The 144179-nt window shown below is 39.0% G+C and overlaps 7 protein-coding genes across 11 annotated transcripts in view; 2 read left to right on the top strand and 5 right to left on the bottom strand.

The window, feature by feature from the left end:
• Positions 1-50895: 50895 nt before the first annotated feature.
• hmx2 (H6 family homeobox 2) lies at positions 50896-53333 on the bottom strand. The gene is made up of 2 exons (XM_082142661.1): positions 52751-53333; positions 50896-52006 (listed from the first exon to the last, which is right to left on the bottom strand). Exons 1-2 carry the CDS (start codon positions 53010-53012, stop codon positions 51459-51461), a joined length of 810 nt encoding a protein of 269 aa, XP_081998787.1. The 5' UTR covers positions 53013-53333; the 3' UTR covers positions 50896-51458.
• Positions 53334-59087: 5754 nt separating this feature from the next.
• hmx3a (H6 family homeobox 3a) lies at positions 59088-61632 on the bottom strand. Of its 2 annotated transcripts, none has more exons than XM_082142801.1 (2): positions 60939-61632; positions 59088-60494 (listed from the first exon to the last, which is right to left on the bottom strand). In XM_082142801.1, exons 1-2 carry the CDS (start codon positions 61222-61224, stop codon positions 59890-59892), a joined length of 891 nt encoding a protein of 296 aa, XP_081998927.1. In that variant the 5' UTR covers positions 61225-61632; the 3' UTR covers positions 59088-59889. The 2 variants fall into 2 exon arrangements, with proteins under 2 accessions (XP_081998927.1, XP_081998926.1); XM_082142800.1 differs by having other exon boundaries at positions 59088-60497; positions 60939-61628.
• Positions 61633-77325: 15693 nt separating this feature from the next.
• On the top strand, positions 77326-81957 carry ikzf5 (IKAROS family zinc finger 5). 2 transcript variants are annotated; one of them, XM_082142576.1, is made up of 4 exons: positions 77326-77632; positions 78037-78205; positions 79745-79918; positions 80017-81957. In XM_082142576.1, the coding sequence occupies exons 2-4, from the start codon at positions 78073-78075 to the stop codon at positions 80964-80966; spliced, it is 1257 nt and encodes a 418-aa protein (XP_081998702.1). In that variant the 5' UTR covers positions 77326-77632; positions 78037-78072; the 3' UTR covers positions 80967-81957. The 2 variants fall into 2 exon arrangements, with proteins under 2 accessions (XP_081998702.1, XP_081998701.1); XM_082142575.1 differs by having other exon boundaries at positions 78023-78205.
• Positions 81958-86439: 4482 nt separating this feature from the next.
• On the bottom strand, positions 86440-101646 carry LOC309478813 (CUB and zona pellucida-like domain-containing protein 1). Its single transcript, XM_082142569.1, has 20 exons — positions 101423-101646; positions 101184-101210; positions 100778-100922; positions 100345-100529; positions 99818-99916; positions 99640-99678; positions 99377-99475; positions 97783-97842; positions 97616-97711; positions 96345-96404; positions 96178-96273; positions 95938-95994; positions 95641-95739; positions 95171-95212; positions 94896-95046; positions 93493-93704; positions 88081-88256; positions 87565-87956; positions 87014-87258; positions 86440-86625 (listed from the first exon to the last, which is right to left on the bottom strand). Exons 1-20 carry the CDS (start codon positions 101469-101471, stop codon positions 86576-86578), a joined length of 2379 nt encoding a protein of 792 aa, XP_081998695.1. The 5' UTR covers positions 101472-101646; the 3' UTR covers positions 86440-86575.
• A 4053-nt stretch (positions 101647-105699) lies between these two features.
• On the bottom strand, positions 105700-117120 carry LOC309478812 (scavenger receptor cysteine-rich domain-containing protein DMBT1-like). Its single transcript, XM_082142568.1, has 23 exons — positions 117062-117120; positions 116592-116627; positions 116173-116205; positions 115936-116080; positions 115588-115775; positions 115317-115467; positions 114979-115163; positions 114687-114831; positions 114347-114531; positions 113727-113877; positions 113386-113570; positions 113094-113238; positions 112754-112938; positions 112133-112283; positions 111792-111976; positions 111500-111644; positions 111160-111344; positions 107762-107912; positions 107195-107406; positions 106866-107041; positions 106354-106745; positions 105938-106195; positions 105700-105849 (listed from the first exon to the last, which is right to left on the bottom strand). The coding sequence occupies exons 1-23, from the start codon at positions 117108-117110 to the stop codon at positions 105813-105815; spliced, it is 3675 nt and encodes a 1224-aa protein (XP_081998694.1). The 5' UTR covers positions 117111-117120; the 3' UTR covers positions 105700-105812.
• Positions 117121-128314: 11194 nt separating this feature from the next.
• Positions 128315-133352, bottom strand: cuzd1.1 (CUB and zona pellucida-like domains 1, tandem duplicate 1). The gene is made up of 17 exons (XM_082142573.1): positions 133257-133352; positions 133051-133077; positions 132905-132937; positions 132540-132638; positions 132390-132428; positions 132192-132290; positions 131963-132001; positions 131709-131804; positions 131123-131176; positions 130850-130948; positions 130614-130655; positions 130348-130504; positions 129922-130133; positions 129553-129728; positions 129037-129428; positions 128581-128825; positions 128315-128476 (listed from the first exon to the last, which is right to left on the bottom strand). Exons 1-17 carry the CDS (start codon positions 133303-133305, stop codon positions 128436-128438), a joined length of 1899 nt encoding a protein of 632 aa, XP_081998699.1. The 5' UTR covers positions 133306-133352; the 3' UTR covers positions 128315-128435.
• A 1982-nt stretch (positions 133353-135334) lies between these two features.
• The window catches only part of plekha1a (pleckstrin homology domain containing, family A (phosphoinositide binding specific) member 1a), a 20301-nt gene continuing 11456 nt past the window's right edge, over positions 135335-144179 (top strand). For all 3 annotated transcript variants that reach the window (XM_082142566.1, XM_082142565.1, XM_082142567.1), the window contains exons 1-5: positions 135335-135470; positions 140721-140913; positions 141001-141057; positions 141144-141189; positions 143309-143406. In XM_082142566.1, coding sequence (XP_081998692.1) covers positions 140773-140913; positions 141001-141057; positions 141144-141189; positions 143309-143406 — 342 coding nt within the window. In that variant the 5' untranslated portion in view covers positions 135335-135470; positions 140721-140772. The remainder of the gene's footprint in view (positions 135471-140720; positions 140914-141000; positions 141058-141143; positions 141190-143308; positions 143407-144179) is intronic.

The following is a 144179-nucleotide window of genomic DNA, read 5'->3' as shown; positions in this document are numbered from 1 at the left end:
AATATTTCAGAAAACTTATTTTTTATTTAAATAAAATCTGTACGTTAAGCTCAATAGACTGCACTTGTTTAATTTTGATTACCACAGAAATGTATTTTGACTTATTCCTCCAGCAAAAATCTGGGTTGCAGTGAGGCCCTTACAAGGAAAGTGAGTGGGTCTAACACTAAAATAATAAAGTACTCCCTGTTTCAAAAGTTTAGTCACAAGAAGTTAGCAATATGTGTGTTGACACTATTGTAGTGTGCAAAAAAATGGCTACTTTTCAGGGTAAAGTTGCAAAATAAGCAATTTTGCAATGCCATAAACCCTAAAATTACTATTAAAAACAATTATTTAAACCGCTTTATACCTAAAAATAAATAAATAAATATTTTTAACATATTTAATTTAAGTGCTTTTCTAACATTTTACACTTCACGTTTCTGTTATTAAATCTTCCAGAAATGGTCCCCTTTCACTTCCATTGTTGCATTATATTATATAATTATATATATATATAAAATTATTATTACTATTTTTTGTAATAAAGATTATGCTACTAAATTCTATCAATTGATCTGAACCTGGAATATTCCTTAAAGAGTTTAAATCCTTAAGCCTGACCTCATCCATTAACCTCGGGTGAAGAAGAGGTTCGGCTTGCTAACCAGCGTAGCCTCGGGCTCTACTTTACCATAGCTGCAGCTGACTGTGAGTACACTGTTGTGTTATGCTGGCGTCCGCGACCACCAGATGGGTTCCATGTTGTAATTCACTCGTTGATACCCCCTATTGGCTTATTCAGATGATATTAACTGACAGTCATTTGCTTACGGGACACAAATTAAATCATCCGGTGGCATTAAGGAGCTCTCTGCGGGCTCTAGAGAATAAATACAGCACTATGAGAGATTTTGTTGCGTGATTTAAGGAATGAAAGCAATTGATTGAGCTGGCGCACTGCAGCTGTGTCCAATAACACAAAGTAGGTCTGTAATATATACATATATTTATATTTTTACATCTCGTGTCAGTTTTACTGCGCTGTTGTGTAGTTTCGAAGCCGGTACAGATACCTAGATTTTACAGTCAGTTGTGATTATGACGGATGTCTTCAAGCAGGCCGTGCTGGCATGTTCGATCTGGACACCATGGCACAAAGGGCCTGCCCTCAGCACTGCTGATATGAATTACCCACAGGTAAAGCAGAACAATCACGAAAAGAACTGTGGCCCGTCCATTGCTGCAGCATTTACAAGAAATCAATATCAATACTTAATGTAAGCTGGGTGAAAAATGAGCCAGCATAGAGAGGGCATAATAACAGAACAAATGAAAGACCTTGGAGTGTCTCCCCTCCCGGTGGGGAATGAGGGGAAAGGGGGATGGAGAAAATAGGAGAAAAAGAGGAGAGGACAGAAATTCTACTTAAGGGGTGTGTTGTTTGTATTCACAAAACAAGTGTAATGCTACTGATCGTTTTATGTAAAGTCACATCTAAATGTGGACTGTGAGGCCTGCAGTAACTGTCAAGCTGTATTGTAGTAGAATTTTCGATGATGCTGAGAACTTTGTGTTGAAACGTTCTGCCATGTTTAAAACATTTATTACATTTGAAGAGTATTCAGTATATGTTGTGAATATACATTTCAGTATATGAATATGTAATACCTGATATTGTTTGATGTTCCCACTGAAGCGCATTGAAACGCGCAGCATTATTCAATGTGTTGACGTAATTTCCACCGAAACAGGAAGACAGGGTGGGACATATCAAGCAGCTGCACTTCTTTTTTTAAATAGCCAATAGTGTTTCATTTATATTACAGCTCGGCCAGAGCCGTTGAGCTTGGTAAGCTCAGTTTTCTCCTAATCTCTATCCGTTTCTCGTCCTAATCTCCTCCATATCTCTTTAAAATATAGCATTCTGTGCAGAATTTAAATGGGTCTGATACGTTTTCTGGTCTGCTCCGACTCGTGCAAATGTTCCGCTCTGTGCTATCATGTCCTGAACCGTAGCAGACTGTATAGTGCACTATATATGTGCCATTCACCATATAGAAAATAGTAAATGTGTGACCGATTTTAGCCGCTGCTAAAAAGGAGCGGGACGTTTTAGATTCTAGAGAGCATTTGATTGGACAGAAAATCTGATGAGAAGCTGAAGTGCTGAGTGATGAAATCATTTATCCATATTGGCGGAAGTGAGAGACTGTAAGTTTTGAATGTTTATATCTTCTAAATGCTAATTTTGCTTTTGGAGCACACTAGCTTATAAATAACAGTAAGGCAAACATATTCTTACTAAAAAGCCAAAAAAATTCATTTTGATTTCATGGGGACTTTAAGCTATACATGCACTTTTTCATTCCAAGGGTTGATTTTGATTAAATCCAATTACCAAATTTCTACTTTTTTCATGACTTAATTTATTTTTGCTACTTTTCATGCATTACGATTTTTTATTCTAAAATATGTTTAAAAAAGAAATCATGAATAATCAAGATTGATATGTATACACACATTGACCATCCTACAGCTGTGGAGTTGTTTCTGTCACAACCCACAATTATGCCTTGAAGTCTTTTTTGTGAGGTTAGTATACTTGGTTACCATGTAGACAACAGTCTCATTGAAGAGCATGCTTGAAATGAAGTCTGATACGTGATGTGTGAAGAAAAAAATACCGCAATTAGGCAAAACATGAAAAAAATATGAAAAGTTGTCCTATTTCTACCACATCTCATATAATGTATTGTATTGACAAGCATTGTGTGATGTAAATGACATTTGTTATTTAAAAAAAAAAATCTCCTATGATCTGTTTACAGTTGGACATTGTTAGTTGACAAATTAGATGGCCTAAAATGCATTTGAAGAAAGTTTATTTTAGTTCACAAAGCCAAAAGTGCTCATAGCTGAGGAAACACCCCATATTTATTCACCAAATTGTATACAAGTTCTAACTGGTGTACCATTTCAGTGGTGTTTGGTGTTTCAAGTGTTTGTCTTCAGGATACTGATGTAGAATGCTGTATGCTGCATGATAGTGTGTTATTTTTAACAGGCAATTGTCAAAGTCAGTTACTCGGTTTACCAGATGAGGGCACTGCAACCAAGTTCTGAAAGTCTTCATGGCTCTCTCAACACTCACAAGAGGCATTCATTCCATTTCCTGCAGTGGAACATTCTGGGAATGTCCCTTTACCTCTCAGCACTATGAGACGGCAACACAAAAAGAGTTACAGAGAAACTGCACAGAACATATGAAGTCAAGTTGTCAAAGCTCGACACGCACTTTCTCAGAAAAACTACACTTAAAGATTTTCATACTCACCATTTCCTCTTTGCAGGCATTTTTCTCCTCTTTCCCACTCTTAAATGCAACAGCTGACTCTCCAATGCCTGACTCCTTCTGATCCTAAGGTGAACATCGCCAATTAGTCCTGGGAGGACGCGGTAGGTTTGCATTGTGGAGGGTGGGTGTCATGTTCGTGTTGTGGGGGGATAGAAAGCTTGGGTGCTCCCTGAGGTAATCCGCACTCAGGGCTGATAAAGTGTTCGACAGGCTCAGTGGAACAAAGGCGGACAGATATTCTTACTGACGCGCATAGTTTGTATCGTCTTTTCAGCGTGAGCTACAGCAATCATGGCGATAGGACTCTGGCAGGCATTCAAAAGCAGGCGAGGCTTTGAACCCTGCCTGGCCCGGTTGGATTATATTTTACACCTGGGGTCTGCTGAAGGACCCATATTAGCAGCACAATGCCGTTGCCTTTGAGGGGTTTAAGGTATTATGTGGCTGTAAGAAAAGGTCAGTTTGACTGCAGAGGGGAGAGGGAGGTGACCTGCATAGTGACAGTATGGCACTGGGACATGACAAGGGGGCGCTTTGTGGTAGAGCAGGTCTTAGCTGGAGGCAAGCCACAGGTATGGCAAGCGGTAGCAAAAAGTGCTGGTTCCTTTCTGACAGGAGAGCGAGAGCCGCGCTTTCCCTTTTGCAGTAAATGAGATGTGTGATTGTTCGAGTTTACTTGTTTTTGTGCTAATGATTCGATATTAGTTCTGCTCAACATGTATGTAATGAGCCACCTTGGTTTGTTTGGATAGCAAACTCGGCCTCTCGATCAGCATCTTCCTCCTCGTCTCTCCCTTCATCTATTCAATCCTGTATGTTCTTTAATTTCCTCCATTAACACAGACATATCAACATCTAATTACTCTCTCTCTCGCTCTCTCTTTCTCCCTCTTTCAGGCTCTCATTTGCGCCATCCGTTTGCAAGGTGCTCGTTAAGCGAATGTGCTTAATTATATAAGAAGATAATTGCATGTAAATGCAGGCCCTAAAAGCTGCAGCGTTGGCAGAATGACTGAGAGCTGGCTTTCGCTACTCTGTTTGTTTATTTTAGAGTGTGGTGATTACATTGAATCTGCTAATGAAGCTAACATGTCGCAGTCTGAGTCCAAGGTGGCGACTACCCAAATTGGACACAATTAGAATGGGGGCACACACACACATTCTCACAATGGTTTGTGGTGTCCAGAGTCTTATTGTGTATAATTTCCATACTATTAAGGCCTGACTCGTATTGCATTAGACACATTTGGCAAAGACTTTCTAGCTCAATGTGATCCAAAGAGACAGGCAATATTGCTCCCCTTTTAAGCCGTTTGAGACTTTGTTGTCGCTATAAAGTACTAAACCGACACCAACGTGGTTATTTACCAACCATTATTCTGTTTTCACTCACAAATGATCATGCACAACTAACTGAAATTCAACATTTTGTTTTGTTGTCCACTTTATTTACGTTTCAAATGCAGTCTGTTGCTTGTTCATTCAGACCTGACTTGTCTGTAATGGTGAGTTTGAAACTCCAGTCAATTTCAGTGGATGTCAAATGAAGGATTATTTATTATGTTTTAAGCAGCAGAAGTCAAGGGGAGCGGGCAGGGAGAGGGCAGCCCCAGAGGGGTCCTTAGGGATGTTCCTTTGGTCCTGATGACATGCGTCGTCCATTATGGGGTAACAAGGGACTGGGGACAGAGGGGGGGTTTATGGGATGGGTTGTCGCCCTCGGCAACAGAAGGCGGTCCCCCCCCCCCTTTGGGACTGTCAACGCTGGGGCCTTCTTGAGGAATCCAGTTGTCCTAAAAACACGCACACATACTCTCCCAAGTCCCAAGTCAAGACACCAAACATATGGTTACGTCTAATATCTGGTCTTATGTCTGCTTCACTAAACCTAATCCCGCTTCACGTCACAATAACACAAAATGCCAAACTGGTTCCAGATCTGACAGACTGGCAAACTTCTACGTATTCCCAGACAGATGCTCTGAGTTCAATACTGACCTCCAGCTCTGCACCCAAGAGGGTCTTCCGTCTTCCCACTGGGATGTTACATAAAAACACGATATGTTATTTACAAAGAAATATTTGTAAATGGAGGATGAACCGGCTGGTGATAAGGTCCATGTCAGATCCCAGTGCCGCATTGCCCTTCAGAGACCGAAACATGAACCAAGAGTTGGATTAGCGAACGTGAAATGGAGGGAAGAGAAGTAATACGAATGGAGAAAATGAGTGCAGGGCGGTTGAAATGGAAGGATGGATGTCAACGGAGGTTGGCCACAGACGCCTGTGCCCCACCGCGACTGTCTGCACAGCTAAGACATCCTTACATTTTCTCCCACCTCCATTTCTGCCGGCTCAGAGTATAAAACACAATCATGAATCAATAATTACACATTATTACGATAATTACGAGCACATATGATGACAGTAATGGGCTTCATTTACCCCATCCATTATTACTTACAGTTACAGATGAAGTATTTGATCGTTCATCTAAGATTGTAGCTATTGGCACAGCTTTTTACAAGGTATTTTTATTGACTTTAACCCTTAATGCACATGTCCAGAAATGATTGTTATATATAGTAAATAAAGTATTTATATAAAATGAATATAATATTTAAAAAATTATATATTTACAATACATATATTTATTTATATAGATAATATATACATAAATAAGGATGTTTCCTATATAAATATATATAAATATTTTTCTAATTACATAAAAATGTAGGCCTATAAATATATCATACATAATATAAAAACTATGCTATACAAAGTATCTGTAATGTCACATGAGTCTCTAGAGTGTGATATTCAGGTGATGTTTACATGGCCTTTTATTATTGAAAGCAATTTAAATTCCAATTTATAGCTGGGCTACTTCAGCAAGTTTCTCATCATGGTTTGGAGAAAAGAAATTAGGAAATTTTGCTCACTTTTTTCTCTTTGTGTGTGCTGGCATAAACTCTTTCTGTCTCACACACGCACACACAAAACCTCCTCTCTAATCTGAAACTGAAATAGATCAGAAAGGGCGTCGATCAATCAGGATGCATTAATTTCTTATTTTCATATGCACTCTGGTTACAGCGATGCAGGTCCTGAGGTGAGGCTGTTCCTGGAAGAGCTTGGTGCTTTCGGAGCTGCCTCTTTGAGATAATGAATTGACGTTTCGATTCAATGGCCTTTATGCTCAGCCTCCGTGGAAACAAATATGCCCCAAGAAACCAAATATTGTAGGGAACGAGTGGACAGAAGAACCAGCCATTGATTTTACCTCTTTTCTCTCCCTCTCTCTCAGTAATTTTTTTTATTGCATATATAGTGCATAAATGTAGAGTTACAGAGCATTTACACCACTTTAACCCAGAGAAAATTATATTTATTCACACAATGTAAAATTAGGATTGTGTTCAGTTTTTCTCATCATAGTCTTTTGATTATCTTCCCTAACCTCTGTTACACTAGGCTATTGATTTCCCCCAACTTGTATTACAGTAAAAACCCCTTTAAATTGATCTGATTATTCAAGATTTCATTCTTAATGCTACAAAACAACTTCAAACTCTGAGTTTTGAAAGCAGCTGTCCAACGTTGCCACCAGATGGATTGTAGTTATTCTCCAGAGTGAGAAACATCATCTGAATGCATCAAACACCACCATGCGCTCTCCATCAAAAGCATTTTATTAAGGGTTCTGTCATGGCTGTGGGCTGATGCATGGCGGGGTTTGGTGGACAGTATCTTTTGGATTGTGAGGAGTTTGTGTGCTGAGGGCAGACACCTGATAGCCCCCCAGGCGCTTTCCGGCAATACATAACCAGCCGCACGCTTGATTCTCTTTGTTGTAAACAGACTGAGGATTGTGGCCTTGTCTTGATCCTGGGTCTTATTCCATGATTTGCCATTCTGACAAATAGAGGCTCTGTTAAAGATTAAGTAATTGCCAATCTGGTATGAAACTGATCTTGGCGACACTTTACAATATGGTTGCACAAATTGACATTAGTTAATGCAATAGGTAACATCAACAAACATTGAATGATACTTTACAGTATTTATTAGTCTTGGTGAATGTATATTGATTAATACATAATACATTTGAATTTTTTTTATTTAATGCATTATTAATTAATGTGAACTGTTTTGATATTATATTACATTCATATGTAGGGTCGTATTATATTATATGATATTAATAAACAATCAATTATGTAAAACTAATTAATGAATGGTAATGTATACAGTCTTATTGTAAAGTGTTAATTTGATTATATTCATGTTTTATTTGAAGCTTAAGTTGCATGTAAAATACTTATTTATATTTGATAATTATTTATATTATTTTTATTATGACACTTGATACAATTTTTATTAGAGCTTGAAAAAAATTATTGATAACTGTGTCTGTGTTTATAGAGAGAGCACGAGGGTCTGTCATGTTTGTGTGTATTAGTGTTTGTTTCGTGTGTGTGTGTGTGATGTTGATGAACTGCTCTGTTTATCTTATCTGATGAATCATACAGTAATTGATAGTAATGAACCCAATTGTTTTGGATACTCTGCTCTTGGCAGCTGGCTGGATGGTTGGTATTAACAAACAAACAAAAGAAGCATAAAATGTAATTCTAGAATAATGAGTCTCTTAATATTTAAAGCAGCTATATTCAGCTTTTTATTCTGCATTTTACACTGTTTCTCATGAAAAAAAAGAACAAAACATTAACATTAACAGTTTGTGACATGGGAAGGATGCAAGCACTGTAAAGTGCTGAAAATGACAAGCGTATGAGTGAGAAGGACAGAGAAGGATGAGTCAGGGTCACGTCCAGTGTGTGTATGAATGGGGGTGTGATGGTTTGGACGTGTGGACAAGGAGACAGCGTGTGGTAGACTGTCTGCCTCCAGCTAGAGAATTTGAGGCGATGCGGTGAGCTAATGTGAGTAGAGAGAGAGAGAACGAGTGCGCGAGAGTGGAAGAGAGAGAGTAAGAGGGGAGGTAAAATGTCATGTCCCTCTGTTGCCTAACAATTAAATGTGGCACCTCAAGCAGATCAATTTAATTTCTCTCAGCCGAGGGCTTTCGTTTCTCTTTTGCTCGTTTTCTCCATCTCTCTTCCTCCTCTCCCTTCTCCGCTATCATGCGTTGTCTCATTCTCTTTTCGGATGACTTTCTATTGACCCGTAACTCTCTCTTTTCGCGTCTCCCGGCGCTGTTTTTGGAGATGCTGTTCGGAAACAAAACACCATAATAAAACAGCACTTGAAATATCAACATAACCCTCGGCTAATTAGACTCTGGCTAATGGGGCCTAATTGCATCTGCTCAGAGTGCCGAGTCAGTTCCCTGTACTGTAACCCGACGCCCCCTGCTCTCCCGCCTCATTGATGGAGTCTGTTCCGTAAAGTAAAATGCAGTTAATTTATCGTAAAATCTATTAAAGGGTATAAATAAGTAGGGGAAAGGAGATGCGAGAGTGATTAACTCTTTGTTTTCTGTCTAAACTCTTAGTTCCGGGGGATTTTTGTACGCATGCCGGCGGCCTATTGAACCGAGGTTACGAGTGGCATCTTGGTGAGAAATGGAAGAAATGGAAAATGAGGGTATGTTGTATTGAGGCTCTATTTCAGAATAACAAGTGCATTAAGAGCCACATGCTTTTAATTTAATGTAATTACACCAAGGGGACAAGAGAAAGGCAAGGTGTGTGCGCGCTAGTTCACTGAGAACAGAGCAAGCCCGGCCTAGGCTTTTATATATTTCTGTTCTTTTATAGCAGCCCCCCTCTCCCTCCCTTTGTCACTGTATTTTTTTCTCATTCTGAAAAGAAAAAAAAGGATTTGGCCCATTTTCAGTCTCAAACGAGACAAAACAAGTTCAATAAGCACAAAATGTACTTGTTTAAATTACCCTTTTCCCCTATGTGAAAAACCATTAAGCTTGCTACCGTGAGCAAGTTTTTTTTATTCTTCCTTTCTTTCTTTTTTCCCCCCTCGGTCCTCTGTGTTGCGGTTCTACCACTGATAACAGCTTTTATCAGATTTTGTTATTAGTCCATTAGATGGTGATAGTCGTCGAGTCGAATTCTGTTTTTCATTGGACAGTTCGCGAATTGAAAGCACTGTGAGAGGGCTTTAGTATTTAGACTAATGTGCTTTCGATCTCAATGCAGTGTCCATTTAAGTGCTGTGACCAGGATGTTTATTGAGAAATGTGTTTTTAATCTTGTGCTTGTTAACCAGACGCTTGACTGGGTAAAAGGAAAAGCGTAGAAACGCGTCTCAAATGAAGCCTCAGCCTTAAATCATAAATGATGGTCTCTGCGACTCATGGTGGGAGGGGAAGACAAAAAATAAGAGCAGAATAAAACAGAAAATCTAAATCATTTTTGTTAAGGTGCCTGGCACTTTTCATTTCTTCTTTTTTCATCTTTTCACTTGTCATTTCTTAGCCAGTCTTGATCTAGCAGAGCAGATCTACACGAAGCACTTTCTTGGCTGGCATCTGAAGCATGTCCCACATGCCTTGTATTCTAACTGTGGTTCCCTGTGTTGTGTACTAAATTATATCAGTCCCAAAATTCTGTTGTATCTGCTTGCTACTCATATCTAAGTGTTGGGGAAGCTACTTTGAGTCCGCTACAAGCTACTCATAATTTCAAGTGGTTAAAGTAGTCAATCTATACCATTTTAAATAGTTACTGCAAGCTACTAAAGTATTGAAGATATTTAAGGGGGCAGCAAGTTTTTTTAAATAAAGAATTATTAAATTAATTAATATTTTGATTTATGTTTCACACATACATAATATTTAATGTTTTTTAATTTAGTATACAGATTATAATAGCAATTTATTATTTGACTAGTTATTTAGGTTACAATGTTGTTATGACACCAACATTCTTCAAAATATGTTACACAGAAGAAATTCACACTCAATGTGAGTATTGTCAGAATTATTATATTTGGGTAAACTAGAAAACATGCTAAATTCTAATACAATATATAAATTAGATGGACAACATATTGTACTTAAACTTTGGTACAAATTAAAATGTCTTGCAGGGATTTCTATGCCGGGACTGAAATAAATCAGTGAATCGTTTTAGTGAATTGGATCATTCAGGAAGTTTATATAAATCAAGTCATTTATTAAATTATACCGTATGAACTGTTCAAACAAACCTATTAACTAAAATGGATGAGTGCATTAGATTCATTATTCAGGCTGCTCTGCTGCAGATTCAAACAAATAGATATAAAAACAGCAAAACAATCTGTAAAATGTCATTTCAAGGAATTGTTTTTACCCGATTCTTTAAACCCTTTAAAATCTAATGAAATTGATTCGGTCATTAAACATACATTTTTTACTTTATTTACACTAACGTTCAAAAGTCAGGCACTTTTGTTGGTTTAGTTGGTAAGATTTTAGTCATGTATTTGAAAGGATTCTCTTGTGCTCACCAAGGCTGCATTTATTGGATCACAAATAAAGTAAAAACAGTTATAATATATAATAACAAATATAATTACAATTTAAATGAACTGTTTTTAATTTTTATATTTGAAAATATATTATTATTTACATCTGTGATGACAATGCTGAATTTTCATCAGGCATTGCTCCAGTCTTTAGCGTCACATTGTCACATCCACCAGCTGGAATGCCCATGATACCCACTAGAGGGCCGCCTTAACATGAACTGCATTTCCCATAATCCATTGCCTGGACTCATTATGTGTGATTAGGTTCAGCTGTGTCTCATTATCATATTAAACTCTGCCCATATAAGCCCTGTATTTAGCGAAATCTTGTAAGTGTCACACTGCATTTCTGAGTGTGCTCTCTGGGGTTTTTTTTTCTTCTGCCTGATTTGCCTGTTTTTCTGCCCTGTTGTCTTTTTGGATTATCTGCCCTGTGTTTTGACCTATTGCCTGTTTTATGGATTATGATTAGGGCTGTGCGATATGTAAAAAAAAAACGATCATGATTTTTTTTTTATCAATATTGCGATTGCGATTTTAATCACGATTTTGAAACAATATTTCCTTTTACACATACTTGTCGGCTTTATTGCGGGCGGGCACCATATCTTTGCATTAATGATACGTGACGGCGTCGGTTATTTCTTCATACCCTTTTGAACTCTTTTCTTATGTTGTGCAGTTCACAAATGCCTGTGTTACCGATTTGTGTTAACCCAGTCTGGAACGTGCCATTGTTTTTCTATGATAACGCACTAAACACGTCAATATGCATTCATATTCCACACTGAGGGGGCTGGAGAGAAAATCGTTCTTTCTTCGATTTTGAAATCGCACATGCTCACATCGCGATTTTTTTTTCACTATTTCAATTAATCGCACAACCCTAATTATGATTCTGGCTTGCCGTAATAAAGCTGCATTTGGATCTTTATCCATGTCAGAGCAGTTTATGACACACATGATCCTTCAAACATCATTCTAATATTCTGATTTGGTTCTCAAGGAACATTTTTTATTGTTATACATGTTGAAAATTAGTTGTGTTCCTTAATATTTTTGTGGTAACAAAAAAAAAAATCAAAACGAATCCTTTATCAGAAATCTTTGATGAATAGAAAGTTCAAAAGAACACCATTTATTAGAAATAGAAATCTTTTGATACACTCTAAATGTTTTCTCTGTCACTTGCGATGGGCCACTTAACACTGCCTATATCATATGCATAACAGTCTTGAGTATTTGAATCTCAGTCCCAAACACTGTGGTTCTAAAACATGGACATTAAAAAAAAGATTCCTTGACATCTGTGAGAAGACTGTGGTCTCTGTAATCCTATTTCCCTCATTTCTAGAGAGGTTTGTCTCGATGACCTGGACAATCAGACTTGTTTTGTGCATGAGTGAATCATTACAGGCTTCGGTCTGTGTAAATGCACACATCAGGGCTTTAAAGGCACCCCATCATTTCCCCAACACAATCTCAATAGGTCTAATTGGCTGCAGAATATTTTAATTGGAGCCATATTGATTTGTGAGGGCCTGTGTCTGTGGAATTGTCTGACAATTACATAGTGCTTTTGTTCGAGCTTAATTTTGTTTCATTTGTCCAGACATAAACCGTCCTCCCCTTCATCTGCCAGTAGGAGCACTGGAGATCACTGTCAGATAATTATAGTGCATGTCTCTGTGTGTTGGCTGCTCAGTTCAAATACAGACTCAGTTTCATTAGGCTTCAGATCTGGCCTAAAAATCTGGCACACACACACACACACACACACACAGTCACTGTATTATTGCTAATTCTTGTCGTGTGGTGCATCTATTCTGTCCCGTTGTTGTCGTTCTAATTGGTCTGGCCTCACAATGGTCATCCTAGCAAGCAGGAGGCCTCTTTCCACAGGTTCATTTGTTTCTCTGTGTGTGTGTGTGTGTGTGTGTGTGTGTGCGTGTGTGTGTGTGTGTGTGCGCGTGCGTGTGTGTGTGTGTGTGTGTGTGCGCGACACTGGGTAAAAAGGAAATCAATAATGTTTCATTAGAGCAGCGTTGTAGCAGTCTTTTGCCCGTGCATGGCTTAATTATTCTTTTCTAGGCGTTTGCTTTAATTGGGAGAATAAAAGAGTGAAGTGGAGAGAATGACTGCATTAGCATATCTATTAGAGACATGGCCACAAGTACACACACAGCCTCACGGCCACGAGTTCACCCCAGTAACCTTACACACACACGTTTGTTTTTCTATCATGGTATGGACTTTCCATTGACATCCACTGTTTTTATAGTGAGTCAATGACATTTTTCTACCTGCTAACCCCCAAAACCACCTTTTTGAATTGTATTTATTTATATTTTTTAGTTAAGGGATAGTTCACCCAATGAATGAATGTTCTGTCATCCTTTACACACATTCATGTCATTCAGTTGTTGTATGAATTTATTTATTCTGTGGAACACAAAAGAAGATATTTTAAAGAATGTTTTAACTGTTTTTGTCAACAATGAAATCCACTGGTGTCCCAAAACAAAGTGCGGACCCCATTGACAGTCATTTGTATGGACAAAAAACACTTTTCTTTTGTGTCCCACAAAAGAAGAAAGGACATTAGGGTGACTAAATGATGATGGAATTACTATACTTTTTAGTATGGCTGTTGAGCTGTTTCCCTTGTTGGGACCATTGGCTGCTTCCCACTTTGCTGGTGATTTAAAATTTTACTGTCTTTTAAGGGATATTTGTTCCTCAAAATTGCTAATTTGAATCAATTACACTGATTTCAAGTCTGTTAAAGAAGTGCTCTCTATTTTTCTCCTGTCTTTCTCTCTGTCTCTTTCTCTCCATGCTATCATGCCAAAGCGACAGTGACTAACGGCCCACAGTAGATGAAATATAATGATTCTCTTGGAAGCAGACAGACACTTTGAGCTGTCTGGTCTCCCCTTGTGGATACACGCACACATGCACACTTTAACTCTGAGATCCGGGGTTAATCACTCTATCAGTGTAATGAAGTACTCACTGACAGCTGTAAGCAAGCTATGTAGATGAACTTCCCTCATCAATTTCTGCCACTCTTCACACACACACAATAAATCTCCATGAAAACCCTGTCTAGAGAGGTAGACACAGACACTTTCACTGAGCATGTGTGTGTATGGGAAGGCTGCAGTGTGTATATATCAGATTTAATGTTAGATTAAACACACATGGTTTGACTAGGTTCCTAATAATTGTGCATTTGCACATTTAATAAACTCTCTGTTAATAGTACAGGACCTACATGTTAGAATTTAATTTTAAATGATGCATGCATTGGTACGTTGTCTAGTAAATGAAATATGTTACTATTGAAATAGTAGTACGATATGTCTGTTGTCCAAACCAGTATATTTAAGTAGAATATTCCTACATCTAAATTCTACCTAGATTAGACTTTTCGTAGTACTTTAATAATATTCAGTCATCAATTTTTTGATAGCATTGTGGCTTCCCTTAGGAAATGTGCTTTTATTTATTAGAAATTATAAGAAAGGGATTTATTATAATATAATAATTTAGATAAAAGCTTATTAATATAATATAATGTAATATATTTATTGTCAGAACCTTAAAAAACGAAAAAGACATGCAACAGGCATTAACTGACAAAAAAAAGAAAAAAAAGATCCATTGTAAATGTAAAAACCGAATGTGAGTCTGAAGTGCAAAAAAAGAACGAAAACAATTTTCCACGAATGGTGGTAATTTTTTATAAAATCGCTTCAGTACAGCGGTCTGTTTTCCTTTCAGCTCTGGAACCACAGGTTACGACGTGCCGGATATTCAGTTTTGAAAAGCTTGATTTATAATTTGCAGCATTCCCATCTGCCCGTAGTTCACTGGTCGCTGAACGGACAGATAAACCAGTTAGCAAACACTTTTCCCCACTGTCTGTTGTTTTGATAATCACCCATAATAGCATCTAGCTTCAGTATGGTCTTTAAACCTGATTTACTGTCTAATGGAATAAGAGAGACTCAGAAAAGACAGAAAGAGAGAGAGAGAGACGCAGCCAGTCAGTCACTACATGCACCTTTTGGGTAATGTCATTACACATGTTTTGAAGAATAAATTAAATCAGCCCTAAATTGTGCTCTCAAGTCAGACCTGGAAAAAAAAAACAGATAGAAAAAAGGGAGGGGGGAAAATGAGTGGACCTCATTGAAAAGAGAGAGAGAGTCATATTTGAACCTCTCGCAGGGAAATGCACTTAACCAGATTAGAACGGGCCAGTGTGGATGGATGGGCACAGTAATTGCGCTGGCTGTAATGGGTTCCTGTTGCCCGTAGCAGACAGTGGGCAGTTCAGTGGATAATGCGGGTCTCTGTAAGGTTCGAGGACCTTACAGGCTCAACCTGTGATTGGGGTCAGATCTGTGGATGTCAGCTGATAAAAGGTAACCCCACTCGCAATCCCACAGGTCACACATAACCCTGCTGCCACACCGCAGGAGTGTAAAACACACACGACTACGTTATTTAAGTGTGTTTATTATGCGACAATTCTGTGAGGTAAAAGTACATTTCTTCATGGTGAACTATAGCAAAAATCATCAAAAATTGCAAAAATGATTTAACATTTACAGACAAGTGCCCTTGTTCCATTCCAGATTTTTTCCTTAGATGTACCGTACAATAAGAGTCATTGAACCCAATAAACAAAAGACAGACTATCTGCTCTTTTCTTTTCTGTTGTCTAAATCTTATTCTCCCCTCCTCGTTTCCACCACCCCCCACTCGGTGATGTCTGTTTCATGTCTGTTTTTGTTGTCCTATAGACAGAAACATTATCTACACTTAAACGAATTCTAACTTAACCTGTGGGATTGCTTTAAAATAATCACTTCCTGTCTGCAGAGGGCTTGGGAAGTACGCTGTTTGTGGCTTTTGTCTCACTGAAAGAGAATCAATGGTGAAACTGAAATTGATCTGCGGTGTGTAAATGTATTTTCTCTTTCAGCGCCGTTGTTCCCTCGCTCACACACACACACACTCAAACTCCTGCCCCTCCCCAGATGGTGTGTGTTACCTGTGGTCCCGGGCTCACCTGTAACAGAGTCGGCTTGGCTCCAGGTGAGGGCTGTGGTAACGCTGTCCATTGTGTGTGTGAACAAGCAAAAGGCTGCAGGGATTGAATAGCAAACATGCAGGTGATGACATAGTCTCCTTGAACACAAAGTGTGTGACACTAGCAAGGAGGTGAAAACACACACATACACGTGTACAGACACACACACAGCTTGACAAGGGCATTTACCCTTAATTCACTCAGCCAATTAAGAGCAATATCACTTTCTTTCAACTAGGAATTTGTAAACAAACACATTGTTATCATCACCTTATTTCTAACATGAGGCACAGCCATTTTTAATTTGAATGTGCTTCCTGTGTCAGCCGCTTCCAGTTATTTTAGCTATTTGTGTGCGGTTACCATCACGGAGGCGGGAATTTCAAAATCTGACGTCAAAATGGAGGCCGCAGTAAAATGAAACTGCAGTACGCACAAATTAACTACACTAGGAAGTGCATTTTCGGACTCTACAAAAGTTTAAAGGAATATTAAACTTGAGAAGTTCAGTACAAATTAAGCTCAATTGACAGCATTTTTGGCATGATGTCGATTACCATCGTTTTTAAAACACCACCTTAAATCAAGGTAATGTTGAGGCACTTGTAATGGAAGTAAATGGGGCCTTTTTTGGAGGACTTCAAAACTGATATGTGAAGCTTATAATTTTATAAAAGCTTTCACATTCATTCTTTTGTGTATTAATTGAGCTGTAATGTTTTCTCTTTTTTAAAGTTGTTTTGTGGTTTTAGGTGATGTGAGATTTAATTTGTTAACACTAAAATCATGTTAACACTTACTGTTATTGTCTTGTGACTGTATGTTTGAAATAGAATTTTCACATTTACAAATTTACTACGTTCACTTGCTTAAACCAGATTTTAAAAAGAACATGACGACAAGTGGAAATACATTTTTGTGGTCACTAAAATTATGCCAAAAATGCTGTCGATTGACCTGAACTTGTATTGAACCCAGAATACTTATTTAAAGAGGATCATGATTTGAATGTATTGGTCATAAACAATGAATAGAGTCAATGCTCTTCATGAAATATGGGTGGGGCTAAAAGAACAGGCAAGAATCTCATGACCTCATCTGTGAAACATCATACAACCGTTGTAAGGTTTTGTTGCTTGCATCACCTGTTGAAGGGTATACCTTTAAGAAAGAAAAAAAAGCATGTTTTTCTGACAGAATGACAAGAGAGAGTTTGATATGAATGGCTGGCGATCTTTCAGACACAAATGATACTTGCATCCAACGTCTAGATCTGAAGACTTGGAGCTGTCACTCCATTAATCTGTTATGCAATCATGGCTTTTTTCCTTCAGATTCATTCTAAGCACTGGAAAAAAAAATCACTTGTGTGTGTGTCGGTGCGTTTCACAGGTGTTCCGTGGGGCCTGCAGAAAGACACTGCAGGCTGGTAACCAGAGACCTCTCAGACCTTGTGGGAACTCTGATAAGATACTCTTGCTCTTTTCCTCCCCTCCCCGCTCTCTCTTTTCTGTCTTTCTCGGTACGATGGGGCAAAAGGTGAGGGCGGGAAGCCAAACAAAGGCATGTGTGCCTCTGCCATTGCTAAGCGGGACCCCTCGCTCGTCTGTCAGAACGCTGGGGCGCACCGTTTACAATGACATTCCACATTCCGACACTGGAGAAAGTGACTGGTGAGAGGGCAGCATGTCGTCCCCACGGTAACAAGACCCTTGGGCGGGTTGAGAAAAGGGGGTGTAGAAGCACTCCGGGGCCTTGTCCTCACTCTCAGGTGATGTGAGGAACTTTTTGTGTTACGTTGAGTATAACACACTGTTGCTTTTGACCCCACACACATCCATTACTGTAGAATGCGGCCCTGCGGGGTCACCGGGGACACCTGATCTAGTCGTAGTCGTTGCGCAGCCTTTGAATGAGTTTTGTTAGCGTTGGGGGAAAATTTTTTATTTTTAATAACATGTTGAACTTGTCAACACATCACACCTGAAAAGAAAAAATTCCCAGACTGTGCGAGTTCCAAGTAATCAGAACTTAAATTATGCTGGCTACAGACACACACACACACTTGCACGTCCCTCTAAATTTACTCTGCTTTGTCTCAATTTGTTTCTGAGCCGTTTGCGATCCTTAAAAACGGCTGAAACACAATAGAAGTGAAATGTGAAGCTTGTGTTGTCTGGCAGCAGATATGAGTCTGTCTGGATGTTGCCTTCATTCAGAAATTCCCTGGCAGCCGGAGAAACATCGTCAGACCCCGGCAGCTTCCAGAGAGCTCATTCAACCCCGCCCGCTGCTGGATCACATTACTTGCGCTGGCCTGGCGGCCAAGAATTCAGGATGGAAAGGATAAAAATCGGATGAAATGAAAAATAATCCCTGTTGATGCCAGGTGAGTTTACCTGCCTTTGCCTACCTGTCATGGTATTTAATCCTTTGTTGTTTGCAGTCTGAGTTTTGCGGAGAGAGGAATTTAATGAATGTGGTAATTTGGAGTTCCCCGGACACCATGAGGAGGTTTGCTGGGGTATGTGCATGGGACAGTCGAGACTGATGACAAAATGTGCAACTTGCTAAAATGTTGTTTTTATGTCTTCATATTTCCTCAGTTGCCGTTGCAACAGACCATTACTCTCGCAGCACAGCCTTGGCTGTGTCAGCTGGTAGAGGGTGTCCAGAGGGTGAATGATGTTGTTTGTTGGTCTTGTTTGGTGTATTAATGTATTTGTGTGCTTTTATAATGGATGACGTGCTGATGTTCGGACCCCTCTGGACACTTGGAGCTGATTTTGTTTGTGGAACACACCTCACTCTTCACTGGAGTCTCCAAAGCACCAGGAACCAGGTACAAGGTGCCCGAGGCTTTTGTGTGTGAGAGTGTTTGCGGCTTGATTAATGTGACTGACAGGTATAGGTCTCCGTGTTCTTTGTGATTTCGCCTTGATTCATTTGTAATGAACACGCTTAAAATTCACACTGTGAAATCCAGTGTGTGTGATCCTTTGACAGGCCATTTAATTTTCCGGTTTCTCGCATTGACTTAGGGACTAGGCCGAGTCCTGGCACGGATAAGGCCAACATCCTGCTTCTGTACTGCAGGTGAGACCTAAAATAAAGTCCTTTGAAATAGTTTAAGAGTGTCAATGCCATCAAACTTATACTTCTGTTCAAAAGGTTTGGATTAGTTTATTTATTTATTTTATTTTAAGAAATTTATATTTTTTATTCAGAAAGGATGCATTAAATGGATCAAAAGTGACAGTAAAGACATTTATAATGTAACAAAAGATTTCTATTTCAAATAAATGCTTTCTGGTCATCAAAAAATCTTGAAAAATGTATCATGTTTTCCACCAAAAGTAAAAGGTAAGGTAAGCGATTTCGGAGAGGCTAGCAATAGCAAACTAGCTTTGAAAGTATAAGATCTCACCAAAGCCACCTGAAGGCTAACCTGCAACCTTAGCCGGAAAAAAGTTTTACGCCTGCTAACGCTGTGGTACGTTGTTTTTTTTGTGTTGTTTTTGTTTTTTGAATGAATATCAATGGATGAGAGGCTTAACTACACTGAATAAACCGCTTTGTGAGGAAATAGCATCAGCTAATCTTCATCATGTTTGCTCTTAAGCATTCATTTTGGATTGATATATTTTTTTGAGTTTACACCGAAAAAAAAAATGCTGTTTTATAAGAGAAGTCACAGACAGTTGCGCGACAGGTATTCAGTTTACTGCACTTCTCATTCATTTCTTTGTTAGCCGCAAACAGTGATTGACTGTCGCACAACTCTGAACAAAATTCAATGACGTCAAGGCTGTAATGTGATTGGTTATCAAGTCACGCGTTATCCGATAGTTAGCCGTTATGCTTTCTCCAATGGTAGAGCCACGGACCCTCGTATCTCCCAATAATAAGACCATCTCTGATCCCAGCCTCCCTTCAGAGCGTATCCAAAGCCACGCCTCTCCAAAACACATGAATACGGACAGCCAGAGCGGAGTCTGCAAAGCGTCACAAAAGACGGCCTTAAATTACCTCATGTCTCAAAGCACGTAACATTACAATAATAATAAACGTAAACAACTTAAAGACAGCTGACTTGTACCACATAACTGCTGCAGATTCATTTTGGCGTTGATAGTGTTGCCATAGAAACTCAGAGACAGAGGATGTGAACAGCTCTGAGAAGAACGTCACTTGTTGACATCTTTAAATAACGGGCGTAAAAAATTCCTGCGGCGCGAATGAGGCGTAGAGCGCGGTGCGGTAGACGCGAATACGCCTCATTCGCGCGTCAAGTTCGCGCGAATGGCGCGAATTGAGCGTCTGGCGCGTTAAGCGCGTTACGCGCGAATGTTTTATGTAGTGCTATTTGTGCATTCTCGTGTTTGACGCGAATTCGCGTCTGCCGCCCGAGTTGAAAAATCTGAACTTCTGCGTCAATTCGCGCCTCGTTAACCAATCAGGAGCCTGCTTGCTGCTGTCACGTGGTGAAGTGACAGTTTATAATGTTACTTTATGTTTGGCCTCAATAAATTATTTTGTAATATGACTAAAATGCACAACAAAGCAAATCTTTCACAGAAAAACTCGATTTCAATATATGAGAGATACTCATTTTGTATTGAATGCTATTTATTCCATATCTATTCTAGATTATATGAAACATTATTATTCTAATGTAAAGACAACAAACACAATTTAGTGTATAAAAACAAAAATCACAGGACAGGTTTCACTTTTGGAGGCTGACTCCATTTATTATCAAAACAAAAATAAATGACAGATTAGGTGGGTGCGGGCGAGGGTGAACCTCGCGCCGGGCTGTAGAGCGCGAGCTCGTCAGGCAGCGACCACTCGAGGCCGAGGCCTCACGGCCTACGCTGTCCTCGTCAGCGTCCTCACCGTTAGGTCCACCAAACCTAGCTCCTGGAGCAAATTGTGAAACTCCTGAAAACCTCTGGAGGGTCTGGTGGACCCGAGTACAGCGACGATGTCCCCTACGCAGCTGTTTCTGCTCTCCAGAGCATATACGAGCGATGACTCTCTCGATTAATGCTAACGCTAATGCTCGATAAACATCTAAAAAATATGGCCGCCAAAACTTTCACCTCTGACGCGCGTAAATTTCGCTTCAAACTTTTGTTTTTACGCGCGTTAGACACGCGAATTAACACAAAGTGGTCAAGCGTCAAACTAGACGCGGCAGGCGCGAATTTGACGCGCTATTCGCGTCCGGTGTGAACGCAGCATAAGTGAACATAAGATTTTAAAAGACATCTAAATTTCAACAATTCAATAAAAAATATCTTTGACCTCTTGAATAGTAGTGTAAATAGTTCAATATTTTCTCAGTCCTAATGTCATGCAGAAAATATAACTTAAAAGTTTTTGAAATAATGAATTACATTTTAGCATTGTTATTTAATTTTTTCTCTATATGTCATACAACAAATCCCACAGTGAAAAAAAAAAACATCTTAATTTTTACTTCATCTTCATACTTCAAAAATCGATTTTTGTAAAATTATTGGATCTTATTTATGAAAAAGGTGCAGAACAAATTTCTGTATATAAATCCTTCTTAAAGTCCCCCTGTAGTCAATTATTGTGTCCCTTAAAACTCATCTTTGATCAGACATATTTAAAAGTTTTTCCCTTAAAAAAAATAAATAAATCATGTCTTAAAATAGCTTGAATGTAACTCTACACTGTTGCCTCATGTAGTATATGTGGTTCTATGAATATGCAAATTAGCCCTGCCTCCACTCACTCAGACCAGCTCAGAGATCCACTCATTTACGGTCACACGTTGTCGTGATTGGTTTGTGACGTTAGAAACACCAGCGATTTCAAACTGCGTTTTTGAGACTGATTTTGTTTCACTGCAGTTTTAAGGAGAAAATACTCAGCAATGTAATTTGCACATGGTTTGTCTTAAAGCATATTAAAATATTACATAGACATATAAACAACATTAAAAGCTTGATTTTCACCACAAGGGGACTTTAAATGAATTCAGACATCAAATTTCCTGTATTGAATCAATGGCAATTCATGTAAGAATTTTTTTTTGGTCTACGATTATAAAAAATGTTCTCTACTTGTGTTTCATGAATAAGGCCCATTCTATTTATTAAAAAAGCTGCATATTCACATACACAAGTTCAGCAGAGAAAAATCCCTTCACATGCATAATTTGCAAATAAACTGTGTTAAAGCCCATGTTGTCCTAGTAAATATGAAGTATATGGCGCCAGTGTTTTATCCTGCATATCTTCAATACCATAAAACCATTTTTGGCAGTGCTCAGTGAAATAATCCCTGTTGTGTCAGACTGTGGTTACCAGATGATGGCACATCATTTCTTTTGCTGTTATTCACCGTGATATAATTGTGTGTGTTGGTATCATCAGAGGTCCTCCCTTTTTTGAGGTGTGTCATGTCTTGTCCTGTGATTGTAATCTTACACTGAGCCTAATCAAAGACAGGCCTGCTGAATGCCCTTCCATAACCACAAGCGTTCATGCCCATTAGAGCTAACAGGCCCCTGAATGCATCAGATAACGTCTGTTCTTTTGAAGGAGAGTGAGAGAGATTGCGCCGGGGAGAGAAAGAGAGAAGGTGGTTGGGACATGTGGCTTTTGCGGGGGCTTATCTAGGCTTTGAGAGTGTCACAGCCTTGCCCTCCCTCTCATTCCCTGCATTATCTGGCCATATCTTGAGGGCCTTCCCTGTCCATTCCACATAATCACTCAGTAATACCAGCCACCCTTTTCTCTATTAAAATAATCACCGGCAATTAGGAGGAGAATGGGCAGGGAGAGAGGGAGAAATCACACACAAAGTAATATTTTCCCCACCTTACACGCTTTTCATCTGTTTTTTTTCCCCACTAACCTCCCGCAATGCATCAGGACCCTGGGCGGCCTAGGCTCGATCCAGCACTATTAAGGAAAAAGGCTCTGACAATTTTTCAAGAGCGGATAGATGAAAGAAAAAAAGAGAGAGAGACAGATAGGAGCAAATAATTTAAAAATTGACCATCTGTAAAATGAAGAAAATGGAAGTGTAAGAGGAGCATTGTGATTTACTTTATCCCTCTCAGAGACGCCCGAAATCTAAGAGGCGCTATTAAATCTTCCTTTGAAATAAATGTGTCGCATTTATCTGTGTGGCCAAAAAACGACTAATGAAGCTATTGTCAAAGCAAATAAAGCAGGGCGGATTTGCTGCGCGCAGACCGCGCGGTATCATCCGGACAAAGGTAGGGGGTGCGTGGGGTGGGGGCTTTGAAAGATACATTCACATAAATATTGAGACAGACAGACACGGCCTCTCTGTGGAGGTGACAGAAAAGTGAAAGCCTGAAAATAATTATTAAACTAGAAAAATTCAGAGTTGCTGGTCATACTCACCATAAAAATAAAAAACAAACATCAAATTAATAAATGACAGAATCAGGTGAAGAAAAGGGCAGAGAATGCAACTGCCATTCTCATATCTCGATGAAATGGAGGAGAGGATGTAATTACGGTGAAAGAGTTGCTCAATTACAGTAGCCGCTCGCTGCATTTGGCATAAGTCACTTTAAATGGTTTTACGAGAGCTTGTTTTCAAAATGGCGTTTTGCTGCCTTTTATTTTAATTACCAGGTCATAGCAGTGCCTCTCACTCTCTCTTGATCTGCTCTGGCTGTCCAACCGTCAGTCTCTCTCTCTCTCTTTTTTCCTCTCTAAACTCTTTATGAACTAAGAGCAACTAACCCTCTACAGCTGAACACTTTGTGCCTACTGTTGCCTGGATGATATTAAAAAAAGCAAATCAAGCTCGACTGGCGCAGTGGAGGTAAAACGTTTGTGTTCAAGGTACAGAGTGTAACGTTCTTCGCACACCATTTCAAGCGTCGTCTTTTTATTATTGCTGTTCACGCTGTAGAATTATACAGAAAAAAAAAAAACATAAACTGTAACTTTTCATTTTATTACAATGCAAAAGCTTTGAATGTCTCAAGCTATAGAAATGACAAGTTGTGTCATGTTGTTGTAAACAGCATATCCCAGTGTGTGCAACTTATCTCTCCATTTAAAGCTAATCAATTTCATGTTCAGGAAGAAGCTGTGAACCTGGGTGGGGGGGTCAAAGGTTATTGTACTCAATGTATGTTCATGTCCAGACGAGGGGCCACAAGGTCTCTGTCAGGGTCATGACCTTGGTGACCCCCTGATGTCCATAACACTCATATTTCTCCATAACAGGATCACTCTCTCAACATCGTATTTCGCCTGTCATATGATTGACCAGGCCAGTGCTGTATAATGTTGCCAACAGAGCCAAATTTGTTCATAATTGACATTAAAATGTATAGCTGCAATGCAATGTTAATGTCACATTAATGAATTTCATTAATTTACTCATTCAGTGTATTTATTTAAATATTTAATCATTTATTTATGTATTTAAATAAATACATATTCATTTACTCGTGCATTTACATTGAATAAATGATTAGAAGAAAGGCAAGTATCTGCAAATACATTATTTATCTAAATGAATAAAAAGTATCTATTTCAATTATAAACTAATTTCTTTAATTAATCTAAATAAACCAATTAGAAGAAATGCAAGCAACATTTAATAGTTTCTTCAAACAACAAATACGCCTTTATGGGTAATAACGGACAAATTTATAGTGATAAAAGTTCATTTGTTTGCTTTATTTCACGATTAAATATTTTCTGCAGTCACATTCAAGTATTAGTTGGTTAAAAAACTGATTGTATTTTCGTTGAAGGTGAGGAACTCTCATTTCTGCTTCCCTTTCTTTATTTCTGCACTGAGACTCCTGCCTTATTGCATCACTTGATGGCTTGTTCAAAAACAAACTATTCAGTTCCAGAGAACAGCTGGTGTATTAAATATAACAGCTTATGGACTGCCACCCAACTCTATGCCCCATTCCTTCATCATTATTTCATATGTGTATGATTAACTCTCTCCATGCTGACTCTGACCCCATTTAGCACACTAGTGGTTGCGGTCCTGACTGGAGAGTGTGACTTTTTCCAAGTCATTTAAATTTTACAGATCCATTTACACCACCTTTTAATTTAGTGCATAATGACGCCATTAAAAAAAGAAACCATCTGGGCGTTCTTTGGGGAGGGGGTAATTTGCCTGAGCTTTCCACGCTAATGTTTTTCCCCTCACACAGGCAACAGATGCTGAGAAAGAAACAGATACATTCTCTGCAATTACAATAGCCTGATGTGGGCATCCAGGATAAACGTTTCTCAGCGTTCTTTTAACAAGGTATATTCCTGACATGTTGGAAGGGTCTGGATAACCTCATTTAAATCAAAAGTGAAAAAAGTTTTAGTGCTGCTAGAAGAAATCCATCACGTCTGGAACATTCTTAGAACTTATACAGTAAGGTGCTGTCACTTTTAGGCACACTTCCCATCAGTCATTTTCAACAATAAAACTTTCCACAAGCCTTGATACAGTGTGAACCATAAATAAAGATCTGGGTTATTAAATAATAATACAATTAAGTAATTGCTCGAGCATGATAAACTGTGTTGCGAGAGAATGAGCTGCGGCCCCTGCGCTGGAGCGAACTTTAATCCTACCAGCCTCAATTATGATAATGAATGCATTTCTGCTGAATAATTAGGGTGATTAATTTTCCCTTGTTTTGAATTACAATTCTGCTGCCTGCTAGCACTTTAGACCACTCGTTAATTACCAATTAAATCAGCTGGCTCGTTTGCTCCAGGTTCATTGCCCGTGTGGTTCTGTAGCACTTAGGGGTGGTGTTTAATGTGCTAATTGGAAGAGATTAAAATGTGTGACCTCTTTTGACAAGGACCGGATGTAGAATGTCGTCGTCACCGTAGATGACAGTGTTTCTCGTTCGCTGTTAGAAAGTATATATCTTGTGTGTTTTTTTGAGTCTTGGTGTTAATTCAGCATTTTAGCTGCAGTGCCGTTGCGTGTTTGATCCAGGAGTGTGACTGCTTTTATGTCTAAAGCATCAGAGGCTTCATATTCTAACGTTGGAGCCTTTTTTCCCCTTTTACCACCATTATTAGCAATCACTGAACTACATTTGTCATTCTTAGCCCTTTTCAGAGGTGTCTGTTCTGCCCTCTGCTCTGTGTCTCATCTTAATATCCTTTCATTTCTACTCTGTCCTTCATGACGTCCACTTGAAACGCATTAACAGGTCTTCCATCCATTTTTCTGAGGCAAGATTGACTCAAATTTAGTTTGCTACATCAATACCACAACGCTCTAGGCAGACTTGAGAGTACTCCTAGTAAAAAGAGAGCTTTTTTATGTCCTGATGCCATCTTCTTGAATGGCAACTGGATTATTTTTTTTATTATGGGCCGAAGCTCTTTGGGCCTCAGCGAAGATCAGAGATTTGGGTGGGGAGGTATCTGTTGGCGGGTGCATTGATGGAAGGACCAGAGGCTCTAAGATCCATCAATGGAGTCCATCAACCAGAAGGCTCTGCAGTTCATTGAAAAACTTCAGAGTGCTGACCTGCTCAGCTCTCACAACACACCGAAAGGTTCTGAACTAATGTCCAAGGCCTACTAAAATAAAGTCTGCAGAAGCCCAGCTTCAATCACCTGGTGCCATATTCAAACTTTAATGTTACTTGAGCACCTGGCACCTTGTCAATGGACTCATCACCAAACATCAAAACGGATTCATGGAAGTGCATGCAACTGAGGTTTGTAATGTTATGTATCTTTCTTTAATTATTCTCATGCAATTAAAAAGTAGTAAAGTGTGCATGATTGATAACTTTCTGTAGTATCCGTTCCATATTCAGAGTCAACTTGCTTTTAAAAATGCTGCCATAAACCGAGAATATAAAACTCAACGTGTTCCAAATATTTTTTCTCCAGGCGTTCTCTCAGTCCCATCTGCACATCAGAAAGAGTTATTAACCTCAGGGCAGTTGTGTAGCATCCTCGTTCTTCATCAGACCTCCTCATCGAAGAGAGGAAAAGGAGAACAGAGCATATACAAAACACCACAAAACAAACAAACTCATTTTCAGGCACCAAAGGACTTCGCTGCAGCTCCAACCTTCATGTTGCCCTGACCTCCTCCAAGCCTCAAGTGTTCGGATACTGGCGAAATCTATTAGCTTGGTATCAGAGGCACAATGGCGCGAATATCAGGTCTATTAAGTGTGTTTTGTTCGTATAATTTATGGAACTTGAGGTAAAGTGCTTTGTACAATACTAGAGCATCAAGATGAAAACAAATCGCTTTGTGTGAAGCCAGACACTTGCGTGCATCACACGCATACTTGTCATTTACATGGAAATGTAATAATGTTCTGTCCTCTCATCTGTTTGCTTGTCATGGGTCATTGTTCACACAATAACAGGAAATAAGAATCTGAAGTATAGGTCTACACATGAGACTGATGTGTAGCAAAAGCTACATCTAATAGAGATACATATGCCTGCAACTATCTGTAGTCAGATTAGCAGTCTTTGAACTTTGCAGTTTCCTGGGAAACTACCAGTTTACATACTGTGTATTAGTCGTTAAAGGGATAGTTCTTCCACATTTAATCACCCTTATGTCGTTTTAAACCTGTTTCATTTGATGAATATCCAGTTCGGTGAATACAATAGCAGTACATTGCAACTCAGTCTAACACTTAATAAAGCACTCATGAGTGTTAGCAAAAACGTATGTTCACTCGGATGTACATCAGTGCTCACGTTGCATGAGTGTCCACTACTGGCGGATCCCTTGCGATGGGTTTAAATGGAACGCCCTAAGTCTTGATCCCTTGAAATTTGCTATGCGAGTTGCTGTTGTGACGACACAATCGTGCTGCATTGTGGTCTCTGGATCTGCCTTTTGTGTACATACGAGTAGACTTGCTTCCTCTGTCAAAATCAAGGGGCTGAGACTCAGAAGATCTGTTTAAATAAACTTCTTTCGTACACTTGATGAAGTTGGCGAGTGTATATCTAAAAGTAGAGTTAAACACAGCTCAATAGACTTTCAGGTAGTAGTCTGCTGTGTACCCGAAACTGTGAGGGTTTAGCAAAAAAGCATATTTAAATGCTTGCGAGCATTTAGGGACGTGCTTTTTTGGGACAATTTAGTGTTTAATTTTATGGAACCCTAATGAATGAATGTCTCTAAATATTCACACACATACACACACACACACACACACACACATATATATATATATATATATATATACATACATACATACATACACATACTAGGGCTGTGCATAGTCATGATTAATCGCATCCAAAATAAAAGTTTGTGTTTACATAATATAAGTGTGTGTACTGTGTATAATTATTTTGTATATATGAATACACACACATGCATTTATAAATTTAAGAAAAACGTGTTTAAATATAAAAAATATATATATAATATAAATTATTTATATATATATATATATACAGTATATACATGCAAATATTTTTCAAGTATATATATATACATGCATGTGTGTGTATTCATACAAAATAATTATAGACAGTATACACACACATACATTATGTAAACACAAACTTTTATTTTGGATGTTTAATTTGGATGATTAATCGTTGCACAGCCCTAATATATATATATATATATATATATATATATATATATATATATATATGATATAACATTTATAGCAGTTGTCTTCCTTTACACCAGGGGTGCCCAATCTTGTTCCTGGAGATCTGCTTTCCTGCAAAGTTCAGATCCAACCCTGATCAAACATGACTGACTCAGCTAATTAAGATCTTCAGGAGCACTTAATAAATACAGACAGGAGTGGTGGATCAGGGTTGGATCTGAACTCTGCAAGTAAGTAGGTCTCCAGGAACAGGATTGGGCACCCCTGCTCTACACTGTTTAAAAAAAATTAAAGATTTGTGGGTTTTGAGTTACAAATACTGAGAAATGTGACCCCAAGTTAGACCAACAGAATTCCTAGAATTCTAAATGTTGTCCGAACTATTGAAACATGTTATGTCTAATCAAAGAATTTCATATTGGGCAATATTGCGGAAATGTTAAGGGTTCTTGAGTTCCCAGCATGCACTGCAGCAGGATTAAATTGCAAGGTTACTCTTATTGGAGTTGCTGTGTGTCAAATGTTGAGGTCTATGTACAACTTTTTAAAACTATATCCCAGATATCTGTGTTTCTAAAGGAGCAACCATCTTACAAATCAAATATACCATAGTTTTGTCATGACAACTCAGTTTGGCATGGTAATGGATATGACAATGTTGATATGTTTGATCTTGGCGAAATAGATCTGTTATTGCTGTTGCAGATACATTTAGATACATTTATTGTATTAGTAACTGAAAATCCACTGAACAAGACATCTGTAGTTACATTCACAAATGTATTAGCGGAATAAGGCAGTTTACATTTAGTGAACGAACCAATTAAAATTGACAAAACAAAGTAGTGTTAGGACAATTATTTAGACAATCACTGAGAGAGCTTTAAAAAAATACATTGTTGCCTTGAATTTTTAACTGTTCACAATTCCTTTTTTACAGAGTAGTCTGTATTCTGTGCAGGGTTTGTGTGTGTGTTCAAAGGTCGCGGTCTGTTTAACCACTCCCTGTCATCACATCATATCAGGAACCCCAGAAACTCTCATCAAAGGGTCATTATACGGGGACCAGATACCCATCACCCATCCTTCTGTCGTTTTCCCTCTCTGTCCCTCTTTCTCCATCCTCCTTTGAAAATATGAGTGATGGCTGGTGCGTGGCCTATACAGAGACATATAAGACAGGGCCGCTCAGCTCGTGTCCCAGCTCCAGACGAGTGGCGACAAAGGGGTCCTTGTCACTCTGGGGGTGGGCGGAGAGGTTTCATAAAGTGACTTGCCACTACAACATAGGACGGTAAAAAGATCCTTCCTGGAGTGAGCCTGGGGGGTGCTTGCTGAGGGGAAGGGGAGGAGACGCAGGAGCCGGCAGGATATTGCTGGCCAAATCATCCAATCAGTCAGAGATCATCTTACCTGTACAGGTGTGTGCTGTTAGTAAGTCTGTGTGTGTGTGTGTACCTACAAAATTGACCCCAGAAGTGAGCTAAATCTGACATAAACTTCCTTTGGGGACATCCAGGGACACCATCAATTGGACAAACGATTCTTAAGTCATATTTTGCAGGTGCTAATAAGTAGCTTAACATTTTTTATGTTATGTCCTCATTTGGAAGCTAGGTAAAAGAGAGTGTGTGGTTGGGGCCTGGTAAACTCTACATTGTGGGGACAAAATGTCCTCACAAAAATGGGAATATCCAAAATCCTTGTCCTTGCGGGGACATTTATTTTGTCCCCATGAGAAAAAACAGCTTATAAATCATACTAAGTGATGTTTTTTAAAAAAATGTAAAAATGCAGAAAGTTTTATGTGATGGGTAGGCTTATGGAATTAAGGGGAAAGACGATACAGTTTGTACAGTATAAAAATCTTGTCTATGGAAAGTCCCCATAAAACATGAAAACACAACATCTGAAAATGTGCTATTAATATAGATATATATTGTTTCTAACAAAAATGTATTTTGTAATAATTATTGTCAGTAACATTTTTTGAAAGAAATTCATACTTTTATTCAGCAAGTATATATTAAATTAATTAAAAATTACAGTAAAGACATTTATGATGTTACAAAAGATTTCTGTTTCCGTTCATTTGTAATCAACAGGTTTTGTGTGCCAGGTTAGGAGTAGGTTTAGATCTAGCAAATATCACTTCCATATAAAAACATTGTGTGTGAGATCTCATCACTAATAGTGCGACAGCAAAAAAAATTTCACAGGCTTGGATAAATAACATTACCTAGATAGCAGACATTACAAATTGTCTTAAATTGAATTAAAAATGCATTAAATAAAATACATGCCCCGAGTCCAGCATATATTTTAAAAAAAAATGTTCAGTAAAAAATATGAGGTAGAAAGCAGAATATATTCTCAATAAATAATGATTCCCCTTCTTCCTCTCACTTTCTCTCTTACACACTCTTTCACACACGCTGACCTATCTATGACAGGCGCATTATCTCCCTGTTCAACTAACTAATAGCACAGACTGAAAGAACAAAGCATTTGCTTCTACACCCTCTCATGTAATGATGTCTTGTTGTCAGAAGGTGACGTCGGCATGAACCACACGAACGAAAGTTACTCCTATGTTACATATCGATCCCTCTCCTTTTTTGATGGCCCAGGATACCGCTGTAATTAGCGCTAACCATTAGTGTAGCACTCTATGGGCTAAAATCACCATTAACGTCGCTGCGGGGTCTTTCATTCCCGTTAACATTCATTGTGACTTGCTCTTTTCTAAAGACAGCCGAGAGAAGGAAATGGTGCGGAGTTATCTGAATAGGATAAAGAGAGAGCCTGCTGAAGTGTAGGTGTAAAAGCGTTAGACAGGCGCTGGATTTAATTAACAGTCTTTAATAGAGCCAGCTTTTGTTCCTCTACTGAAAAATAATCGGCTGGAGGGAGTCTAGAGTGCCTGGATTTGGAAGGTGTCACTATATGGTGCTCATAACAAAGCTGGCATCCTTTTTTCTTTCTTTCTTTTTTTTTTTTTACCTGCCTCACGTATTTGTCAGTAGTAGCCAGCACAATGAGTTTCTTATCCTAACAAGATTTGATCGGGCAAAAAGCAGAGACCCCATCTACCTCTTGGTGTCTTACTTGACCTCTCTGGGCTTTACACAGCCACACAATGGGAAACTAAGCAGGCCACTGTTAGCATCACTAATCTTTATGATCGTAACCCATTATATACCTATTATATATATAATTAAAGGTACTATACTAATATATTAAACTACTATATATCACTCTTAAAAAAAAAAATGTTTTTGAAGCGACACCATATGAGAACCATTTCAATGTAAAACCATTTTTTTCTTAGTGTGAAGAGCAACCCTTTTCCGCTATATGAAGAACATTTTGTCAAATGGAAAGGTTACATGGACATTAAAGGTTCTTGATGGAACTAAAATAACCTTTTTTTTTTTTTAAGAGTTATGTAGCATATATGCATTGATGCATTGGAATATTCCAAAACATGCCACACTTATTGACAATTCTGTCCATCACGAATGGGGATGATCGCAAAAAAATAATAAATATTATCTGTGAAAGTCTATTGTTTGCTTCTTCGCTGGTTATCATCTGCCTGTTCCCTCTCTCAAATGATGTTTATGTTCCCTGGCAGCAAAGATGCTCCGCTTGAGTATAAAAGCCCTAGACCCTCATTACCGTTCCTCGACACGAGTATGTAGCACCATGCTAGCATAATGAGCATCCGTGCAGAAGGCCAAAGGAGCATTTCTGAGGCCTGCAGAGCAACAAAACAACAGACGCTACACACAAACACACATACCCACATACAGTACAAGAGTTGCTGCTTCACCTTTCACCCTGAAGGAGAGAGAGAAAACAAGTGAGAAAGAGTGATTGCTGTTGGCCCTCAGCCTTGACAGTGATTTAACATAATCTGAGTCTAATAATCATAAACATTGTGTAGTAAACACTATAGTAAGACTGCAAGCAGACTGACTATGAGCTGCAAACATGGCGCATTGCCCCTGGTTTTCACTTGAATCATTTCAGAAGTGATTTGTATCTATAGTGGCTGAGAAAAAAGTGAAAAGAGGAGTTGCTATAATGAGACAAAATAATCGTCAGACAAAAATAAGTATATTCCTTTTTCTTATCTTATATAATAGATTATAATATTATATTATAATATATATATATATATATATATATATATATATATATTGTGTTTGTTTAATATACATTTTAATCTATATGAAGTGTATGGTACTACTCATTAAACTACTATACACTCTTAAAAATAAATGTTCTTTATCAGTGGTTCTATGAATAACCTTTAATCCATGGAACCTTTCCTTTCCACAAAAGGTTCTTTATAGAAAGAAATTGGTTCTTAAGATTAATAAAATGTTCATCACACTAGGAAAAAATGGTTCCTTTAAGAACTGTTCATTGAAAGGTTATATATGAAGTTTATGGTTTATGTTCCGATGGCATGATTCTTATGTTCTTTTAGGGAGTGAGTACTCAGCCTGATCTCATGAAATGGGTCTCTATAGCACGCATTGTATGTATCGTGCAATTTATATGCGAAAATGAGTTTTTACGTGCATATGACGCACAGTTTTTGCATGCATATGATACGCGCTTTATGCCGTGTAATTACGTACGTACCCCACACCACTAATCCTACCCAAGGGGTTTACAGTGCTTATCATATGCACGTAAAAACGAATTTTTCGCATCTATTGCACAGTGCGTGCTATAGAGACGCACTTCATGAGATTGGGTTGAAGTAGGCTACTAATGTCACAATTCTCATAAAATAAGAGAAAATCTAATGAAATTGTACATTTGTGTAAAGAACTTAGATGTAATCTGTGATCTTTATTGTCCTTTAAATTCTCACCACCTCTCTTTGCTGTTCTCCATGCACCTGTTTTAAGGGCAGAACTCAGGACGTGTATATCAGCGGGCCGGGATGCAGTCGTCTCCCTGCCGAAGGCTGCAGGCTGTCTACTCCTCCAGACAGACAGCGGTAAATAAGGCCTAAGTCTCATTATCCCGGCACCAGGCCTCGACAGCTGCATTCATCCAAAATGCATTTCTACCTAAAGGTTAAGAGTAGTTATGAGGACAGTAATGTATTATTAAAATACCTTTCGGACTGAAGTACCTTTTGATATATTTTCCCAGGTAATGAAAGCAGCGTTCGGAGGGGGGAAATGTAGTAATTTGCTGTCCCATTTTGTCGGCTGCTTTATTCTCTCTTCCTCTCTCTTTCTCTCTCTTTACCTGCCTGTCATCTCAGGGGTGAAGGGGGGTGTAGTAAACTGGTCTGTGAAAGGCAGAAACGTATCTTACATTACCCAGCTTTCATTTATGAAGAAAAAAAAACTGCAAAGCATTCAGTGCATGAGGATGTCTTTCAATTTCTTTCTCTCTCTTTCTTTCTCTCTCTCCCTCTCTCTCTCTCTGATGTTGCCAGGGCAGTGATTGGGCGAGGAAAATGGCTGTTTGGTGTCTGATCCTGCATGATAAGGGGTGGCAGAAGGTTTTCAGGTATTCAATGGAGAATGGTGCAAAGATGGTTTATGTCTTCGTTCTTTTATCCGCTGGAAAAAAAGAGAGTAGAATAGAGGGAGGGATGGGTAGATTTTTGGTGTGAGGGAAGAGAGAAGCTTCAGAGTAGTCAGTACTCAGAGCTCTATTAAAAGCATCAGCCTTGTTAAAACCAGTCAAAAGACAGGAAATCAGGCAGTGAAATGAAGCCTCTCGACCAATTATGGGATCTGAGTGGAACATCTTAGTGCTTTTTGTGTCTAGCATCATCAGTCTCTCTCTCTCTCTCTCTCTCTCTCTCTCTCTCTCTCTCTCTCTACATCCTAGGTGCAGAAGCAGTACCTCGTGTCATCCCTCTTCCGGTGATCTCTAAAGGTGTACAATATTTCTTTATAAAACCAGCAAAATATGATCTGCCTACTTATCATTAAAATATGCAAGATAGCATAAATTAGCATAAATAGCAGGTTAACTTGTGGGATGACTGTTGTATGGTTCAGGAAGAAATATTATTATCACTCTTCTTCAGTCTCTCTTTATCTCTCTCTCTCTCTCAGTAGTAAACACATCACTCCATCTAAACAAAACCGTGTCTAAACACATGGCTTATGATGAATCTACATTTCCTGCCATTCAAAAAATAATAAAATAATAAATGTGAAAACCAGATTTAGAGGAAAGCCCTCAAAATATAGTCATCTTTTTAACCCTCAACATAGCTGATTCTAGGCCCTAGGTCCTATTTTGGGCGGATTCTTTCTTCTTAACCCCCTCTTAAAAATCTTGGATGAAGTCAGCATGACAATCTGTAATCGTTTACTGAAAGCAACAGCTCCAGTGAGGACAGGTTATAAAATGTCACTCAGTGACAGTTTTTTTGGAAAGTTTTAAGCGGTCTCAGATTCAACAATGATGCATTGACAGTAACGTAATGTAGGATACAAGTACGTTTTATATTATTATTCTTTTATTCATATTCTCAATTTTCCTATTGCTGTTATGTACTTCCAGCCAATCAGAATCGGTATTCTGACGATAAGATTATCTGTGTTTCTGTAGTCAAGTCAAGTCACCTTTATTTATTTAGCCTGTCTGTAAGGACTATTAATCTTAGAACTTCAAGGCGTTTTATTTTTCTTTAAAAGTAGGGGAGACCGGGTATGCTTATTTTTAACCTGCTAATTTCAAACCATTATGCTATTATGGCTAGCTAAACAATGGCAGGGGTGGACTGGGGTGTAACTTTGAAAAGTGTTACAATCATCCCCTTGCATACAACTAAGAACATTTTATTTTATTTTATATAATTTAACATTTAGGCTAAATAAATCATTTTAATTTTACATTTGACAGATGTTGAAGCAAAAAGTGTTAGAACCCTCTCCACATGTCATACATTTTGGCAAGCCAACGTTCAAAGTTTGTTTGGACAAATAGTTAAAACATTTTCTGTAATGTATCTTTCTTTTAATTTTAATTGTTCAAAATAGCCTACAGTTCTGCATAATACCTCTTCAACTTAAACCAATTTAGAAACTGAAGTGGAATTTAAAAGGCATTCGTAATTGAATTCTGCATGATGCGCAAGCATAATCCTGTCATTCATCATTGGCGCTTCCTGCGTTACGTCACCGGTGCTCATCAGTCACTGCACACTTTCAAAATCAAATTTTCAGAATCACTCAACGGCGTATCGCTATAAGCGCCGGGCCATAATGCTAACAAGAGTTTCATTTTCTACAGCAACAACATAATGCGCCTGGTGTCGAGGCGCAGGGGATTTTAATGGCTTTGGCTTCTGTTTAATGTTAATGTCAACAATGACACAGTTATTAGGAGTTGAGGGAGGTGAGCGCGCATGTATGAGTGTGTGTTGCGTGCGCGTTATGAATCTCTGACAGCTATTTGCAAGGTTAATGTAGCCGAAAAACAGCATCTATTCAAGCCTATCCCACACCTCCCCTTCCCTTTTCTATGGCTTAACAGTTTCATTAGCCCTCTAGATACAACCTCCCCCCAGCATAACGTTGTCAAATGTGACGCGCATCAAATTATCAAAGAGGCCCGAGATCGATCAATATGCAACGCCGGTGTTGAGCTCCAGCGCTCCTGGCGTTCAACGGCACAGAAATGGAGGCCGGTGTGTGTGTTTGGCTTCTCATTCGTCATCCACGCGGCTGTAAAGAGAGTGTCAGAGCTGAAAGATCCATCAATAACGCGAGCAGAGCGACTGGAGCAGGACCTGGACTGTGTCAGATATATTAGACTTTTCCTCCGTGCCTCCGTCATTCTGATTCATGGCACGGCCAAATGATCAGCTACTAGACAAACACGCTGAATCTGGGGATTACATTAGTTAAACAAATACAGCGTATAATCAATGTTCTCCCTCTCTCCCTCCCTCACTCCTGACACGAACATCTCAACATTTTTTGCTTAAGTAGCAGCCTGTGATGCAAATGTTTTATAATGTGCTCTCTCTCCCACACAAACTGTTTGACTAAAACCGGATGTAACAAAGCGAAAGTGAGTTAATAAATTAGCCTAATCGTAATTAAGCTATTTGTAATAGCGCGTGTTGTTCCCGCTCTTTCCCACAGTCGTTCAGTTCACAACAGTCTAGAGCCGAAACTCAATAGAGTTTCTTTACATTACTCTGCAAGCAATGTGCTATAGAAGTTAAAACACAAAGTGCAGTCTTTATATGTAAAAAAGAAAAGAAGAGAAGAATATGGTATAAAGGAGGACACCTGTCGTGGATAGGCCTACTTTTTTTATTTAATTAAATTTTTTAGGCTAAATTATGTTTTCATATCCTTGGGAATGAATGGATGTATACACTACAAATGCATGGTGGAAACAGGGATAATCAGCAGCTGTCAAAAGCAAATTTCTCTTGCAGTGGTTTTGTTGTTGGTTTCAAACAAACAAATAGTTGAAAACTATTGTAAATTATGGTAATGTTTGTTATTTTGTCCTGTAAACTAAATGTATCTGTTTGTATTGGCATAAACAAATAAACCACACTGATGTGTGAATGTAAATAGCATACTGAATTAAGAACAGGGAAATATTTCATACATGTAAATAGTTTTTTTAATGCTTGTACCACACTGAAAAAAATTACTTACATACAAATGTTTAAGTAGATTTCACATATGGAATTAAGTAAATATACTTAAATAAGTTTGTTAAATAAGTTAACAAAGAAAAATTTAAGTTTAAGTAATTTAGTTGAAGTTTACTTTGAAATACTCTGTTTCAAGTAAATTCTGCTCAAACAACATAATACTGAATTAAGCCATGCTTTTAAAGTGTGTGTTTTACTTAGAACATCTAAATAAATAATAAATTAGATATTGTGTTGACAACATAATAAAATGGTACCCACAAACACAGAGACGTCACTACTTGGTATACACAATAACGATCAACAATAACATTCGTTGGATCATGATTGAGTATGAATGTGTCATTTTAAGTAGAAAATGAACTTCAGATGTCACAAAACAGTGAATTACTAAACCTAACAACAACAGCAACTGAAAAAAGTGTAAATACAGCTGGTAAACAGTGAAAAATGCAACCTTATTACCTATTCATGCCCCAGTGCATGATGGGACAGAAAGTTGAGTAGATTTTGCTTAATTTAATAACGTTGATATTCCCGCTTTAATTTATACTAGCTTAAATTGAATACTAATATAGAATTTACTTTGTTTTTTAAATTCTTGCCTGAACTAACACTTTCAAGTAGAAATTCCATTTGTTTTTTCTGTAGTATTTACAAAATCATGTCTCACTGTTTATAAATATTGCTGAAAAGCAATTAAATAGAATATAAACCTTTTTAAATAGAGATATGTTGTGAAAAGTGGCTTTTTTTAAACTTTGTGTATTTCACATTTAAAAGAATATGTTTTTTTAGACTCCATACTATATATATATATATATATATATATATATAAAAAAATTTTTTTAAAGTGCATTGCCTGGCCAACCACAAAAATAACCATAACACATATTTAACAATGTTAACAATATAATGAGAATTGGGAAATAAAATGGAACAGAGAAACTGAGAAATTATAGAGATATAGTGAGTTAGAGTAGAAATACAACCATGCTGCACAACAAAAGACAGGGGATGTTTTAGGGTTTTTATTAATTTATCCCACTAACACATTCATTCACACAGATTTCCTTTCCTTTCCATTTTCCTTTCTTTTCCATCTTCCCTGACCCACCACTCTCCTTTTTTCATTTTCTCTATCTCTCTATTACCTCTCTGCCCTCTGACTGAACTTCAGAGTATTTAGTTAAAACACTTATCAAGATAATATGTGCTTGTATTTTTAAAAATCGTTCTAACCTTGTTTTAAAAGAAAAAAAATCTCTCTTTTTTTATTCAGCATTTAAAAAAAACAGCTGTTGATCACAATGTATGTTGCTCAAACAAGCTTGCTAAAACAAGCTTCTTCAATGAGCAAAATAATTGCTGCCATTTCTGGTGGGAGCACAGATACATTATCGACTTTCTGCTAAAAACCTTTAGCAGTAAATATTGGCAAGCAGCATTCATTAAACAGAAGTGCTATGGGCCATATTGCGAAATGTGAATCAACCATTACCTTGAATTACTCTGATTAGCTAGGTAATTATTTCTCTTTGCTAAACTGTAGATTCAATCCACTGCAATTACAGATCAGCGAGCAGCAAAATCTGCCAGATTGTGTGTGCGTTTGTGTGCCTGCATGAATGTAAGTCCTCTTTCTCTACTTGTGTTTCTTTTGGAGCACTGTGTGTGTGTGTGTGTGTGTGTGTGTGGTCCCATAAAGATGGCAATTTCTGAAATCCTTGACCTTGTGGAGACATTCTTTGAGGAAAGCAGCTTATGTGTGTGTGCCTTTTAAAGAGCTAAAAATGCAGAAAGTTTTCTGTGATGAGTTGCGTTAAACTTTAGAGGTAGGCTTCGGGTTATGGGATACAAAACACAGTTTGTACAGTATAAAAATCATTCTGTCATTACGGAAAGTCCTCATACATGAAACCCCAACATGTGTGTGGACAAGGACATAGGCCTACACAATATTTTCTACTCATATTGATTATTAGGTGCTTGGAATGATCATCAAAAGACATAAATGTAACTTTATCTCATAATGTCCTCTCAGCATGTGTCAACATATATCTGAAAGTGCTTATGGCAGGACAACAGGTTATTGATTGGAGTTCCTGATCACCTCAATGGCCCAGTCACAACAGATCGATCATAGGCGCCTTTTTTCTTCTGCTGAAACAGTGTGTGTTTGTTTGCATGTATGCATTCATTTACAAATGTGATGGTGGAAAAGAGATCGGGAGTGTAACACTTTAAGTTCCCGCCACCACACCTCAAGTATGCGCTCATCCCTGTCAGATGCAACAAATGATCAGCTGTAAAGCATGTGTAAGGTGTTTGATTTCATGCCAGAAAAGAGAGCAAGTAAATATATCAAGGGCAGCATGTTCCTATTATGAAGGAGGACAAGTGGAACTTCTCAGCCTCTCTGAAAGCTAACGGGTGGCGTGAGAAAATTTCTTAATGACCGACGAAGAAGTGACATCCAAGACCCATGAGATCACACTGCTCCGAATAAAGGACAGGAGATGCCTGTATGACTTTACAGAGTCCGATGAGATCACAGAACAACATTCATGACCTACATGCTTGAGAAAAGACTGGATATTCTTTTTTTAAAAGCATATACAATGAGGGCTACAATTAGCTTGTGAAATGAAATAGTTGCAATTGAGCGTTCAGGAGGAGCATGTTCCTTTAATCCTGTCAATCACAATGAAAGGGCATTTAAATAGGCGCTTCCTGTGGCAACTTTTCTGGCAATAGAATTTGAAACTGTAACTGCCATTTTTAATAGAAAAGCAAAGTTTATCAAGATAAACTTTGAATGTTGGCTTGACAAAGGTTTATTTGAAAGTTTTGAAAAATGCCTCATAGAAATTTTATTGATATTGTTATACAGGGTCATTTTTAAAGAAATTAATATTCAGCAAGATGCATTTCATTTTTTAATCATTAAAACTTTTTCAACAATGATAATAATCATTAGATTTTTGTCTTGAGCAGCAAATCAGCATAACGTGATTTCTGAAGGATTATGTGATACTGAGGACTGGAGTAACGATGTTGAAAATTTAGCTTTGCCATCACAAGAAAAAAAATCAATTTTAATATATTTTAAAGTATAAATCAGTTTTTGCTCAAATAAATGCAGCTTCAGTGAACACAAGGGACTTTACAAAACCCCACAAAAAGTAGTTATTTATACTGTGTGTGTGTGTGTGTGTGTGTGTGTGTGTGTGTGTGTGTGTGTGTGTGTGTGTGTGTGTGTGTGTGTGTGTGTGTGTGTGAGAGAGAAACTAAGTGTTCTTGCACATGGATCCAAAAACACATATATATATAGGCCTATAACTTTTTTTTGATCAATGTGGAAGAACAAGTTTCATCAAATGTATTACCTATGTTGAATATCTTTCCATTAAATTCTATATAATTATTTATTCTGTCATTCCAATTCAGCTTCCTGTGGAGAAGCTCATGAATTGAGAAGGGGCTAATTATTCAATTCTGAATTTTACCCAACCCAGTGAAAACAGACATAAAAGAGCGTCACAGACTGAAAGTAGATAGAAAAAATGCAAAAGACTGACAGCCGTAATGGGGGCCTTTTCAGATGCACCATTTTAAACACACACTGGACAGTTGCCCTCGGCTGTTATGTCTTCTGTCAGAGATACAGTGTTTGAAGAGCAGTAACCCACAAGACATGTGCCCTCTGTGTGTGTGTGTGTGTGTGTGAGAGAGAGAGAGAGAGAGAGGCTCTGTTGAGTGTTCTTTAAGCTGTCAAGGGAAAATGAGAAAACCATTGAGTTCAGCAGCTCAGACCAAGCAGAGGGATGATATACAGTCTGTATTGGTTTCAGTTTGCCATTCAATTTCTTTTTTTTTTATAAAGTAAAAGAAACGGACAAAGTAAGGTCTGGCCAGAAATTCTTTTGTTTACCTTTGAAGCTGGGCTAATTTTTTTTCCGGTCAAAAACTGCACACAACAAATCCCAGACTCCCAGAGGCTCAAGAGATCTTATTTTTGTTGTTTTTTGTTTTGAAAACAATCCCATCATTAACTTCTTAAGCACTGACCTCCTCGAGGCTAAATACATCCCATTCCCTGTGTGCGCGCGCTACTGTTTTTGCCCCCTTGCAGAGCAGACTACCAATAACCCAGCACCCTAATAAAGCTTGTAATGGATCTGAAGGGTTTGTTCTCTCTCTCTCTCTCTCTTTCTTGTTCATCATCTCTCTCTCTACAGTCTAATCTGCCCAGGGGTTCTTCGACAGTGAGCACGTAACTCAACACTCTTAGATTCACTGCATTAGTTCTGCTTAGCTAACCGTGAATGCTAATTGCAGGAAGGACAGAATTGCTACCTTTCCCTCCCTCTTTTTCCTCCCTCTCTCTCTATATCCTCTCTTTCTGTTAAGACCCCTTCTATCCATTCATTCTTTGGGAGTTTGAAGGAGCTGCAGTCTTTCAGTGGGGATCACAGAAGGGAACGGGTTTGACAGTTACTGTGTCTCACAGGAATATGATTTGATATGTGAGAGATGTCACAGGCAAGCTGTAAATTCTGCCCATAGCGATCTGTGACAGGTGATGACATCGTAAAGACTTGACCAATCACTCAGCACACTGTTGGCTCTAATCCCCCATAAAGCCTTCAGATCTGGTCTCTTTTTCTTTCAGATCTCTTTCTTTGGTTGTGGATCTCCTCCTTTCTTTGTGCGTCTTCAAGCCTCGTGGAGATTGATCTCATTTTGCCGGGTTAATGACTGCATGGTGAATTTGGCAAAGCCAAGGATTACCCATGTTGTGGTGCAGTGTGTTTGAATGCATAACAAATACTGTCATTTTTTTCCAAAACTTTGCAAATTATTGAAGTAAACTTTTATGATACATTAAGAAATAAAACTGAATGTTTAAAATATAGTTTTACTTCTTTAATGTTTAAAAAATTTAATCAAAATAACTACATTTTCACATTTAATCATTTCTGGTTAAATAGGAGCTTTGTAAAACTTTAATTTCTATTTTTTGGACACTTAAGTCACACATAAACTTTATGAATTTCATTGAATTAGATAGCTTAGAAAATATCATAAAATGGCATCTGCAAGCATATGATGCTAGAGCTTTTCTCAGAACTAACTTCACTTTCACTTTTTGCTATTTTTGCAATGTGATGTTTTTGTTATGTAAGTTCCCCTCAAGTTCATTTTTCCCTGTGGTATAGTAACCACAAATGTAGTTCATCATATTATGACAAACTTTAACAACCAGAAAGGCCAAATACCTCTTTTTTTCATTTTTAACAATATATCTGTTGTCAGTGCTGGGTAGAGTCCTTACAAACTGTAGTTGGTTACTGATTCCAAATTACATGACAAAAACTGTAGTTAGTAACGTAATCCATAACATTACACATTTAAGGTAATTTAATCATACTTCTTTTTGATTACTTTTAGATTACTTCTGACCTAACTCATTCATATCATATCATTCATATCAGACTGATTTGAATAGGATAATCTTGTACCATATTGATATATAAAAAAAGGGGAAAGAAAGATTTACATAAATAATTTAAAAATAAAAACAATCAAAATAAAACACTCGCTAAAAAAAGATAAAAAAATATTTAATTTGTTTACCTGCATGTCATGTGACCATTAACCAAGATCAAAGAACTATTGTCTTAATTTTATTATTGACCTAAATTATAAACTTAAAATATCAGGGGCTACTCCAAGTAAATAAATTAGGTCAAAGAAGTTCAGATGACAAAAAACTTGGGGAATCCCTGCATTGCATGTAAATATTAAATGAGGTAAATTTGTACATTTTAAAGTGGTTGAAAGACAAAAGCCTTCCAAAGACATTAATTCATGGTTAAATGACTGACAGTGATCATTCAAATAATAATGAATGTGTTTGTCAGGGGCTGATTAGATATGCAATGTTGAGAAAATGCTTCTTAAAAGTGAAATGATTTCTGTAAATCCAGTGATTAAGTGCTGTGTGCGTCTCCGTTTTCAGTGATCGGCTCATGACTAGTGTCTGGTCTGTGTGTGCGATTCCACAAACCTGGAAGACCTTCTGAATGTATATAAGCAGTAGTAGGATTTTTTGAGAATCATTTAATTATGAATAATTTAAGAATAAGAATAACATATAATCATGTAATCCATGAAAAAGTAACTAGTCTGATTACGAGTATTTTAAAAAGTAATATAATCCAATCACACGTAGGCCTATACTTAATTTTTGGAATCTGATTACGTCATCCAGATTACATGTAATCAGTCTGTCGTTTTATCATTTTAAAACGTAGCAGTCTTCTTTTTGCAAAATTGTTCTGCTTTGTTTTATAACACCGTGGCATTCTGCAACTAAAGTGCCCAAATATTTTTGTATTTTAGTGAAAGGGCTTTAGTGAATCATTTCATTCAAAAAGATACTTTAACAAATTGCAAGCAATACATCCAGGTGAGGGCTGTTACAAATGTCCTTCACCACCATGTGTCTCATTCTGCCAGGATTCAACCACCCGTTGCATGTCATTTTTGGAGGACAAAGACTGAGACAGAAAGAAAGAGGGGTTTAGTTAGAGGGTGGAAGTGAAATAAACACTAGTTCTGATACTGATACTAATCTCAGGTGAAGGTCAAAGATCTTTATTCACTCTGAGATGGCAACTCCTCCTCAGTGTCTGCCTCTGTTCCTTTAAGCCAGGAGTCAGAGGGCATGACCCTGATCACAGCCTGTGACCTCAGCCAATGAGAGGCCAGAAGCCCACAGGCTCGTCCTGAGCTTTATGTCCTTTTTCTGGTTCTTAAAATCTGGTGGTCTGTGTAGAATTTCGGTCCACAAGTTGATTATTGATTTAATAATAATAAAAATACTGTAAATAATTATAATTGACAAAACCAACATTGAATTAATCAACTAATTAATCAACTCATAACGGATTATGTTAACATTGCAGTGCTTCTTTACTTGTGAATACAGTATACAGTTATACTTGTTTGTGAGTGTTCGGTTTAGGTGTTCATTTTGCTTATTTAGTCTAGCTCAGAGGTTTTCAAAACACATAATATAATAGTCATGCCCCCTTCTTGAAATATAAAGGCAGATTTTTATATTTTAAGACTCATTTATACTGTGTGAGAACAATACAAAGTGAAATATTATGAAGATAATTATAAATAACTGGCATTTACTTTGTTGTTGTACTAAAGCAAAAAATAAAAATTATGAAGTATTATCTGAATTTTTTTTTCTTAATATGGAAAATATCATTATTAATATGAAAAATATTATTATTAATAAATAATTATGAATTCAATTTTATTTATTTTTTATATATGTTTTTGTTTTGTTCTGTGGACACCGTGAGCACTAGTTTGAAAACCCATGTTCTAGTTCAATAAAATAACAACAAAATAGCAGTGTGGCAAAATTATGGATTTTTCAGGATATAAGGTATAAATTTAAGATAATTTGTATTCTACTTAATGGTTAGCAGTCTCAGTTTTATGTTGATATGGACCACTTATCTTAACTTGATCACTTGATCTAAGAACCAGTTTCTCTATCATCTTTACCTGTTGCTTTGAAATTCCACAAGGATAAAGCCACCTGTACTTCTGTGTCATCATGATGTCATCATTTCCTTTTTTATTGGTTGGCTGGCCCTAAATCTGCTCTGTTCCCTCTGGCTTGGTTCCTATCACATGACCGTGGCTTCTCTCTCTCTCCCCGGCAGGCAGAGTGGAGCTTTATTGTAATGAGAGGATTCCGTTACAGAGGTGAGGATCATCCTCTCCTTCTGTGCTTCCCACAGGTCTGTACCTTTGATCTGTGACCTTTGACCTTTCAGGTTAAGCCATGCTCTGCTAATATGATTCTAATATGATAACAGTCTCCTTAACGAGGACTAAGGGTAAGTGGTGACTTCGGCCACTTGGTTGAGTGTGGACCTACCTGTGTTTGTGTGTGTGTGTGTGTGTGTGTGTGTGTGTGTGACTTTTGTACTGTGTGTATCTTCTTTTACCTCTCAAAGAACCACCAAGACCCTCAAACATTCTTTGAAGTAAGAAATACAAGCTCCTTTTTGCCTAAACAATCCTACTTTGAGGAGAAAAAGGATTGGATGGATAGTCTACGGTAGTGTGAATTCAACCCGTGTAGCATTTCTGTATAGTTCTTTTACCAGGCGGTTAGTCAGGCTGAATTAAAGAGCGAGAGAATGAGAGAGGAAAACAGGCCAAAAAAAAAACACATTTATTTATTAAGACCACACACACCGAAAACTGCACTTAACCAACCACAGATTATCAATTAAAGCAATCAGCATGTCTTTTACTTCAAACGGGTGCTTTCAAAGTCAAGCGCTAATGCCTCAAATTGCCATTTTCCCATTCTGTCAAATTAAATGTAGTGAAATGTTGGGTGGTTTTCCCTTTATAGCATATATCTAAAATGTCACATTTGTTAACCTGTAATGTTTGTTATGCTTTTAAAAGGCACTTAGTGACTCTCTCACTCAGTGAAACAGAACAAGTCGCAGTAAATGTGTTAAATGATTACGGAGACGTAGAAAGACGGTAGTATAACAAGGCTGTCGACTGCAGTTTTTTTTCCTCGTCGAAGACAAAACACATGCGCTTTTCTAAAAGGTGCTTTGAACTAATGCGAAACAAAAGCAGGCGCACACACACTGCTTGTGTACGTCTTGTGTAGCAGTGGCTTCTGCTGGTTAGCCAGAGAGCTTCTTTGCCCCTAGTGCAGTGCTAATTACTCAGTAATGTAACGACACTTCTTTTGAAGAGCTGTTTTCTCTAGCACCAAATCTCCTTAAAAGCCTCCCCAGGGCTCTGTGGGGCCACGGAGAACCACAGCCATGCTGGAAGAAGGGCTCAGGTTACTCTTTACACCCAGAATGATGCATCATCCGCGGGACGAAGAGGCACCAGAGTCTCCTTCCACTAACATGGAGCTCCAGGACACACATATACACTCTGATGATGCTGTTAGCTCAGAGACGACATGAAACATGAAACAGGAGACCCAACTAATGGTTACAAATATGTTCCCTGTGAGAAAAAGATCTCTAGTGGGCCTCCCTAGTACATACACACTTACACACACACACACGTCTGAATTGTTATCCAGACGTGGCGCATTATGCAGAGATCTCTCAAAAACCGAGTTGCTTGTTTACTAAAAACAACCTCAGTCAAGTGCTCTCCAGGGCATTTGCAACATAAACCTCATCTTTTTTTGCTAAAGTTAAACATTGCAATACTTAGCAGATACCTGTTCAGTTCTTTTTTAACAAAGTTGTCAGGCTACTTGAAATTTAATAAAAAAAGAGCATGTAAATACATAAATACTAGACTGCAGTCACCTCATCATTCAAGCTGCCTCTATAAAGCACAGGTGCATTTCACATTTACCTGACTCACCTCACACCTGAATGACCCCTGCCTCCTAGTGTCTATAAATCTCTCTAATCAGGGTTTTCCTTCCACCTACACTGATTACCTTACAGGTGAGAAACAATGAGTGTGTGGGTTTACTTAGGGGACAGATTTCTTCCCAAAGAACTATTCTCTGGGATTCCCAAATATATTCCCACATAATATTCTCTAAGATTTGACACCTTTTCCCCTCAATAAACTCCTGATTACTGAATAAGGCATTAATATGTGCTTTATAAGTACTAATAAACAGACAAAATGCTAGCAATATGCATGCTAAAAAGTGAAGTGAATATATAGGCTATATGGTACACTCAAACACACACACACACACGTATGTTACCTTCTAGGAAAGGCTCAATAATTCATTGTTCAAACAAATATTTACTTTTCTCTCTGTTGGTTTATATAAGTCACTCTAAAGTGAGTAAGTGAATGAGTGATCAACTTTTACTATCCTACGTGAATCTCAGTGAATGAGCATGTGGGTGAGAGAAAGAAAACAAGAAAGCGAGAAAAATCAACATAGAGCAGAGGGATGGCAGACGCATGGCTGCATGCAGTTGCTAGAGTTGTTTAAGCAAAGTGATTGTGTACCACTGATTGTGTGTGATAGTCTGTGTGTGTGTGTCTGTGCGCGTTATTGGCCTGTTCTGCTTAAAAGGGGTGAGTGGGCTCCAGTGAATGGACATGTTCATTTATACAAACCACAAAAGGGTCTTATGTTAACACCAGCCGCAATGACCTTCAGTTTCCCTCTTTCACAGCATTCAATTACGAGCACAGACCCACATTCACGCACAAAATTTGCATCTACCATAATTTTTTTTTTATGTTTTAGTAAACATTCATAAAAAATCAACAACATGCCATACTAACTAGTCTATTCTGCTTGTTCTATGTCAAAGTAACAGTCATCTATTTGGTTCTTGACAATTGGCTGACCAAATCATTTAAGACAGACAGCAGCAGCGCACATGATGGCCCGGTCTTCAACCCCGCTGCTCTGCAAACTTCATTTTCCAATTTACGGGAACACACAATGGCAGGAAACCTCCCCCTTCCAGCCTTCCTCTCGCTCCTAACCCTCTGAGAACCATGGGCAACTATTCCTGAAGAAGCAAGATGCCATGTTGAATTAAGACGTATCTGCATCAGAGACGTTCGGGCCCGCCTCATTACAACTAATTATGAACCAATTAGAAACATCATTTAACTAAACGAGCAAATAATGTTCAGGATATTGAGGGAGGCTGGCTGTGCCTCTGTGGACTGCAGCAAAGCCATTACTAAAATTGTACCTCTTAAATAGAATAATGACCCCCCCCCCCCCCCCCCTCCTCCTCCCTCCTTTTCCAGTATGAAAAAGGGGTCTGAAAGAAAGAGACAAAGAGTAAGACAGTACAGATGAGATAGAGGAGAGAAGAGAGAGGCTCACACAACTGTTGCAGTGACTGCATCAATGATATTTCATGCGAGAAAAGAAGCACTTTTGCTGCATTTATTTATTCAGTGGTTTGAATGCGTCTTTGATGTTTTACAACAATGCAACTGTTTTAGGGAGAAAATAAATATTGTTTTTTACCATAAACTGTAAAAAAAATAAGTATTTTATTATTTTCAAGTTGGTTAATTTTCCGTGTCTTAAACTCTGCGGCTACAACAAAAAAAAAAGTTTTAAAAAAATAAAATAATTCCTGCAACTTTTGTTACAGGAATTATGAGCAATTGTAGTGCACCTCTAAAAACGGCTAATTAAGCGCTTTCTGCACAATCAATGTGAACTAATGGATAAATGTGATCACCTTTCATCTCTGAGAGAAAAGTTCAGCCGACTAAGATACTTATATACCATGATTATTGATTTTGCTCAATATAATGGACTTTCTTTCTACTTCCCAATGAAAGAAGGCATCAGCCTCGCTGGATTGAAGACATTAGGGAAGCCGGGTAGTTTTCATCATAGCATGGGAAGAAATGATAACTTTTATTTTGTGATAAATATATATTTATATATCTATCTAAATCTATACATATACACAATATGTACTTGTATTGTACTTTGTTGTGAATGATGCTCATTCTAAAACACTGCATCAATGAAATGTTAAACTCTGTCATATAACTGAAAGTTATCTCAGAGTGCATCTGGAAATTACTAAGTGGCTTTATATTTAGTTATTGTCTGGGGGGGATCTAAACATAATTTCCCTTCGGCTCCTCCATTAAGATTTGATATAAGCCAGAATCAGTTCAGACTCAAGCTCCTAATTTGAACCATTAGTCTGGTGGTACAGCCGCTCATGTGGGGAACATAAGTGATACACAGGCCAATCAGAAACTTGGTTATGTTTTTCTTAAATTCGTTTAGAGAAAAGCAGCTTCTGCTAGATGCTGTTTGTAGTGAGTGACAATTATGGCAAATGTCCATCCAAACCCGCAGCACTGCTTCATTATTGAGCGGTTAGACGTTCAGCTGCTGTTTCAACAAAACACAGACATGCATGGGATGAAAACAGATCATCAGCTAATATATGGACACAGATATCAGTATTTTTTTTTAAAACACCTTTTATAGGTCTTTTGTCTAAGTTGGCACAGAGACATGAATGCATGGGAGCAATGTTGAAGGTTTTTTATTTTTATTTTTTTGATTTAGCACTGCTTTTAAATTAATAGACCAATGTCAGTTCTGATATTAGAGGAATGGAAAAACATTTCTCTCCATCTCTCTCTCTCTGTGTATTTCTATTGCTCTCTAGCTCTCTTTCTCTCTCCCCACTTTATATATAGTGCCCATTACCTTGCTCATAAATTACATCCCAAACTGAATTACTCCTGCTTTTCGCTGTGCCAGGCAAGTTTGATGAATCCTGAGGCACAACACATCATCTCAACAAATCTGCTCCACACTGTCTTCCACCTCTTCAAACCACTTCAAATCATTTTCATTGCTGTGCTATTAAAATTTGTAATTCACACCTGCCATTTCACCTACAGATGGGTGTGTGAAGCAGTAAATGGAAGTGTACGCGCTTTCACTCAGTGAGAAAACACTGAAAACCCACAGGATGAAATTTACACGGAAGCCACATGAGTTTATGCTTGCATGTATGTCATGAGCAGTCTGACCTCTGGTCTGAGCTGTCAATCAAACAGACAGCAACAACAGTATTACCAGCAAGCTAGGAACTTCTCTTTATCCTGCCTTTAGGGAAGTCACTGGTGTTTCAGTTTTTTAGTCATTTGCCATTTTAAGCTAAAAAAAAGAAAAAAAAAAGGAAAAAAACATTTTCATAATAAAAAAAAATATTCAATAGGCTAGCCTATATAACCAACGAAATAAAACCTATAAAGCACTATACAAATGTATTAATAAAAAAAATTGGTATTCTCTATCTGCCACCTATGAAGAATGAATGATGGTATTAATTGATATGTTAAAAATGTAGCCTATGTAGAATTTTATTTAAAATACATTAGTTAATATTTAACCTATTTGTGCGCAACATCACAGTTTTCTCCAGAGTCCTTCAAAAATTACGTTGTTTAATCTGCAATCGAGCCAAAATAACACATTTCGAGATGGAATTCAAACTGTTGTCATAATGTCGGAAAAAGTGGGCTTGTGTGTTGATAATGAACTTTCTCCGTGGCCGGAATAGAGAACATGGAATCAGTACAACACGACACCACTACACCCTTTGTAATTTGACAGCGGGTGAGTCTTATCAGATTGCACCGCGAGCACTGTCATTCTTGACTGCGGCTTCTCTGAGGCCCCGCTGCGCTTTTGACGTTCCGCTTGTCTCCGAGAATGTTTGAATGCGTGTTCGTGTGACAAGCAACATGTAATTATCCCTAATTGCGAAAGCATCAACTGGGGACACTTTACATGACCCAGTGTCACTGTAACAAAAATGTTTGTCTTGAGATGATAAGCACACGAAAAAGAGAGCCATGTCATATAGCCTAATATATATAGGCCTATATATTTATTTATATATAGGCTATATATATATAAATAAATATATAGGCCTATATATATAGGCTATATATATATATATATATATATATATATATATATATATATATATATATATATATATATACACACATACACACACACACACACACACACACTGAACCACTAAAGATGAATTTACTAAAATTCATGAAGGCCTTCTGCGATTCAAAATATTAGGAAAATGTGGTTGTTTAAAAGCAAAGGCATTAAATCAAAACGAGGCATTGCCGTTTTAAAGCTGGTAATTCATCGTGTATAGAGCTCTCTTTAAAATAAAAATGAAATACAATATAATTTAATAAATAAAACATTATTATTATCATCATCATAATTGTTGTTGTTATTAATGAGTGTTCTTTTCTAATCTCAGATGTTTTCATTTTAGAGACAGGAATCGAATGATTACACTTTTATTTCAATGTTTTCACTCCTCATAATGTGTAAAACGGGTTAATCGGGGGAGAAAAATGTAAATAAAAGTACAAAATAATCAGTATACACATGGTGTATTTTATAGGACATGTACAGAACCGTGTTGCTTTTGTGTTTTACACATAGACTCGTTTAATTGCTGCATATTAAGAAATATAATTTTTCACCAAATAAAGAGGTATAAATAGACATGAATTTCGTCAAACATAGTTAAATGTGTATTTGTACGTTTTAGTGTGTAATAGTGTAATAGTCATCCTTTAGCAGAATGTTCGTTGTGCGCAAAAGTTAATATTCAATCTTATTGTAAAGATTGTATAATGGTAAAGCTGGTAAATTACTTCCAGGGTAATAGAGTGGGGTTGGAAAAGCGATGGACCTCGGAACCGGCACCCGGAGCAACGAATTTTCTCTGAAAACGAGAGGCATCCCAACCAAAGTCTGCGCCGATGCGTGCGCCATGTTCGCAGCTTCCAGTTCCGCAGAGAGCTGCCGTTTCCATTTGTTCCGCCGGTTCTGAAACCACGTTTTCACTTGAGTCTCCGTTAACTGCAGGCTGGAGGCGAGACAGGCTCTCTCGGAGCTGCTCAAATAGCGTTTCATGTCGAATGTGGACTCGAGCTGATAAACCTGACTCCGAGAGAAAACGGTGCGCGTCTTCTTCTTGGCGGAACTGCTCTGTTTGTCCGGACCGTCACGGTGTCTCTCTTCAGAAACGGGAGACATTTGGCTACACGCTCGCTCCTGCTCCTCTTTGTAATCCGGTAGTATGGATGGTGTCAAATGCGGCCGGCGGTCGATCCCATCCTGCACAGGTAGAAGTCCCTTTGTGGCACCTGCAACAAATACAGCACAAAACTATCGTCTTATCAAATTGTGCTTGAAGAATAACAGCCATTGAGATAAAGCTTTCGTGCTTCAGTGGGAACAATATGCATGACTGATGTGTCCACAGTAGTGAATTCAATAAATAGCCTAGTAGTTGAAAACACGTTTATATTTAATGAGGTATAAAAAGTGCTTTGAATATTCGTCCATCATCAAATTCGCTCTGTTTTTCCCCCGTTAGGCTAAACATCGCCATTACTCGATACTTTACACAAGAGTTCATTAAATTTGAACTCTGACTGTTTGATCGACTGTTGAAAGGTTACAAGTGCCCTGTTAAATAAACAATACAATATGACTAGCACTGGTGCACGATATTAATTAAATCGTGTTACATTTAACGCTCAATTGACGAAACGCAGCGTTGCCTCTGAAAGCCGGCATAATCAATTAGCAGACTCGATTAAATTCGGTTAATTATTTGACCTTTCCCCTGTTCACCGAGGCGCGATAATATGTCGGATAAAAACACGACTGGAGTTTTATTCAGTGTTGACAATGGGGACAACATTAGAAGACAGTCACCATGGTGACAGCAAAAAGAGTGTTTTATACTTAATGTTTCTGAAGTGAGACGTTTTACAAAAGTAACTTTCTTACTAAACATCATGAAATTACAAATATATTTATATTGACCATGTGGTAACGAGTGTCTATAGCAATAAAATGACACTGGTGGTATCGTGACTTACCGAGGCAGAAGTTGAGAGGCTGGTGCGGGTTGCAGGGCTCTGGTACACCGGACTCAGAGCAGTAACAGTCGCCTGAATCCTCTCCGGCACTACAGTCGTCCTCTGATGACACGGACAACGTCCGCTTCCTCGGCTGGGATTTGGGACTGTCCTTTCCAGCTGACCGGACTCCCTCGTTGGAGGTGCCCAAAATGGACTGGATCGTGAAGCTTGAAATGGGGGCAGGCGAGCACTTGCTTCCGCTGTCCTCCGAATTATTCATTCTCGCCTCATAACAGTTCAAAAAAATTCAAAAAATGATCAAACGTCAACGCAGCAATACGTTCCGCTACACATAGAGAGTGTTTTTCTTCAAATCTAAAAATGGTTTGTTAGAGCTGGTGGGACGTTAAAAAAAAACTTGTTTTTCGTGGGCTCAAAAGTGTTCGAATGCATTCCTCTCCACTTCCACGCGCTCTGGTCTCAAGGCGGGTGGAACGTGCCCTCATTTGCATGTAGGTAAGACCGGCGCTGGCCAATCACGCGCTCAAAGCGCGCCCGGAAATTTCAAATTTTATAATATTTGAGTTCCTCAATGGAGCGCTCGATGGAGATTAACTTGCTGCAAAACATTAGGCTACACTGCAAAAAGAAAAAATGTCAGTAATTTTAAAGGGGAAAGGAATGTAAAATGAAACAGTTCAAACCAGTACAAACCTGTTATTTGGCCGTGAATAACCGTAAGGTAGGCAGGCCTATCTTTCCATACATGGTAAACAATATTATGTTTTATAGACAGCATTTTACTGTAAAATATTAAAAACAATATCAGTAAAAAGTGTGAATTACTTTTTAATTTACACATTTAGGCCTATATTCTATTTAGTAAGGCAATACATTTAGCCTAGGCTACTATAGATTTTGTTAACAAATGTTTTAAAAAGTAAAAAGCACCTTATAATTTATGGGAAAAGGGGCAAAACATCACATTTGTTTAGTTTTTATGCTTTTTATAAGTCGTGAACATTAGTCTGTTTAATTTGGCATTTTATCTTGTTTAGTTTAATAGTTTAAGCTTATTAGTTCATTAATAATTAATGTGCATTGCTTTATTTTAGTGTTGTTTGTGTTTTATTGACGACAATTGGGGAAGCCAAATTTGATTAACACAAAGTTATATGGCCTTCCATTGTTCCACCAAGAGTTATCAGTACATTTTGCAGTAACAAATATTTAATGTGAAGGGCTCAAATTATTAACATCATTGTTAACAATATATGCAAATTTTCTACTATAAATGTACCCAAAAATGCTTTACACTGTACATGTAACCGTTTAACTTGTATGGTCAACATTTGTCTTTTTCTTTTTCCTCCACAACTTAATAGCCGGACGTTTGCCTGCAGAATATAACTGTAACGAGAAATTACAACCAACATTTTAATAGCTTTCTGTGAACTACGTGATGGATAATTATTCACTGTCATGTACGTGCCTCTGGTTTCCCACTTTGATAAATTGTGATTATTATTGCTTCTAATTTCAGTAATTTTCTGCTCCCTTATATCGACATAATATGTTTCTATTTACAGGATAACGAGTTTAAATTGAAATATTTATTTATTGATGTTCAGATTTTGACTTGCATTGGAAGCCGATGACGCAGGCCTCTGAAATATAATAAAAAATGTAACAAATCCATACGGTTTTTTGTTTGGTTCAAAAGACGTTAAAGATTGTCACAACATTTGTCCGTGCAATTCAGAGATCCAGATCCAGAAGCACGTTTTAAACAGCTTTTACTGTAGACTGTGGTCATCACACAGACGAGCATGCTGCTGATCCACAGAGGTCCTCTTTGTTCATGAATGGAGTTCTAGGCATCTCAAGTACACGCCTAGAGTTCTCAAGTTCATGCGCACATCAATAACCAACAATAAACCAACCTCATAATCACAAGTCATCTGAATACATGGTTTTGTTCAAAATCATATATCTTATTAAACAGTCGTTTTAAATTCCACTAGTCCTGTGCTATAAATGGCAAATTGGTCAAATAATCCAACACACAGTCTAGGAACTAATAATGGATCCTATCTCATTTTTCTTGAAAATAATAAACTCATTCCACGTCCATTATCTCCGTTTAAGAATTAATTTGATCATTATGGTGGGCTAATCTACTGCCTCTGCGGGCCGGCTAGAGCGGACAGGACCCTGTTTAATTGATTGACTAATTGATTGGGGGGTGTGCGCTCGCCCCACCCCTGACTCGTGTCTCGAGGGCAGCTGTGGCTCTGCCACATTAGCTCTCGTTAGCGTTTTCTAAAGGCTGGCGACACTTAACAAATGCTCTGGCTTTGTCGTGGTGACAGCGCGCGGACACCTAATGGAGCTGAGGGAGCCAGGGTTGAGCGATCCCGACTACAAATTTCAAAGGTCGGGAATAGTGCCCTGCACACATGGTCTCCCGACCACGACCATGGGCCATTCCAGTAAAAAAAAATAAAAAAAAAAAAAAAAATCAAACCTGACCATTTTCTTTTAAATTAAAATATGAATGATTATTATTGTTATTATTATATTTGATACGCCTCTTTATATTTTTTGTGATTAATATATACTCAGCAAGAAATAGCCCAGCCTATATATTTCCAATGATCTGAAGTCTAATAACCTACAATCACGAACGTTTACAGTGAACCTGTGGCTACGAAAACATATCAGTGGGTGTTTGTTTGGTCTAGCAAGGCTCTGGAAGTACGAAACGTGCACTACTATACATGTAGCCTACGCGATGATGGAAACGATGTGGTTGAACTGTCACAATCTGCAACTCTGTTTGGAACGGTTGTTAAAGAGACCTATTGTGAGGGGCCATATGCCCACATATAGCCATTTAGTGCGTAAAATATGAGGGCCTAGTTCACAGCGGCCCAACGATTTATGGCGCATTCACATAAGGCGTGAAATCCGCAATGATCGTTAAAGAGCCGGTTTTATACGCTGCGCCTGTCAGGCGAGGCTGGATGCTTAAAGGCCGTTTAGACATATTAAACAAAAACAATACACCAGAAATGTAGGCCCCATCACAGTATTATATTCTACGTGTTTGTTGAGAAGGGAGAGGTAGGCTATTATAAAAATAAAAAAATGTAAAAAAAAAAATGTTAACAAGAATTTTTTTTAAGATGTGCATAATGCCTTATTGTAAAAATCCGAAAAGTTGTGTTTCTACTATCAAACTGAAAACAGTGCTATATGTTTCCCAAAAACCTAGACAGGTTTACCGTGATGAACACCCAGCGATTATGGGACAATCTGTCACACGTTCACAAAGCTAAAGATCTTTCAAATCCGGCAGAACAGGCATTTTTTTGCACGTGCTGACAGCATGCGGCAGACAGTAATGACCGAACATACACATCGAGCTCTGGCAAAAAATGCTTCCCGCTAGAAAGACGGATGAAGTCATGGGCGCCTTTGATCTGCAAATCAAGCTTCGATAAATATTAAACAATGGGCCCTTACACGTGTGTATTATGATATATGGCATGTCCAACTTTAAGATAAGGAAATTACCAGAGAAAATGATATCAATAAATTTTCTAAGTATAAACGCTGATTATGTTTCGATTTTCATTCAAGATTCTGAGGCTGGTCTTTTATTTTTTCTCAAATGGTTTTGCAGAGAGAGAGAGAGAGAGAGAGAGAGAGAGAGAGAGAGAGAGAGAGAGAGAGAGAGAGAGAGCAGGCGGGAATCTCAAGCCCTGGAGGTGTACAATTTATGTAATCTACGGCTGGGAAATGAATTGGGTAATTTATTGGAAAACAGAAAGTCAAGAAGATTGGATCAGTATAGTTCAACCAAGGGCTTCTATTCATCAAGATCCAATTAACAACCTAACCATTGAGTCTTAATGGGTTTCCAATCTACTGCTCTGATATACTCATCAATCCCTGAGGGAGAAATTAAGCGAATCGACCGCCCCTCGGCGTTGTGGTGTCATTCCTCTCCGCAACTATATGTCAAATTAAAAACACAATTAAAATTTAAACTGTTTCAATCAGAGGCTGCCCCGCAACCTATGTTTCACTTAATAGAACTTTGATGAAAATCTGATGCTCGCTTTCAATCACAAAAGCAAATAGGAAAGGTGGGGCGAAAAAAAGAAGAAGATATCCTTTTGCCTGAATAACTCCAAAACATTTCGAGAAAGTAGCCTAATAAGCAAATACAGGCCCGCTTCCTCTCAAGCGTTATACACGGGATTGAGTTCACGTTCTCGTCGTCTATTGTGGGTAAATGTGCTTTGCAGAGCGCTGAAAAACATTTTCCCCATACACAGCGAAAGATAATTTAATAGGGCAGATGATAGTCCATTTTGTCAGTCTCATATGACGCAGTGAGCTACTATCCCTTTCGCTCGAAAATGTGAGGTCGGCTAACTGAACGCATTGTGTTTTATCGAAATTGTTAAAAATCACCTTTCAGTTTGAATAGCCCGAGCTTCGATAAGCTAACAAACCCCGCCAAATTCACAAAGAAAAACACTGTTGTGCAAATAGGAATAATCACATAGACAGAAAGAGATGACATACGAGCACAAATTGGGAGGGGGTTGTTTAAATACCGGTTATGCATTTGTCCAAACTCTTCCATGTTATTCTAACTTCTTCTATGTTAATGCGCATAGAACATTTTATTTGTTTATCCCCACCTCCCTTCTTTGCATAAAGACATGGTCAAATGGAAATTATCGAGTGATAGCTATATATAATTTTTTAGTTTATGACAGTGGATCAAGGTCATTGGGGGGGAGGGGGTGGGGGGGACTGTTAACAATGCCCTTGATTTAAAACAATATTTTACAGACGTTATCCGATCAATACTCTACAGGCAATAATGCCTCTGCGATCTATTAATTCACCGTAATGGGCTCGTGCTGAGCTTGCATTATATTATACGTCAATATAGGAGTTATGATTATTAGGCGACGGTATTTGAATGTGCTCTTGGCTGAGTGCTCAGACCCAACGCAGAGAGTTAATTTCGACTTTATAGAGGAAGAGTGCAATAGGAAGACCAATGCTTGTCGATGAGCATGACTGACCCATATTAAAGTTCTCTCTATGGTCCCTGTTTATTCCATTTTTTAAGCCTTTAGTTTTGGTAACAGTAAACTCTACTCTAAATTTTATTTACATATAGCCTATCTGAAAATAATTATAAGCCCTGAATCTGAAGCCATTAATCTGAAGGTTTAAGGTATCAAAGTAATTTTAGACGGACCGTTCTAAAGGGGAGTTTTTATTATTATTATGATTAGGCTAATAATAATAATAATAATTGTATTATTATAATATACATATAATTATAACTATTATTAGTATTATGTTGTCTAACCTATTCCACTGACATCAATAATAAATGAACAGGTTGAGGTTGGTATAAATGGGTTGCATGCATGCATTTTACAGCACTAGCAATAAATTCATTACTTTTTTTTTCATGCATTGGAGTTCAGTTTTTACTCTTATCTCTCTCTCTCTCTCTGTCACACACACACACACACACACACACACACACACACACACACACACACACACACACACACACACACACACACACACACACACACACACACACACACACACACACACACACACACACACACACACACAAAGAGCGGGGAAACTTCAATTCCGCCAGCTCTCACCGATAATTATACGGTCTTATTGACAACGCGATTTTGCAAAACACAGCTTGTAGAGTCCGCCAGATTTAAAGGTGCACCTGCTTGTAATTGAGATGGTAATGGGTATTTCAGCTTGTTGAGGCATAAGTGAAACAATTCCGGTTTTGCTGCAAGCTTGGTTTAGCTCGTGGTATTTTATATTCCATAAAATATGCTGTAACTCAAACAATAATAGAGATGATTTTTTTTTTTACATTATTTTCTTTAATGTTTAGCAAGGCGCACTGACAAAATACAATATTAATTCATAAATAAACCAATTATCCCACGTATTGATTTAATTAATAAATTATTTACATATTCATTTATTTACATCCCTTTTAAGAATATTTCGTTGTTTTGAAATGTATAGAACTACTTCCATATAATTTTGAGACAGTGCTTCCCTCATACTGTAACTAGTTATGGGGTTGTGCAATCTCATGTCAGTTTTAACTCCCATGCTGATTTCTTAACTCATATGGCCTATATTATTTAGGCCTACTGAAATTCATGTTTTTATTTGTACTCGCTAGTGTATTAGCGAGCATGCCCATATAAACATTACTAAATTGTGAAACAATTTTTCGCTTCAACACAGCAGTCGTGCCACAACGTCAATCAAGACATGTAGACTTTAATAGTCTCCGTTTATTTCACAACAGAATACAATGTAAAAAAACTTAGCTATTACTGTACAAATGACACCTTTCCTCATTTTGGTTCGTTATATCTGTACATGTACATATACATCTGTAAATAATATAGATAAAAGTAAAAGTTTTTATTATTAGTGTTTGCGTGTCTTCAGTTTAACTGTAATTTCTGTCCGATATAGCCTATGATTGTCCATTGAACGCGGGACCAGGGACACAAAATCGTTTTCAGCAGTTATCTTCTCAACCTAACAACTGTTTGGTTAAGAAAATGTGTCTAAAATACGAGTTTCAAAAACAACATGTTGCCTAAATATATGGATCATACAGTAGTTTTGCACATCCGTGTTCAGTGTGATTTTTCCCGGTAAAAAAAAAAAAAAAAAAAACTTAACCAGGTGTATTAACTCTTTTCTTTGACGTGTCAACAAGTTGACTTGTGATATTTATAGATAATAATAAAATGACAGTAAATTAACGAATCATTGTAATTCACCACCAACCAGCACCAACATCAGAACATTCGCCTTATTTATGTGAAGTTGTATGGGTATATTTGTGAGTTGTAAAAAAAAATATGTAGGGCTCAAATGCATGATAGTGCGTCTTTGTACATTTTCTTTTCTTTCGTTTTAAATTATTTTCTAAACAAAAATAGCTTTGTCTCTTGGTTTCATTTCCGTCTTTTCTCTTTTCCCCTCTTTTCGAGTCTCTGTAAAATTGTTTTAGTTACATAAGTTACATAAAAAAGGCATCTGTCGTCCTCTCAAACCGGTCTGAGGAGGGGCACGGAGGTGACGATGGGATGAGAGTAGTAAACCGGATGAGGGAAAGTGAGCAGCGGCTGGCTCACGGGCACGTTGCCCGCTGTGCTGGAGCTCTCAGAGGACGAGTTCTCGTGATAAAGGATGGGTACTCTGACAATCCTTTGCGCTGCTGCGTGGCTCAAGTTGGCGGCCTCCAGCTCTGCGGCCAGCTGACGTTTCCATTTGTTTCTGCGGTTCTGAAACCAGATTTTGACTTGGGTCTCTGTGAGGTGAAGGGAGGCAGCAAGGCCGGCGCGCTCCGAGCTGCTGAGGTAACGTTTCATGTCGAAGGTGGACTCCAGCTGGAACACCTGACTCCGAGAAAACACCGTGCGAGTTTTCTTTTTCCGACAAGGCTTCTTGTCCGCGCCGTCGTCGTTCTTCTTCCAGTCGTCCACGCCGCCTTCTTTTTTACCATCTTCGATGTCGCTCTCCTCGAGGACAATCTCGTCTCCACTTTTGTTGTCGTCTTCATCGTCCTTTGCGTCCGGGTCTGATTTGAGCACGAGCTCAGGTGAGTCTCGGTCGGTGCCTGTGATCGGTGACGAGTCTCTCACTTTCTGTGCTGCTACAGTAAGAGAGCTCAAATTAGCATTCGTTTTCTTTCAGAAATGTATTAATATCAAGTTTCACAGGTCGCGTCACTTAGCCACATGACAGGTGCAAACAGTGTGATTCGTACTGTCTTAAAAAATCTCAGTGTTTTTAAACGTAAACATTGCATTTTACAATAAAACTCAGTCACTTTCTTATTTAAAGAATGAAAACACATTTTATGATAATGAAAATAATGAAAACACAGCTTATGATAATTGCTACATGTAGCCTATATTTATATGATTTGGGCTATATCTGTCAGGAAACATTTCCCAAACTATGTTCTGAGCTGACTTGCTTCTCATTAACATTACGTGTGCACCATTTGCTAGCAGAATCACGCTATTATTTCTGACGAATAACAAATCAATCCACACTACACAACAATCAGTTATGAGTTATCAAAACGTACCTTCTGTTCTGTGAAGATGCGCAGATGCACTGAGTGTGTACGGGTACCACCATGCCGAGGCACGCTCAAGGTAAGCCGGTAACGCAAAGCGCTGGGTCGGCAACTCAAAGCGAGGAAAGTTAAATTCCCCAACCTGAGAGAGCGAGAAGCTGGCATCAAGTCCTGCTTTAGTTGAAGCCAAAATAGGCTTAGGCTTTGACGGCTTGCTGTCAGAATTTAGAAGATTTTTTATGAAAAACGGAGAGTCTTTTGCCGAAGCACATGTATCCTGGGTTGTTTCGGGCATGTTGGCTGGAAATTCGGGGTTATAATATATTTTGAAAATTGTTTAAAAAAAAATCTAAAACAAAAAAATCTTTCAACAGTTTGAAGGTCCTTGGTAAACTCTTCCAGTGTTGGGAACTTAAACGCGGTTGTTTACGGTCAGCACTGACGTTAAAATGAAAGACAATAACGCGGGGCGAGATAAACAATATTAATCTTGCTGATCATCTTCCGAGAGTTCCTTGGTGAAAATGATGCTCACCGCGTCCGTCTGGCGCCAGATGCTAATGATGAAATAAAAATGTCACCCGAGTTAAATGCAGAAAGTATACGGCGATTGGGCACGTACAATAGCAAATGGGATGAAGGGAGAGATGGGAAGTGGAGAGTCGGGAGAGAGGAGGGGCCTCCCAGACTCTTCGCGTTGGCTGCTGGGCTGAGAGTTCTCTCCTGTTATTGGTCTTATATAGTCCAATTAGGTGGCAAATGAGGACGGACCATTAACACAAAGGAACAAGGATTTAGCTCAAGCGGTGCGCCGATGAAGGCAATAGCGAAAAAGGTGGTTTAGGCCACATTGCAAAGTTAAAGTTGACTTTTTGAACAATGCATATCAATAAAATGTTTCATACAGACTTTCTACATTTATATGGCCATATGACAAAGGTGTAAACTGTAGTTAGGGTCAGAGAGATACTAATAGATATGAGGGAAAAGTGTTGAAAGCAAAACTAGATTTTTTTTTTCTTTTTTTTTTCTTCTCACATATATGCCTAAATCTACTCTAATCTGTAGTTGCTGCTTTGAGAACATTTATTGGCTGGTAGCTCTAAAATGTTACATCATTTTAATATAATATTGTATTATACAACCCTGTTGGTTATATAATATGTAAACAATATGGAAAGCTATTTCTTTTTATCATCATTATTATTATTATTATTATTACTACTACAGGTGAAGCACATTGCGAGTGTAGTTTCAATATAAATCCCTTACAGATTTTTAAACGAATAGCTATTGCTAAAATCAGGCGTATTTTAAATTTAGCCTACCTTTGCACGCTCTTTTAAGTTTCCAAATAGATAATAGATTAGTTGAAATCACTCTCTCTTTAAAGTCTTTTAACATTACTATTTTAAACTCAAATAGCCTATTTTCACAAGTGTTTATTGCAACTAATTAGTAAACTAAATAGTTATATTTGTAACAAACTAATTGTCATCGGAGCAGAGTTCTAAGTATGAATGAACTTTACTGCATTCGTCTTAGAATCAAGAATTACTTCACAGTTTAACACCACAAAATAAACCACAAAAATCTTATAGATAGGTCATGAGGTCATACTTTTAATGCCACTAAATGCTGAGTTTGGTCGGGAACAGCACACTATCACTGTCACACACACAAAATAAAAAATAAAATAAATACTACTACTACTACTAATAATAAAAATAAAAAGTAAATAAATAAGTAAAATGAACCAGTGAACATATGTGCATGGCCTATCATCAGGTTGCCAGCTTTGTCCATCTTTAATCACATCCGTTCGTGTTAGTGTCTTCTTTCGACAAAGATAATAATAATTTTGTTTCTATAATTATTAACAAGACTGAATTGGACGGCATAAGTCACTGATTGAACGAGATGAGAGCGTCCTCTACAGGTTATAAAGAATTACTGCACGCTTGCAAAACAGCAAACCAATAAAACCAATAAAAGCCAAGCTTGTTGCTGTAAAAAAAAAAAAAAAAAAAAAAAGTTATAGCTAGATCGACAGAGCAATTTAGTTCTGGACATAAGTGATGTTATGATTACAATAGCATTATTATTACCATTATCAAAATTAATAGTAGGCCTATTAATAGCATATTTAAAGAGTAAAAGCAGGGGAATTACAACTTATTCAGAACCGCTGGCGCATTTGATTATGATAGGTTATTGATTGCTGTTCAAATTAAGCTGCATGTACGTGGTCCACATTTGTGCTTGTTTCACTGCTTTTGGTGACAAAACAGAAAATGGTTTTCTAAATGTTAAATTTGATGTAAATAGGATTAGTCTTAGTGTGTCGAAAAAAAAAAAATTTATATTATGGGATTGTGAAAACATTTTCCAAAGACAGTGAGTCGGAATAATTTGTATAATTATTATTAGACCGAATAACTGTAAGAAATTAAAGTGTTGAGCCCTACGCCACTACAAGTAAAATATACAATGCAACAGTTAAAACATATTTTGACCATGTATGTGTAGCCTACTTTTATTGCATTATTATCGTCAAAATATATAGGTTAGGTTCAAATAAGTCGTTCCCTGATGTTACTCGGGCAACTCCCTTCTTCAAAATAAATTTTTCGGCTATCAGTTTTAAACACAAGGCTTATTTCTAATACCTTAGATGAATAGGCTATAATAGTCTACAGATGTTTTATATACAAAACTATAATGAGATGTAAGCTCATAGGCCTAATTCATTAATTCAGTGTAACAGCGCACACATGGCTCACACTGAGTTTTATCCACGAATGATGGACGCTACACACAACTATTAGAATCAGTGTTCGGTGCGTGCCTTTATTGGGGCTTGTGCCATGTAGGCTATGTGTAGATATTTCATATTAGTCTTCATCTCGGCTCTTTGTATCTCTCTGCCTGGTGGGAAGATATAATGTTCCCTGACTTTTAGATTATTTATTTCAGAGCGTGGAGTTATTGATTATTTCACCGGGAAAATGACGAATGGCGGGACGGAATGACACGGTCAGCAGGTTCTATTAAAGAAATGATAGTATTGCTCATGGTTTGTTAAAAGGTCCAGTTTAGATACTTTATAGGTTTACATCCATCATCGTCTAACGACCCCGGGAGATGAGAAAAGCGCGCCGCGCTGTGACAATGACCAGACGCCGCTAACTTCGCGCTGTAATTGCCCACGTATTATATATAGATTTTTGTTTTGATATCTTGTGAGTTTCTCTCGTCTGGTCGAAATTGTGATAAAAGACATGAGTATAATATCGAAAAGCACCACACAGTGAAAAATGGTCGCTATGATATCACTAAAAAACTATTAAAAGAACAATCACGGGAATTATGATTATTTTTTAAAGGTACATTTTGTTAATTGTGTGTACATTTAGGGAATATATATATATATATATATATATATATATATATATATATATATATATATATATATATATATATATATATATATATATATTAGATTTATTACAGATTGAAAAATTATTTCAATCCATTAAGATCTGTTGATCCATATGACCATTATAAGATACTTCAATAATGCCAGACTAATAAAGTGTACGCCTTGAATGCACTACAAGTTGCTTTTAATACAAATTTATGCCAAATGCACAAGTATAAATAGACTAAGCTAAAAATGTTTTCTAAGCACCATGATTAGCACACACAGTTGAAACCTTCACTTTAAAATATCCTGATCTGTTTAACCGACTTGTACAAAATGACCACTGCATGCTCTTTCTCAGTGCATTAATGTCCGGCACTATTGAAACGAGGCATTAAAAGCTTGAAGGTCAGGCGGCTCGTCCCACTGTAATACACACAATGGATTTAAACATGGCATTTAAGTTGTAAAGGACTGACTGTGGCCTGGCCCTGACCTGGCCCACCTTAATTGGGATGGTGAAGCTATTGATTGGCCGAGAGATAGTTAGAGGCTCTGAGTTACAGCGTGATTAGCCAAGTATCAGTGAGCTGCTTTTATATGCTTATGTGGGGCGCGGAGAAAAGAGCAGAATTCAATGTCACTTTGAGGGTGAGAAGAGGCTCTCGCCAAGTGGGTTACAGGTCAGTCCATGTCCGAACACTGGATTAACAATAGGCCATCAGGACCAAGGTTCTCCATCTTCGCACATAATACACTATCTGCAGAAGTTGTTGTGGAAAATGGAAAGAATTGAGTATAAATCTAATTCTAAAAACCCCAAAAGAAGAAACAGTGCTTTATAATTAGCCCGTTGTCCTGGGCAGAGTCATGTAAAAGGGGTTGTTCAGCTAAAAATGCGAATGTCATAATTTACTCACGCTCATTTCACTCCAAATCTGTTTGACTTTCTTTCTTCTGCGGAACACAAAGGAAAATATTTAGAAAAATGACCCAGTTTCTATTTTTTCTTTTTTTCGTCCATACAATGAAAGCTGTTTTGGTCCCGTCGGACTTTCATTGTATGGACAAAACAATTAAAACGTTCTTCAATTAAATTAGCCTTTAAAAAAATGATAAAGAATTGAGAAGGCATGCATGAATAAAGTAACTTAAATACTTGTAGGGTTAAATATGCTCAATGATGATATATTGTCTATGTAATCATGCTCATTGTGTTTAAGTTATGAGAATCAAGAATGTTTTGTCTGATGTACCACCTTGGGAAGCGTAAACGTTGCTTACAGGTACAGAGATGTTCAACAGGTTCCCTGACCCTCAGTGTCCGACATTGATGCAATGATCTGTGTCTTCCTTGTGCCAACCAAGAACTAAAAGACCCCATTCATTCTTTCTGACATGGCTGAATCTGTGGAATGGCTTTGCAGCACCTGTCCAGGTACACACACACACACACACACACACACACACACACACACACACACACACACACAGGTGATGGCTTCCGTAGAATATAGCCAGGTGTGAGCGTTCTTGGGCCAAGCGTTCTGACCGTGTGTCATTACAGCGCTGTAATCGGGTTGAGGCAGCAGTGGCTTCTCATCAGTGTCTGAAGGGAGATAGAGATATGGAGGCTGTTACAAATGGCCCAAATGCTCAGGCTCTGAGGAAGCCCATCAATAAAGCAATTTCTGGTGTCATAACAGCAGCGCTTTTGCTAAAGCTAACCTTTCAAAAAAACTTTTCCCTCTGCAAAGCACTGCAGCCCCGCCATTAGAGTCCTGCCTTGTGAATTTAATGGATTCCGTACAAATAATATTCCACCATAATGGAAAAGGTTGAGGTGGCTGAAGACGGATGAAGTCATAAACACCTATAATTGAGAATCAAAAACCGATAAATTTTAAACTGCTATCCATTTTCCTCTTTTTTTTTTACTCCAGATGATGATCTATGTCATTCTGGCTGCAGGAAAATGGAGGAGATTATGGGTGGAAATTATAACAATAAATTTTCTAAACATACACCTTGATTATGCTTCGATTTTTTGGGAAGGAGAGCAGAGAGAGGGAGAGAGGGAGAGAGGGAGAGAGAGAGAGAGAGAGAGAGAGAGAGAGAGAGAGAGAGAGAGAGAGAGAGAGAGAGAGAGAGAGAAGGTTGGCCTGGTTGGCTGAAAGCTTGCTGGCTAAATGGCGCCATAAAATAGCTTCTGTGTGCTGTTTCGCCCGGAGAGGCCAGGCATGCCTGGAGGTGTCATTTTCTTCCCCTAAATGGGGGGAAATGAATTGTGTAATTTATTGCAAACTGAAGCACAGTGAGATTAGATCAGCATATCCCATCAAAGGCTCAACAATCAATCTGCTCTGCTTTAACAGCTTGAGACGCATAAACCAGGGCACCTAATGGCTTTCCAATCTAACAGATTGATAGACTTATCTGCTCCCAGGGGATGTATTAAGAAAATCGGCTACTTTCACACTCTTCCCCACCACTTCTGACAGAACCCACTTTTTCTCTCCCTTTCTTTCCCCACTCACAGCCTCGATTGTAGATATAGAGATATAAATACATTTCTATGAGATGTGGTTCAAAAGGAGGGGGGACGGAGAGGAGAAAAAGACAGAATGGAGAGAGAGCCTGTTATTTGTTATTTAGATGAGCGTGGGGTATGAGGGGAGGAGGGAAGCTCTTTAATGAGCTGATTATTGCTCGTTGTTTGGAGCCGAGATGGTGAGCAGTCACTCAGGGCCACTTATGAACACGTATAAATGTGGCCATAGCAACCGACTTTTCCTGACTAAAGGAAACAGAGACACGAGCTGTAATGGGGTGGATTAATCAAACAAACTGAGTACAGTAATTAATACAGGTCATTAATAGAAGCTTTAATTTCATTGTCATGTCCTCAGATATAAGCTTAAATACTTCAACATTATTCATTTTATAATTTGTATCATTAGCTATTAAATATGCATTTTAATTAAAATGAGCACAAATGCAAATAGCAGCTGTCATGATCAGGAAAAGGATCTTATGGTACCTGTCAAAAGTTTGGAAACATTATTATTTTTTTAATGTTTTTGAAAGAAGTCTCTTAAATACAGTAAACAGTAATATTATTACAATTTAAAATAATTGTAATACATTTAAAAATGTAATTTATTCCTGTGATGGCAAAGCTGAATTTTCAGCATCATTACTCCAGTTTTCAGTGTCACATGATCCTTCAGAAATCAGTATAATATTTGGTGCTCAAGAAACCTTTATTATTATTATTAATGTTGAAAACTTTTTGGTGCTTAACATTTTTGTGGAAACAAGGATACCAACATTCAGACAATTGTGGACAGATAAAAAAAAGAGAGAGAAATTATATTCAATATATGATTATATTATAAATAATATTTCCCAATATATGTATTTTTTTAATAATTGCATGTATTCATGTAAATCTATTAAATATTATATATTTTAATGAATTTTATATTAATTTATATATTTTTATTATTATTTGTATATTAATTTATAATTTATATTAATTTATAATTATAATAATTTTATATTTATATACATACATACATACATCTCTGTGTGTGTGTGTGTGTGTCTGTGTATAATATTAATTTATTTACAATTCTTCATTTAAATCTATACATTTATTTAAAATTTTAAATTTGTATACCAGTATGGGTTTCCATTTTTATTATTTTTATATTAATTTATAATTTATATTAATTTATAATTATAATAATTGTATATTTATATACATACATACATATGTGTGTGTGTGTGTGTCTGTGTATAATATTAATTTATTTACTATTCTTCATTTAAATCTATACATTTATTTTCATTTTAAAATAAATGTATACCAGTACGGGCTCCCAGTGCAGGTGTAGGATGACTCCTATTTGTCAGCCAGCCTGTCAAGATAAAATCTAAACCTCAAACACTGAGAGTGAATGAGATGCTATCAGCATGGACACAGAGAATAAAGATCTCCTACCTCCCTACATAATTAAGCAGCTACTGCCACCGCTCAAAGAGAGCAATGAGAGGGGGCTGTCTTAAAGCAGAGAAAGAGCGAAATAAAAGACAGAGATAGACTTCTATGAAAAAGTACTCATGACTGACATTCACAGGGATCTTATTCTAAAAATTAAACTGGCTAAATAAAGCCTACCACACTTGTACTCCTTAATAGGAAAATCGAATAGAGAATAGATAATCCAGGAGAGAATAGAATTCATCTTGAATGAAAGATTAAAAGCCCTTGTTAGTGTCACCACACAAATCCATTTGAGATAAGACTCTTTTTATTCGCCTCACACCATCCGTTCTTCATGACGGCCATATTGGATCTCACATCTGATTTGTACCAGAGTCCTGGGGGCAGAAGGGGCATTTTCTCCCCATAAATATCAGTCTAGCCCCACATGCACCACAAATCAATGGCAAACAAATTTAGATGCTGTTCTCTCCCCCTACTACACTACACCTATCACACACACACACACACACACACACACACTGAAGAATGTGTTAACATTTTTATGAAAGACATGACATATAGGTTATGCAAAGTATGCAAGCTTAAAATTAGCAAATACTGAGCACAGTGAGTGATTCTGATGCTACAGCTGTAGGTGTATTAATCAGACACAGGCACTTATTTTAATTATCTTAAATTAGAATGGTAATAAATGACGATGATAGCCCTGATGGAGGTGGCGATATAACAATGACTCGCTGGATGATGATGATGACAATGAGCATAGATGACTATGACGATAATGAATCTTTGTAATTGTGTATTTTCTTACAGTAAATTAAGTATTTCTGAAGCAAAAACAATATAGAAAGCAACATAATAAAACAATACAGTGAATCCAGGCCATATTTTCTGATATTTATCTGTTTGTATGTCAATTTCAAGCTGTCGGTGTCTCCAAATGAAAGTGTACTATACGAGGCACGATCTGTTGCAGTCAAAATGAAGCATTGATTATTTGTAAAAACATAAGTGCAAATCAAATCAGTGCTCCTAGGAAGAGATGTATGGCCACACACCTGCACACACATGAGAAGTGAGCCAATTATCGACCAATTGATTTTATGCACAGCACATATTTCCCCCTGCTTTAATTCTTTTTGTTCAATGTTAAGATCCTTTTTTCTTTTCTATTTTCAACAGTGACTGTATCCTATGCTGCCATAAAGCCCTTATTCCCTGGTTACAAATGAAACCTTTCCCTCGACCTCTTATATATTTTGTTCTCTATTTCGCTTTAATAGCACTAAAATTGGTTACATATTCTTTTACAGTCCCAAGATGCCATTGCGCCCATGTTGTCATTCGATTATTTATAGAAAACTATTACATACATTAGCGGCTTACTTCCCCCATGCGGCCTACAACATTTTTATTTTTTTTTTGAAAACCACAAAGACGATTCTTTAAAAGTCTACAGGCCTGCTATTGTAGTCTTTACCCGACCAAAGATCAAGGTGAATAAAAGTGCATGTGTGTCTGATAGCAGAAAGATGTAAAAAAGAAGCAGAGTTGTGAAAGTGTAAGAAGTGATAGGATCTAGAAAGAAACCCATGCAAACCCATGCAAAGAAAAGAAAAGAAACCTCACAAGATACCAGAATAAAAAGAATAAGAGTAAAAGGGAGAAACAGAGAAAGATAGAGAAACAGAAAGAGTGAAAAAGATTGACGCTTATAAATTGGCAAAAAATCTGTAAAAAATTAAATGACACACATATTACACACAGAAGTTTGAAGTCAGTATAAGTAGGATTTTAAAAAAAAGAAATGAATACTATTATTCAGCAAGGATGCATTACATTGATCAAAAGTAAACATTAACTTGACATAAAATACATTAATAATATGTTTTCTATTTCAAATAAATGCAGTTATTTTAAACTTTTTATACAGCAAAGAATCCTGAAAAAGAAAATCCTGAAAATCCAGAAGAGTATTAAGCAGCACAACTGTTTTCAACAGTGATAGGAAGAAGACATGTTTCTTGAGCACCACATCAACATATTATAATGATTTCTGAAGGATCATGTGACACTGACGACTGGAGTAATGATGCTAAAAATTCAGCATTACCATTCAGAACTGCATACTTGCATACTCCTCTTACTATTAGAAAAATATGGGGAAAATAGTCAGAGTAGTATAATGCTAGTATGTGGTTCCGAATTCAGCACAAGTTCTGTCATGAAACTCTAGGTGGCACAGGCTGATGGATCCTTAACGCAACCTGATGTTATTTACATCGTTTACTACATGGCACAAACTGATTGGTTCCTGTCACATCTGCAGCCAATGAGCTTGCAGCTAAACATTTAAATAGATGGTTAGACCCTCCACCTTCCCCAGCTCCACCTGTATAGGCCTGCTACAGGTCATTTTAAATATGTTATTTGTGCAGCGGTATATGTCTTAAATACCACAGCAGCGTATTAGTGTTTGTATTGGCAGTAGGCAATAACAACAGCAATAGTCAACAGCAGCAGCATTATCAGCAGCAGCAGAGTAGCAGATCTATTGGGCCAAGATCAAATACATCATTTATTTGTCGTATTCATTACCATGCTAAAAATCTTCAGAGTTACATAAATATTTTTAAAACATTTTATATATATATACACACACACACACACACACACACACACACACACACACACACACATACTGTATATACATATAAAAAAAAATTAATATAAGAGGATGGTCAAATATTTGAGCATTTACTCACTTAAACTAAACTGCTCCTCTGATTAAGATAAGCATGGCAGTTGAGGTTATTCAGTACAATTCGTTATCTATTTATCACTTCATCAGCCTCCCAAAATTTCTAATCCCTGAGAATTCAGACAGACAGAAACATTGATTTATTGGGTTTTGTTTATCTACAGCTCTTTATCCATTCTCTTTCATTGCTTCTTTATGTGATCCCCAAGTTTGTATCCATAAACTCCCTGCTTCTCTGTGCTCTGGTTGGTTTGTCACTGATGTACAGGTAAAATGCATGTTATTAATGATCTCCCCAACTGCACGCTGGCATGGTACAGTGCGTGTCATGTTTAAATTCCTCCCCCTATGCATTGGAACACAGACTCACAGAGGCCCAGCTGCACTAGGCCCAGAGATCGATAAGAGGTCAAGGAGGTCGAGGGTCATTCCTCCCTCCCATTATGACCTGGCCACTCACCTCATATGGTGACTAACGAGGCCTACTGGGTAAAGAGCAAGATAAGAGCATTGTTCAGGGAAAGTGAATAATACTAGAGGGCCTATTCATTCAGAAACAGAATACAGAGGTAATGGAGTACTTCCTTGTTACCGCGTCAACTTCTGTGGAGTATAAATGAAACATACTAAGCACTGTGATGTGGAAAGCAAACTGGACATATGTTTAAAAATGATAGACTGGGCTACAGAAAACACTGGGCGGAGGGTCATTGCTCAATGGTAAAATATCATGTGGTGCTATAGAAAACAGTTTCTAAAAGAGTAGTTACTGAAACCAAGAAGAATGGAAATGAACAGGTTTGGAGGTGCAGAACATCTGCTCTGCAATGAATAGTTATAGTCTGAAAAAGAGATAAGGAGTCAATTAGACATGATTATACCAATGATCAGCTGTTATCAATAATCAATACTCTATTGGATCTATTTAACCTGAGATGTCCTCTGTGTCTGGATGCAACCTAATGTTTGTAATTCAGACAGTCAACCACACAAACAGCATGTCCATATAATACATTAAGAGAGCATCATTTTAGTTTGACTTCTGTTATATTTTTTAGAAACTTTTTTTTTCTTTAGCACCACATGATATTAATGACCTGTATCATGAATTTCTTTCTTCTGCACTATCCAAAAGAAGATATTGTGAAAAAAATGATAGAGATTTATTTAGTCAATATTCAAGTAATTGGGTTTAATGTTGTTTGGAACAACATTGGACCCCAACATTCTTTAAAGATTTTCATTTTTTGTGCTCAGCAGAAAAAAGTCATACAGGTTTGGAATGACACGAGGGTGAGTAAATGATGAACTGAGTGAACTGTTACTTTAATATTATGAGTTAATACAAACATCTACTTAATCTTGCAAATTTCATGGAGAAACCCATCTTCACTGTGAACACATTTACATACACTTGTATATTTGTGCACAGGAAGACTAAAACGAAACTAAACATTACCCAAATTCAGCATAAATTCAACTGATCCCCATACTCTACCTACTTTTTGAGAATTCAAAAGCCATTTCTAATGAATTTCCCTGGTTCAGTGCCCCAAAGTGGCAGGGAGGCGCAGGGGTGGTGCCGCTGAATGCACTCCACTGTATCCGCTGGCTTGTGTAGAGCCATGTGTTTTAAAGATTTGACAGAAGATGCTCTAAATTATCTGCCTTCAGACAGTGCTATCCATTAGTTTCCCTCTCAGCGCTGAGCATGAAATGCGAGTATTGGGGCAACTGTGCGTTGGGAGATATCATTCAGGACTATGAGCTATTGCCAAGCGCTGACAGTCAGGATAAATGCCCCCACTTTTCAGGCTGTACAAATGGCATTTGGCCACAATAATTCAGCAAAGGACAGTTCATTCCCCATCCAGAGCGACTGGACCCAGTCAAAAGCTATTACAGCATCTTCTTTATTAGTGCCTATGGTTTTGGTGTAGAGATCCTCAGATAAATACAGCTAAAATGCCACTTCACTCAGAAATATTGGCCCATTCCTCTGTTGCCTGACTGGGCCCGAATGGCAGCCTGTTTCAGACATTATAAACCTTTCTAAAGTCACACATTGCTCCTGCCAGCCATCTGTCATGATGTAAGTACCATCATTTGCAGACCAATAGAAGTGATCAGTAGTTTTTCCCCCAGGCTCCAAGCGAGGCATCATAGTCAAAGGAATTGATTATCACTTTATCATTTAAGTATAGCTTGCTTTAAAGAATAATAACTCACATTTAAGGTGCCAAATGGCTTTGCATATAGCTCAAAACGCCAGCCATTTAAGAATAATTGTGTAATTCATCATTTGTGACGTTGCTTTATAGTTTTTTGCATCTCGGCGGGGCTAAAGAGCTCGACGGAATAGAAAGCGTGCTGTCACCTGTGACGTTTGAAAATCTCTCCAGCGAAGCTTTAATACTTTGCCAGAGGGACGCGCGCGCGTTCAGACTTCATAAGGTGACAGCGGTTTTATCGTGCGTCGCCTCGTAAAGGCACGTCATCTGTAGGACGCGCCCGACACTTTTATTAAACAGCTATTCACCGCGTGCGCGCTGAGAGCTGTGCAAAGATAAATCCTCATGAATAACTGAACTGTCTGTTTGAGGATCGGTGTGTCATACAAAAGTTAGAACGTGATCCAAGCAGCACATATATGATGAGGTACAATAATAGCTTTTTAGGATATTTGACTTTGTATTGTGTTATTTAAATTAATACAATGGGTATAAATAATAACCCATTCAGATAGATAGATAGATAGACTTATCTCAGATTTCATATAGGCCTATGTAAATTAAGCTATAACAAAACAGCATAATATGAACAGGCTACTACTTTTCTTAAGGGAATAAATAAAGTTTATTTTACTCTTTGCTTTTGTATACTGGCATTCTTTTTTATTCCCTTTAGGCCCTATTGCTTTGATTTCAATGCAATATTCCAATCAGCCAGATTGGCCCAGACTTTTAGAAAATGAGATCTGGTATTCGACTAAATGAGAATTTCCTGTACAGGGACATTCATTGGTTCACGCAGGAAATTAATGATAAAAAACGCCCATCTTTGTGTGTGGCGTGCGTATCGCTGCTAATCTGCGCCTTTGTGCAAATGTAACCAAGGCTGCTCTTTGGCAATCGAGCGCAACGCCACGGCTTTGAGAAAAACCACTTGTTCTGTCACATAATTAGAGATCTTATACCCGCTTTGTGAGGGGGGGAGAGAGAGAGGATGGAGGGGGCCTTGTTTGCCCATTTAAAGTGTGATTCAGATAATAGTGTTCTCATCAAAGGTAGCAATTACATTCATTACACAGGCGGCCGCGAGGAAATTAAGTGGCAGGAAAATGAAAAGCTTAATATGTACTTCCTTTATCCTATTTCTTTCCCTTTCTCTGCTTCTACACACGCCCCGTGTCGCACAAGGGTGGGGGGTGTAAGATAGGGTCTCTCCAGAAATAAATAGTCTTGGGGGCGTGAAGAATAAATCCAGCAGTGGTCCTCCTTCACCCTTTAGCAGTAATGATTTGGCGTTGGGGCAGCCGTTTCTATAGCTGCGCTCTTCAGGCAGGATTAAAAGCCTTTCTTCGGGGGCTAATGTCCACGGCAGCCTTTAAATGACTCCAGCATATGATTGGAGTCTTAAAAAAGTGCTCAGGGGCCTTCTCCAAATTAATACCCAATTCCTTTTCAGGAGAAAATGAATTGTTTCGCGTTCTATAAAACCACAAACAGCACATAAATCAAGCGCTTTGGAGGGGAGAAGGGGGCCCGCTCATTCAAAGGCTTTTAAATGTGAATTAGGGTGCAACGGGGGAACTTGGTCTGACTTACCCCCGAGCAGGTGTCGATGGAGCGGCTTCAGACAGATGCTAAATTAAAATGGCGAGTGAGAAGAGAGGAAACTAAGCCGGACAAACAAATTGAACCGATACTCATTTGTGACCGAGTTACTTCAAGTCATGAAGTCTGTGCGGAGTTCGAATGTATATAAAGGTGTAATCAAATATTTGGACACTATAAGTGGTTGTCAAAACCAAAAAGAAAGAAAGAAAGAAATGTCATTGGCATTTATAAAACATATTGCAACATCGTTTTCGCATGTAGGCCTACTGTTGCTCCCCGGCTTTGAAAACAATAACGCTTCATGAAAAGAAGCCCACTTGAAACCCCAATTAATCTTTTTCAACTGACAAATTACTGTCACCCTGCTTGAATTATTTAAGGGGAAGTGGCTTCACGGGAAACCTGAGCATAATTAAATTGCTATAAAATAACATTAGTGTGGACAGGCCATTAGGAAGTGTTGTAATTGACTGCTTCAGGGGTCGTAGTTCAACCCCACAAGGTCAGGCTGTCTTGCCTGCCTTTGGATCAGTTTACGGCGCTTTTCACTGAAACCCACAGACTGTAAATACTGCACCTCGTAGTAACTGTCTAAATTCTGTTTATAATTCTCACTCAATAATACTAATATAACAGTGCACTTTGAATCAAGACTTGTCAGCTTATTCATATGCAACAATCAAAATACTGACAACTCTCATTATGCTTTGTGCATAATAAAAGAAAAAGAAAGAAAAAAATATTAAAACATACAGGCCTACCTTATTTCCCATCATGGTCATCACAACTTGACATCCTGCGCCATCTAGTGTCATAACTGTGAAATAAAGTTGGATTCAGCCCTATTTACAGAAAAGTATAGAATTAGACATATAACTGCAATGATATTCTTTTGGTAAGAAAAATTGTCTGTTTGAGATGCAGTGTCTGTGGAAAAGTCTAAAGAAAAACATTGTAGAAAATAAATAATAAAAACTAACTAACCAACTAAATTATATATATATATATATATATATATATATATATATATATATATATATATATATATATATATATATATATATATATACACACACACATACTAAGGCTATATGAATAGACAGTTTGTTAAAATTTTAGCCTACGATGGGAGCAAGGCAAGTTGTTCTCTGGTCATCTGAACCATGATCACAGGGAATGAATTGCCGCATGTTACACTAGAACCCTCTCATTACAACTCTGAAGAGTGTCATAAGGATCCAAAGCTCTCGCTAACTGGTCATTTGTCACACCCTCTTCAATGGTTTTCCTACAACCCTGACACAAATGGGGCAATGCGATCTTCGGCTAACTTCCCCTCTTGTTAAATATTAAACGCTATGAAACATAAATGAGCCAATCCTGCTATTTAAAGTAATGCAATTGGCTCAAGTACTCATCAAATTGCCCATGACATTTGAATATGGAAATTATCCATGTATTTAGCTAATCTGGTAAAAGATGATGAATCATCAATGCACTTGATGCAGAACTCTAAAAGTGTTTTCTTTTTCTTTTTTCTTTAATGGATCAACACTGTTTTGCAGTACCTTTTGGATATGAATATCAATTAATATGATTAAGATGTAATTTAATAAAGTATTAAAAATGCTAAAATTGTACACACCACTTTCAGAAATATGCTTTTAATTAAAACATAAAAAGAAAATTAACAGGATGCCTAACACAAGATGGAAATAAAGAGCTAGTCATTGCTCAATGAGGGATTGAGAATGAGAGTTAAATTTAATATTTTAAATCTTTTTGAAATATTTATAATATCATACAGATTTATGTTGCTAATGACAGCATGTTTAATGTGACATCAAGTTAAACTCCATTGTAAATACTTACAAATATTTGTGCTGTTGTTTTCCACCAAAACGATGTCCTTTCGATGGCGTCAGGAACATGGCTTTTGTTATTTAAAATAAAGGAATATTAGAGCATCGGGAAGCTTGAGTATCAATTAAAACAATATTCAGAAGAAAACATGATTTGATTAGAGGAATAGAAAAGCTGAATACGTCTTAAATGTTTTAGCCTACAGTTTGTTATTTTAACATTTGTGGGCTATATAGGCTAACAACTAAAGACATGGCAAAATAGCAACACCTGCTCAATTCAAGAAATGGAAATTATGTAAGTAAATACTGTATTCGCACATTTTAGGATACTGTGTTAGGATACATTAATTTTTAAAAGTCTGGTTTGCTCTGCAAAAGTCCCGTATACTCACAGTGACACACAGGAACTACATGTTCATTTATCGGAGCGAAGTCGGAATCATTTCAGCAGCGCACCTCCTGTTTGAACTTTCACCCCTCCGTTTTCTTTTGTTTTGATGTCGCAGAGCATCATTTAGGCCACCAAACACCAGTTTTTACTGTCTGTTTACTAATGACACAGTCTTAATGGACACACTGAGTATGTTTCAAATACGTCGATCTAACTGCTGGTCAAATGTAAATCTCGTTTAAAATCAGTTTTCAACTGAATCAGTCGTGCTAACTCGTTGACGTTAGCTGTCCAGCTTCAACATGAACCTTTATTTACTCCCATTTTTCTAATATCCCCTTAAAGAACGGGTCGACAGTCAATACATTCAACAACTGAGTGTGGTTTAATTTCTCTGACGTCTTTGAGAAGGTAACTGTTGTTAATCTTTTTTCTTTCTTTTTTTTTTTTTTACAGATAACGTAAATGTTGGGAATGCTTAGCAACGTCAACGTTCACTCGCTATCATAGCAACGCATGTTACCTTGTCAACTGGATAACACAGCCAGACTAATACAACTGATTAGTACAATTGTCACAAGCTCCACTATAACTTATGAGCTTAAGATATGTCATATGTTTACCGCACCCGTTGGCCTGTGGTTGCATGTAATTGTACCTTAGAAGAATCGACTGGATTCACACTTTACATATTGCTTGTAAACTTTTTTGTTTCTGTTTAAAGTGAGTGTCATGTTAGATTATATAATTCGTTTATTAAATGTACATCTGTAAGATTTTCTGGTTGTATTTTACTCACAGCCTGTTTGGTCTAGTTTAAGACAAGAGAGGACGACGGTGTAGATCTTTCAATGGGCGAGGAGAAGCCAGAACCTCTGGATTTTGTGAAGGACTTTCAGGAGTACCTGAGTCAACAGACCCAACATGTCAACATGATATCTGGCTCTGTCATCGGAGGAAAAGACAGTGAGGATCTCCAAGGAGGTAATGCTGAGAGGGCCTTCCAGTGTGTTGTTTTAGACTTGACTAGATATGTTCCCAAAAAAGAAAATTCTGTCATTACTCACCCGTATGTCGTTTCAAAACTGTAAGACTTTCATTCATCTTCAGAACACAATTTTTGCTGAAATCTGAGAGATTTCTGTCCCTACATTGACAGTTACGCAACTGAAACTTGGCCTCTTCAAAAAGTTCGTAAAGAAATTGTAAAACTAATCACATATGAATTGAACGGGTTGATTCCAAATTTCCTGAAGAGACTCGATCGCTTTTTATTCTTCGATAAAAGATTGAATTTGGTCTTTTATTCACAGAAAAACATTTAACGTTACCAGCAAACATAAACAGAAGCTCAAACGTGCTTCGTAACACGAGAATGAACCTCATTGGGTCTGGCATGTCAAGCGAACATGTTTGAGCTTCCATTTACCACAACTGATGTGTGAGTTGATGAATGTTTAATATGTGAATAAAAGCCTAAATTTAATCTGTTCATCATATAAAGCGATCGTGTCTCTTCAGAAAATTCGGACTAAACCGCTCAATTCATATGGATTAGTTTTACAATCTCTTTATGAACTTTTTGAAGCATCAAAGTGTCAGTAGCAAAGCTTTCAATGGACGGACAGAAAGCACTTAGATTTTCTTAAAAATATTTTCATTTGTGTTCTGAAGATGAACGAAATTCTTACAAGTTTGGAACGACATGAGAGTGCGTAAATAATGACAGAATTAAAAATTTTGGGTGAACTAACCCTTTAAACTGTCATTCGGTAGGTGCTAGTTTGAGACCAAATGTTTGTTTGCAGTTATTTATAAACTTTTAAAGTTATTTACTTATTTTAAGCATTTAAATATTTATTTATTATTTTTATTAAATTGTTTGTCTTCTTGTTCTAGCCACGCTGTAGGGATCCCAATGTTGTTACTTTTTGTTGTTACGCGTACATGGTGTGGGAGGAGGCATAGGTTAATTTTCACAACGAGCGTGAAAGGATGACATAGGGCAGGCTAAATCTCGAATCACCTGTTTACAAAAAACACAGAATAGAATCTGCTGACAGTTACAGAGCTTGTATTAAAACGAGAATCAACATTGGCTTGGCTTTTTGGAGATGGCGAGAACTGAGGGATTTGAAATGTTGTAAAAGTGAAGCGGGGATGGTGTTTTTTTTTTACTCAACAAGTAAGGCATTTTATTGAACAGATAAATTGCCATTTGTAGCTCTCTAACAGAGTTCATTGTAAAGCATTATCTATTGTGAACAATTTATAAAAATAAAAAAATAAAAAAAAGTGACGTAATTTACCTTTAGGTTATTTTATTATAGATTAACATATCCAAAATTTTTCAAAAAATGTGGATTTATTCCTCTAATTCTTAAAAAAAGTGTACCTTATTTGTGGAAAGTGTAGCTGATTCTGTGTGCTGAATGTAAAACTCTAATTTAACTAAATATATATCTTGATGTGTCCCATGTCTTGATCTTAGTTATTTTCTGTTCTTGTTTTCTTACCTTAAAGAACTTGGCCAGAATGGCCTGGAGCACCCAGCAGTGGACATGTCCTTAGAGGATAGTTCAGGGATGTTAGTGGATGGCTTTGAGAGAACATATGATGGCAAACTCAAGTGCCGCTATTGCAACTACGCCACTAGAGGCACTGCGAGGTTAATCGAACACATTCGCATCCACACAGGTAAGACTGAAACCTGATCTTTAACTTTAGTTGCACTCTTTGGTCTTTTCATCGGCTTACCAAGTACATGTTGAGATGTTCTCTATCTCTTCCTCCAGGTGAAAAACCCCATAGATGCCACTTGTGTCCTTTCGCCTCAGCGTACGAGCGCCACCTGGAGGCGCACATGCGCTCTCACACGGGTGAGAAGCCCTACAAATGTGAGCTGTGCTCTTTCCGCTGCAGCGATCGCAGTAACCTTTCTCATCACCGGCGTCGAAGACACAAACTCCTTCCCATGAAGGGCGCGCGCTCTGCTATCTCACACAGAAAAATGCTCAGTGTCCTCCAGAAGAGAGGAAACTCTCTCGGTTATGGCCGCCGGCTGCTCATCAACCTCAGCCCGCCATCCATGGTATTGCAAAAGCCCAACTCAGAGCAGCACCACTTGGGTGACTTCGGCCATGATCTGCCTCCTCACGCCCACCTCCATCAGGAGGCCTTTAACAGTCTAGGAAAGGATGCGCAAATTGGTGGAGCAATTGGAAGTGGCTCTAGGGAGGACCAGGACATGGTCTTGGACAACCCGCTGAACCAGCTTTCGACTTTGGCCGGTCAGCTTGCAAGCATCCCGTCTGAAGCCCAAGGTGCACCGGTATCTCCCGGAGCAGAATCTCTACCCGACGAAAAACCCACATTCCTCGTGCAGCAGCCTGTGATGGCACCCGCTGCCGTCTCTGTCAGCGCGGCTCAAGCTTCTTCTCCCATCACCCCCGAGCCCAGACCGGCAGCGCACAGTGGCTGTAGCCCAGGGGTGGGACCCTGCAGCGAGAGAACCAGCACTCCCAGCGGTACCAACAGCCAGCCAGGGACGCCCACACCAGTACAGGACCCCCAGATGCTCCACCACTGCCCCCACTGTCACATATATTTCCCCGACAACATCCTCTACACCATCCACATGGGCTGCCATGGTTACGAGAACCCTTTTCAGTGTAACATATGCGGACACAGGTGCAGAAACAGCTATGACTTTGCCTGTCACTTTGCAAGAGGCCAGCACAAATAAGGACACATGGGTGTTACTTTGCCCTGTTTTACATAACAATAATACAATTATAGTATCTGGAACATTCCAAAGACAAAATTGGGTGACTCTGCTTTGTAACTATTTTATTGGAACTGTTATTGGTATGTTATGAAGAAGTCAGTAAGCCACATTTAGAGTGTACATTTTTTGGTCTTTGAAAAGGCAAGAAATGTGGATGCTAATCATCTAATCATGATGCTAATCATCTGGATGCACATCAAAAACTACCATCCCATTTTCCCAACTTTACAATCATTCAGAACACAGATTTTGCCTCAACTCTCTTTTATAAGTGCCAGAGTTCAGTAATCAGTGCCTACAGTTATTTTCTGAAAGTTGACACTTTACATTTTTTGTATTATTATTATTATTATTATTTTTACATTTGGAATTCAGTGACATGAACGACAGTAAATGTTATGGCTATTCTTACTCTTTAGTTTAAATGTTGTAACTTGACATTGCCACATTTAATATTTCTTTCCTCTAATTTATGATAAATTATCACAAATTATTACTTGCTTATTGGTTGAGAGAGCTACATTATTTAGGCTTAACTTAGATCAACAAGGTTGAGATTGAAAATGAAAATATATATAGCACAGTAACCTGGCTGTTTAGCAGTGAGAAATAGTGTCCTGTAGGATTGTTGTTCAAATTGATCATTTTAGTGACCCGAGGTCTTCTTACTTAGCACCATAGCACATGGCTGTATACACTGGTTTTGTAAAGCAGTGTTAATGATTGTGTTTGAGCAGTGTGGGCACACTATTCTCTATTTCATTCTCTCGCCCTCATCGCTACCACCTGTGCCATGCTGTAGATGTTATTTGTAATGTTTTTGGAAATGTCTGTGGTGCTACTATTTAAACATTTCATATCTGCATAATGAACTAAATTATCAGAAAAGTATTGAATAACATGTTTTGGTGGATTTGATGTTGAATGTCAATAAACCTGACTTATGCGACGTGTGCTTCAATGATTGTTCGTTCTGTCATTTCATTCTCAAAACCAAAAAGGTAGGCCTTGCATTTCTGTCTGGTCCACATCTGGTAAGTTGCCTAAATATCTTCCTGCTAATAAACCTTGAAAAGTCTCTTGACTCTTAGATCCACCAGAAAATGTGAAGAAATTATTTAATCATAGATTAAATCTCTCATTTAAAACTATGTGTATAAAGAAAAACTAATTATAAAAACCTGTCTACAATGTATACAGTAAGGATGAAACAAGGTTATTGTTCACATCTCAGTTCTGTGAATTATGACTGATTAGCTGAACGGTCCATTACATTGTCTTCAGCCACCTGTATAATTTGAGTTAATACCTGTAAAATTAGAATTTCCATGTCATCATTGGTTTCAATTTCCTAGTTCTTCACTGGAAATATATGACACATTGGAACACCCACTGTAATACTGCACCATTCCATCTAAGAACAAATCATTTAGAAGGTCAAACTCAAGTTTAAACTCAATGTGCAAGTCAGCAACAGGATATGGAGCCTGGGGCTTATTTAAATATCACAATTTACCTTTTCGCTGATATTTTTGCTGTAGAAGATCCTCCGTAAATTAGTTTTCACCAATGAACATGCTTGATCCACATTTTTCATGACAATGACCAGGGGCAATGCTGCAAAATCAGGTTTAGTTAGGCAAAAATAGTTAGACAAGCTTAAGCCTTGTCTGTGAAACTTGGGGATAAAGTTTCATATTAATATGCTTTCTAAAATGAAATTTCATTCATTTAAAATGTTTCCACGGTGCCTTTTTTGTTTTGTACAGTTTTAACATTTACTATAAATGTGCTTAAGATGATTAAATTACCTCCAAGGAAATGCAACATCTTAAATGCTCGAGCAATAGGCTGTTCAATGCATATGGGCTATAATGTAATTGTCTCTAAACTGCTAAAGCTGGTTTTATTTCAAGATGATGTTTGAATGAATGTATTATCACTGGTAAATTTGCTTTTGATGTAAGTCTTTAGACTGTTGATGAAAGAGTAACCAAAGTCTTAGACTTTTGACTTTCTAACAAATATCTCAACTTTTTTTCCCAAAACACTTTCATCTGTGAGTTGTTGTTCCACTTTTTTTTTAATCCAGTTGAACTGTTATGATTCAACAAACCAATGACAGTGTCAAATATTCAACAACAAAACAATTTATTCAGTAAGAAGATAGTGTAGTCTATTTTCTTATTTACGTGCCAGCAGTTTCAGGCCAGCAGATTCAGACCAGAATTTGGCTCTGCAGAACCAAATGTGACAGCTTTATATTACAGTTAAGACTTTCTGGGGGAATAAAGTAGAGTCAGAGCAACCACAAAGCAGATTCAGTAAATTAAATTGCACATGATCCACATCATTGTAAAGGCCCACAGTGCAAGATTGGTTAACATAAATATCACAAAATGAGGAAGTCTCTGAACTTTGGGGGTCAAATGAGCAAATGAGGTTTACGGAATTTAGCTAACCAAAGTCTATTGAAAATTATAAATAAGCAATGATGCAAATAACTAATTTAAAACACTGCATTTATGAAATTATAAGCTATAATAAATTAGGCCAAAATGAAACACAGATTATAGAAATAGAAATAATTAAAAACATAATGTAAGAAATAAATTGCAGCCTCTGGCATCAAGTTGTTGCTGGTAGTAATTTGCAGAAACAAATTTGTACTGAAAAAACGTTTTTTTTTTTTTTTTTTACATTTTTACTTTTACATTTTTCTGTTGTTTTTTATATTGAACATATTTTCTACCCCCTAAATCTATCAGAAAGTTGAAACCCATTTGTAACTTTACATTTGAACTAAAACACAATTTAAGTCACTTTCCTCATTCATCAAACAGACTCCATGCACATTTTGTTTTGCTTTGTAAAATGTTTAACTGTAATTTCTTCATCCACCACTTGATTTAGAGCAGTGGTTCTCAAACTTTTTGGTCAGCTTGAGATACGGTCTGCTGAAGAGGTGCTTATATATGGCGAGGATCTATGTCGGGCTTGTTCAGACGGTGTGAAGTCAACAGTCTGAAGAAGAAATTCAGAGGAATTGGCATTAAATCCAATTGTAAAATAGTAATTTTACCTCTTTCAATAACCGAAAGTGATATCAAAGAAGAAAGGGTCTTGTTGCCATTTTGTAACACGCGTTGTGGCCTATTGGACAATGCTGTTAAAATCCTGTTCTTGTAATGGAAATATTATATCCACAAATCCTTTTGCTCTGAGTTAAATAATTTAACTGATTCCTTGTCTAAATTACAAACAAACTATCATGTTTAGTTAGTATTCATTTAATTTTCATTGACTTTTAGTTTGTTTCTCTTCAGTTTCCTGTTTCCTTTGTTCTAGTTTCCAGCCACTATCAGTTGTCATAGATATTAATTTAAAGGGGTGGTTGATTATAATTTCACTTTTCTAACTTTAGTTAGTGTGTAATGTTGCTGTTTGCGCATAAACAACATCTGCAAAGTTACAACGCTTAAAGTTCAAAGCAAAGGAAGATATTTGCTTTTAAAGGGTCATGAAACCCTAAACCAAATTTTCTGAGATTTTAACTGAGGTATGTGTGTTGTAGAGTTCTCAACGGGCCTGAAAATTACAACCCAACCCGACCCGACCCGGCCCGTGGCTTTTAAAGCCCGGACCCGATGTAACCCGACACATCAACATGAATTATCTGGCCGAACCCGGCCCGACGCCGCGTCAGAATTTTTTTTTCTCATACACGTATTATCATGACCAGCAGACGCGAATTCAAATCAACCTTTAATGTTCCCGCCTTTTAACAATACAAACAACTGAAACAATAAACTTTAAATAGGCTGTACTAGCGACAGTGAATTCACCTGTCTATGGAATTCACCTGCGGCAAGTTTACTTTCCACCAACTCCATCTTCTTCTCCAGGCTAAAGGCGTGCACGCAGCGGCGTCAGGTCTGCCCCCGCCCCTCTCCATGATGCGCGTTGCACGCAGCAGCGCCAGACTTTCTTTACGGTGAACAGCAGCGATGATTAATAAATGTTTTTTTTTTTTTACTGAGCGGAAAAGATTAAGCCCGAGGTCCGACCCGACCCGAGTCATTTGCTTATATTTTTGACCCGAACCCGCGGGTCCCGTCGGGTTTGTCGGGCCGACCCGACCCGTTGAGAACTCTAGTGTGTTGAACACCATTGAAGACAATAATTAGCATCTGTTAGATTTAATAGTAGGGGGGAAATGGTTAAATTTGAGTTTTTTCCCGCTATTTTTATCTTCCGGGTTTAAAATCTTCATCGTGTCCACGTCACAGGCTGTACTTTGATGACTCATCGGTGTCTCATAATTATTCATGTACTGAGTTTTCTTATCCAATGAGAAGACACTTGCTCTTAATTATTAATGACACCACGTGGAACTTTCCAATGACAGACATGTCAAACTGTGATATCGCGTAGTAGATGAGAGAAGATGGGACGCGCGTTTGTTTTCGTGGTGCAAAAGTTCCAGTGTATCTTTCCCCGCGATGCTGCCATCAACCACGGACACATCTTTGTGTGTGTGTGTAGCAACCATTCAACTGGAGAATGATGGACTTCGGCCTTGTACACCAATGCAGGTTTCGTCTTGCGAGTGATGCGGTCCCGAGGACTTTTCTATCGCTTCAGAGGTGTGTGTGTGTGTAAAATGTAACCCTGACCGTTTTACTTGCCTTTTGTTAAATAATCACTCGTTATTAAAATTTAGATATTTCGATAATACCTCAATTGTATGGAACGTATGCTTAATTTGTGCAAATTTCTATGTCACTGTCCATCTTTATTAGGTGGGTTTAGGGGGCGCGTAGATCTAGGCTATGTACGGAACGTTTTTGTTTTTTTTTAAGCGGAAAATTTATTATTTTCAAATATAAGCATTTATATTGTGTATATAAACAAATATATATTTTATAATGACATAATTATACATATACATGTACATTTATATGTTTTAAATACAATTATGATAACTGTAGTATAGGCTATATAGCAGGGCATTCAGTTACTTTTGAAAGGACAAAAATAAGGTGTCAGTGTATTTCATTAGACTTTAACTTTGCCAGCTATAAAAAAATCTAGCATTTCCTCACGTTTTACCACTGATTTTTAGTGACAGTCGATATGCATGGGCCACTGGCGAAACAGTCCATTTCACCATAGTATTTTCCATATTATTTTTTAATGCAATGCAAAATGTTTTGCGTTGATTATAGTGTAATATATATATATATATATATATATATATATATATATATATATATATATATATATATATATATATATATATTAGTATATATTATCTTGACAGGCAGCAATTGTAAGAATCCTAGAGTATTTATAAGTGACTTGCTTGTTTCAATGATGCCAAAATAAAATAAATATATATATATATATATATATTATATTCCTCTGAAACAGACAAAGAAGTGCATCTGAAGAAGGATTGCTTTAATGAATAAAAGAAAATTGCATTCAAATCAATTTGCTTAGGAAGGATAATATGATTTGATTAATGATACAGATGAGAAATAGAAATGCTGATGATGATCAAATCACTCTTTTGCCTCAATCTTCTCAGGTTGTCTGAAAACACGTCTCTGCCCTGTACAGTAAAGTAGAATACTAATCATTCAAACTTGGACAGTAAGAGATGTACAGGAAATTATCAAAATGTACTAGCTCAACATTTTAATAACATTTAAAATATTGAATGGAAACTGTAAATATGAATTAAAACGTTTTTTTTTTATTAACATTATTTTTAATAAGTTTTAAAATACAGTTAAATGGATAGCTGACAATTCTGACTTTATTCACTCTACTTATGTTGTTTATCCTCAGGTTGTTCCTAAGATTCTTCAGAATTTTCCTTTTGTGTTCCACGGAGAAAGTAACAGAATATGGGTTCGGAAAAACATGATGGTTAGTAAATAATGACAGAATTGTCACTTTTGGGTGAATTATTGCTTTAAATCTGTGAAACCTCTGACCTTTGAGTTTGATTGGCCCCAGCGTCACAGTATTGGTGTGGTGGGTGCTGTCAAGGGATCTCTTGCGACGGAAGCGGCAACCTTGGCGGCAGCGAGAGTTGTAATCGTTATCGGGGCAGATGATCACTTTACACTGCAGGTACACGTAGGCGTGAGTCCGGAGGAACTTGAAAGCCTGGAAACTGAACCGAGCATAATAGTGCTGACCGCTGGTGTAGGAATAATATGTGTTGTCTCTGGGACATCTACAAAAGATAAAATAAGAGAAATTACTTGGATTTGAAAGATAACTAAATTTGGACTACTGTCAAAGAGTGTTGTCTCTGGGACATCTACAACCGAGGAAGGGAAATTGAGATAAAAATTTGAATTTGGAAAATAAATGAAATACAGTCACACACTAAGTTGTTTTCACTATTAGTTCAAATGAGTACAAGAATATATTTAAACTAAAAGCAACAGAATTCTTAATGATGTCTTAGATCTCAATTAATTCCACTGTCACATACGATATGATGAGGGCGTCACATTTAAAAATGAAAAGGTCTCACCCGTTACGCAGCAGGTCATAGGAACGATCTTTGAAGTCATTGGGATTTGGAGATGCTACACAGGTGTCCAGGAAGAGATCCAGGCTGCTGTCAGGCCTGTTTAGCTTGACTTGAACATACAGAAGCTGGTTCAGGTTCACTTCATATGGAGAGTCATAAATTTGTTGGTAGAAACTGCTGGAGGTGTAGAAGGCTATGCTGGCATTGAAGCGTCCCGTTCCTGTGATGTTGGCATTGATGTTCTCCCTGGCCATGTAGAATATCTCGACCATAGTGTCCGGCTCCATTCGGCAGCCCACATGTAGTAGGAACTCTGACTGACGAGTGATCTCACCCGACTGAGACTGAGATGCCCGCACATTGTTGGCGTAGGAAACATAACCATTCATCATCTAGGAGAGAGAGACAGAGGGCAGGTGATGTTGTGTGGTAAACATGCCTCTCAATTATGCTTACTAGCCCGACACAGCAAATTCAAGCATTAAATGCTGGATCTGACACTCATGTAGATCATACCTTTTTGGCGGTTCCACATGTGTCGAGAGAGAACCTGAACACAACCTCAGTACTGGTAATACTGGGTCTGCAAAGATGATCATCCACATAAAGATCATTTCCACTGTATCCAAGTGAGTTCAGGTAAGACCGTTGAATGACAATGACCATGTTGTCTGAGGAGCAATCCACACGACCTGCAAAGCAAAGAGTTTCATCCCCTCAATGTCATTTTGCACTTTTAAAGTGTTTATTTAAATTCATGAAAGACAAATGTGCTGCATGTTTTAGCTTGCTTGTGTATATCTGTTTTTAAAACACATTTAATTTTATCAAGAGAAAACGCCTCGGTTACGACTGTAACCTCGGTTCCCTGAAGAGGGAACGAGCGTTGCGTCGAATTGACGCTATGGGGAACGCTTTGCGTGATGACGTCTTGAAGCACATGTAAAATCAGTCCAATGGTGTGGCGGAACGTCAGAGGCGGGTGACGTCACGTACCAGGAAGCTATAAAAGCCGGCCCGAAACAGAAAACGAAAGCTTCGTAGAGTCTGAAGTCGTGCTGACAGGCATGAAGGAGATATGGCAAGGTGACGCAACGCTCGTTCCCTCTTCCGGGAACCGAGGTTACAGTCGTAACTGAGGCGTTCCCTTTCAAGGGAACTCGCGTTGCGTCGAATTGACGCTATGGGGAACGTCTATACCAATGCCACCATAGCTACAAATGTCTGTCCTGTGTGAAATCAATTGCGCAGCACTAGGAAGACAAAACCTGAGACCCTGGAGTAGAGTCTAGGTCTAAAGAGTAGAACCTGACGAAGGTGTGCGGTGAGGACCAGCCTGCCGCATCACAAACGTCCTGTAAAGATACTCCTGATATAAGGGCCTTAGAGGCCGCCATACTCCTAGTAGAGTGCGACCGGACAGCCCAAGGAGAAGGCTGCCCAGCCGCCTCATAAGCAAGTGAGATAGTCTCAACCACCCACTTGCTCATCCTTTGCTTAGACACTGGACCTCCCTTGTTAGGGGACCCAAAGCATACAAACAATTGATCACTTTTACGCCACAGGGCAGCTCTGTGGACATACGCGTCTAACGCCCGAACAGGGCAAAGCAAATTATTCGCCTCCTGGTCCGATTTCGAAAGGGAGGAGGACAGAAGGCCTCCAAGTGCCACGAGGGAAACGAGATACCAAAGGGTCTTTCCCCACAGACATTCCACCCAAAGGACTGTGGTAAGCACCTACGGCCGCCACATAAACCTTTAAAGTGGACGGGATCAGACCTGCAGTGAACCGGTCCTGCAGGAACTCCAGAACTGTACCAATTGGGCAGTTGACTGGATCCAACCGACGGTCACTACACAAAGAGGTGAATACTCTCCACTTCAGGGCATAAAGTTTCCTCGTGGAGGGAGCTCTGGACTGTAGAATGGTCTCAACAACCTCAGTTGAGAGACCTGACTCTATTAGCTGGGCCCCCTCAGAGGCCAAGCCCACAGGTTCCACAGTTCCGGTCGGGGGTGAAAAATCGAGCCCCCTGCTTGGGACAGAAGGTCCCTCCTGACGGGTAGCTCCAGAGGATGCCCGTCGAGGAGGGACACAAGATCGGGAAACCATACTCTGCCCGGCCAGCGCGGGGCTATAAGAAGCAGGCAAACCCGGTCCCTGCGAACTCTCTCCAGAACTCCCGGGAGCAGAGCAACTGGGGGAAAGGCGTACAGACGTAGCCTCGGCCACGTCTGTACCATAGCATCCAGTCCCAGAGGAGCTGGATGCGTGAGGGAGAACCAAAGTGGACAGTGAGACGTCTCTCGAGACGCAAACAGATCCACTTATGCTTGGCCAAACTCCGTCCATATCAGCTCCACCACCTTGGGGGTGGAGCCTCCATTCCCCGGGCCTCGGCCCCTGTCTCGACAGAGTGTCTGCTCCTATATTCTGGACCCCAGGGATGTAGGCTGCCCTGAGTGACAGCAACTTCCCCTGGGACCACAAGAGGATATGGCGTGCCAGATTGGAAAATGGGCGCGAGCGCAAACCCCCTTGGTGGTTGAAATAGGCGACTACCGACGTGTTGTCCGTATGCACTGACACATGGTGTCCCCTGAGACCTGTGATAAAGCTCCTCAGAGCCCGGAAGACAGCTAACATCTCTAGGCGATAGATATGCCAGGAACGATGATGGTCTTCCCACAGACCTTGAGATGAGCGACCCCTAGGATCGCTCCCCAACCCGTGAGGGAAGCATCCGTCGTTAGCAGTTTGCGACGACAAGGAGCTCCCAGCACTGGGCCCTGGGACAGGAACCAAGGTTTCTTCCACATAACCAAGGCACGTAGGCATCGCCGCGTGACCTTGATTGTGCGAAATGGGTTGCCCCTCGGGGAAAACCCTCTGGTCCTGAGCCACCACGGCAGGGGCCTCGTGTGCAACAGTCCTAAAGGTATCCCGTTGGAAGCTGCTGCCATGAGACCCAACAGTCTCTGGAACTGTTTGACAGTAAGAAGCTGGCCTAGCTTTACACTTTTCACAGCTGCCAGGATGGAATCTATGCGTGGCGATGACAGGCGCGCCTGCATCGACACTGAATCCCAAACCACGCCTAAAAAAGTGGTCCTCTAAAATGGAGAAAGCACACTCTTCTTGGCGTTCAGCCGTAACCCCAACTCTTTCACATGGGCGAGAACAACATCTCGATGTTGAACCGCCATCTGATGCGACTGAGCTAAAATCAACCAATCGTCGATGTAGTTCGTGATGCGAATACCCCGGAGGCGCAGAGGCGCCAGAGTTGCATCCACGCATTTGGTGAAAGTGCGGGGTGATAAAGCCAGGCCGAATGGAAGAACTCGATATTGGTATGCTTTGCCCCCGAAAGCAAACCTCAGGAACTTCCAATGACACGGACGGATGGAAATATGCGTCCTTGAGGTCTATCGTGACAAACCAGTCCTCGGACCTGATCTGTGGCACGATTGTCTCAATGTTAACATTTTGAACTTGAGCTGCATGACTGACTCATTCAGAACTCGGAAGATCTAAAATGGGACGCAATCCCCCGTCCTTCTTTGGAACTATGAAGTACCGGCTGTAAAACCCGGTTTCCCTGTTGGAGGGAGGTACATATTCTATGGCCCCTTTCTCTAACAGAGTGTTTACTTCCTGTTCCATAACCAGAACCTGCTCGGGGCCCACCACTGTGGGCAGGACCCCCATAAACCGAGGTGGGCGTTTCTAGAATTGTATCTGATACCCTTTTTCCACGGTCTGCAGGACCCAACGAGAAACATTTGACAGTAGCTTCCACGCTGTCAAAGATTCTACTAGAGGTACCAGCCTCTCGAGACTGGTTTATGGATTGTGTTGCTGTTGAGTAGTCGGTTCGTCGCCCTGTAACGGCGCACCGGCAGGGAACGACTGAACAGACTGCTCTAACACCCTCCTCAGAGGGGGCGGGCATCCCGAGGCCACTACGTTTCCGGGTGGACCTTGAGATATGTGCTCGCCGGAGACCGCTGCGCCCTGTAACACCGGAGGCGGCAGGGTTGGCAGAACGGTCCCCTGGGGGCACCGAAGAGAGACGGGCACCGTGAAAAGAGGTGTTAACCGCTCTGCTTCGGGGGGGACTACCCTCATTTGTCCTGAGCCCTCGGACGTCAGGACTTTTTCCCAGCAGCCTTCTTGGCGGTAATAACGGTCCGCAGATCCGTTTTACCCCTCGAAGACTGCTGGGATTGAGAGCGCCCTCCGTGTCCCCGAGATTTTTGTGGGGGAGCACGGGAGGAAACGCTCTGTTTCTGAGTGGCACGGTGCTCAGCGCTCTTTTTAGATGAGTGAGGCTGCTCCCGCTCAGCAGCCTTAATGAAAGAACGGCGGGGAAGAAGTTTCTGAAGTGCAGCTGCCTGTTTTGAAGCTTCTTGTGATTTAGCTACAGCACTGTTAACTGCATCTCCAAATAACCCTTGAGTGGATACTGGTGCATCTAAAAGAACATGTTTTTCTTTGTCCTTTATGTCACTTAAGTTGAGCCACAGATGCCTCTCAGTGGCCACCAGGGCTGCCATAGAGCGGCCGATGGATTTAGCCGTCTCCTTGGTGGCCCTGAGAGACAAATCTGTGGCTCCACGCAGTTCAGACACAGTATCAGCACTAATACCCCCGCCCTCTTCAGAATCACCCAATAATTCAGCCTGGTAAGCTTGCATTATAGACATTGTATGTAAACACGCTGCAGCTTGGCCGGCGGCGGCATAAGCTTTATGAACCAGAGAAGATGTAAATTTTACTGGCTTGGATGGAAGTGCAGGAGCCTTCAGAGAAGATGCCGTTGCTGGAGAGAGATAGCTCGCGAGCGTCTCTTCCACCTTCGGCATTTCCCCATAACCATGCTCTTTATAATTGTGAATGGATGAATAGTGTGATGTTTGTGCAGTATACACTCGATATGACACTGGTTTCCCCCACGATCTCGACACCTCGGTGTGGAGATCGGGGAAAAACGGAAGGCTTCTGCGCTGAGGCTGTGCACGAGATGGCAGGAAACGCTCGTCGAGCTTGCTTTTCGAACGAGCGCCCTGCCTATCTTCTGGCCACTCAATAGATAATCGCTCGACAGCTCTAGTGATAACATCAAGCAATTCTTCAAATGCATGAGACTGAGGTGGCGAATCCTCAGACTCAGCGTCAATACTAACAACGTCCAACTCCTCAGAGCTGGACAATTGCAGTATTGGTGCCTCCATCGGGGGGGAAGAAACCGCAACGCGTGCTTCCACACCCTGATGAGAGGCACTGGATCTATCAGAAGGAGGCTGAGATAAGGCAGAGCCCGTCTCAACATCCACTGATAGATCCATTTGCGAACCCCAGGTCTGTGATTGACGCCGTGCCTCGGCAGCGGCGGGACCAGAGCCCTGGGGAACGCGATCGGGATTGAACCGAGCCAAGCGGGATCGGAGCGTACGCAATGGAAGCGCGTCGCAATGCACACAGTCACCACCCTCGAGTGCTGACTGGGCATGCTCCTCACCCAAACAAACAACACAAAGAGTGTGAGTATCACATCCCGTTAAATAACGCGGGCAGGGATGGACACACACTCTAAACTGCTGCTTGCTCGCCATACTGAATATATATATATATGATATAGACAGACAACACCAAATATACAGACAGATTTCACACAGAGCGCAACTGAAGACTCAGAAAGCTTTCGTTTTCTGTTTCGGGCCGGCTTTTATAGCTTCCTGGTACGTGACGTCACCCGCCTCTGACGTTCCGCCACACCATTGGACTGATTTTACATGTGCTTCAAGACGTCATCACGCAAAGCGTTCCCCATAGCGTCAATTCGACGCAACGCGAGTTCCCTTGAAAGGGAACTCTAATATGGTCAGAGAAGGGATGGAATGCACGTGACAGATATTCAACCTTTATCTGCAGTCAGAGAGCTTGTGAAATGGGCCTTGAAACCATGGCTGACACCAGAGTAGTCACTCCTGAAGACAACAGTCAGGTATCGTGAAGAAGAGTGAAACACTTGGTTGGTGGTGTCATTGAAGCAGACCTTTCCCAGCTGTGAATGACCAGTGGAAGAGCCGTCATGTATAGAGATGTAGTCACAGTTACAGCAGCGCTCCAATCTGAAAGAAACAGACTAAATGTTACCACAACCAGAAAAGAGGAACCCTATTGAACAACGCCGTTCACCATCTGCCCTTCGGAGGACAACACCACCCCTATTCCAGACCCAGAGCTCAGTCGCGGACAATGAGCCAGTAGAACCATCTGAGCCTTACCCCGCCCCGGAGCCTGAGTGCAGCGATACATCTGACCAGGTGCGCGAGTCTGCAACATTGCCTGTCCCCAAGGGAGTACTCGTGGAGTATGAGGGCAGGGAATGGAGCCCCGCCACTGATGTGAGCTGCTACTGGCCTCTGACTGTGAATTGGAGGTATTTGAAAAGGTGATACCCCTTTCCCCCCTGCCCCTGCTTGTCCCTCCTAGCTTAGAACTTCCTGTGACCCTAGAGTTCCCTTCCAACCTCCCTTTCCAACCTCCTTAGCCTAAGCCAGCCTGTTCCCCAGCCCTGCCACCGCTGGTTCCTGTCAGTCCCTCGGTGCATCCTCAGTTGATACCATCCAGTGGTGTGGATCTGCCTTGGCGTGAGGATCCCCTGTCTCCGCCTCCTGCCACCGAGCCCCAAACTCCACCTCGGCACTTCAACCCATCAGTTCTGCCTTGGCTCCATGCTCTCACTCGTCCCACCATGGCCCATCATGCCACCAGCTCCGCCAGGCTCCCATGTCCCTCTGGCTTCGCCTAGGTCATGCTTCACCCTGGTTCCGCCACAGCATTTCTGGCTTATAGCTGCGCCTCTGCCCTCCATCCCTTTGGCTCCACCAGGCTCTGCCTTCCCTCCACCTCCGCAGTTGTCCTTGGTCGCCCTGGCTCCACCACGATCTTCCGGGTCGCCGCCTCTGCCTCGCTCCCATGAGCCGTTAGCTCCACCTTGGCCCTCCAGACCTGTGGTGTCACCCTGGATCTGTGTCTCCACCTCGACCGGCTTCGTCGCAAGAGAGTGCATACTTGGTCCCTCCTCCCAGGCCTCCACCATGGTTCCCTCCAGCGAATTTTCCTTGGATCATCGTACTGACTGTGGCCTGGGTCCCTGCCTGACTACTCCTGCTCCTGGCTCCCCCGCACTCCACTCCACACAATTTTTGAGATGTACTTTGGAATCAGTAACCGACTAAAATTTATAAGTAATCTACCCAGCATAGAGAGATAGATTGATGTCTAGATAGATAAATAGATAGATGTCTCTCACTTACTGCACATCAACAAATGACAGGAAGATCCTCTGTCCTTGCTGAGCAGAGAGATACCACACACAGTAGGCATTGTCATGGTAATAGTTTGGGTAGTTTGGGCTGGAAAATAGCCCAGAACCATACAGGTGTCCTCCACACTGAGGGTGAGAAACTGGTAATCATGAAGAAACAAAATGTGTTCAATTTTACAGGTTACAAACAAGTTTCATAAGAATCAGATTATAATGTTATCTGAATTTAGCCTCAGGCATTACAAAAACTAGTGACAGTAGTACCTGTTGTTGAGTCTCTCCATGTTGTATACGATGGGCAATACCCTGATTAAAGGAAGGAAGATAAAACTGAATGAGTATGAACCAGAAGTATCATGTTTCAGTCTTCAAGAAGTGGTTTAGACTAAAATGAAGCCCATGGCCACAGAATGCTTAAAAAAACAACAACAAAAAAAACAGTGGACATTCTTCAAAACATAATTTGTATAACAAGCTGTGAATAAGAGTTTTCTTTATTATTTCTGTGGTTTATGTTATGTGGTGATAATAGAATCATTTAATACCACATTTCTATAAACTTTTATATTTTACTAAACTTCTACAACTCTAGACAGAAATGTGGGTTCTTTTTCTTTTCATTTATCATATTGGAATAAATACCATATTCTGACACATTTGTGTTATTCAGCAATATATGCTTCAACTCCACAGCAAGTTTTAACAGATCTTTCATCTGGTTTTGAGGAACTTACAGTGAAAGTCAGGGCAACAGTTGCCATAGTACTGACAGTCGTGGGTGCATGAACAGCTGCTGAAGTTGTATCCACAGTTATACATGCAGGAGGGAGATTCTGTATCTGAGGGAGGAACAGATTTTACTCATAATGTCATCAATATGTGTGTGATTACACATTATTGGGTCACATTGGTGTGTATAGAAAAGCAAAACTCATTACTGCCTTTAAGTAAACTGTTGTACATTCAACTACTCCATTTCATGTCACTAATTTCATCAGTGTCCCTTAAATTCAACTAAAGGGCAGTAGCACCTGTTGTATCTGGCCGGTAAGTTGTTGCTGTTATTGGTCCTGTTGTTGAGCACAAGCCTGTTAAAGAGAATAGATAAAACTGAAAAGGCAAGAAACAACACTACGAGTCTCCTTTGATTTAGCAAAATCCATTTTGTCACAAGAAATACACTGACCCATGTGCCCACTACAGGAAAGATGATTATTATTATGTTTACAGTATTTTATCTTTAAGTGTCTGTCAGATCAAGGGGAACTCACTGTCATAGTCAGGGCAACAGTTGCCATAGTTATGACAGTTGTAGGTGCATGAACAGCTGCCGATGTTGTATCCACAGTTATACATGCAGGAGGGAGCTAGAGAGAGGAACAGAGTTTAGTCATGATGTCATCAATGTATGATTAATGTAACTGAATTGCAGCAGTACCTGTTGTATCTGGCCAGTAAGTTGTTTCTGTTGTTGTTGCTGTTGTAGTTGAGCAGTAGACTGTGAAAAGAGAAGCGATAAAACTGATGAAAAAAAGTAATTCTACATTGCCTCATTTGGTTTACCAAAGTCCATTTCATCATAGTAGCTAAATACAATGAATCATGTGATCATTGCAGGAAAGGTTTGTGTTTTTGTTTATAGTATGCTATTTAAAATGAAATTGTCCTGATCAAAAGGAACTCACTGTTGTAGTCAGGGCAACAGTTGCCATAATCTTGACAGCGGTCGTCACATCCACAGAGAGGAAGACTTTGGCCACAGTTATTCTCACAGGAGTGTTCATCTGTTGTTCAATGTATAGAAATATGTTTTTGAGAAATTATTGCACTTTTCAGATGATCATCTATTGGCATTATAATGTCTTATAAACTAAAGTTACAGGCAGGTCTTGACTGCATTACAGTTATTACTTCGCCAAACGATTTCAGTTATTTATTTCAAAGGTCCTTACAGCCAACAACAGCAAAATAACCAAAACCCACAACAACACTGACCAAGCAAATAAATATAGTAAACAATAGGATAAAAATAGGACAAATGATTTGTACGGAAAGCATATACTGTCTTTCTCCCGCTCTCTCTTCCATTCAAACGCACACACACACAGTACAGACACACTTGCACAGAAATGTGTAGTCAACTCCTGCTCTCAGTGGCTCAAGCCTCCTTTTCTAGAAGCTCTAAAAGGACGTTTTGGAATTAGCAACGGAGACTTGTTTAGATGCGTAAGACATTAGTCCCGAACACAATTGCGCTTTAAGGACAAAAACCTGACAAATGTCTCGAAAAACATAATCTGAACATGTTTTGAGTTGTGGTAACCGCAGTATAAGCGGAGTAATTGACTCCATGCCGTTACATTTTTTGAAAATTAACGCACAATGTAGGCCTAATTCGCATTACCACCTTCGTGCATTATTTTTCTAATAATTCAACGGCCCGTCGTCAATTATTCCTTAGCCTACATAATGTCTGGTTGACTGAGTAAGTAGAGAAAGGAATTATCAAATAAGTGAGTCATTGGTGTACCTTCTGTAGGTGGCCATGTAGGTGGCAATGTAGTTGGCACAGAGCAGTAGTCTAAAGGGAAAAAATGTGAAAATCAATTTAATATCTGGAAATACACTGCATTGCCATATTTTCAAACCGTATACTCAATACTAGAGGGATTTGTGTATAGTAATTGTAACTGGTCAAGAGGAACTCACTGTCGTAGTCAGGGCAACAGTTGCCATAGTTATGACAGTTGTAGGTGCATGAACAGCTGCCGATGTTGTATCCACAGTTATACCTGCAGGAGGGAGCTAGAGAGAGGAACAGAGTTTACTCATGATGTCATCAATGTATGATTAATGTAACTGAATTGCAGCAGTACCTGTTGTATCTGGCCAGTAAGTTGTTTCTGTTGTTGTTGCTGTTGTAGTTGAGCAGTAGACTGTGAAAAGAGAAGCGATAAAACTGAAGAAAAAAAGTAATTCTACATTGCCTCATTTGGTTTACCAAAGTCCATTTCTTCATAGTAGCTAAATACAATGAATCATGTGATCATTGCAGGAAAGGTTTGTGTTTTTGTTTATAGTAGGCTATTTAAAATGAAATTGTCCTGATCAAAAGGAACTCACTGTTGTAGTCAGGGCAACAGTTGCCATAATCTTGACAGCGGTCGTCACATCCACAGAGAGGAAGACTTTGGCCACAGATATTCTCACAGGAGTATTCATCTGTTGTTGAATGTATAGAAATATGTTTTTGAGAAATTATTGCACTTTTCAGATGATCATCTATTGGCATTATAATGTCTTTTATAAACTAAAATTACAGGCAGGTCTTGATTGCATTACATTTATTACTTCGCCAAACGATTTCAGTTATTTCAAAGGTCCTTACAGCCAACAACAGCAAAATAACCAAAACCCACAACAACACTGACCAAGCAAATAAATATAGTAAACAATACACACAAAAAAAAAATGGTTCTTCAGCGGTTCTTCAGGGGTTCTTTGCGGTGGTTAAGGTGCTATATAGCACCACTACCATTTAAAGAACCTGTTAAGCCCAGTTTGGTTCTTCAGCGGTTCTTTAGCGGTTCTTTGGGGTGGTTAAGGTGCTATATGGCACCTCTTATGGTTCTACATAGCACCATTTGACAAAGGTAGGTGCTATATGGCACTTAAAGTGGTTCCCCTATGATTACAAGCCAATGAACCACTTTTAGTGCTATTTAGCACCATTTTTGTTTAGAGTGTAGGATAAAAATGGGACGAATGATTTGCATGCTTTTTGCCACAAAATGACGTTTTATTATGTACGGAAAGCATATACTGTCTTTCTCCCGCTCTCTCTTCCATTCAAACGCACACACACACAGTACAGACACACTCGCACAGAAATGTGTAGTCAACTCCTGCTCTCAGTGGCTCAAGCCTCCTTTTCTAGAAGCTCTAAAAGGACGTTTTGGAATTAGCAACGGAGACTTGTTTAGATGCGTAAGACATTAGTCCCGAACACAATTGCGCTTTAAGGACAAAAACCTGACAAATGTCTCGAAATACATAATCTGAACATGTTTTGAGTTGTGGTAACCGCAGTATAAGCGGAGTAATTGACTCTAGGCCGTTACATTTTTTGAAAATTAACGCACAATGTAGGCCTAATTCGCATTACCACCTTCGTGCATTATTTTTCTAATAATTCAACGGCCCGTCGTCAATTATTCCTTAGTCTACATAATGTCTGGTTGACTGAGTAAGTAGAGAAAGGAATTATCAAATAAGTGAGTCATTGGTGTACCTTCTGTAGGTAGCCATGTAGGTGGCAATGTAGTTGGCACAGAGCAGTAGTCTAAAGGGAAAAAAATTGAAAATCAATTTATTATCTGGAAATACACTGCATTGCCATATTTTCAAACCGTATACTCAATACTAGAGGGATTTGTGTATAGTATTTGTAACTGGTCAAGAGGAACTCACTGTCATAGTCAGGGCAACAGTTGCCATAGTACTGACAGTTGTAGGTGCATGAACAGCTGCCGATGTTGTGTCCACAGTTATACATGCAGGAGGGGAAATCTAGCAGAGAGAGAGAAACAGATATTATCCATGAAGCCCTTAATAAATGTATGACTACAATAGCCATTAAAATGTGTGTGATGTTTGACTGCAGGGACATCAGTCTCTCTCAAAGAAACCAGTAAAAGGTTTGAATCTGATAGACAGATTAGATGAAGGTGCACCTGTTGTAGTTGGCCAAGTCGTTGTCCGTGAGCAGTAGCCTGTATAAAGTAAAGTGATAGAGTTTTGTTGTACATTATAGCCTATTGTAAATTTAAAGTTACATATATGAACGCATGGATACAAGAGAGATTTGTGAATACTGATTGATCTTTAAGTGTCTCATCAGGAGGAACTCACTGTCGTAGTCATAACAACATTTTCTATTGTCCTGACAGGAATCATCACATGAACAAGTGCCAAAGGAGTATCCACAGTTATGCCGGCATGAATTGGAATCTAACAAACAGAGAAGAAGATTTTAGCCAATAGATTATGAGTAGGAATGGGAATCGTAATGATTGAAACAATTCTGATTTCTTCACTGGTAATGATTCTTTAGTATTAGGAAACTAATTGGAAAGTTGCAAAAGGTGTTTAGACAGGCTTTTAATGACTTTAATGAAAAAATAATACTGACTATATTCATATTTAGCCTATACTTTCATTTGAACCAGTCAGTAAGCACAATTGATTTAAGCCTTAAATACATTTTAAGGTGTGCATCTGATTCAATAAATAGAAGCTGTTCATAAGTCTTTTGTTCAGGAATTAGACTACACCAGTTGCGCTGTATATTTCTGAATCATTGCACTAAATATGTTTTATTCAGTCTGGCATTGTATTAAAAATGAAATTAGTTCTATTCATTTGATTTAATTGCTTACCTACAAAGACCCAATTTGCATGAAATCCTCTTCTTGATACACTGCCATCACTGTAGAAAAGCACAGTCAGACCATTGCTGCTGGAGTTGTAGCGTTTGTTCTTGTAGTCCCGTATTTCTTCCAGTAAGGGGTAGAGGGTGGAAGGACCATCAAATACTCTGATGTAATCACAGCATGTTTCCAAACTAGCAAATAGAGAGGAGAGAGAAAACAAAAGCAAATTAATATATTGTCTCAGAATATTTGAAAACATACATTTAGTTTTCACAAAATACTTCACAAAATCTTTATTTTTGCTTGAGAAGATGAAGGCCCACACTTCAGGTGTTCTGTTTCATCTCATAAATTAAGAAATTAAATTACACAAATTCCTTTGACAAAGATCAAGCGACAAAACGGAGAGAGATAATGGTAGATAACGAATGCTTCCTACAAAACGTCAGTGAAGGTCAATTGCACAGTTGTCGCCCCTGTGCTATGAATGGTCCATGTGCATCGTGCGTTATATGGGTATTCATTAGGGTAACGGGGGCTGAAAAATTCACCCATCCAGTCTGTCATAGAGCCACCACATGGTCCTGAATACAAAGGGGGAAAACAGAGAATAATAATAATAATTGTACAAAATCACAACAACTTAATGCAGAGACTCACTCCTGACAAAAACTATAGATAGACAGACAGACAGACAGACAAACAGAACCTTCAGTGGAATACAGCCAGTCATCTTTAAAATTAAAATAAATCATGCAAATTGAAGTTTCAACATTGTATAAAAAATGCATAAACTCAAACAGCCATGTTATACACTATCTAATGTATAATGTTCATTGATTTACCTGTTGTCTGTGACCCAATGGTATTTGCTGTAATATGACATATAGACATAACGTTTAATGCAATGCTTATCTTTCTAATGTACTGTATATCAATACATGTATACATGTTGATTACACGAGAATTACTGTCAGCATATGAACTAAGAAATTATATATAATTTAAGCTAAACTTATGATGTTCAAGCAAGCAGATGATTTTCATATATTGTACAATTCTCTCCAGTGAATAATAATCTTACCTTGATAGGCAGTGAGAAGCAGATAGAGAAGGAAATTCATAGCTTCCATCTTTCTCTTCTGATCAAGTTTGTCTTCAAACTTTCAATCATGACTTTTATAGTCAAAACCATCCTAAGACGGATTTCCTTATGACACATCAATATCCTGGAGCCTGTGCTGAATAAAAAGTATAGCAGCATAATCGTGGAAAAGACACAGCTGAATATTATGCAACTTTCATTATTACTCTTGACTGTGTGATTTTTTTATAGATATTTCTGTTGACACAAAGTTTAGCATTATGGAGTGACCATGTTAATGATGTTATATTGTATGCATACTTTTAGCCAAAGTTGTCTCAATTACATAACAAAAATATGTACAGTTTTACAAAATGTGAAATTAATGTATGAAGCAAAAATTATCAAGTCTATGGTCTAACACGAGAGACATGAAAGTAGCACCAGTTTCAGATAAACAGTCTGACATTCCCAGTTGCAATGAATGACAGAGAATATTAGGAAATATTAAATGCTTCATGTCTCTCCACACTGTTGACTCTCTCTCAGAAAAATGTAGCCTATGGGTTCACACTCCCATCCTCTGTTCTGTGATGCAAATGCCAAAGAAATGAGAACATTATTTCAGAATAAGTAGAGGAGATTAGTAAAGGAGAAGATTTCAAAATATGTTTATTGATATAAAAACAAAAATGTGTTTTGAAGCAAAGTCGCATTGACACAGCACTTTATACAAAATAGTGTATTAAAAATGAATAGGCTATAACATTATCTTTATTGCTGTCTCAGATCACACCACTATCACAAACGTTGTGACTACAGATTTATCCATTGATAAACAACATCCAGCTGTGTCATTTCCACAGTTAGCCTACGTAATTTCAGGCTCCAGGATATTGATATGTCACAAGGATATCCTCCTCTAACTATTTTATTTATTTTGCTTCTTACAATTAAAATCTTATGAAGTACAATATTTTTATAAGAATAGACACCTCTGCTCTAATTTTTGAATGCAATTAACAAATTACATTATTGAAAACTTTTTGTATGGATCTGTTTTCAAGTTGATAAATATTTTGGTAGGGCTTTGTCCTGCCTGCCTATATACACGACCCCACCTGCATGTAATCATTATTTCCATATTTACCATATAAAAAGCTATAGTAGTATTAGTATATAAAACATTAGGGATTTTGTTGTTGTTGTTTCTGAATTTTGACCCATGTACTGCTTCAAACATGTTAGAAACATTCTTGATATTACGCTGTTGCCTAACCATATTGCACCAGCGGTTTGGAAAATGGATGGATGGATGATTCAGCTGCATGTGAATCTTGCAGCTGAATCTTCTGGCGAGACACGGGAATTAATTTGGTGCGACCCTCACAGTGCATTATGGGTATTCTCCAGCCGTTGTGTGTACGAAATACGGATGTTTGGATGCTTTCATTGTTTATAATGGCTGTTTACAAAAGTTTATAAAATTGAGAGCATATCTTTAGAGCATTCGTAAACACAGCTTGCCTCTTTCCAACTGTAATCGCTTGTATCTGTGATGATTATATTACCCGTGTGTTAAAAAAAAAACAAAAAAACATGGATTAAACACACTTGCGACAGACACACCCCAAAGCGGAGGCATTTTAGTGTTATCAGCAGCACTGAGTGGAGTTTTACCGCTGTAGTGAACATGCATATCTCGGCTGCCATGCACGTCATCAAGCTCTGTCAAAGGACTTCTCATTTTGAAGGATCCTTGGAGACTCGATTGCCTTAGTTTTGCATCCTTCATTCAGCCCATTTTGAAGGATGCATCAAATGTATCCTTTGGGGCCTTTAATTGCCCTCAACCCTTTGCATACATTCCAATACACAAAAAAAGTACTGACAGAAAACGAGTCAGCACTGAGCTTGTCTGAGGTCATTATGTATTGTACTGTATTGTATTATGAAATGTAAGTGGTTTCCGACAGGGGGCCCCAGTTTGTGTCCAAATTTTGGCAAGAGTTTTGTAAATTACTGGGGGCGAGTGTCAGTCTGTCTTCAGGGTTTCATCCCCAAAGCAATGGCCAAACCGAGAGAGCCAACCAAGATTTGGAGAGAGTGTTGCGATGTTTGGTATCTAAGAATCCTTCCTCCTGGAGTCAGCAACTCTCAATGGTTGAGAACGCTCATAACTCGTTACCAGTGTCATCCACGGGTCTCTCTCGGTTTGAGTGTAGCTTAGGTTACCAGCCACCAATTTTTCCAAGTCTGGAATCTGAAGTCGCGGTCCCCTCCGCCCACGCCTTCGTCCAGAGGTGTCGCTACACGTGGAACAAAGCCTGTGAGACTCTTCTCCAGGTGGGGGCGCGCACCAAGGCTAAGGCCGATCGCCACCGGTTGAAGCCTCCTGTGTACGTCGTTGGTCAAAAAGAGTGGCTTTCTACCAAAAACATTCCACTCCGCTCCGTTTATAACAAGCTAGCTCCCAAAATCATTGGCCTGTTCACTGTCCTTAGTCCGGTGGCAGTCCGACTCAAACTCCCTCCTGCGTACAGGAGAATTCATCCCGTCTTTCATGTTTCTAAATTAAAACCCGTTTTTCATTCACACATTAATCCGCCTACCACAGTTCCCCCTCGTTGCGACTCGTAGACGGGGAACCAACATATTCGGTCAATCATATTCTGGACTCGAGACGGAGGGTACGTGGATTTCAGTATCTGGTGGACTGGGAAGGTTAGAGTATAGAAGTTGGGTACCTGCTAGAGACATTCTGGATCACTCTCTTATCGATTACAATCGACAGGTAAATTCGTCTGGGAGCGCCAGGAGGCGCTCCTAGGGGGAGGGGTACTGTCACGGTTCATGAATTCACTGTCTGTCTTTCCTCCAGTATGTCAGTGTGTGTGTATGTAAGGGTGATTGCCAATCACCGTAATTATCTATATATGTTCATTGTCTGGTGTCTTGTGTTGTCAGATCGTTGTGATAATTCCTGGTGTCCTTTCCTGCTTCCTGTTCACCTTGCTATCTTTGCCTGTGTTGGATTCTAGTTCCTGTTGTTCTGCGTTCTGCCCTGGGATTATTTCTCATCCGGTTTATATTGTTTCGTGCCGGTATTCTCGTGGATCCTCTCTTCACTTCTGCCCTCACCGATCGGGTTGCCTGTCAACCCTGCGTCATTCAGTTTGACCATTCCTGCTCCAGACTGTTTGGACATTGACTTACACTTTATCTATCAATAAACTGTTGTTACTTGCATCTTGTATCCTCCATTATTTATTATGACAATTTCATCTAAGGCTGTATAAGTCAGTTGTAGCTGTTGTGTTTCTGCTCTTCTCTTTTCTTGTCTTGTTGTTCCTCTTATATTCTGTGATTCTGCTTGTTAACTGCAGGTGTTCGTCACTGCTCAATCATCACTTGTAGAGTAAATCCACTTTATTTCACTTACTGCAACATTGCTTTGGTGTTACTTTTACTCTCTATAGATTGGGACCATATGAAAATGAAACAGTGTTTGTTTAACACTGAGGATTTTACTGTGTACCAGCAACATACGTTTTTCAAATTAATTTGGAAAATTGACTTGGTCTGTAACTATGAACATAAACTAGGAAATGTATTATGTAACACATAAGCAAGTTTTGTTGTGGTCTTGCTGGGATCATACCAGTACTCAAAAGACAACATATGCTGGTTCACCAGCAAACCAGCATCCCAAGCTGGTCCCAGCATGCAAAACATACCTTATGCTGGCGACCAGCAATGCTGCAGGGAAGCTCAACCTTCCGTTTGAGAAGCACCCTACATGTATTGCGGTGCATTATGGGATTGAGTATGGGATTGAGTATCTGTTCAGGAATCAGAGTTTTTCTATAATGTCCACTATGTTTCCAAACACCACTACAAATGGCTGTTCTACCAAATATTGTTCTTTTTAAGGGTACAGGGGGCAATTTCATGTGGTTTCATATCATTTTTAAAAAAAGCATAGCGATGAAGTAAGAATAACAGTTTTCAAATAGGCCTATTGATTAACAATGGAGTTTAGTAAACAACAACAACAAAAAAAACTTGGGCGAGAGAGAAAGAAATAATTTAAAAGGTTTATGCTAAACTAAATGCATCTCCCTGATATGTGTATATATATATATATATATATATATATATATATATATATTACTTTATGTCTTTAAATTTTTTTCTTTTCTTCTGTACCTTGCATTATCTTGTTTCATTTCAGAGAGGCACAATGAATGCAGACAACAGTGACAAGAACAGCTGTTTAGAAATGCTTTATTGAATTTCAAAAATACAACTTGTCTTTAGATTAATTTGCTGATTGGTTAATAAAGATTGATTGGTAATGATTAAGGTGATGATCGAGAAGATGATCAGTTCATTCCTTTGACTTCTCAGACTCCTTCACACCAAGCCTTGAATAACAGTGACCGGACAGTCGTTAGTAAAAGGCTCCATGTTAATACATCAAGAACTGGCAGGTAAATTAATTCGAAAACATACCTGCTACTGGCCTCTGACAGTTTGATTGGCCCCAGCGTCACAGTATTAGTGTGGTAGGTGCTGTCAAGGGATCTCTTGCGACGGAAGCGGCAACCTTGGCGGCAGCGAGAGTTGTAATCGTTATCGGGGCAGATGATCACTTTACACTGCAGGTACACATAGGCGTGAGTCCGGAGGAACTTGAAAGCCTGGAAACTGAACCGAGCATAATAGTGCTGACCGCTGGTGTAGGAATAATATGTGTTGTCTCTGGGACATCTACAAAAGATAAAATAAGAGAAATTACTTGGATTTGAAAGAAAACTAAATTTGGACTACAGTCAAACTCAATCACATTGAGTTAGTTTCACTATTAATGCAAATGAGTACAAGAACTATAGTACGTAACAACGTAATTCTTACTAATACTGTCTCACCCGTTACGCAGCAGGTCATAGGAACGATCTTTGAAGTCAGTGGGATTTGGAGATGCTACACAGGTGTCCAGGAAGAGATCCAGGCTGCTGTCAGGCCTGTTTAGCTTGACTTGAACATACAGAGGCTGGTTCAGGTTCACTTCATATGGAGAGTCATAAATTTGTTGGTAGAAACTGCTGGAGGTGTAGAAGGCTATGCTGGCATTGAAGCGTCCCGTTCCTGTGATGTTGGCATTGATGTTCTCCCTGGCCTTGTAGAATATCTGGACCATAATGTCCGGCTCCATTCGGCAGCCCACATGTAGTAGGAACTGTGACTGACGAGTGATCTCACCCGACTGAGACTGAGATGCCCGCACATTGTTGGTGTAGGACACATAACCGTTCATCATCTAGGAGAGAGAGACAGAGGGCAGGTGATGTTGTGTGGTAAACATGCCTCTCAATGATGCTTACTAGCCCGACATAGCAAATTCAAGCATTAAAAGCTGGATCTGACACACATATCATACCTCTTTGGCGGTTCCACATGTGTCGAGAGGGAAGCTGAACACAACCTCAGTACTGTTAATAGTGGGTCTGCAAAGATTATCATCCACATAAAGGTCATTTCCACTTAACCCAAGTGAGTTCAAGTAAGTCCTTTGAATGACAATGACCATGTTGTCTGAGGAACAATTCACATGACCTGCAATACAAAGAATTTCATCCCCTCAATGTAATGTTTGTGCAAGAATATATTTTAAATCTGGGAAAGACAAAGGTGTTGAATGTTTTATAATAGTTATAGTTGTTTAGCATCTAAAAGTTGTTATATTTTAGTTATTTAACATGGTATTACCTTCATCTGCAGTCAGAGAGCTTGTGAAATGGGCCTTGAAACCATGGCTGACACCAGAGTAGTCACTCCTGAAGACAACAGTCAGGTATCGCGAAGAAGAGTGAAACAGCTGGTTGGTGGTGTCATTGAAGCAGACCTTTCCCAGCTGTGGATGACCAGTGGAAGAACCGTCATGTATAGAGATGTAGTCACAGTTACAGCAGCGCTCCAATCTGTAAGAAACAGAAAAATATCTTTAAAGACATTTAACCTCATTTGAATTAAACAAGCCATATAACTGGCCCCACCCGCAGGTCATTAGTGGTACTGCACAAACTCTAATAAACCCCAAATGATAACACTGGTCATTTTTTTTTTTTTTTTTTATAATATATTATTAAATTATATGCTAAAAGAAAATTTGATTATTATATATATAAAATATGGTATAAATATGATGTTTTCATCAATCAAATGTTATGTTTGCTTGTAGATGCAAACATAAGTACCACTAGTAGTTCCACCAAACTTAAGATCCACCTCTAGTTCCACCAAAATTAAATCAATCACAGCTGATCTCTCACTTACTGCACATCAGCAAATGACAGGAAGATCCTCTGTCCTTGCTGAGCAGAGATATACCACACACAGTAGGCATTGTCATGGTAATAGTTTGGGTAGTTTGGACTGGAAAACACCCCAGATTCATACAGGTGTCCTCCACACTGAGGTTGAGAAACTGGAGATCATAATGCCCCAAAATACATGGCATAGCAGTAATCAGCAGTGTCAAGGCATGTAGGAAAAGAGGAGAAAAACACCACAATTGGTACATTTTGCACAGTAGATGCTGTGGAGAGAGTTGTTGATCAACTTTGAAAGGTTTTGTGTAGCCAATTCTCACAAAAAGATGCCTTGCACATATATTTTGAAAACCATATTTGTTAATTGCCCAGGTGATATTTTACGAAATTTAACAAATCTGTTCTACAATAAATATGTAATAGCTCAGTGACACTATCCATTCCAATTATCTATGTCACTTCACAGGTGACAATTAAAGATACTCTGCATGTGACACATTTCACACACACTTTTCACCCATAATCTTTACCTAAAGGCACAAACACACTCATATACCAATTCAATGCTATGTTCTACTCATACATATATTAAGGTCACATTATAAACATTTACCTGCACAGTAAACCAAATAACAGCTACTTGGCCCAACAAACTAGCATTCACGAGTTCGCACACAATCAGATTAGTGAAGACATCGGTGAAGGTCAATGACACGGTCCTATTCCCTGTGCTATGAATGGTCCACATGCATTATTAATGTAGTTATTAGGGAATTGGGGGCTGAAAAATTCACCCATCCAATCTGTCAGATAGCCACCACATGATTCTTCCCATAGAGATGGAAAACTGTCACAACTGTAATTATGAAATATGAAATTTGACATAGCAAAAAAGGAGATGTTGAAATTCATAATATTCAAGTTCAAGTTCTTGTCAGTATTTTGCTTGTGTATGTTTTGGTCTCTAGAGGTCCTCATTGTGCTCTCGTGCCTAGCTTACTAAACTTGTAATTAGTGTAAGTATTTTCACATGTGTCTCATTCAGCTGTGTGCATTTTTGTGACTAAACTCCAAGGAAAGAAATCAGGAGACAGTTTCCTGAGTAAGTGTTCTTAGCCAGGACATTTATGGACTTATGTCTTGCTAAGAGTCTCCAGATCCCCACTGACTCACTCGCTACACCTTTGACAGTTACTCTACTGGATGGAAGACCTCTGGGTCCTGGGAAGGTAACCCTTCTTACCTCTGTCCTTCACCTCTCTATTCACCAACACCAGGAAGAGTTGTGTTTCCACATGATACAGTCTCCAGAGTTCTCTGTTATCCATGATCACCCCTGGCTTCTTCACCTCATCTTACTTGTCCACTGGCACTATCCTCAATTAGGGTGCCACTTGTCATATCACCTATTTGATCCAGAGTTCTCCTGACCCTATTCTCGAGTCTCAAGAACCCCTATACCTATCTCAAGTACCCACTCAGTACCTCCACCTCAAGGCAGTCTTCAGTAAAAAGAAAGCCACCAGGTACCTGTCCCCCAGAGGCTGCATCTTCTCCTTGTCTTCTCCCGAGCCCTCACGGCAGGGATCATTCGTCAGTCCACTTCTGCTGGTGCTGTTTTATTCTTTGTGGGGAAAAAGGGATGGATGCATAGATTACCAAGGTCTCAACAAGATCACTATACGAAACCGTTACCCATTCCTGCTTATGGCCACAGCTTTTGAGATACTGCAGGGAGCTTCCATCTTCACCAAACTCGACTTGCGCAATGTTTACCATCTTGTGTGCATTAGACAAGGTGATGAGTGGAAGACTGCATTTAACACTCCCATTGGGCACTATGAGTACTTGGCTTTACCAATGCTCCCATGGTTTTCCAGGCTCTGATAAATGATATCCTTAGTGACATGCTCATGTCAAACCTGAGAAGTGTGAATTCCATATGACCAAGTACAGTTCCTGGGATTCATCATTAAGCCTGGCCATATTCAAATGGATCCCCGGAAAGTTAAAGCAGTCACGGATTGGCCCGTCTGTGAAGGAGGTACAGCGATTTCTTGGTTTTGCCAACTTTTATCGAAAATTATTTCTGAACTTCAGCTCTGTGGTGGCTCCCCTATCAGCTCTCACTAAAGGGAACAATGCTGGGTTTTGTTGGGGTCCTGAAGCAGAGTCAACCTTCAGTGAATTCAAACTCCACTTTACTTTACAGCACCCATTCTACTCTCCTAGACCCAGACAAATTCTTCGTTGTGGAGGTGGATGCTTCGGATGTGGGTGTTTGGAGCAGTGCTTTCCCAGAAGGGGGAGGATAACAGACTTCATCCATGTGTATTCCTTTACTGCCTTACACCAACAAAGAGGAATTACCATGTGGGAGTTACTGGCTGTTAAACTGGTGCTGGAAGAATGGAGACATTGGCTTGAGGGGGCCAAACACCCATTTCAAGTACTCACTGACCACATTAATCTAGAGTACATTCAGCAGGTTAATCGACTTCACCCTCATCAGGCACGCTGGTCTCTATTCTTCAACCAGTTTGTTTATTTTGGCTCCAAAAATATTTAACCTAATGCACTGTTTTGAGTATACACAAGCAGTAACCAAGAAGATCCTATCTTACCCATTATCCCGAGCTGGCCCCTGTATGATGGGAACTTGAAAATACAGTAAGACAAGCCCAGGCCCGGGAACCAGACAAGCCAGCCAATCCGCTTGTGTGTCCCTAAAGCTGTTCCAGGCACTACTCGCAGCCTTGAATTCCTCCAGGGACAGTTTTGGTGGCCGATCATCAAGGAGGATACCAAAATCTTTGTAAGTGCCTGTCCCACATGCAATCAGGAGAAGGTCTCTCATCGCTCAACTCAGGGGTTGCTCCATCCTCTCTCTATACCTCAAAGACTCTGGTCACACCTCTCCATGGATTTCGTATCTCATTCAGCTGTGTGTATTTAAGTGACTCTGTCTCATAGTTTCTTTGCTTGGTGTTTAGTTGTTCTGAAGCCAGTTGCCTGAGTAAGTGTTCTCTTACTCTGAGACATTTTATTATCTCTTGCCTTTGGATTATACCTTTCTCTGTTTATTTTTTGTGGACTTTCTCTGGACTTTTTTAGCTTTAAGATCTTTGAAATTTTGGAATATTTTTTGTGGAATTACCTTTTTGGACTGGTTTTGTTATTTGAGAATTACATTTTGCTGTTTTGTTGTTGTTTTGTTCCAGCTGTGGATTTTTGATGCTTGAACTTTTACAAAAATGAATTATGCATCTCAACTTCTTCTAAGTGTATCTTACTAATGGGTTCACCATTCTCCAGTGGCTCAAGGATTGAGAGTCTGACTCTCATGGTGGAGACCTGAGTTAAAGTCCGGGCTATGATAGTTCTATTCTTTTAATCACGTACCTACAAAGACCCAGTTTGCATGAAATCCTCTTCTTGTTACACTTGCATCACTGTAGAAAAGCACAGTCAGATCATTGTTGCTTGATTTTAAAGACTGGTTCCTGTACTCTCGTATTTCGTCCAGTAAAGGGTGGAGGGTAGAAGGACCATCATATACTCTGATGTAATCACAGCACTTTTCTAAACTAGCAGGCAGAAAAGAGAGAAAACATGCAAATGTAATTATGGTTTGTCCACCATATTAGTATTTTGTAGCAATGTTTTCTTTGACAAAGGAAATCTGAAAGTTGCAAATTTTTTGTATTCTCAGTTTCAATATCAGAGAATTTAAATGTCCTACTCAACATCGGTGAAGGTCAGTGACACAGTCCTGTTCCCTGTGCTATGAATGGTCCACGTGCATTGTGAATAATCAGGGTAGTTATTGGGGTACCGGGGGCTAAACAATTCACCCATTGAATCTGTCAGATTGCCACCACATGATTCTTCACATAGAGATGGAAAATACAATAAAAAGACAGTCATGACAGTAACTATGAGATAATGAGTAGAAATTTCACATCACAAACTAGGAGATATTGAAATTCATAATATTATAGATCAAGTCCTATTCATCTCTTTTAATCGCTTACCTACAAAGACCCAGTTTGCATGAAATCCTCTATTTGTTACACTTGCATCACTGTAGAAAAGCACAGTCAGATCTTTGTTGCTTGATTTGAAAGACTGGTTCCTGTACTCTCGTATTTCGTCCAGTAAAGGGTGAAGGGTAGAAGGACCATCATATACTCTGATGTAATCACAGCACTTCTCTAAACTAGCAGGCGGAAAAGAAAGAAACACATGCAAATGTAATTATGGTTTGTCCACCATATTAGTATTTTGTAGCAATGTTTTCTTTGACAAAGGAAATCTGAAAGTCACACATTTTTAGTATTCTCAGTTTCAATATCAGAGAATTAAAATGTCCTACTCAACATCGGTGAAGGTCAGTGACACAGTCCTGTTCCCTGTGCTATGAATGGTCCACGTGCATTGTGAATAATCAGGGTAGTTATTGGGGTACCGGGGGCTAAAAAATTCACCCATCGAATCTGTCAGATTGCCACCGCATGATTCTTCACCTAGAGATGTAAAACAGGATAAAAAGATAGTCACGCCTGTTATTATAAGAGAATACTCGAAATATGACATAGCAAACGAAAGATTGAAATTCAGGTTTCACTTTATTTTGATGGTCCCTTTAACACATTCTGTTGACTATAAGAAACGTTGCACCTACAGTACATGTCTATACTCTCATTAGAGTGTCAGTAGAGTATTAGTAGACTGGTAGGGTTAGGGTTAAAATAAGTTTACATGTAGTTGCAAAGTTACTTATAGTCAGTAGAATGTCTGTTGGAGGATCATCACAATAAAGAGTTGGCAGATATTAAGCAGACAGTCTACTAATACTCTAATGAGAGTTAGTTTACATGTAGTTGCAAAGTTACTTATAGTCAACAGAATGTTCAAAAGGGATCATCAAAATAAAGTGTTACTGAAATTCATAATATCATGGATCAAGTTCTGTTCATTTCTTTTAATCACTTACCCAAAAAGACCCAGTTTGCATGAAATCCTCTACTTGTTACACTGTGATCACTGTAGAAAAGCACAGTCAGATCATTGTTGCTTGATTTGAAAGACTGGTTCCTGTACTCTCGTATTTCTCCCAGTAAGGCGTGGAGGGTAGAAGGACCATCATACACTTTGATGTAATCACAGCACTTCTCTAAACTAGTGGGCAGAGACCGAAAACACATGCAAATGTATTACTTTCTCCACCATATATATATAGTGTAGCAATGTTTTCTTGAAAAAAAGGGAAATCTGAAAGTTACACATTTTTGTATTCTCAGTTCCAAATTTAAGAAAATCAAATAGTGTCCTACGCAACATCGGTGAAAGTCAATGACACGGTCCTGTTCCCTGTGCTATGAATGGTCCACGTGCATCGTGCATTATTAATGTAGTTATTAGGGTATCGGGGGCTGAAAAATTCACCCATCCAATCTGTCAGATTGCCACCACATGATTCTTCACATAGAGATGGAAAATACAATAAAAAGACAGTCATGACAGTAACTATGAGATAATGAGTAAAAATTTCACCTCACAAACTAGGAGATATTGAAATTCATAATATTATAGATCAAGTCCTATTCATCTCTTTTAATCGCTTACCTACAAAGACCCAGTTTGCATGAAATCCTCTATTTGTTACACTTGCATCACTGTAGAAAAGCACAGTCAGATCATTGTTGCTTGATTTTAAAGACTGGTTCCTGTACTCTCGTATTTCGTCCAGTAAAGGGTGGAGGGTAGAAGGACCATCATATACTCTGATGTAATCACAGCACTTTTCTAAACTAGCAGGCAGAAAAGAAAGAAACACATGCAAATGTAATTATGGTTTGTCCACCATATTAGTATTTTGTAGTAATGTTTTATTTGACAAAGGAAATCTGAAAGTTGCACATTTTTAGTTTTCTCAGTTTCAATATCAGAGAATTCAAATGTCCTACTCAACATCGGTGAAGGTCAGTGACACAGTCCTGTTCCCTGTGCTATGAATGGTCCACGTGCATTGTGAATAATCAGGGTAGTTATTGGGGTACTGGGGGCTAAAAAATTCACCCATCGAATCTGTCAGATTGCCACCGCATGATTCTTCACCTAGAGATGTAAAACAGGATAAAAAGATAGTCACAACTGTTATTATAAGAGAATAACTCGAAATATGACATAGCAAACTAGGAAAGATTGAAATTCAGGTTTCACTTTATTTTGATGGTCCCTTTAACACATTCTGTTGACTATAAGAAACGTTGCACCTACAGTACATGTCTATACTCTCATTAGAGTGTCAGTAGAGTATTAGTAGACTGGTAGGGTTAGGGTTAAAATAAGTTTCAAGTAGTTGCAAAGTTACTTATAGTCAGTAGAATGTCTGTTGGAGGATCATCACAATAAAGAGTTGGCAGATATTAAGCAGACAGTCTACTAATACTCTAATGAGAGTTAGTTTACATGTAGTTGCAAAGTTACTTATAGCAGAATGTTCAAAAGGGATCATCAAAATAAAGTGTTACTGAAATTCATAATATCATTGATCAAGTTCTGTTCATTTCTTTTAATCACTTACCCAAAAAGACCCAGTTTGCATGAAATCCTCTACTTGTTACACTGTGATCACTGTAGAAAAGCACAGTCAGATCATTGTTGCTTGATTTGAAAGACTGGTTCCTGTACTCTCGTATTTCTCCCAGTAAGGCGTGGAGGGTAGAAGGACCATCATACACTTTGATGTAATCACAGCACTTCTCTAAACTAGTGGGCAGAGAGCGAAAACACATGCAAATGTATTACTTTCTCCACCATATTTATATAGTGTAGCAATGTTTTCTTGAAAAAAAGGGAAATCTGAAAGTTACACATTTTTGTATTCTCAGTTCCAAAATTAAGAAAATCAAATAGTGTCCTACGCAACATCGGTGAAAGTCAATGACACGGTCCTGTTCCCTGTGCTATGAATGGTCCACGTGCATCGTGCATTATTAATGTAGTTATTAGGGTATCGGGGGCTGAAAAATTCACCCATCCAATCTGTCAGATTGCCACCACATGATTCTTCACATAGAGATGGAAAATACAATAAAAAGACAGTCATGACAGTAACTATGAGATAATGAGTAAAAATTTCACATCACAAACTAGGAGATATTGAAATTCATAATATTATAGATCAAGTCCTATTCATCTCTTTAAATCACATACCTACAAAGACCCAGTTTGCATGAAATCCTCTTCTTGTTACACTTGCATCACTGTAGAAAAGCACAGTCAGATCATTGTTGCTTGATTTTAAAGACTGGTTCCTGTACTCTCGTATTTCGTCCAGTAAAGGGTGGAGGGTAGAAGGACCATCATATACTCTGATGTAATCACAGCACTTTTCTAAACTAGCAGGCAGAAAAGAAAGAAACACATGCAAATGTAATTATGGTTTGTCCATATTAGTATTTTGTAGTAATGTTTTCTTTGACAAAGGAAATCTGAAAGTTGCACATTTTTAGTTTTCTCAGTTTCAATATCAGAGAATTAAAATGTCCTACTCAACATCGGTGAAGGTCAGTGACACAGTCCTGTTCCCTGTGCTATGAATGGTCCGCGTGCATTGTGAATAATCAGGGTAGTTATTGGGGTACCGGGGGCTAAAAAATTCACCAATCGAATCTGTCAGATTGCCACCACATGATTCTTCACCTAGAGATGTAAAACAGGATAAAAAGAGAATAACTAGAAATTTCACATCACACACTAGGAGAGGCTGAAATTTATGGTATATCATAGATCAAGTTCTATTCATTTCTTTTAATCACTTACCCAAAAAGACCCAGTTTGCATGAAATCCTCTACTTGGTACACTTGCATCACTGTAGAAAATCACAGTCAGATCATTGTTGCTTGATTTGAAGCTTGATTTGTTCCTGTACTCTCGTATTTCTCCCAGTAAAGGGTGGAGGGTAGAAGGACCATCATATACTCTGATGTAATCACAGCATGTTTCCAAACTAGCAAGCAGATACGAGAGAGAAACACATGCAAATTTAATGCTTTTTTTTATTTTTATTAAGAATATTTAAGTGTTTACAAAATACTTCACAAATACATTTTAAAAACATTTTGACACTAGCAATGACAAATAAGAAAAAGGGAAGAGCGATGTCCTACTCAACATCGGCAAAGGTCAATCCCACGGTCCTGTTCCCTGTGCTATGAATGGTCCACGTGCATTGCACATTATTAGAGTAATTATTTGGGTACCAGGGGCTAAAAAATTCACCCATCCAGTCTGTCAGATTGCCACCACATGGTTCTGAACATAAACGTGGAAAACAAGAGAATAAAATGACAGTCACAAATTAAAACATAAAAATACTGTATCTAGAAAAAAACCCAGACAGATACCAGGAGATCCTTCGGTGGAATACAGCCAGTCACCTAAAACAAAATAAAAATATAATATTGATTGATGTTTCCACATTTTATAAAAATATGCATAAGACAGCCATGTTCTACACAATATAATGTATAATGTTAAATGACATTTACCTGTTGTCCATGACACAATGGTGCTAACAAATCAGACTATCATTGCAAAAAGCTATTCTCTATCTAGCATAATAATAATACAAAATTATTATTTCGAAGAACTGTCATTATTATAATTTGTACTATTTGTTATATGATAGTACTCTGTCACCACACTCCTCCCAAATGTTCCTCAGATGACCTATTTCAATAGATAGATAGATAGATAGATAGATAGATAGATAGATAGATAGATAGATAGATAGATAGATAGATAGATAGATGGATGGATTTACCTGATTTACCTGTTGTCCATGAACCAAACGTATCTGCTAGAATATGACATATAGACATAACATTTAATGAAATGTAAAACTTGTCTTTCTGTACAGTATGTGCAATGTATTACATGTAATCTCTGCAGAGCCAGCTCTACGAACTGAGAAATTATACATAATTTAAGCAAAACACATGATGTTCAAGCAGGCAGGCGTTTTCCATAAAAAGATTTGGATAAACTTTATTTTAAGGTGTCATTGTTACAGTTATACATTTAAGTACTTAGTAATATTAAGCAACTACATGTACTTCCTATAGGGTTAGGGTAGGATTAGGATTTGGTTGAGAGTTAGTTGCATGTAATTATGCAAAATGTACTCATAATTAAACCTCATAATTTATTACTATGGTAGTACATGTAACATATGTAACAAGGACACTGTAAAATAAAGTGTTACCAAAGATTTCTCCAGTGATTTTCTCTTACCTTGATATGCAGTTAGAAGCAGACAGAGAAGGAGAGTCAGGGCTTCCATCTTTTTCTTCTGATCAAGTTTGTCTTCAAAATGTCAATCCTGACTTTTATAGTCAAAACCATCATAAGGGGGATTTCCTTATGACACATTAATATCCTGGAGCCCGTGCTGCAACAAAATCTATAGAGCAGCAAAATCGTGGAAAAGACACAGCTGAATATTATGCAACTTTCATTATTACTCTCGACTGTATTAATTTATGGACATTTCTGTTGACACAAAGTTTGAGATTATGGAGTGATCATGTTAAAGATATTGTAAACATACTTTCAGTCAAGGTTTTTATTACTTTACAAAAATACTTACAGTTTTACAAAAATATGAATAAGGAGATAAGAAGTAGATTTCAAAACATATTTCTAGTAAAACATTATTTTTATTTTTTACAGCAAAGAACTGCCACAGCACTATTTGAAGTAAATAGTAAAAAGCAATTATGAATTATCTATAAGGCCTATACTGCAATCTCTGATCACACCATTATCGCAAACTTTGTGTCAACAGATAGGCTATATCCATAAATGAATACAACTTTCAGCTGTGTCATTTCCACAATATGTAGTTTCAGGCTCCAGGATATTGATCCATCATAAAGATATTCTCCCATTACCAAGAGTATATTACAAATAGATACATAATAATTTTATTTTGCACCTGTTGTCACCATTATGTTCAGTTAGTTTCATTATCATGGACTTTTTCTTTTCATGTTCATCATGTGTTCCTTTGTTCTGTTTTCCCGCTCCTCATTATTTGTAAATATGTGTCTTATATTAATAATCTTCATTTGTGTTTGCTATATAAGGTGGTCCCTCACATTCATTCTCTGTCCGATCACCGTTACACAATGTGTGTTTCCCTGCCTATTAGCATGCCTTTTGGATATTTGTTATTAAACTTCGTCTCGGAAACTTCTTCTTCTTCCTTCTTCTTGTGTCTGCCTGAAACCATCCATGACTCCTGTAGAGGATTCGGCTTGGCTCTCAAAGTTGTGCCTGCTGTTTATGAATGCAACGTGCAGAACGATTACCGGTGACCGGTACGAGTAAAAACAAAGCAATGATCAGTATTTTCAATGTCATATTTGTTTTACTTAGAGGAAGCTATATATAAGGGAAGGGTCTAGGACGAACCTATTCGTTAGAATGAATCAGATCAATATTATGCAGCGTCCAGCACCGTCACTGACCCACACAGATATTTTGTCCACATTAGAGTGATGATTTCTTCCACGGTAATAACAATATAGCCTTGAGATCTGTGGTAAAGAGCTTCTAAAGAGCAGCAAGATTATTAACGAATATTAAAAAACGTGAACACATCACTCCATCCTTGGTCTTTTTACATTGGCTCCCTGTACAATATTTGATTTTAAACTTATTTTATTGGTATATAAATCTCTTCATGGCCTTGCACCGACTTATTTATCAGATCTGTTAATGGAGTATCAGTCAGGAAGAACTTTGAGATCATCAACTCAAAATTTGCTGAAAATTCCAAGGACCAAGTTAAGCCAGAAAGGGTATTTCAGCATTTGTGGTATAGCACCAATACTTTGGAATAGCTTACCATTATGTGTTAGGGACGCTGACTCTGTACATGTCTTTAAAGTAAAACTTAAGACACATTTGTTTGCCATGGCCTATTCATCCTTTTGATGGTATTTTTTAAATTCTTTTTATTCTATTACTATTGTACTATTTTGTCTATCTTACTGAGATTATGTAAAGTACATTGGTCAACATATGTTGTTTTAATAGTGCTATACAATTAAAAGTGGCATTGACATTCTGCAAGATTCAGCTTGTGGCGTACAACACAAAACAATGTGATGGTGACACTCCAAGTCAGATTTTTTTTGTTGTAAATCATCAGTTTGGTCTTCCTTCTCTCATTTGGAAAGTTTGATTCATCCTATAGGGAATCGGTTTGTTCTAAACTGCTATCTCTGTGGCATTGAAAAGTCTGATTTATTCTAGAGAATCAGTTTATCCTACAGTTTTTTGCAATTGCTAACATCCTTTTGTCCAATCTGTAGTCACATTTTCAAACTACATCCGCCTGTTGTGACCATAACATTGAAACAATTCATGGTTTTCACACAATTTGCAGTCAATTAACACGTTTCTAATTTTTTTTATTTTCTTTAAGCTTACTCAATACCAAAATCATGATCTTTCTTGCCTTATTTACAAATGCTTAAACACAGCATGCCTAAAATGAAATCCCAATGTTCCAAACCCTAAATATAGTAGTTTTCAACAACAGCAGCTCAAAAATATTTAAAAATGTGTGTGTGTGTGTGTGTGTGTGTGTGTGTGTGTGTATATATATATATATATACTGGATATATAAACTTTTCAATACTGTGCATGCAGTCACACGACGAATACAGTTAGTAACAGGCGATCCACACAATCCGGCACACATTCTTCCTCCTCTGTCCTGATCCATCTACTCCTCTCCCTCCTCCATCTACTCCTCTTCCTCCATCAACTACTCCTCTCCCTCCATCAACTACTCCTCTACCTCCTCCATCTACTCCTCTTCCTCCATCAACTACTCCTCTCCCTCCTCCATCTACTCCTCTCCCTCCATCAACTACTCCTCTACCTCCTCCATCTACTCCTCTTCCTCCATCAACTACTCCTCTACCTCCTCCATCTACTCCTCTTCCTCCATCAACTACTCCTCTGCCTCCTCCATCTACTCCTCTTCCTCCATCAACTACTCCTCTCCCTCCTCCATCTACTCCTCTCCCTCCATCAACTACTCCTCTACCTCCTCCATCTACTCCTCTTCCTCCATCAACTACTCCTCTACCTCCATCTACTCCTCTTCCTCCATCAACTACTCCTCTGCGTCCTCCATCTACTCCTCTTCCTCCATCAACTAGTCCTCTACCTCCTCCATCTACTCCTCTCCATCTATCAACTACTCCTCTCCCTTATCCATCTACTCCTCTCCCTCCATCAACTACTCCTCTCCCTTTAGACTGCGCCATTGACCAACAAAAACCTGGTCTAAAGTCAATGGCGCAATATTTTTTTGTTATTTAATGAGCGCATTAGTAATGAGCGCCTATAGGCGGGTCCAACACGCGTACACTCTGCTTATTACACACACAGGGCACATAATGGACACACAAACTAGCCAAATATTGTGCCATGGGCACACAAACTAGCCAAATATTATAAATAAAAGAATTACAATGTAAAAGATTCATACTGTGTACATAAAATATGGTTGAATTCAGCTTGTCCCGTAGATGGTCTGCTTGCACGCTTTTACCTCGCGCATGAGCAGATCCGTTTGCTCTCTGGAGAAGCGTTTTCCGCTGGCAAATTCCACCATGTAAATAGCGAATCCGCCATGGCGCAAGCACAACTGCAAGGGAATGGGAAATTACACTCTGATTGTTATTTTTGGACATTAACACCCATAACACACCCATTACTCATTAAAAGAATGGGGACAACCCTTTTAGACCATGCCGCGCCGACCATTCTTCCAGTCGTTAAACTTGAATTTTTGAATATTCGATCTGTAATTCTTATAACGAAAAATAATATAGCATACTATTCGAATTTTACAATGTTGCTTTCCTGGCCGTAAATGCAGTGAATCCATTATAAATCCCAAGCACTAACTCGCAGTTATAATTAAATAAACTGGGTGGCGCTGTGGACCGTGTTAACAAATTTGATCACATAATGTTGTCTTCTGCCTCGCGAAGTTTGTAATTAGGCTACTTGAAAAAATGATGAAAATGATCTTGACTAAATTATCTTACAAAATTGAATTACTTTTGATCAAATTAATGAATGAATCCAAGCTATAATATCATCACCACAATGAGAAATCACTGATGTAATCCAAAAACCAGTTGAAGGAAAGACAGCTGTCCATCACTGCATTCACGACTGCAGGTAAGCGCAGCTGGACCCCACGTGATCCGAGATGACAACTTATGACTGATAGCAAAATGATTTTGAGACATATAGCCTACTTCCTTTAAGTTTCGTTGAGGGAAACATGTTTAAGAACAGAAAACGCAAAGTCCTGTTAGAAACTTAGAACACGAGCATAAGTTGCTGGCGGCGCCCCTGCGATATTATTGTTCCCTTTCGAACGGTCACTTTGTATTGCTTAGCTATACGCAGTGGGGGAAACTCCTTTTCCTCGATTTACTGAAGCTTTTATTTAAAACGCATTTGCAGCTGCACAGCTAGCACATTGAGCGTCTGGTTCGCTCATAGGCTGTGCTGCAGCAACTGCATAAACCAATGGCGCGGGCGCCTCTGACCTGTAGCCAATGAGCATCATTACAGGTCAGAGCTCCCCAAGGGGGCGTGGCCTTAGCCTATATCAGAGCCCCGAATTCGCCATTATAGCAGATATCACTCCTTCAGCGACAACTGCATGTCCCTGACTGAATACTGTAAGCTTCGTCGTAGAACAAGCCCTTCAGTTTGAGCGAGCATTCCTTCAGCGGACTACGCCCTTCTGCCGTTTTCCACTGACGCCGTCTCACCTGTGGCTATCCGGCTACGACGACGATTATATCCTTTCAAAATGAACTATGTCTAGTTCATCCTGCGCCACGTGCGGACTCAAGCTGCACGAGGCCGATGGACACGCGAGCTGCATTTCTTGCCTGGGAACGGCCCACGCGGAACATGCACTCCCTGTTGGCGGATGTGAGGCCTGCGAAAGCATGCCGATCTCCGTGCTGCGAGCGCGGCTAGCTCTCTTACGAGACGGCGATGCCGCTTCACCTGCGCTTCCCTTCCCGGCACTACTTCAGCCGCGGAAGAAGAAACGCCGCAGCCAAAGGCCCCCCGAGAGCATGGAAGTAAGCGAACGCACGCCGGCCGAGTTCCCACGTGCTTCGACTTCTCCGGAGACGACACCCTCTCCGGTTCTCTTCGAGAGAGACCAGCGCCCCCTCAGCCACGTGGCGGGCCTTGTCTCATTCGGAGGATCGAGCGACCACGAGGACAGCCTGTCGATCGCTGCATCTGAGGAGGAATGGCCGGGCTCTCTCGACCCTGTCAGAGCTTTGCAGTCTTCAGACAGCATTTCAGCGACCAGGACCAATTCCGACGCCGAAATGCTTCGGATCCTGACTAAGGCCGTCGCGGACCTCGACCTCGAGTGGGCCTCGCCCGAGGAGCCACCCCGTAGTCGGCTGGATGGCTGGTTTCTCTCGGGGTGCCAGCAGGCACCTCGTCACAAACCGGCGCCATTTTTCCCCAAAGTCCACGAGGAGCTGACTAAGGCATGGCGCGCACCTTACTCAGCGCGGGTGGGTTCATCTGTTTCCGCGACACTCTCATCTGTGGACGGTGCAGCGGAAAAGGGCTATGAGTGTTTGCCGCCCCTCGAAGAGGCCATGGCAGCTCATTTGTGCCCGAATATGGCGGCTAGCTGGCGAGCTAGAGCTACCCACCCCAACAAACCCTGTAGAGCCACATCAGCCCTCGCTGGACGCGCGTATTCCGCCTCTGGCCAGGCTGCATCGGCTCTACACACCATGGCTGTGCTACAAGTTTACCAGGCCAAGCTCCTCCAGTCGATGGACGAGGTTGGGCCGAACCCCGAGGCCTTCAGTGATCTGAGAAGCGCAACGGACCTAGCCTTACGAGCTACGAAGGCTACAGCACAGGCCATAGGGAAGAGCATGGCGAGCTTGGTTGTTTTAGAGCGCCACCTTAATCTGGCTTAATCTGACCGAGATTAAGGAGACGGACAAAACGCGTTTTCTCGACGCCCCTGTATCCAGCGCCGGCCTCTTCGGCCCTGCGGTTAAGGGTTTTTCGGAGAGATTCACCGAGGCACAGAAGGCGTCCCAGGCCATGCGACACTTCTTGCCGAAGCGCTCCAGCTCAGCGTCCAGCAAGACCAAGCCAGCTTCTTCGCCGCATCCAGCCAAGCCAGCAAAGCAGGTATCTCAGCCCCGCCCTGCGGCAGATACCTTCCACCAGCCGAGACCGGCCAAGGCCCGCGGCCCAGCGGAGTGAGCGACCCGGTGCCACCGAAGTCGTCCTAGCAAGGATGAAGAGAGAGGGTTCGTGTCTCGCGCTAGCCGGACCGCCCTCGAAAAAGCCCACACGACTTCCCACAGCTCCCTGTTTAGCTCAGACGGCTGGGGATTTTACTATTGTAAACAGGCCCGCAGCAGTGAGCGCGCCTCTACAAACAAACGCCGTTTTCACGGCGACCCAAATAAAGCACAAAAAGAGTATGTTTCACAATCACAACCCATGGTTTCATGGTCCCCCTACACTAGGTGGCCCCCTCCATGTTGTAACACTGTCTCCCCCACAGGCAAAAGCTTGTTCAGTCAGTCAAACACTCAATATGTGCACAAATCACAATATAAGGGTAGTAAGTCCCCTCACGGTAGGCGACTCGATCCCTAAGCCACAAGGGTGCAGGCCTGGCAAGCCATCCCCGGAGTGTCGAGTTGGGTCATAAACATTATAAAGCGAGGCTACTCGCTCCAATTTGCTCGCAGACCCCCAAAATTTCAGGCGGTTGTTGAGTCTTCAGTGAGAAGCAGCATGGGTCACGTGCTTCGCGCCGAAGTACAGAATTTGTTAGCAAAAGGGGCGATAGAATTAACCCCTCCCGCGCAAACACACTCGGGGTTTTACAGCCGTTATTTTCTAATTCCGAAAAAAGACGGCGGTCTCAGACCCATACTAGATTTGAGACACTTGAACAAAGCTCTCATGAGACGGCCGTTCAAGATGTTGACTATCAAACACATCCTCGCGCAAATTCGCCCGGGGGACTGGTTTGTAACAATGGATCTGAAAGACGCATACTTTCATATTCAGATAGACCCTCATCACAGGCCATTCTTGAGATTCGCCTTCGAGGGGCAAGCTTATCAGTACACGGTTCTGCCTTTCGGCCTGGCCCTGGCACCCCGTACATTCACGAAATGTATGGATGCAGCGCTTTCTCCTCTGAGACATCAGGGAGTTCGCGTGATGAACTATCTCGACGACTGGCTGGTGCTGGCGCAATCGAGAACAGAGCTAATAGCTCACAGGGATTTGATTCTCGGCCATTTGAAATGCCTGGGTCTCACAATCAATGTTTCCAAGAGCAAACTGACACTCAGCCAGAGTGTAGTCTTTCTGGGCACAGTTTTAGAATCTGTGACGATGACAGCGCGGCTCACACGAGAGCGCGCGCTCTCAGTGCAGACGCTAGCAGCCTCGTTCAGAGTAAATTTCTGAAACTTCTTGGTCTCATGGCAGCGGCATCGTCAGTACTCTGTATGGGACTACTGCGCATGCGCCCGCTGCAGCACTGGCTGAAGCGTCGTGTGCCAACCCATGCGTGGCAGTCCGACAGCCTGCGCATCATGGTGAATCACGGTTGTTTAAAAGCCCTGGTTCCCCGGCGAGCTCAGGACTGGTACCTCAAGGGTGTGACTATGGGAGTAGTTTCCAGAAGAAAAGTGGTGTTTACAGACGCATCCAACCTGGGTTGGGGTGCTCTGCATGAGGGCAAGCCTGTCTCCGGCCTCTGGTCGAGCACGGAGCAGAGCTTACATATCAACTGTCTGGAGATGAAAGCGGTTGGTTTGGCCCTGAAAGCTTTTCTCCCAAACCTAAAAAGTCATCATGTCCTGGTCCGCACGGACAACATGTCAGTGGTGGCTTACATAAATCGCCAGGGCGGCATCAGGTCGGGCAGCCTGTATGCCATGGCGAGAGACCTCCTCATATGGGCACAGAACAATCTGTGCTCTCTGAGAGCAATGCATATCCCGGGTGTTCAGAATCTGGGCGCGGATAAGCTCTCACGGGGCAACACTCCCCCAGGTGAGTGGTCCCTGAACTCACAGACGGTTTGTCTGATATGGAGTGTGTTCAGAGAGGCCGAAATAGACCTTTTTGCCTCGAGATCCAACACTCATTGCAAAATGTTCTTCTCGAAAAGCAGGGATGCGTTGACCCATCATTGGCCCAACCGCCCCCTTTATGCTTTTCCCCCTGTCTCGATGATTCCACAAGTCATAAAGAGGGAGAGCGGGCGCCCAGTCCTGCTGGTGGCCCCTCTCGGGAGATCCAGACCGTGGTTTCCGGAGCTGATTCAGCTGTCAGACACAGCCCCTTGGCCTGTTCCAATGAGGAAAGACCTCCTCTCTCAGGCCAAGGGAACGATATGGCATCCGCGACCCGATTTATGGGCCCTCCATGTATGTGAAAAATTCTAAACACTATCTCAGAAGCCAGGGCCCCGTCGACTAGGCGCTTATATGCTTTGAAATGGTCAGTCTTTTCCAGCTGGTGCTTGAAAAACTGTGTGGACCCGGAGTCATGTGAGGTAGCTTTGGTACTCTCCTTCCTGCAGGAGCTGTTGGACGCAGGCCGCTCCCCGTCCACGCTCAGAGTGTATGTGGCAGCTATTGCAGCGCATCATGCTCTGGTGGCTGGCCAGTCGATAGGAAGAGATGAGTTGGTGGTGCGTTTTCTGAAGGGCGCGAGGAGGATGAACCCCTCCAGACCCCCTTCTGTGCCCCTCTGGGACCTCTCAATGGTCCTGAGGGCCTTAAAGGGCCCACTATTTGAACCGCTTCAGTCGGTTGATCTGAAGCCTCTCTCGCTAAAGACTGCTCTCCTGTTGGCACTGGCATCTATCAAGCGAGTAGGAGATCTGCAGGCGCTCTCAGTGAGCCCTTCATGTTTAAAGTTTGGTCCAGGTGACACGAAGGTCATCCTCAAACCCAGGCATAGTTATGTTCCTAAAGTGCTCTCAATGCCGTTCAGAGCACAGGTCATTACATTATTAGCTCTTCCCCCTTCTGTGGAGGATGGGGAGGTTAATCTTCTCTGCCCTGTCAGAGCACTGAGAATCTATCTGGAGCGTTCTGCGTCTTTCAGACAGTCAGAACAGCTTTTTGTCTGCTTTGGTGGCCGATCCAAGGGCGATCCAGTCACTAAGCAAAGATTGTCTAGATGGATTGTGGATGCTATATCTATGGCTTATACCTCGCTGGGTCAGGTTTGCCCCATAGGTATTAAAGCCCATTCGACTAGAGGCATGGCTTCGTCGTGGGCTTGGTCATCTGGTTTTCCCATTCAAGATATTTGTGATACGGCCGGCTGATCCTCGCCTTCCACATTTATGAAATTTTATAATATGGAAGTGCCTTCGCTGCAAGCGAAGGTATTTGCGATATGATGAAGGCCCGGCGGTTTGCCCGGTCTCATCTACATTGTACTGTGCATAATCATAAACACACACATATATAAAACCCGCTTGCTGGTTATATTTTTATTATACTGATAGCCCCGACGGTGTCTGGGTTCATTTGGTATATTATATTAACACATATATTTTATAAGACCCGACGGTGTCTGGTCTAATATATATATACTGTATATATAAATGGTTTCGGGCTTGTCTTGGGCTCAGGGATCCTGAGTTCAGTGGCAACCAGTTACTTTTGGTGCGGCGTTTTGCAGGGCGTCTCCACTGCGTATAGCTACGCAATACGAAGTGACCGCAATACGAATTAGTGCCTAATCGTAAGATTGTTTAGAAATGGTAAAAAAAAAAAAAAAAATTTTAAAATAAACCTTTTCGTTAAACGTCATTTAAATAAACGAATATTCGATTTTTATGAGCCTGAATATTAGAATAGGCTACAATATTTTTGAAAAATGCCCATCCCTACTTTAGACCATGCGCTTATAGTTACAGTTTTTCTCAGTCGCTTTGGTGCATTTCTCACATCACTATTTACATTTGCACAACAGTTAGTTCAACCTCCACAACATTTAGTCATTTGTGCACATCATAGTAGCAGTTTCTCATTCCTTCTAACAAATTGCAAATGCTTTTGGACATGCATCAATTGCTTTCATACAACTCTCAGCTGTTTTATAACATTATCATTTGCTTATGTCATGTCAGTCAAAATTAACTATACTTGTGAACGCTGAATAGTCATTCCATATAAAACTAATAGTCCTCATTTCATTGCTTGAGTCATTACATACAAAAATGTTGAACTTGTTGTCAAAATCTGTCAAGCAAATTTTACAAAAAAAAATGTAAATCTTTTTTTTCCTGAAAATGTCCCATAGACAGTATGTCTATACCAGACAGAGAGGAACGTCTGGATGTGCATGAATGATTACAGTACTATGTTTTATGTTCAGTTCCAATATGTACTGCAACATTGTTTCCAGTTGTGCACAGCTCTATCCAAAGGGAGTTTATGTTTGTTGTAAATAAGGGTGTATTTTTTCTTTTGCACAATGCTGTGAACAAATTAGAATTGCATAGAGCATATGCAGTAAAAATGTGAAACATATATTCAGTGTCTTGTACTCAGTTACCTCACTAAATACAGTAATGTGTAACTTTACTGTATTTTTCAGATGGCTGTGCAAATAGTATAAAGTGCTGTCTTGAGCATTTTCAGCTAGTGTCACCAAGATCTGACTTTTTTGCACTGGAAAACATTTACAGAGTAAACTGTCATAATGAAAACATGACAAAGCCATTTGACTATCTTGTTCATAAACAATGGTGTCAAGACTTTTCATCTTGATGACACTGACACTTTCATTGACATGAATACTTGCTTTTGAGGAATGAGCTATCCATTTTGAGCAAGTGACACGCTTTTGCAGGTTATCAACTAGGTTTTGCAGTTTGTACTAATTGTTTGGAGAACTGCATTAACTGTTGTGCAAATATAAATAGTGATGTGAGAAATGCACCAAAGCGACTGAGAAAAACTGTAAATCATGCTGTGTTTAAGCATTTGTAAATAAGACCAGAAAGATCCATGATTTTGATATTGGGTAAGCTTGTGTGAAAATATTTTATTTTTATTTTACAAAAGTGTTATTTGACTGTGTATTGTGTGAAAACAACATGAATTGTGTTAATGGTATGTTCACAACAGACGGATGTTGTGCTAATTCTGTTTAGAGTTTTGAAAATGTGACAACAGATTGGACAAAAGTATGTTAGCAATTGAAAAAAAAACCCTGTAATTATTTCTTTGTGGCAGCAAGATAGGCTACTATGAAGGGCCCTTAGGTTTGCTATATCCCCAGTGCCCTTCCTTAATCCGGGCCTGACCTTGTATTATCTTTTTTTCATATCAGAATGGAAAGTAAATTAATATATAAACAACTGCAGACACCAGTGACAAAACCAACTGTTTTTAAATGCTTTAATTGAATTGCAAAAATACAATTTGTATTTTGAATAATTTGCTGGATGGTTACTAATGATTGAATGATTGAATGATTAATGGCGATGATTGAGAAGATGATCAGTTCATTCCTTTGACTTCTCAGACTCCACATCATGCCCTTGACCTTGACAGGCAGAGAAATTAATGTCATTAGGAAAGGCTCAGTATTATTACATAAAAAATTGGAACAAATATTCATTAGAAAAAAACCTGCTACTGGCCTCTGACCTTTGAGTTTGATTGGCCCCAGCGTCACAGTATTGGTGTGGTAGGTGCTGTCAAGGGATCTCTTGCGACGGAAGCGGCAACCTTGGCGGCAGCGAGAGTTGTAATCGTTATCGGGGCAAATGATCACTTTACACTGCAGGTACACGTGGGCGTGAGTCCGGAGGAACTTGAAAGCCTGGAATCTGAACCGAGCATAATGGTATTGACCGCTGGTGTAGGAATAATATGTGTTGTCTCTGGGACATCTACAACCGAGGAAGGGAAATTGAGATAAAAATTAGAATTCGGAAAATAAATGAAGTACAGTCATACACTGAGTTGGTTTCACTATTACATCAAATGAGTACAAGAATATATTTAAACTAAAAGCAACAGAATTATTATTTCTGATCTCAATTAATTCCACAATTAATTCCATTCTGGAGGGCGTCACATTTAAAAATGAAAAGGTCTCACCCGTTACGCAGCAGGTCATAGGAACGATCTTTGAAGTCATTGGGATTTGGAGATGCTACACAGGTGTCCAGGAAGAGATCCAGGCTGCTGTCAGGCCTGTTTAGCTTGACTTGAACATACAGAAGCTGGTTCAGGTTCACTTCATATGGAGAGTCATAAATTTGTTGGTAGAAACTGCTGGAGGTGTAGAAGGCTATGTTGGCATTGAAGCGTCCCGTTCCTGTGATGTTGGCATTGATGTTCTCCCTGGCCCTGTAGAATATCTGGACCATAGTGTCCGGCTCCATTCGGCAGCCCACATGTAGTAGGAACTCTGACTGACGAGTGATCTCACCCGACTGAGACTGAGATGCCCGCACATTGTTGGTGTAGGACACATAACCGTTCATCATCTAGGAGAGAGAGACAGAGGGCAGGTGATGTTGTGTGGTGAACATGCTCCTCAATGATGCTTACTAATCCGACATAGCAAATTCAAGCATTAAATGCTGGATCTGACACTCATGTAGATCATACCTTTTTGGCGGTTCCACATGTGTCGAGAGAGAACCTGAACACAACCTCAGTACTGGTAATACTGGGTCTGCAAAGATGATCATCCACATAAAGATCATTTCCACTGTATCCAATTGAGTTCAGGTAAGACCGTTGAATGACAATGACCATGTTGTCTGAGGAGCAATCCACACGACCTGCAAAGCAAAGAGTTTCATCCCCTCAATGTAATTTTGCACTGTTAAATGATATTATAATTCATGAAAGACAAATGTGCTGCATGTTTTAACTGGCTTGTGTATATTTGTTTTTAAAGCACATTTAATTTTATGAAGAGAAAACTCTAATATGGTCAGAGAAGGGATGGAATGCACGTGACAGATATTCAACCTTTATCTGCAGTCAGAGAGCTTGTGAAATGGGCCTTGAAACCATGGCTGACATCAGAGTAGTCACTCCTGAAGACAACAGTCAGGTATCGTGAAGAAGAGTGAAACACTTGGTTGTTGGTGTCATTGAAGCAGACCTTTCCCAGCTGTGAATGACCAGTGGAAGAGCCGTCATGTATAGAGATGTAGTCACAGTTACAGCAGCGCTCCAATCTGTAAAAAACAGGGAGCTGATCTGAAAAAAAGGAACTTTTTAAACAACACTTAATTTAAAAGAGCCATTTGGAAATGGTTCCACCTGCAGGTTCTTACTGGTTCTGCAGGAAAAAACAGCAAAAAAAAAAAAATTCATCTACTTCTTATATAGCAAACATCAAACGCCAAATTTCATCAGCACTGGATTTGTCACCGCTGGTCTCTCACTTACTGCACATCAACAAATGACAGGAAGATCCTCTGTCCTTGCTGAGCAGAGAGATACCACACACAGTAAGCATTGTCATGGTAATAGTTTGGGTAGTTTGGACTGGAAAACAGCCCAGAACCATACAGGTGTCCTCCACACTGAGGGTGAGAAACTGGATCTAAAGCAAGAAATGTGTCTTAAATCTTAAAAGTTACAAACAAGTGTAATTAATATCAGATACAAGTGGTATGAGAATTTAGCCTCAGGCATTACAAAAACTACAATACCTGTTTTTATTTCTGGCCATGTTGTATACGATGGGCAATACCCTGAATAGAAGGGAGAAGTTAAAACTGTATGAGTATGAACCAGAAGTGCATTATTTGAGTCTTATAATAATAATTCACATGAAGCCTCTGCTCACAGTACAATCTGACTATGCAATGGAGCACTGTGAATATTCACTGTGATCTTATACTGAGCTGTGGTTTGGGGCTGATGCATCTCTTTTTGGGGAACTTACAGTGAAAGTCGGGGCAACAGTTGCCATAGTACTGACAGTCGTGGGTGCATGAGCAGCTGCTGAAGTTGTGTCCACAGTTATACATGCAGGAGAAATATTCTGTATCAGAGGGAGGAACAGATTTTACTCATGATGTCATCAATATGTGTGTGATGTATTGGGTCTCAATTGGACTCAATGCCTTTTACGGAAATTGTTATACACTGAACTGATCCCATTTCATGTCATTAATCTCATTAGTGTCCCTTAAATTCAACTGAATGGCAGCAGCACCTGTTGTATCCGGCAAGAGTGGAATTTCTGTTGTAAAATCTGTTGAGCAGTAGCCTGTTTAAAGAGAAGAGATAAGTAGGAGTAAAATGAATGCCACAATTCCACTCTGACTCAGCAAAATCCATTTCATCACAGGAAATACACTGACCCATGTGCTCACGACAGGACAGATTCATATTTGTGTTTACAGTATTTTATCTCGAAGTTTCAGTTGGTTGTGTCGGTTTGTTCTGGTGTTGTTGTAATTGAGGGTTACCAATCCTGCGTAACAGAACTAACCCAATGGCCAATCAAAAATATACCCCAGAGGTACCATATCCCAAATATCAAAATGCAAAATCAACCCTTGGCAAAAGTTTAAAAGTAACCTAACTTGGCAACCCTGATTGAGCAGTACCCTTTTTAAAGGGAAAAGATAAATATTGAATAAGTAAAATTAAAGCCATGTTTTTGAAAACTGACTCAGCAAAATCCATTTCATCACAGGATATGCAATGACCCACGTACTGACTATAGGAAAGTTTTGTATTTGTGTATGGTAGGCCTATTTGATCTTGAAATGTCTGTCTGATCAAGAGGAACTCACTGTTGTAGTCAGGGCAACAGTTGCCATAGTACTGACAGTTGTAGGTGCATGAACAGCTGCCGAGGTTGTATCCACAGTTATACCTGCAGGAGGGAGCTAGAGAGAGAGAAACATTATCCATAAAGCCATTAATACATGCATACAAGAGCTATTAATATGGGTGTGATGTATGAGGGACATCAGTCTCCCCCAACACCCAGGAAAAGAGAGAAAGTTTTGAATTAGACAGACAGACAAGAAAGTCGTAGGTGCACCTGTTGTAGCTGGCCAGTCAGTTGTCATAGAGCAGTAGTCTGTATAATGGGAAGAAATAAAACTATGCTAAAAATTCAAGAGATCAATTTTATTTCTGGAATTACAAAGAATCAAAGGTTCTATATGAAGCACCTGACCGAACCCTTTAAGATGCTATACACAGAACCTTTTAATCTACGAGTGGAGTGTATATCTATATCTTGAAGTGTCTGATCAAGAGGAACTCACTGTCGTAGTCAGGGCAACAGTTGCCATAGTACTGACAGTTGTAGGTGCATGAACAGCTGCCGATGTTGTATCCACAGTTATACCTGCAGGAGGGAAAACCTAGAAAAGAGAGAAACAGGGAGATCAGCCTTCGTCTACACTCAGGAAACCAGAAAATGGTCTGAATCTGACAGAAAGATACAACAGATGTAGGTGCACCTGTTGTATCTGGCCAGGAGGTGGTCATTGAGCAGTAGTCTGTACAAAGGGAAGAGAAATAAACTTCAGTCCTGGAAATATGCTCACTACAAGATAATTTTTTTATTTATTTTTTATAGTATTTGATCTTTAAGATAAAGATAAACTTACTGTCATAGTCATAGCAGCAGTTTCTATTGTCCTGACAGGAGTGTGTACATGAACACGTGCCAAAATGGCTTCCACAGTTATTCCAGCATGAATGGGCATCTAGAGAACAGAGAAGGAGATGTTAGCCATGATGCCATAATAATATGCAGGGGTGGAAATCGTAATGATTTTAACAATTCTTTCTCTGGTTTCAATTCCTCTTAATGGTTCTATTAATGAGGAGTTAACATTTATTACTGTAATGCGATATAGACATGACATGTTATATAAGTGTCCTATGTACTAAAGGTTTTAATATGTCAGCTTAATGAACTGAGAAAGTAAATATAATTTAATCATAGATAGATAGATAGATAGATAGATACATGAAGGATCCTCCGTTGAATACAGCCAGTCATCTATTAAAAAAATACAATAAAAAAATTAAAATATATCATGTGAATTGCTGTTTCAACATTATGTGAAAATATGCATAAACCCATGTCCCACAATAATGTTGAAGGATATTTACATGTTGTCCATGACCCAATAGTATTTGCTGTAATGTGACAAACATACATGACATTTAATGAAATGCAATGTATTAGAAAGTCAGTTCTTTGAACTGATAAATTATGTACATAAATCTGAGTGAAACATCTGATGTTCAAACTAACAGTTTTCCATAAATTGTAAATTTTCCGAAGAATTTCCATTGCCAATTAATGATGATCTTACCTTGATAGGCAGTTAGAAACAGACAGAGAAGGAAATTCAGAGTTTCCATCTTTTTCTTCTGATCAAGTTTGTCTTCAAACTTTAAGTCATCACTTATATAGTCAAAACCATCCTAAGGAGGATTTCCTTATGACACGTCAATATCCTGGAGCCCGTGCTGGGAAAAAGCTTTAAAGCAGCTTAACTGTGGAAAAGTCACAGCTGAATGTGTTTTATAACACTTTGTGTTTTATAACACAAATGTATTGGTATATTTGTTGACACAGTTGTTTGAGAGGATCATAGATTGCAATAGAGCCTAATTAAACATTTGCACATATACTTACTCTCATTACCATTCCTTGCTACGGTATTTAGATTAGGGAATGGAAATATGAAAACGTACTTATTGTACATGCTATGGTTAAGAGATTTTCCTCAACAAACCTGAGACAAGATAATGTGGCTTACTTTCCTATCATAACACACATAAAGAAATTACACAAAGACACATATGCAAATGTGCACATACAAAAAGAGACATGAAAATACAGCTTTATTAAAACAATAGGTGATTGATGGTCCAAGAATCCCAGCAGACATTCTCATGAGCCTAGAAGTTCTTGAAAATGTAGTATCATATTTTGCTCACTAAGCATGGCCACTTATATTACTGAATTATAACATAATTTGGTCTTATAATCAAATGAAATATTATTTTTTTCATACAGCAGGGGCACTACATGATTTTTTTATGTCATAATTATAGTAAATATAACATAATTGTATATAGCATCTTCAATAAAAGTCCACGTTTTTTTTTATGCACTCACTGGCACCTTATTAGGTATACATTGATAGTACTGGGTTGGACCCCCTTTTGGTGCCTTAATTCTTCATATCATATTCAAAAGGTGCTGAAAACATTCCTCAGAGATTTTGGTACATCACTGAAAAAATGGCAGTGGGCAATATAATGACATGCTTCAGATTGCAACATTTGGCAAGAACATAAATGTAAAAGCGTGGAAAAGACACAGCTGACTATGTTGTAAAATAGGCTCCTGTTCCTAATTGACACGTCAAATCTTTTGCAAATTTGCATAGATGATGTGGCTAAAAGGACACAGCTGCACTTCTCTGTGTGCCCAGAAAAATGGTGTGTTTACATTCAAGCTATTTATGTTCCTAGATCTAAGACACAGATGTCAGAGTGCAAGAGTGTCAAAACAGAATACAAATGTTTTGATTAATTACTCATATTGGAAAACACAGTTTTCAGTTGTAAATGAAAAAGTACAAATTCTCTGAATTCAAATAGCTAGTACAAAAGAACGCTTATACTGTTCATAATCTGTCTCCAGCGTCAGCAAATTATGGTTTACCTGTAGATCTGTGTAATCGCAGTTTTTTTCCTTCATTTTAGGTAGGCCCTGTTAGCTTGCAACACCATAAAAAATGCCTATCGCATTGAATGCACCTGTAAACATGTTTAAAAATGTATCCAAAATAATTTGATACTTAACCTTTTTTTCAGGTTTGCAGCCTGTTTTGTCCCATGTTTCAAAAACCAATAGCAGCACTCACATAACTAGATTTAGCTATATCTATAATTTCAATGTGGAGGACATTTAAAGCCAGAATTAAACATCAAAAGAAATAAACAGTGTTTTTTTCCCTGTTTTTCCCTACTTTCCATATTTGTCAGGCTGAGGGAATTAATAAACATTGAGAAGCCATTAAAATAATAAAGTAGCCTATTAGTAGCTCAAGCAAACAAACAAACAAACAAATAAATATTATCAGTCATTTATTTTATTTTTGATTACCGTGGGGGCTAATATTCTATTAATGCTAAGTTCCCTTTAAAAATGTCCAGTTTTATTTGAGAGTAACTCCGCTATTTGGACGAAAACTATGGTTAGTTGGTTACCATGGGAATTTTTCGTAAGATCATTTTGTACAAATGAACATGGCAAACATATAAAGATTACTATTTAAAAAGTTCCTATATGAAAGAATAAAAATGAGAGAGAGAGAGAGAGAGAGAGAGAGAGAGAGAGAGAGAGAGAGAGAGAGAGAGAGAGAGAGAGAGAACAGACACGTTGGTTTAACCTGACGCAGTGACGTATACAGCCACTTCCGCTCCTGCAGGAAAAACACTCGTGAAGTTTGTGAACGGGGACACGAGCTGGAGATGGGCTGAACCGAATCACTTCAGCGATAATAAACCGAGTGAGTAGTTTGAGAAATCCGCCTTTTTAGCACTTCTGTCTCTATATGAGTGCGTTTATGGATATGGGGTTATGTTAAAATGTAAACACGGATCCTGCTGTTGATTAATGGCTGGATTAAATGGAGACAGGGCGAGGTTGGGCTTTTCCGCGCTGTTGCTAACTGACAGACGTGGATTTTACCCTTGTAATACAATTAAAATGTTTATCTAAATAAAGATAATATACCAAGAGCATCATATAGAGTTCATAACTGTGTGTACGCTTCCATCGCCACAATAATAATATCAGATCATAAACGTTAATCTCTTCAATCAAGGACACATTTGGTCTCGTAACGTTGTGTGTTGATGGGTTGATTATCAGTTGTAGTTCTGTCTTATCTGTCTGATTGTGCCTTTTGTGATTTATCTCATTTAAACTGTAGCCTATGTTTACATTAATTTTAACATTTAAAGATGGCAGTTTATATAAGTATTTGTAAAAATGAAGATATTTTGGTTTTGCTTGTATTGTATACATCTATTATGTAATATCTTTGAATAAATTATAGGCTAATGTATGTCAGACATTTCATTGCTGTTTGTGACTACAGTTTCTGTTGAATATTTTACTAAAATCCTTATCCAGTAATCACAAACAACTGGAAATATGGTAAATGAGACCTCAACCACTGTGGCAACGTCTTTGATGTTGTACCGAGTTATGGTTTTGTGTTATTCTAAGCATTCTGTTTTTGACTTGCCCTTACCGCAGGCCAACCAATAGACACCTGACCTAAAATGTGTTGAAATGTTGCGTAACAGCAGGTCATTGTGTTTGAGGACATCACTTTTTGTTGGTGTGTTTATAAACAGACATGATGAGTGGATCGGTCAGCAAACATTAAATTGACTTTGGTTTACTGACAGTATGGTGATGAGTGAAGACATCCAACAACATGACTTTCCATGATCATGCTATTTTATAGATAGAGATTATTAGACATGACTTGCAGATGTATTTGTTAGATGCATTAATTTTACATTCATACTGTATAATGTGAGAAGCATTATTTGATTACAGTGTATTTTTACCACGCTACTCTAGTCTTCATTTGTTTCCATTATATTAATGTTTGGTTAGTCAACCAGATAAACCAGGGAAAGAACGAGAGATTATTTATCTTGTGCATTTCCTTGAGATATGTTTACTGTACAGATGAAATATGCACAGTCTACATACATGTTGGTATGTTTATGCTTATTATGGTATACTATAATTAAAAAAATGTATATTCGTAAAGTGAAATAAAATTATGAATGGAAGCAACTAGAAATCTAAAATTGAACAAAACTGCGAAGAAAAATGATTTTAGCTACCGTGTTAGTTCCTGATTCTTAATTGGTACAGCTATAACCAAAACTTAAAGTATAAAAATGAAAATGAAATGTATCCATACCAAGAAATCTAAACTGTAATTGAAACTAACCAAAATGAAACTGAAATTTTAAGTCAGTTTTAAAACAGGATTAAAGGGATAGTTCACACATAAATTAAAATTCTGTCATCAATTACTCATCCTCAAGTCATTCCAAACCCATAAGATATCCCTTCGAAACACAAATGAAGAAATATTTAATAAAACCTTAGGGATTCTGTCCATCCACTGAATGTCCATTCCACCAAAACATTGACACTTCAAAAAGTACAAAGTCATTTGAGCAATTTAATCCAAGTCATCTCTTTATGTTCTTTTTGAAGTCTCAAAGTTTTGGTGGAATGGACTTTAAATTGAGGCACAGAAGTCTTTCAGGTTTCATTAAAATATCTTAATTTGTTGTGTTTCAAATGTAAACAAAAGTCTTTAGGTTAACTACATGAGGGTGAGTAACTGATAACAATTTTCATTTTTGCATGAACTATCTCTTTAAAATAATCCAATTTGAAAATGTAAAATTATAATAACCTTTGTGTGTGTGTGTGTGTGTGTGTGTGTGTGTGTGTGTGTGTATGTGCATGTCTGCATTTGCTGAAACTAGCTCGAGGGCAAGAACTCGGTACAACCTCTCTGACAACTTTATCTGCTTCACAACAAATATTAGGTGTGTGTGCTTGTCATTTTTGCCTGAATCGCTATAATACGAGACTGAATTGCACGCAAACACACAGTCCGGGTTAAAGTGGTGTTTCATCTACCTTATCTATGACGTTCGTCTTTGTCAGTAAAAACAGCAGATTTGTTTTCTAATCAGAGATTCAAAGAAGGATATGTGCATGCAAACCAACCAACTTAGTGTAGGTAAGTTTCTTCCTGTGTGTGTGTCTGCTTGTGTTCAATTTCATAAACAAATTAATATCAAAATGTAGTTCTAACCTTGTTACAGACACATCTTAAGATCTAGAGATAAGGAGTTGTGCCGTGTGTGTGTGTGTTTTAATGCGGTTGGGCTAGTCTAGAACAAAATGAATCCTGTCTAGAACATGACCAGACCTGTCTTGAAGATTATCTGCCCAATCTAAAATCAGGAGGAAGAGAGCAAGAATGAGGGATCGGAAGCTGCGTTTGCAGAGTCTGATGAGCAGCAGAAAGAAGCTCAGAATGTGATATCTGTGTGCTTTTGTTCAAACCTAAATGCTGTATAGGTCATGTTTTGCTTTATGACAGAACAGTCCTGCATACTCTAAGACTTAGAAGAACAGGGCTCCCCTAGAACCTATGAGCATTGCAGAACAGAAGGCTGATTCTGTGCTCTGGAACTCAGGGCGGGGCTGAACAGCGCTTCATGCTAATTGGTCAAGTGACTCATGGTCATTGTTGCCTCTGCTGGCCGATGACACAGCAGGCCTTGTCTTCCTTCACAGCCTTTGTCTGTTTATGATTTACAATCATGCCGTTAATGCCCCTGTCCTCAGAGTAGAAGAGGAGAATTGTGGATTTATTCTTGGTTTTGCCACTCCGGCACATTATGTCCCATATTCACGTGTTGACTCAGAATATTTCTGAATGTTATATAATACTACTTGAGAGTGCATGCTTCAAAATTTTTTAAAAACCTATATATATTAGTTATCTACACTACCAGTCAAAAGTCTCTTATGTTCACTAAGGCTGCATTTATTTGATCAAACATGGTAAAAACAGTAATATTGTGAAATATGATGATTATTATTATAAAAAAATATATATTTTAATATATTTTAAAATTATTATTTTTTTCTCCCTGTGATGGCAAATCTGAATTGTCAGCATCATTACTCCAGTCTTCAGTGTCACACAATCCTTCAGAAATTATTCTAATGATGATTTGGTGCTCAAGTAGGGATGCACCGATATGAACATTTTGGCCGATACCGATAATTCTTTATATTTGAAAACCGATATATTGCAAGTTTTGAGAGCCTGATTACAAAAACAAGTCTCGCCATTAAAAGCCATGTCCTAATAAGTACACAATTATTTATTATGTCTCATTATAATTTTATGTTGCTTATATGACAGACTTGTTTGCACTTAACTGTATTTTCCTTTTTTGAAGCGATTCTAATCATGTTTCAAGCAATTCAAAACCATCATGGCAAACAATGTGCATCTGAAGTGTCTCAGCTGGAGGAAATAATCATTATTTATCGGCTGTTATATATCGAAAAAAAATTTTATCTGGCCGATAACGATAACATTAAAAAGGAACATATATCGGCCGATATATCGTGCATCCCTATGCTCAAGAAACATTTCTTATTATCATCAATGTTGAAAACAGTTGTGCTGCGTAATATTTTTGTGAAAAAACATGATACATTGTTTCTCGGGATTCTTTGATGAACAAAGTTTTTGACTGAAATCTAACATTTTTTGTTAGAATATAAATGGTTTTTTTTGGGGGGATCAGTTGAATAATTAACTGAGGACAAAACTAAGTGTTTTAAATATATAATAATTATAATAACAATTAAAAAATGTATTGAATGTACTTCGTAAAAAAAAAATTTCATTACAATTTCCCTTTTGTTTTTTAATTGTTTAGGTCATTTACCATAGTTTTTTGTTTGTTTGTTTGTTTGTTCTTCCTTCTAATAAAAAATGGTAACGCTTCGATAGTCCACTTTAGATATTCTAATAAATATAAGTAACTTTGCAACTACATGCCAGCTACCAGTCATTAGAGTATTAGTAGACTGTCTGCTTAATATCTGCTAGCATTTTATTTTGATACCCCAACAGACATTCTCTTTACCTTTGCCAGTACAGGTCAACTTTACTCTACTAACCCTTACCCTAACCTAACAATCTTCTAATGTTCTAAGAGTTTGGCTGGCCACACACTTGAAGATTTTAAGCCAGATTTTTGGGCCGATTTGCAACCCCCAACGACCTGGGGGGTGTGGCCCGATTCGAGGCTTCTCGCAACTGACTTTTTGTCCAAAAAACTCCTCAAGTGTGTGGTGTCATTCCGATTATTTTACTGCTCCCGATCACGTCGGAGCCCGCACGATCCCAAATCTTGATTGTGCTGCCTCTGTCGGGATACCCGCGATAGCCAGTGAGAGCTAGCAATCTTCGCTAGCCACAAACATGCCACGAAAGTGGAGTATTGAGAAAGATCATCCATATTCTTTTTTTCTCCTTTGTTTTTATACCTCTAGTCTAAAACAAAACTCATGCCAGCAGAACCAGCTGACAACGTCGATTGTCCTCCATTTGTTGTTCTTCTCAAGTCCCGTTTGATCTCGCGAGTCTCCGTGAGATCTCGTCTCACTCTGTAAATGTTACTACAATCGACAGGTGTGTGGTCTCGCGGTCCGGACGAATCTTCTAGTGTGTGCATTCGGAGGATTATAATGCTAAAAATCAGTTGAAACTGCCCTTTAGTCTGTGGTCTCCCAGTTTTAAAATCGATTAAGATTTGAAAATCGTCTTGTGTGTCCCAGGTCTTAGTTGACATTTAGTTGCATATTAATGAGAGTTAGTTGACATAGTTGCAAAGTAAAAAAAAAAAAAAAGTCTTGTCAGTTACTAATGCAGAGCAGCGCGGTGATTCAGATCCTGTGCTGAAAACTGAGACATCAGAGAAAGAAAAATAGTTTTCAGCTGAAAGATCACAAGAAAAGAAAGCGTGAGGGGTCATCAAGGATAGAGGGGGGATTTTTACAACCACAAAACGGCATCAGCTCATTTACTGTTAGTCTGACTAACCCCTCTCTCTCCCTCTCTCTCTCTTAAATCTTTGTATCCTATCCCATGCTCCTCCCTTTCTGTCTCTGTCCATAGAAGTTTCTGATATCAGAGAGAAGGGGAATGAGTAGTGTGAAGAGAGGGGGACATGCCTTACGTGGACCGGCAGAACCGCATATGCGGTTTCCTGGATATCGAAGATGTGGAGAACAGTGGCAAGTTCCTGCGACGGTATTTCATCCTGGACACGCAACAGGGGAATCTGGTCTGGTACATGGACAACCCTCAGGTAGCATCTAACTAAAGTGCAAATGCTTTCTGTGTAATGTAGTTCTGATTAGCTATCTGAGTGTGATATTGTTTCTTGGTCTCATAGAACCTGCCTGTAGGTGCCAAACATGTGGGTTCCCTCAGTCTCACCTACATATCCAAGGTAAGCTCCCACCTTTTCACATGTTCTGCTATTTCTGCATCATTGCCTTTTGAGAAGTTACTATAAAGCCACCACTCTTGCTTTAGGTCAGTGATGCCACCAAACAGAGGCCAAAGGCTGAGTACTGCTTTGGTAAGACTTTTTCACATCAACACATGATCAGTTCACAATCATTTTGATACAAAGTTGTCAGATTTCTGATTATAGTGTAAATTACCGTCTTTTGGAATGTCATGATGAGTTAGATGAGGTTTAGCAAATTTTTCTGTCCTTTTTGTCTCGGTGTAAGCCTGATATTTTTTGTTTTATTTATTTTTTGTCTGTACATAACTGTTTTTTTCCCCCTCTTTTGTTTTTGTAATATTTTTATTTATTTGTTTACAAATTGCTTAGAATTTGTGAAAAGCTTTCTGAGAAGGAAAATAATGAGAATTTTTACTATTTTATTTATATAACACTCACTTCATGTTATTTTGTACATATCACGTAGTGTAAACAGTACTTAAAGGGATAGTTCACCCAAAGATAAAAATTCTGTCATCATTTACTCACTCCCAAGTTGCTCCAAACCTGTATGAATTTCTTTCTTCTGCTGAACACAAAGATATTTTTAAGAAAAGGAGTAAATTATGACAGAATTTTCATTTGAGTAAACTATCCCTTTAAAGGAATAGCTCAAGCCTCAATTGTTGACTAAAAGGTTTGTGGTTTGAATCCTGGCTGGGCGCTATATAGAAAGCTTATAAGTTTGGTTTTAGGTCATGTTTTTGCTTTAAGCATTGCTTTTGTACTTCGGTGAATGGTTTGTAATAGTATGTTGATGCAGTGAAAAGCAAAAAAGTATTTCCATTACTTCTTTTTCAAGTACATTGTGAGATTATTTTGACTCGTTCTTACAGCTTAAACGCACACACTCTTGTGTTGCTTTGCATGTACAGTTACTGCACTGCACTGCACATGGTAACCTTCTGCACAACATGAGTGGAAACAGGAAACGGTGGTCTGGTCACTTGATAGATGAGTGTTAGTGAGTTGGTGTGCGTGCTTTTTGCAGGATGCTTCTGTAGAAATCTGAACTTCATTTTGAAGTGTTTTTGAAATCCTGTTCATCTTTTTATTTTTATCTTCAAAAATAACAGCCAGTGCTTCTTGGCAAACTTTTTTCATTGCTTTTCATGCTTTTATCCAGATATAGGTTAAAGAATAGTTCACACATTATTTACTTTTTTACTTTTATTTATTTACCCTCTTGTTAAAACCCATATAACTATATTTCTTCAATGGCATGAAAAATGAGATAAAGAAAACAAAAAGTAAAAACTTGCCACTCTGGGGCTGTCAAAGCTCCAAAATGACAAAAATGCCTCATCAGTGAATGTAATTTATTTTGGGTCAGACAACATCCTGAACACAAAACCAGTCTGATCTGGTTTTCAGGTTCAACTCAGTTATCCACTGGAAACATTTAATAACTGGAGGTAAAGATTATTAGTGAACAATGACTTGTATTTTGTTTTGAGTCGCAAAACACACAAACACACACACACAAAGTAATAATTTTAAAATTCTCATTGATTGGAAAAAATTACATTAACACCCAGAAATATTTTAAATATAGTTTTAAAAACTTTAACCCCGAGGTGTTCAGTCCGGTTCTTGGAGGGCCACTGTCCTGCAGAGTTTAGCTCCTATCCCAGTTAAACACAACTAGGCATACTAGAAAGTTCCAGGCAGGTGTGTTAAGGCAAGTTTGAGCTAAACTCTGTAGGACAATGGCCCTCTTGGACACCCCTGTTTTAACCATACGAGGATACAGTGCAACTTACATGAGTGAGAACTATTGGTGGAAGGCAGACCATTTCAGTACAGCTGCACATAATGAACATTGCACATGCACAATGGAGTTTATTGTGATGCAGTGATTTCTAGCATTCATCTTTTCATTCCAGATAACAGCCACTGAATTAACCGACATTGCGGGAAAAATTGAGTCAAGCTCCATTTTTCTGTAGCTTTTTAGTCTGAAATTGATTTTGCAATGCCTTATTGACTTCAAGAGCTGAGTATGGTAATCCATAAAGTCTACTAGGCTCAAATGAAGGCTATCTGTGTGCTTTTGGGATTAATGGGCATTTTTAAAATACACTGACACGTTCCTTCTGATACACTGACAGCTCTCAGAATTACTCAGCAAAATTGCCATTGAATTATGGGAAATGGGGTTAAGCTCGTTCTCTCTGTCTGTGTGCAGTCATCAATGCAGGAATGAGGAAATACTTTCTGCAGGCTAATGATCAGCAGGATCTTGTGGAATGGGTCAACGCGCTCAACAATGCAACCAAAATCACAGTGAGTACACACATGCAAAATGCAAGTGTGAATGTGCTGTATGCAGGCATCTATATCCATTGAACCCCTATACAAAATGTTACCATTGTAACTGTGGGGTGGGGGGGTGGGGGGGTGGATGTAATTCCCATCTTTCTCAAAGGTGATTCTCATTAGTGCGACACAATAGTATATTGTAAACAGTCACAGCTTGTTTTGGGTGAAACAAAATAAATGTATAATTATAATATATTTATAAATATATTTATCTGAATTGTTAATCATCATGATTACAATATCAAAACGAATAATCAAATTATGATTTTTGATATAATTTTGCTGCCCTAATTCAAATGAATTTAATAACATATTTTTTGCAGTATACTGTAATATAACAGTACATTTAACTATATCAGAATAAATAAACAGTACAAAAAATCTGACCATGATGTTTGAATACTTATTGATACTACAGTTTAAGTACAATATTAGGCTTTATTTTTCTTTATGCAAAATGTAATTTTCTCCTGTTGATTTTGGGGTGAAAAAGGTTGGTAAGATTTTTTTTTAATGTTTTTAAAAGAAGTTTCTCATTGCTCACCAAGACATCCTTTTTTTAGGATCCTGGATTGTTTGCATTAGTTATCTAGCTATTAAACAAGCTCACATGCTAATCTGATATCCCAGACTACTGCATACAGGAACAGTTAAAGAAACAATGAAAGCATTCAATGAGTTCATTCAGTCAGTGTCAGTGGTTCTGTCAACACTGCAGATTAGTTCACTGGAAGATA

Source organism: Leuciscus leuciscus (assembly GCF_965113295.1).
Source record: "Leuciscus leuciscus genome assembly, chromosome: 17".
Lineage (NCBI taxonomy): Eukaryota > Metazoa > Chordata > Actinopteri > Cypriniformes > Leuciscidae > Leuciscus > Leuciscus leuciscus.
This window is presented reverse-complemented; position numbering and strand designations above follow the sequence as displayed.

Bases quoted from the DNA above. Each gene is read 5' to 3' on its own strand.
- hmx2 (XM_082142661.1), bottom strand. From the start codon at position 53,012: ATGAATAATTCGGAGGACAGCGGAAGCAAGTGCTCGCCTGCCCCCATT. The intron at 52,007-52,750 runs GTAAGTCACGAT...TATTTGTTGCAG, and splicing joins GCCTCTCAACTTCTGCCTCG to GTGCCACAAAGGGACTTCTA.
- hmx3a (XM_082142800.1), bottom strand. From the start codon at position 61,224: ATGCCCGAAACAACCCAGGATACATGTGCTTCGGCAAAAGACTCTCCG. The intron at 60,498-60,938 runs GTACGTTTTGAT...CTCTTACTGTAG, and splicing joins GCATCTTCACAGAACAGAAG to CAGCACAGAAAGTGAGAGAC.
- ikzf5 (XM_082142576.1), top strand. From the start codon at position 78,073: ATGGGCGAGGAGAAGCCAGAACCTCTGGATTTTGTGAAGGACTTTCAG. The intron at 78,206-79,744 runs GTAATGCTGAGA...CTTACCTTAAAG, and splicing joins CAGTGAGGATCTCCAAGGAG to AACTTGGCCAGAATGGCCTG. The intron at 79,919-80,016 runs GTAAGACTGAAA...CTCTTCCTCCAG, and splicing joins ACACATTCGCATCCACACAG to GTGAAAAACCCCATAGATGC.
- LOC309478813 (XM_082142569.1), bottom strand. From the start codon at position 101,471: ATGGAAGCTATGAATTTCCTTCTCTATCTGCTTCTCACTGCCTATCAA. The intron at 100,923-101,183 runs GTAAATCAATGA...CTTTGTATTCAG, and splicing joins CATTGGGTCACAGACAACAG to GACCATGTGGTGGCTCTATG. The intron at 95,995-96,177 runs GTGAGTTCCCCT...TCTCTTTAACAG, and splicing joins CTGTTGCCCTGACTATGACA to GCTTGTGCTCAACAACAGGA.
- LOC309478812 (XM_082142568.1), bottom strand. From the start codon at position 117,110: ATGGAAGCCCTGACTCTCCTTCTCTGTCTGCTTCTAACTGCATATCAA. The intron at 107,407-107,761 runs GTAAGTGAGAGA...TGTTTCTTACAG, and splicing joins CTGTCATTTGCTGATGTGCA to ATTGGAGCGCTGCTGTAACT. The intron at 106,196-106,353 runs GTGAGACAGTAT...TATCTTTTGTAG, and splicing joins TATGACCTGCTGCGTAACGG to ATGTCCCAGAGACAACACAT.
- cuzd1.1 (XM_082142573.1), bottom strand. From the start codon at position 133,305: ATGGAAACTCTGAATTTCCTTCTCTGTCTGTTTCTAACTGCCTATCAA. The intron at 129,729-129,921 runs GTTGAATATCTG...TTTGCTTTGCAG, and splicing joins CTCTCTGACTGCAGATAAAG to GTCGTGTGGATTGCTCCTCA. The intron at 128,826-129,036 runs GTGAGACCTTTT...CCTCGGTTGTAG, and splicing joins TATGACCTGCTGCGTAACGG to ATGTCCCAGAGACAACACAT.